The sequence below is a fragment of the Bufo gargarizans genome, chromosome 6 (genome assembly GCF_014858855.1).
Source record: "Bufo gargarizans isolate SCDJY-AF-19 chromosome 6, ASM1485885v1, whole genome shotgun sequence".
Taxonomy (NCBI): domain Eukaryota; kingdom Metazoa; phylum Chordata; class Amphibia; order Anura; family Bufonidae; genus Bufo; species Bufo gargarizans.
This window is the reverse complement of record NC_058085.1, coordinates 347,476,631-347,595,984: the sequence shown is the minus strand read 5'-3', so window position 1 is coordinate 347,595,984 and position 119,354 is coordinate 347,476,631. Positions and strand designations below refer to the sequence as shown.

At 44.9% G+C, this 119,354-nt stretch overlaps 1 protein-coding gene across 1 annotated transcript; it reads right to left on the bottom strand.

Annotated features, from left to right (window-relative positions):
* Positions 1-11,381: 11,381 nt before the first annotated feature.
* PYROXD2 (pyridine nucleotide-disulphide oxidoreductase domain 2) lies at positions 11,382-117,119 on the bottom strand. The gene is given in 17 exon segments (XM_044297426.1): positions 11,382-11,509; positions 26,858-26,978; positions 28,451-28,557; positions 45,780-45,934; positions 50,936-51,092; positions 58,262-58,334; positions 66,793-66,927; positions 80,152-80,293; positions 86,876-86,973; positions 88,279-88,340; positions 90,848-90,938; positions 90,940-91,002; positions 92,774-92,926; positions 94,247-94,320; positions 98,729-98,822; positions 107,378-107,397; positions 116,791-117,119. Coding segments are annotated over 17 exon segments (1,917 nt in total). The 5' UTR covers positions 117,089-117,119; the 3' UTR covers positions 11,382-11,435.
* Positions 117,120-119,354: the final 2,235 nt, after the last annotated feature.

The window sequence follows — 119,354 nt, the reverse complement described above, 5'->3', positions numbered from 1 at the left end:
TTGTATAGGGGCCATGCTTGGTATTGCAGTCCAGTCCCATTCACCTGATATACATTGACGTCACTGACCGAGGGCGAGGCCTCGGTGCACCATTGACCTACAAACTTCACACAGCTCGAACTTGAAACGCCCTCTCTTTTTTGGTCTGGACAATTTTAGAAATTTCCTCATGAGACCATATATTTTCAGCAGGTTCCCACGACCTTTCTTCAGGACTTAATCCTTTCCAGTCGATAAAGAAGTCTTAGAGGAGACCTTATCTCCAGGTGAGAACTGAGGTGGAGACATGTGTCTTCGATCAGCAAACTTCTCCATCTGGGCAGACGGCTGCAGAGGAGCCACCCAAGTCTCCTGCCAAATTTGGGAACTGGTTTCAGCAGAAGAATCAGTGGCTGGTACTCCAGAAGAAACAGGGACAGAAAGAGGTCCCTGAAGCTGGTGACCATACACGATATATAGAAAGGAGACTTGCCAGTAGCTTCACCAATATGGTTGTTACATGAAAACTCTGCCCACAGAAGCTAAACAGCCCAACTATGGTGCATTGACGAAGTGATGGAAGTTGGTTAAAAACCTGATTTATGCGTTCCACTTGCCCACTGGACTGCGGGTGGCATGGAGATGAGAAGTCTAATATGATATCTAGGTTGAAAACAGCTCTTTGAAACTTGAATGTAAATTGCATTTCACGGTCAGACGCGATGTGTAAGGGGAATCCATGGAGACGGAAGATGTGCTGAATGAACAATTTAGCTGGCTGAGTATGGGTACAAAGTGAGCCATCTTTAAAAAAAAAAAATCTCTGACCACCCAGATGACCATGCATCCCATGGGAGGAGGTAAAGCAGTAGTAAAAGTTCATGGCGATATGCTGCCACGGGACTTCAGACACCAGCAGAGGAAGGAGAAAGCCTGCAGGTTTTTGTTTGCTTTGGGCAAATGTGGCACATGTTGAAGCAAAGTACCAGATGTCAATAAAAATAGGCCACCAGTGATTTTTGAATGGACCCTAAATGATAACTGGGTAATTGGCACCCTCTCAACAGGTGACACCTCTCACCTAAGGCCAACTTTGTAGCTGGCGGTACCTGATAGAATAATTTTGTTTTGCATAGGAGGTGGCCTTAAAAGAAGCCATAGGTAGGGATGAGCAAACTTCTGTTTTCAAGTTCAGCGTACAAGGTTCGGGTTATCTAAGAATTCCATTATGGATTCCGCTACCACGGATCATAACTTATGGGCCGTGGTAGTGGAATCCATAACGGAATTCTTAGATAACCCGAACCTTGTACACCAAACTTGAAAACAGAAGTTCGTTCAACACTCGCCGCAGGTATAAATTCTTCCTCAGTCCCCTTTTTGTAAGAGTACGGCTCTAGCTTCTACAGAGGATGCGTCCACCTCTAGGAGAATTGTTTGACAGGATCTGTGCGGAGAAGAATGGATGCAGAAGAGAATGAGGAAGAGACTTGAAGCCTGAGTCTGCCTCAGGAGACCATACTTTGGGATTGGCCCTTTTACGGGTAAGAGCTGTAGAAACTGTAGTAGTTGTCAATTCCCAAAATTTCAGTATATGTTAGTAGACCAGATTGACTACAACACAATCATAAAGGAGATACTGGAAAATGTCTTTAACTGGTTCCTGAAAAAAACGCAGGAGTATTCCAGAAACCGAAGGGTATTGCGAGATATTCATAATGTCCATCTTGGGTGTGAAATGCAGTTTTCAACTCATCCCCTTTACATACCCAGATTAAGTTGTACACTCTTGGGAGATCCAGCTTGGCACCATGGATTCTGTCAAATAATTTGGTATTTATTTATTCTAGGGAGTATTTATTCTCAATGGTTATTTTGTTTAAACCACCGTAGTCTATACTTCTTTATCACAAAGAAACCCGGTCCTGCTGGAGAGCAAGACTTTCGTCTAAAGCCTCTCTTCAGGTTTTCCTGGATGTATTTGGACATTGGCTGAGTATCAGGCAAGGACAACGGCTAGATTTGGCCACGAGAAGGAGTAGTCTCCGCCAAAAGGTCTGTGGAGCAGTCAGAAGGCCAGTGTGGAGGTAGCGTCTCAGCCTCTTTCTTATCAACATAGCTGCCGTAAGCAGGAGACAACCGTTGCAGATTTTGTGGAACTGATGGAACATAGAGAGGCAGTACAAGTATCAGGCATCAATGGTGGTATGCAGAATCTGCCCTGAGTTCCAGTCCAGAATGGGATTGTGCTTGCAGAGCCAGGATAACCCCAGTAGCAGAAGTTCTAGTAGAAATGGGCAGAATACGATAAGATTTTCTCCATGTGGAATGCGCTCACTTGTAGCTCCAAGGGCATGGTGACATACTCAATGGACTCTGTGAGGACCCTCCCATCAAGGGAAGTCACCACCAAGTGCTTCTCAAGACACAGAACTGGAATATGATTCACCAATGCCTGCTGCGGGAAGTTTTCTGCCGAACCAGAGTCTAGGAAGGCCTCTATGGTAAACCGCATACCAATGGTAATGTCAGCTTCACAGGGGACTGGTCTTTACCCATAGTCGTCTCCAACCCACCCTCTGCTCTCACTCCTGCCTTGAAGGGGCAGGCAAAAACATAATGTATCTTGGCTCCACAATACAGGCACAGATAACTGCAGAGCCTGGGCAGACGCTTCTTTTCAGTTAACCTTCCACCCACATGGGTTCTGGTGCTATAGCTGAAGGAGGTGAAGAAGCCAGCAGCTTCTGGAATGTCGGTGCTAACCGAAAAGATCTTTTCTTATGGGCTGCTTCTTTGGCCCGTTCCAGGAATCGCAGGTCAATGCGGGTGGCTAGAGAAATCAAGACCTCCAGTGTGGACGGTACGTCACGACCCGCCAGTTTCTCCTTTATTTGCCCTGATAGACCCTTCCAGAACGCAGCCAATAGAGCTTTGTTATTCCAGGCTAACTCTAAGATAGTGTATTGGCCAACTGTGAGATTGCCCTGACGTAGTTGCATCATATATGCTACCTTAGCTTGGTCAGTAGGAAACTGGTGGGGCTGCAACTCACACCATGCAAAGTGGATGGTGCATTGATTTACGAATCCACAGCTCAGCTTAGGGTCTCCATCATATTGTAGAGATAGGCCAAAACCTCCCGAGGGTATAGCTTGAGGAGGTGTTGCAGGTACTGTGGCTGCCGCTGAAGGGTATGGTGCTGTTGCGGAAGTTTTCAGCTCACAGCGGTCACACTGTAGAGCCAACTTTTGAAGCACTTCAGACAGACCTATTTGGGTTGGGTCAGCGGGATTCAAGGCATGACCTTACTGTTATGGGAAGTGGGTGTGGACCAGAGAAGATTAACCTTTGCAGTACTGCAACAGAGTCCCCAATTCACACACAGGCAGCCAACCCCCTGCGCACAGGACAGCGGCGGCCATGAACTGCCATTGTAACATTTTTTTCTGGATGCAAAACTTAAACGTTACAAAACCAAGAATCTCAGAGAGCTCATCATCCAGGTATTGGACAGGTAGCTTACCTTGGATGAATCTCTCAGATCTTCTCAACTGTGGCTCGGTACAGGGAGGACTGGATACTGATTCTTCCGTCTTCTCTGGTTCGGTGACTTCTGCAGGTTCTTGAGAACTTGGAGGGCTGTCATTTGGAGCTATGAAATGGATTGGGGTCTCAGGAACCACTGTTGCAGCTAGGATCCAGATGCTTGTTCTGGCACTGGATCATGATCAGGTGTCTTGGGCAGCTCTGGTGACTTTTCCACTTCCAGGAGCTGTTCACGAACATATTCTTTTACGCACAGCTTTAATATTTTGAGGTGGACAATCTGAGTGCCTCCACCTTCTTGGGTAATCTCATAGATGTCTGATCCCAGATGTGGGTTTGCAGTCATGACATAGGGCACTCTCTCCCCCACTTGCTATCTAGCTTACTGGAACAGTGGTTATTTTTGAGCCAGACTTGGTCTCCAATTTTGAGTGGTTCGGCTCGGGCATTTTGGTGGTAGACAAACTAGACATGTCTCTGCTTTTGCTGTACTTTCTCCATTTTACTGTAGGCAATCTCTTTAGTATCCTCTAGACGTCTTCGGTGTTCTCCAACCCAGTATGAACAAAGGGGATTGTCCCTTCTGATTGGGGCCTAGGGATCTGATCGGAGGCTGGGTAAGCCCTCTGCAGTCAGCCCTGGGGACCTAGAAAGGACCCCAGGACTGTACGTTCAGTAATCCTGCTGTTAGGGCGCACTAGTGTAATCCACACCCGTGCCATAGAGACAGGAGTATGCTAATACTTTCTAAGCCTAAAATAATTTTGTTAGACATTAATTTCCTAATGAGATTATATAAGTAAAATGTAAAAGTGAAACTGGATCGCACATCCTCAATACTATGCTTTTATCTAATAACTGCTTCTCAGCGCAATTTATAGTATACCTACCCCTATATTGCATACTGTACATGAGGCATTGGTATACAATTTGATAAAAAAGCATAGGCCCACTCACCGCGACAAGGTTGTCTCCCCGAGTGGGAGCCTATTCTAAATTTGGTGCGGCGACCATGTACTAAAATGTGATGAAAATATTTTAGATTTAAAAAAGCACACAATTATTTTTTTGAAAATAAGCCATTATTTTTTATAATATTCCTTTTATTGCACATACTTTACATACAATTTCAAAATAAATACGTATTCGGGATCTACACTGTTGAAATCACCTGAGCAGATCATCTAACAGATTAAATATGTACAGTATAACAATAAAGTAAAAAAAAAAAGCAATGTCAAAAAAAGAATTTTTCTGCATTTGCAACACAGAAAAAAAATGTATATAAATTATGAAGTAATTTATATTCAAACAGCACAAAAAAAAGACTAGCATAAGGCCTCATTCACACATCAGTGTTTGATCAGTGTTTTGCATCAGTGATTGTGAGCCAAAACCAGGACTGGAGCCTCCACAGACATAAGGTATAAGGGAAAGATCTGCACCTGTTCTGTGTTTGGAGCCGCACCTGGTTTTGGCTCAAAATCACCGATGGAAATCACTGACCGAACACTGACGTGTGAATGAGGCCTAAAGCTTGCATAAAACTAGGCCTAATACAGCCATGACCATAAAAAACATGGAGAGGCAAAAACTGAAAAAATTAGCTGGTCATTTCGGGGTTAAGTAGAGTCCAACTTTCCCGTTTTTATACCTTGCGCTCCTACATGAGGCTCTGTAATTTGTTTGTGTTCTAGAACTAACTTTGGGTCAGGTCAACGTTAGCTGTCAGCGTGACTTTCCTGATTGAAGTCCGATAAACATGGAGCAAAACAACAATGAAAATGTTGTTACATAGTAACAGTTACACACCCCTCGTCCTGCAGTGCTGGCCCACAGGACCGCAAGAAAAAAACTTAGTTTTTTGCCAGAAATTTTATTTTTCGCTTTTAATGGCATCTTTTGCATCTGTGTTTTTTGGTCCATTATTTATTTATTTTTTGTAAAAACGCCAGCTGCAGATGTTATCTGACGGTCCATGGCAAATATGAGACACGGGACACACAGGCGAGTTTTTGCAAAAAAAAAAATGCAGCATGCTGGAGCTCTTGGCGTTTTTTTTTTTCCCCGGTGTTTTCACATCACCTTTCCTAGAAGAAAATTGTAGTGGACAAACACACTGGGGTAGAGTAAACCTGGGTTCACACCTGAGCGTTTTACAGCGCGTTCCTACGCACTGTAAAACGCTCAACAAGGAGAAACCAATGCTTCCCTATGGGAATGGTTCTCACCTGGGCGTTTTACAGCGCGTACCATCGCGCTGTAAAACGCCCGACGCTCAAAAAAGTTCTTGAGCTTCTTTGGGGCGTTTTGTCGCGCGTTCCCGTACATTGACTTTCGGGAACGCGCGACAATGGGCGTTTGCTTGTCTCTGTATGCGCAATTGTAAACGCCGGTACAATCGCGCATACAGAGCACTCCATCGCGAACGCTCAGGTGTGAACCCAGCGTTAGGCCTCTTTCACACGGGCGTCATGTTTTTGGCCCGGATAAGAGGCGGGTGCGTTGCGGGAAAATGCACAGTTTTTCCACGCGAGTGCAAAACATTGTAATGCGTTTTGCACGCACGTGAGAAAAATCGGCATGTTTGGTACCCAGACCCGAAACCGGACTTCTTCACAGAAGTTAGGGTTTGGGTTAGATGTTGTGTAGATTGTATTATTTTCCCTTATAACATGGTTATAAGGGAAAATAATAGCATTCTGAATACAGAATGCATAGTACAATAGCGCTGGAGGGGTTAAAAATAAAAAATTAACTAACCTTAATCCACTTGCTCGCGCAGCTGGCATCTCTTCTCTCTTCATCTTTGCTGTGTACAGGAAAAGGACCTGTGGTGACGTCACAGCGGTCATCACATGGTCCGTCACATGATCCATCACCATGGTAAAAGATCATGTGATAGACCATGTGATGAGCGCAGTGACGTCATCAAAGGTCCTATTCCTGTGCACAGCAAAGATGAAGACAGAAGAGAAGCCGGACTGCGCGAACAAGTGGATTAAGGTGAGTTAAAAATATTTTTATTTTTTTTAACCCCTCCAGCCCAATTGTACTAAGCATTCTGTATTCAGAATGCTATTATTTTCCCTTATAACCATGTTATAAGGGAAAATAATACAATCTACACAACACCTAACCCAAACCCGAACTTCTGTGAAGAAGTCCGGGTTCGGGTCTGGGTACCAAACATGCCGATTTTTCTCACGCGCGTGCAAAACGCATTACAATGTTTTTGCACTCGCGTGGAAAAATCGTGCATTTTCCCGCAACGCACCCGCATCTTATCCGGGCCAAAAACATGACGCCAGTGTGAAAGAGGCCCTAGGCCTTAGGCTTCTTTCACACAAACTATATGGATTGGCTCCGGATGCTTTCAGGATGCGTTCAGTGAAACTCGCACCATTTCGCAAGCAAGTTCAGTCAGTTTTGTCTGCAATTGCGTTCAGTTCAGTTTTTTTCCGTGCGGGTGCAATGCGTTTTGATGTGTTTTTCACATGCGTGATAAAAAACAAGGTTTACAAACAACATCTCTTAGCAACCATCAGCGAAAAACGCATCGCACCCGGACTTGCTTCACTGAAGCCCCATTCACTTCTGTGGGGCCAGGGCTGTGTGAAAAACGTAGAATATAGAACATGCTGCGATTTTCACTCAACGCAGAACTGATGCATGAAAAAAAAACGCTCATGTACACAGACCCATTGGAATGAATGGGTCAGGATTCAGTGCAGGTGCTATGCGTTCACGTCACGCATTGCACCTGCGCGGAAAACTTGCTCGTGTAAAAGGGGCCTTAATAAAGGCTACATGTACTTGACAATGAAAAAAAAATACAGCCATTAAAAACGGACACTGTGTCCACTTTTCATGGCTATTTTTCAACCATGTGTGCATGCATTTTATGGCTGAGTCTGTCTGTCTGTTTTTGGCCATTTTGCCAAAGTTCATTGGCTTTTTAAAAAATAAAAACCCAAGCCCCTGCAGTGCCCTCAGTATACATATTGTGCCCCATAATGGCCCCATGTCCTCCATAGTGGTCCTCAGCTGTCATCTTTCTTTTTAGCCAAAAAAACATAAAAAATTGCTCACCTCATCCACTTGCACGCACAGAGGCAGTTGTTCCACTCTTGATTGTGAAGGACCTGCGCTAAGCGTGATGACATCACCGTGCTCCCAGCATGATCGCGTGCCGATGTCATCACGCTGAGCGCAGGTCCTTCACAATCAAGAAAGGAGCGTTTTCCTCGGCACGTGCAAGTGGATGAGGTGAGTGATTTTTTTTAACCCATAAAAGGCACCCGTTAGATGGGTGCACTCCTGTCTAAGCGGCTGTTAAAAATGGTCCGATTGATTTCCTTGGGGTCCGTCTGGCACTGAAAAAGGACTAAATTAGGACTTGAAGACTGCTATTCCACAGCCATGCAAATAGCCCCTAAGGGTCCATTCACACGTCCGCAAAATTTTGCAGAACAGGTGCGGACCCATTCATTTTCAATGGGGCTGGAATGTGCTTTCCGCATCTGCATTTGCGGATCCGCAAAAAAATAGAACATGTCCTATTCTTGTCCGCAATTGCGGACAAGAAAAGGCATTTCCTATGAGAGTGCCGGCGATGTGCGGTCCGCAAAATGTGGAACGCACATTGCCAGTGTCCGTGTTTTGCACATACGGACGTGTGAATGGAGCCTTAGACTGCAATGGTTCTGAAAACGGTCGTGTGACTCTCATGTGCATGTAGCCTAAGACTGGTGTTTCTTATGCCAGTTTAAGTAAAAAGTGCGCTGGAGTAAGATGCAGCTAATTTTTTATGAAATACGTGAATAGGGGGCGATCCGTGCGCCAGAAACTGAACTCTGCGCCAGGTCGGAGCTAATATAGATTTCATGTACAATTTCTCCCAGCTTTTTTTTTCCACCAGGTGTAGCCAGGAGAAAAGTTTTTTCTTTACACTGGAATACCCCTTTAATGAATATATGGAAGAGAACAGGACACAATCCTGACCCTGTGTAAGGTAACATGCACACAACCATATCCATTTTGCGGTCCACAACCTGCGGATCTGCAAAATACATATACCTTCTACGCGCAATCCTCATTTTTCTCAGTCTATGGGCCCATTCACATGACTGTATATTTCTGTTCGCATCCGTTCTGCAATTTTGCGGAACGGATGCGGACCCATTTAATTCAATGGGGCTGCAAAGGATGCTGTTCGCATCCGTACTTCCGTTCCGCGGCCCCACAATAAAGATAGAACATATCCTATTCTTGTCCATAATTGCGGACAAGAATAGGCATTTCTATAATGGAGAAGAACGCTCCAATCCGCAAAATGCAGAATGCACACGGGCGGTATCCGTGTTTTGCAGATCTGCAATTTGCGGACCACAATAATGGATATGGTCATGTGAATGAGCCCTAAGAGCTCAAGCACACAACCATAGCCTGTTTTGAAGTCCACAAATTTTGTGGATTGGAACGTGCTGCCTTCCCTGTAAGGCCCCTTTCACACGAGCGTCACGGATTAGGTCCGCATGCGTTCAGGGTGCGTTCAGTGAAACTCGCACCATTTTGCAAGCAAGTTCAGTCAGTTTTGTCTGCGATTTCGTTCAGTTGTTCAGTTTTTCTCCACGCGGGTGCAATGCGTTTTGATGCGTTTTTAACGCATGTGATAAAAAAACTGAAGGTTTACAAACAACATCTTATAGCAACCGTCCGTGAAAAACGCATCGCATTCGCAACTTTTTCACTGAAGACCCATTCACTTCTGTGGGGCCAGGGCTGTGTGAAAAACGCAGAATACAGAACATGCTGCGATTCTCACACAACACAGAACTGATGCGTGAAAAAGACAGACCTATTGAAATGAATGGGTCAGGATACAGTGCGGGTGCTGTGCTTTCTCGTCACACATCGCACCTGCGCGCAAAACTCGCTTGTGTGAAAGGGGCCTAAAACGGACAAGAATAGGACATGGTCTATTCTTTTTTTTGCGTGTGCCACAGAACGGACATACGGATGCGGACAGCACACGGTGTGCTGTCCGAATCTTTTGCGGCCCCATTGAAGTGAATTGGTCCACACCCGACCCGCAAAAAATGCGGAAAAAAAATATGTTCGTGTGCATGAGCCCTTAGGGTACATTCACACGACCACATGTATTTGGCAGTCCGCAAAATACGGGTGACGTCGGTGTTGCATACATTTTTTGCAGACCCATTGACCCATAGGACATGTTCTACCTTTTGCGGAACGGGCATAAGGATGCAGAAAGCACACGGGCAATGTCTGATCCGCATATTTTGCAGATCGCACACTGACCCATTTTTTGTGGATCCACACGTCCGCAAATTACAGAACCTGTCCTATTCTTGTCCATTTTGCGGACAAGAATATGCTTTTTTTTTTACAGTGGGTCCCACGAAACTTGTGGCATGCACATGGGCCTCATCCGCATTTTGCGGTTCCGTGATTTGCGGACCACAAAATTGATATGGTCATGTGTTGGAGGCCTTATTAATAGAAATGGCAATTCTTGTCCATAAACGGACAAGAATAGGGCATGTTCTATAATTTGTGGGCCGGACATACGGATGCTGTCCGTTTCTGTTGAAGACCCAAAAACATGTATGGGTCTGTGTGCGATCTTCAAAAAGTGCAAATCAGATGCAGATCCAAAATACGGTCGTGTGCATAAAGCCTAACCCACTAATAACTAGTGTACAATATTATGTTGCAATAATGACCACTCACTGTTGGAAATAACATTTCAGTGGCGTACTATAATTGCTAAAGAGGACCCGTCACCTCTCCTGACATGTCTGTTTTTCCCCCAAGAAATAACAATTTTGGAGCATCCTTTTATTTTTTTTAGAACGATGTGCTGTTCCTCTGTTATTCATCCTGGCAATGTATGAATAAATTGTCAACTGGGCTTTGCTATACGCTTGTTCCAAGGGTGTGTCCTTCTACACTCTCCAGTCAATCCTGGCAATATCAAACTATGTAGAGACACATCCTATTGAAGACTGAAATGGAAACTCCCAGTTGTCAGTTTATTTATAGATTTCCAGGAGGAAGGATAGAGGCACAGCACAATGTAGAGTTCTCTCCCTCTGATACCTCCCGTTTTACACAGAATTCAATGCAGTCTCTATAAACCGGTAATAAAACAAAAAAAAAAACAAAAAAAACATCCTGAGTGTCATCAAATGAAGCCTAAGGCTACTTTCACACTTGCGGCAGTGTGATCCGGCGGGCAGTTCCGTCGTCGGAACTGGCCGCCGGATCCGCCAATAAGCCGCTGACTGAAAGCATTTGTGAGACGGATCCGGATGCGGATCCGTCTCACAAATGCATTGCAAGGACGGATCCGTCTCTCCGCTTGTCATGTGGACCGACAGATCCGTCTTGTACTTTTTTTCTCATTTTTACCGATCTGCGCATGCCGGAACGACGGATCCGGCATTCCGGTATTCTGAATGCCGGATCCGGCGCTAATACATTCCTATGGGAAAAAATGCCGGATCCGGCGTTCAGGCAAGTCTTCAGTTTTTTTCGCCGGAGAGAAAACCGTAGCTTGCTGCGGTTTTCTCTTTTGCCTGATCAGTCAAAACGACTGAACTGAAGACATCCTGATGCATCCTGAACGGATTACTCTCCATTCAGAATGCATGGGGATAAAACTGATCAGTTCTTTTCCGGTATAGAGCCCCTGTGACGGAACTCTATGCCGGAAAAGAAAAACGCAAGTGTGAAAGTACCCTAAGGGGTGACTCTGCCCCGGTGCCCCCGATGCTAAATATCTGTAAATGTTTGCTGTGTGAATAAGTAAAAAGCCACGCGGGAGAAAAAGGAAAGTATTCACTTTTATTTCTATGTAATTTTTTTAGTTTTTGGGAATGTTAAGCCCGAAGCTTGAGGTCTTGTAACGCCACTAGAGCTGCATTTCTTCCTGATGCGCCCATGACACCTCCGCCTGGAAAAGAGCAAATCATCATCAGTCTCACGTCATAGCGTACTACTGTGTGCATGTCATTCTGATTGTTTACTCCGTCTGATCCCAATCACAGACTGCCTCTGCCTGTTTCCAGAAATTCTGGACATACATGATAGGGGTGTGTGAATGTAGGCTGAATGACTCCCAAACCTGCAAAAAGAGTCAATATAATACACAGGCCTAGAATAGAGGGGGTTAATAGAGGAAATTCTATATTCTGTGCCCTGACATATTAGCCAGGGAAGGCAGCAGTTACAAAGAGCACCTCTCCCAGAATGTCGCACTTCAGTTATTTATACCGCCCAACTTTTAGAAAACAGAAAGAGGGAAAATATATGCAGCACTTTTTTCTCATACTAGGCCTCTAACTCCGGCCACAACATAATTATACACACCCAGTCCCCTTAATGCCCCCCCATACTAATTATTTCCTCTTTGTGCCAACACACAATAATAATGCTCACAATGTGCCCCCTCACAGTAGTTATACCCAGATATGTGCCCCCTAACAGTAGTTATGTCCAGATATGTGCCCCTCACAGTAGTTATTTCCAGATATGTGCCCCCTAACAGTAGTTATGTCCAGATATGTGCCCCTCACAGTAGTTATTTCCAGATATGTGCCCCCTCACAGTAGTAATGCTCACAATGTGCCCCTCACAGTAGTTATGTCCAGATATGTGCCCCTCATAGTAGTTATGTCCAGATAGAGGCAGAAACAGCTGAGAGCAGGATATACCTCAGCCGTTCCTGGACCGCGGGACAGCCACTGAAATCCCGGCTTGTCCCTGCGGCATCTGGAACGATTGGGAGGTATGTTTGGTCAGTTATTTTGATCAGTTATTGTGAGCCAAAACCAGGAGTGGGTCAAAACACAAAACAGGAGCAAATCTTTCCATTATACGTAGGCTTCACTACAGGTTTTGGCTCACAATACCTGATGGAAATAACTTACCAAATTGTGGCCTTACACAAACAGTGCATTGATTTCATTAGATATCGTAGTCAAGTATCAGAATAATGTCAGTGTGAGGCAAAATACTCACCCAGATACCTGACCCTGACACCTGACTTTGATATTTGACTCTAACATCCGAGTTTGACTTATGTTTTTCATAGGTCAGGGTCAAAGTCAGAATGAATTATAGATATACTGTGTATTTGTATGCTAAATCAGATAGCCATAGAAAGGCTATAGCTGGGCTTATAGCTATGTCTCTGAAATGCTGTAGGCTAATGTATTACAGCAGTAGATGAGTGCGTAGCTCAGTGGTTAGGTTGCTGGTTTATAAACTGGAGTTTTTGGGTTCAATCAAGACTCAATAAAAATCTTAAAACAAGTTAATGTTTTTAAACATTAGATAACATACAAATTCAAGTGATGTGTGACTTTCCTCACTGGTCAGCATCGCAATAACTTTTAGGTTTACTGTATTTTTGTATGCTGAATCACTTCACAAAGAAAATGCCAAGCTGATGCTCTGCGGTAAGGTAGTTGACTCATGTGAAGTGTTCCTGGGTTCAAAATCCCTTCCATTCTTTAAAAAAAAACTTAATATTTTTAAGCCCTAGATAAAGACAAATTCGAGTGATGTGTGACTTTCCTCACTGGTCAGCATCAGCATCGCAATAGAATACATCATGGTATTGTACAGCGACTCCTTCAAGACAACAAAATAACTAAATAGCCCTCAGTCACCTGGAAATACATGACGATACAGTAAATTACTTCAGAATTCTTTTATTTATCCAAACCATTCTGAGATTGTTTTCTAACGATACATTGTACTTCATGATAAAAAATTTTGTCAATATAATTCACCTTTATTTATAAAAAAATCCCAAATAAAAAAAATTAAAAAAATTAGCAACTTTCCAAATTTGAATTTCTTTGCTTTCAAGGCAGATAGTGATACATCATAAAAGAGTTATTACTTTACATTTCCTGTAGGTCCACTTTCATGTTTGCATCATTTTGTAACTGCAACTTTATTTTTTTAGGCTCTTATAAGGCTTAGAATTTTAAAAGCAAATTTTAAAATTTTTAAGAACATTTCTGAAACCCACTTAAGGACCACTTCAGTTATGAAGTCACTTTGTGGGGCTTACATAGTGGAAACCACCCATAAATGACCCCATTGTAGAAACTACACCCCTCAACTTATTCAAAACAGATTTTACAAACTTTTTTAATCCTTTAGGTGTTCCACAAGAATTAAAAGAAAAGAGAGAGGACATTTTTAACCACTACAGGACCGCCGCACGCAGGATTGCGTCTTTGCGGCGGCCCTGTTATTCCTCCTGGACGCGCTGGGGCATCATCTTGCGAGACGCGAGATTTCCTGTGAACACGCGCACACAGGCACCTAAAATAAAAACTTCCATGAACTCACTATGCCCATCACGAAATAGTATATTTATACTGCCCTGGCATTTTAGGGGCCCTAATGCGTGAGAAGTAGTTTGAAATCAAAATGTGTAAAAAATGCCCTGTGAAATCCTAAAGGTGCTCTTTGGAATGTGGGCCCCTTTGCCCACCTAGGCTGCAAAAAAGTGTCACAGGGGCAAAGGGGCCCACATTCCAAAGAGCACCTTTAGGATTTCACAGGACATTTTTTACACATTTTGATTGCAAACTACTTCTCACTCATTAGGGCCCCTAAAATTCCAGGGCAGTATAACTACCCCACAAGTGACTCCATTTTGGAAAGAGGACACCCCAAGGTATTTTGTGATGGGCATAGTGAGTTCATGGAAGTTTTTATTTTTTGTCACAAGTTAGTGGAATATGAGACTTTGTAAGGAAAAAAATATAAAAATAATAATTTTTCGCTAACTTGTGACAAAAAATTAAAAGTTCTATGAACTCACTATGCCCATCAGCAAATACCTTAGGGTGTCTACTTTCCGAAATGGGGTCATTTGTGGGGGTTTTCTACTGTCTGGGCATTGTAGAACCTCAGGAAACATGACAGGTGCTCAGAAAGTCAGAGCTGCTTCAAAAAGCGGAAATTCACATTTTTGTACCATAGTTTGTAAACGCTATAACTTTTACCCAAACCATTTTTTTTTTATCAAAGACATGTAGAACAATAAATTTAGAGAAAAATGTATATAGAAATTTTTTATTTTTTTTTAAAATTTACAACTGAAAGTGAAAAATTTCATTTTTTGGCAGAAATTTTGGTAAATTTCGATTAATAACAAAAAGTAAAAATGTCAGCAGCAATGAAATACCACCAAATTAAAGCTCTATTAGTGAGAAGAAAAGGAGGTAAAATTTATTTGGGTGGTAAGTTGCATGACCGAGCAATAAACGGTAAAAGTAGTGTAGTGCAGAAGTGTAAAAAGTGGTCTGGTCATTAAGGGTGTTTAAGCTAGGGGGGCTGAGGTGGTTAAATTTCACTTTTTTGGCAGATTCTACATTTTAATTAAGTTTTCCTGTAACACATCAAGGGTTAACAGCCAAATAAAACTCAATATTTATTACCCTGATTCTACAGTATACAGAAACACCTCACAAGTGGAGTTTATACACCTCCAGGCATCTCTATATACAAACTGAAAAAAAATAGCATGGTATTAAACAGGCAGGAAGCGCTCAAACCCATATGCAGTTGTTATTATTTTATTGGTTATCACATTTACATAATTGCTATCTTGTGTAGGATGTTTATTGTGGTACATGTGGTCCGCTGCGGGCATCCTCCACTGTATGCATTTTTGCTGGGGATCGCCATTATCAACAGGCCACAAGTGCAGGATTTGCTCCCCTGTATATATATGCACAAGTGCATATAGGTTTGAGCGCTTCCTGCCTGTTTAATACCATGCAATTTTTTTCAGTTTGTATATAGAAATGCCTGGAGGTGTATAAACAAATTAAAATGTGCCTGTTTTCCATCCACAGGCTACATTTGGGTGCACCTGTGAGGCCTAGGCCATATCAGCCAGTCTTGAGTGGGACTCGCAGACTCCTTCCTCTTCCCATTGCTAGCATGGTTTTATGCTGGAGGTAACTGGTGAGTTGTCTGCGAGTCTGACCTCACGCTCCTGTAATTCGCCCACTGGCCCCTGGTATTGCCCATACGGCTCAGGTAGGTGAGTGTTAGGACCCGAGCTACTTGAGAAACCTTGGTGCGGTGCTCAGACTCAGACATGTCCTCCATAGTAGGATATGTTGGCTAATCTCTCAATTTTACCATCAGTTTGAGGGTTTAGTAAGACCGCAGAGTGCACCTGTCTTTGCTATTATTTTGTTATATTGTTATATTGATTATCACATCCACATAATTTATATCTTGTGTAAGATGTCTATTGTGGTACTTGTGGTCCGCTGCGGGCATCCTCCACTGTATGCATTTTTGCTGGGGATCGCCATTAGCAACGGGCTATGGGTTTGAGCGCTTCCTGCCTGTTTAATACCACACAATTTTTTTCAGTTTGTATGTTGAGAAGGGTGAACAACCAGTAATCCGTGTTGTCTAAAATGCGTATAACGCGCGGGTCCCGGGAAAGGCAGCCTAACATGAAGCCATGTGTGCCTGAGTACCAACAGGCAGGACTTCGCTGTCGTCATCAGGAGAAAAACTCTCAATCTCCTCATCCTCTTCCTCCTCTTCTGCCCACCTACGCAGAACAGGTGGAATTAAACTTCCATGGGTACTACCCTCTGTAGTGGAGGCAACCGTCTCCTGCTCCTCCTCCTCTTCTTCACCATTCAATACGCGCTGAGAAGACGAACTGAGGGTGGTCTGGCTATCACCCTGTGTACTGTCTTCCCCCATTTCCACCTCTTCTACTTTCAAAGCGTCGTCCTTAATTGTGAGCAGCGAGCGTTTGAGTAGACACAGAAGTGGGATGGTTACGCTGATAATAGCGTTATCGCCGCTCACCATCTGTGTTGATTCCTCAAAGTTTCTTAAAACCTCACAGAGGTCAGACATCCATGCCCACTCCTCGCTTGTGAATAGCGGAAGCTGACTGGAAAGGCGACGACCATGTTGCAGCTGGTATTCCACTACTGCCCTCTGCTGCTCACAAAGCCTGGCCAACATGTGGAACGTCGAGTTCCAGCGCGTGCTCACGTCACACAGCAGCCGGTGAGCTGGCAATTTCAAGCGCTCCTGCTATCACAGTCCCTCCCGTGACAGAGGTGAGAAGATCAGATAGACTTGCTGCACGTGAGGCTATCTGACAGGTCTCTCTGTTTCCCTCTTTGTATGTTATTGTTTGGCAGGATCTCACCTCTCCTCAGGTTCTGCTTGTTATCAGTGACGAGGCTCTATTTAGATCCACCTCACACTGCTGATCATGCTGTTGATATTTCCTCTGGGAGTTGCTAGAGCTTGTTTGTTTTGGATCTCCTGCTTCTCCATTCCAAAGCTAAGTACAAGTTGCCTGTTCTGTTTGTTGTTCTCTGGTGTGTTTTTGTTCTAGGCCTCAGGGAGACGCAGGTTTTTTTCATCTGGGAAGGAACCAGCTGTCACGTCTCCTGCCAGGGGCGTACACAGAAATCACTGGGCCCCATAGCAAGAGTCTGAATTGGGCCCCCAACCCCACCCACTACCCACCCCTGGCCCATCCCACCTCCTGGCTCCTCCCCTGCCACACCCCCATTTGCCAATAAAAAAAATGTATACATGTTCTACTGAAACCGTTAGAAACCTTTAAGAAATAGGTGCTGAATTCAGGTGCTTATAGCGCTTTATAATCCATACTCTCTCTGTATGGGAGTAAGGATCTCAGCCATGTACAGCACACATCACTGCTCCTGCCTGTCTGCTTTGGTAAAGTCGGGCATAAATGGGCGATGTCAGACTTTAGCAGAGTGGGCACAGGGCGCCATATGTATGCGAGCACAACTGAACGAGTGCAGGGAAGGAGCCCGCATATATATCACTCCTCCTGCCTGTGCCCACTGCGGTAAAGCCTGACACAGCTTTGTTACCAGCGCCATTTTTTCATCACTTCTCTCACCCCCAAAAATGTAATAAAATGTGATTTAAAAAGTCACACACACTCCAAAAGGGTATCAATAAAAACTACAGTTCATCCCGCAAAAAATGAGCCCCCACACAGCTCAGTAGATCATATAACTGTAAAAAAGTTATGGGGGTCAGAATATGGTGATGTAAAAAAGTAATTTTTTTTTTTAAATCAAAGTGTTAATGTATTTTTACACTATTTAGACATAAAAAACCTACACATATGTGGTATCGTTGTAATCGTACTGACCCAGAGAATGAAGGGCACAGGTCAGTTTTGCCACAAAGGTAAAGCTGTAGGAACAAAACCCCTAAAAAGGTGGAAAAATTGTTGCGTTTTCCCACAAAAAAAAGTTATGGCTCAAGGAAGATAGGGAAGGAAAAATAAAATGCAAAAATGAAAAAACCTCTGGTATCCTAAGGGTTAAAGGGGCTATCTAATCCCTATTATGCCCCCCCAAATTGCCCAGGCACCGCATACAGTTAATACTTATGCCCAATGGGGGGGTGCAGACAATAGCAGGCTGCGTCGGAAATGAGCCTCCCTAGCGTCACCCGCGATGCTAGGGAGGCTCGTTCCCATTGTGGCCTGCTATTGGCTGCTCCCCCCTATGTCGCTGGATGTATTAATCTGCGTGACGGGAGGGAGGCAGTGGCGGCTGTGTGGGCATCAGGAGCAATGCGGGTGCTGGGGAATGAGGTAAGTAAGGTGCCTGGCCCCGAGCATTTTGGGGGGCATTATAGGGGTTGGATAACCCCTTTAACTCATTGCTGCTGATGCTAAGTGTGCACATAGCCACCAATCATATTCTCCCCCCGCCCCTGCAAGGTGACTGATATGCTGGGGGGCCCTGTAGGATCATAGAGGACTCAGGAGGACAGTGTGCTTCCACCCTCTTCTCCCCGGGGAGTGAGGGTGGGGGGAGTAGGAGGAAAGCACACTGTCCTCCGGAGTCCACTATGATCCTACAGGCCCCTTTCCCCCCAAACCCCACTGCTTGCTGCTGCCCTCCCCCTATCAAGAATACCCAAATCCAACCAATACCATATATGAGCTTTATATTAAGTCTGCTGCTGTCCTCTTACTGTGGCACACTTCACTGACCAGTCCTTCAGTATGGGCCAGGGGTGTGGGGCACTCACTGGCTGATGACTGTCTTGAGGGCGGGCGGCAGATGGCGGGCAGCACGTGAGCGCAGAGGATAACTCTGCCACGCCGAGTGCACTCCTCTATTAGGGTGACCAGACGTCCGGTTTTTAGACTCCTGGTCCTCCGTCCGGCACAAGGCCAGGACGGACTGCCAGAAGTCCTCCTTTTTTGTGGTCATCAGCGACTCTAGACTCGACGAGTACGGGGCACTTTAAGGATCACTCACATCACGGCGTAGAGCCGCACGTCCGGCAGCGCCTGCATCGCGCCAGTCAATTCTGGTTTGTGCAGGCGCGGCCACGCAGGAAGTGGAGGAACAGACTCTGAGGAGCGCAGCTGCGCTGAGGTACTCCCTGGTCTGTGCTGTGGGCCGTCTGGGATTGCTCAAAGGGGGGAAGGGCAGGCGCTGGTAATTTTGAAAGGGGTTAATAATACCTACTGTGTGGGTCCTGGGAACAGCTGAAAGGGGGAAATTAATAAGTGTGAAGAGGGGACTGAAAGGGGTTAAATACTGTGAATGAGGGACTGCTGAAAAGGGTTTATGTGAAGGCCCTTCACACTTTCACAGTATTTATTAACCCCTTTCAGCAGTTCCCCATTCACAGTATTTATTAAGCCCTCAGGGGACTGCTGAAAAGGGTTAATAAATACTGTGAATAGGGTACTGCTGAAAGGAGTTACCGTTAATAACTACTACTGTCCCTCCAGGACACCCATGACCCCTCCACAAGTTCTTACCACTCCTCCACCCGTTTCCCGGCAGTCGATGGGGGCGTGGCTTCGCGGAGGTGGGCGTGGTTTGTAAGTTCTAGTGGCGTGGCCGGCGAGGTCCGTGAAGCCAGTGGCCACCCTAGTCTCTATGTGTGCCTGGCTGCGCTGCTCCTGCTGCCTGATACACTGGCCAATCAGCAGCAGCAGGATCCTTGCCTGGGAGGGAGATGCAGCCCGAACAATGGGTGGGGTTGGAGCCGGAGGGAGAAGTTCAAGAACGCCGCCTGAAACTATGAATACACTGTCACTGTCTTGTGCAGAGTAGGGGGCAGAGTCTTCCATGCGCTCCGGGCCCCCCTGTGCTGCGGGCCCCATAGCAACGGCAGTCAGTTTTAGCAGGGCATAGGTATTCGGCGTGTGAGCATTTCCACCATCAGGATCTGCTCATGCTTGCAGGAGTTAGGGAAAGGCATAGGGATTACTAAAAGGTCACCATCACTCTTCCTTAGCTTTTGAGGCCTAGACTGTTGTCTATTTCTTTTTTGTGTATCTGGTGTTTTCCCCTTCCCCATTACCCGTGACAGCTGCAGCGTTGACAGACCGGCTGAAGCTGTTCATAAATTGCGGAAATGTGCACACACGCGGCTCACCTTCACCAGTAGCTCAAGCAAATTGGGGTAGGTTTTGAGAAACTGCTGAACCACAAAGTTTAAGACGTGGACTAGGTATGGGATGTGTGTGAGCTTGCGGAGCTCCAAAGCCGCCACCAAGTTACGGTCATTATCAGACACAACCATGCCTGGATCTAGGTTGAGTGGCGAGAGCCACAGCTCAGTCTGGTCTCTTATCCCCTGCCACAGCTCTGCGGCGGTGTGCTGTTTGTCACCTAAGCAGATCAGCTTCAAGCTGGCCTGTTGCCGCTTCCCCACTCCAGTGCTACACTGCTTCCAGCTAGCGACTGATGACTGACTGGTGCTGCACGTGGATAATTCTGAGGTGGAAGTAGAGGAGGAGGAGGAGGAGGAGAAGTGGGGGTTGGAGCCACTAATGTAGGTGTTGGCGGAAACCCTTGATGGAATTAGGGCCCGCAATCCTTGGCGTCGGTAGCACCTGTGTCATCCCAGTGTACGACTCACTCCCGGCCTCCACAACATTCACTCAGTGTGTCGTCAGGGAAATGTAGAGTCCCTGGCTGAATGCACTTGTCCATGTGTCCGTGGTTAAGTGGACCTTCCCAGTAACTGCGTTGGTCAGGGCACGTGTGATGTTACGGGACACATGATGGTGTAAGGAGGGCACGGCACACCTTGAAAAATAGTGGCGGCTGGGGACTGCGTAACGCGGGATGGCAGCCGACATCAGGCTGTGGAAGCCTCAGTCTCCACAAGCCTAAATGACAACATTTACAGGGCCAGTAATTTGGAAAGCTGTGCATTTAGTGCTATGGCCTGTGGGTGGGCGGCTGGGTATTTGCGCTTGCGTTCAAATGCCTGGGGTATGGACATTGGTACTCTGCGCTGGGACACGGAAGTGGATGTGGTCGATGATGGTGCTTGCGAAGGTCCAGGTGCAGGGCGGGAGGCATGCGGGCCTGCGCTTTCGACAGGGGATTGGCCAGCACGTAACACAGGGGAAGAGGAGGACCCAGGCGTTCGTCACACTTATTACGGTGCTTGGATGCCAAATAATAAGTTTCACTATCCAAATGTTGTCGCTAAAATATAACTATTATTAATACATAATATATAAATAGATTTCTCCACTAAATTTGTAAATAGAAAATGTGCAAAAGATGTGTGCAGACCGGCCCAGTGCCGCAGGCTACGTGTCTGCACGCGGTGTATGAAAGCGTGCAGTACACTGTTTGTGTGTCCTATAAGCTACTGATGAATTGGCTGCCTAGAAAATAGGCAGCCAGAGAAACGCGTCGAGCTGGGCTAGTCAGCGGTCCCTGCTTTCTCTCTGGGGTACCCTGCTGCCACTAACAGCGGGCCCCCTGCTCGGCAGCTGCACGATTTGCGTGCAGCTGCCATCTCTGAAAGGACGTTCCAGAACGTCCAGAGACAAACTCGACCGCTCAGGACGTTTATAGTCAATGGGCGGTCGGGAAGTGGTTAATCGCTATGCATATTAGCTCTTAAGTGCACCTGGCCGGATTCAAGCTGCTCAGTGCACCATCGCTCCACCCCATTTCCTTCCCACCTCCCTCTCCTGCTTGATTGATAGAGCCAGGCTTCTCCTGAGTCATGAAGGCTGGCTTTATGGAGGGAAGGGAAAGGGTGGAGTTATGGTGCACCGAGCAGATCAGGCCCACCGTCGGTGCACGTAGTGTGCCGTTCTAATATACTCACTATTAGAAATATGAAGTTTCAGATTCTGCTCCTGCAAGTGCCCAGGAGACAAAGCTTCTCTGTGAAGTACTCTCTGCATTGTGCTGCTTACAGTTCCTCCCTTGTATTTTTAGTGACGACTATAGCACCAGTCAGGAGACCACTACAGCTGTCACTTATTTCACAGTGAAGCTCCGCCTCCACGGCACTGGCAGGAGCAGAACTAGCAGAATAAAACTTCATATTCACACTATTCCTGATAATAAAAGCTCAACAAAAGGTATATTTGTACTGCTGTCCCCAGCCCTTAGCTAATGCTTTCAGCAGTTTAGGATTATCAAAACTGCTGAAAAACTCACTTTAAACAGAGCAGCATAGTTTGCTGACAGATTCACTTTGGTTGTTTTTGTGTGACATTGCCTCTAGTAGGTGTATATTAGGGATATAGCATTCTGAGCGCCCAGGACTGATGTGTACAATGCTGTGGAATATGTTGGTAATACGCAATATAAGGCCTTTTGCACACAACTTTATTTTGTATCTGCATTTTTAATGTTTTTTCCATTAATTTCTATGGTCCGCCAAAAAACTGAAAACCGCATGCTGTCCGCATCCGGGTTTCAGTTTCGTAAATTATACAACATGTCCTATTCTTGTCCATATTTGCAGACAAAAATAGTCATTTATAGTAATAGCAGTGAGAAAAATGAGGATTGCACACAGAAGGTATCCGTATTTTGCGGATCTGTGGTTTGCAGACCACAATACGGACGTGGTCGTGGGCATGAGGCCTAGGTAATGATAATAGCCGAGGTAGCTGCCTGTAGCTTTACAGATGCAAATCATTGTGTATGCAAACATTTCAGTGTAAACATGTTGTCGCTCGTACAACTGCGATAAAATGTATCAACCATAAAAAAATCATGATCATTTTCATTTTACATAGTAATACTTTGCAGACAAGTCCTCATGTTAGAACCATTTAAAGCGGCACCTCGTAAACTCATATAATATTGCTAAATCCGCTCTTATCCAAGCTTTATGCAGACGGCCATCTGAGAAATGCACAAGCACCAAAAAAAAAAAAAGACACATAAAAGTTATACAGTCTGGAATGGAGGTCGTCAATGTTTATAGTCAGTTATTACGACAACTCGGCATCAATATAAAGGTCACAGAGGAACGCAGTGATTGAGAAATCACTAACAGTAATATACTAAATTCTTCATTTTTCCCTGGCTGAAAAAGCAAATACATTTTATGACATCTACTCTTAAAGTAAATGTAAGTCTTTTAACACCATGCTGTTTCTAGGCTCAGAATTCTATGCTGATTTTATTTCTAATATATATATCCTTATAGCGCTAAAAGCTCTGTTTTTCTGATACACCACTCCAAATCCCAAAGGCATTATAAAAAATAATAATAATACAAATCTGGCAGCCTGCAACCACCACTAGGGGGCACTTAAGAGCTTACGCTATACTGTTTATACAATTAACTTAATAATAAAGATGTATGCACTAAGCTCCTAAGCTCCCCCTAGTGGTGGCCACAGGTTGGTAGAATCTTGTAATTTAAAGATATCAAATTGGTTACTGCAGCGCTGCTCCCATTAGGATGAATACTGGAACAAACTGAATAGCAAATCCGGGGGGAGGGGTTTGTCAGACTCATGTCATGCTGATATCTATTGCCTATCCTGAGGAATTACAAATGTGTGTATAAATATATATATATATATATATATATATACACACACAGTACAGACCAAACGTTTGGACACACCTTCTCATTCAAAGAGTTTTCTTTATTTTCATGACTATGAAAATTGTAGATTCGCACTGAAGGCATCAAAACTATGAATTCACACATGTGGAATTATATACGTAACAAAAAAGTGTGAGACAACTGAAAATATGTCATATTCTAGGTTCTTCAAAGTAGCCACCTTTTGCTTTGATTACTGCTTTGCACACTCTTGGCATTCTCTTGATGAGCTTCAAGAGGTAGTCACCTGAAATGGTCTTCCAACGGTCTTGAAGGAATTCCCAGAGATGCTTAGCACTTGTTGGCCCATTTGCCTTCACTCTGCGGTCCAGCTCACCCCAAACCATCTCGATTGGGTTCAGGTCCGGTGACTGTGGAGGCCAGGTCATCTGGCGCAGCACCCCATCACTCTCCTTCATGGTCAAATAGCCCTTACACAGCCTGGAGGTGTGTTTGGGGTCATTGTCCTGTTGAAAAATAAATGATGGTCCAACTAAACGCAAACCGGATGGAATAGCATGCTGCTGCAAGATGCTGTGGTAGCCATGCTGGTTCAGTATGCCTTCACTTTTGAATAAATTCCCAACAGTGTCACCAGCAAAGCACCCCCACACCATCACACCTCCTCCTCCATGCTTCACGGTGGGAACCAGGCATGTAGAGTCCATCCGTTCACCTTTTCTGCGTCGCACAAAGACACGGTGGTTGGAACCAAAGATCTCAAATTTGGACTCATCAGACCAAAGCACAGATTTCCACTGGTCTAATGTCCATTCCTTGTGTTCTTTAGCCCAAACAAGTCTCTTCTGCTTGTTGCCTGTCCTTAGCAGTGGTTTCCTAGCAGATATTCTACCATGACGGCCTGATTCACACAGCCTCCTCTTAACAGTTGTTCTAGAGATGTGTCTGCTGCTAGAACTCTGTGTGGCATTGACCTGGTCTCTAATCTGAGCTGCTGTTAACCTGCGATTTCTGAGGCTGGTGACTCGGATGAACTTATCCTCCGCAGCAGAGGTGACTCTTGGTCTTCCTTTCCTGGGGCGGTCCGCATGTGAGCCAGTTTCTTTGTAGCACTTGATGGTTTTTGTGACTGCACTTGGGGACACTTTCAAAGTTTTCCCAATTTTTCGGACTGACTGACCTTCATTTCTTAAAGTAATGATGGCCACTCGTTTTTCTTTACTTAGCTGCTTTTTTCTTGCCATAATACAAATTCGAACAGTCTATTCAGTAGGACTATCAGCTGTGTATCCACCTGACTTCTCCACAAGGCAACTGATGGTCCCAACCCCATTTATAAGGCAAGAAATCCCACTTATTAAACCTGACAGGGCACACCTGTGAAGTGAAAATCATTTCAGGTGACTACCTCTTGAAGCTCATCAAGAGAATGCCAAGAGTGTGCAAAGCAGTAATCAAAGCAAAAGGTGGCTACTTTGAAGAACCTAGAATATGACATATTTTCAGTTGTTTCACACTTTTTTGTTATGTATATAACTCCACGTGTTAATTCATAGTTTTGATGCCTTCAGTGTGAATCTACAATTTTCATAGTCATGAAAATAAAGAAAACTCTTTGAATGAGAAGGTGTGTCCAAACTTTTGGTCTGTACTGTGTATATATATATATATATATATATATATATATATATCCAATGTTTAAAAATCCAGAGGTAATGATTTAATGCTATATCAGAAAACGTTCATGGGATTTGGATCTTTGTATAAAAAAAAAATGGTGCAGCAACTGAGATATATAATGAAATCGATCACAACAGATTTTGCACCTATTTAGATTTACAATAGTTAAAGATTTCTCCCAATTCCCAGGGGCAAGATCATATGATTGTATTGACATGCAGGTCAAATCCCTTTAAAGGGCACTTCCTCCAAACCTGGTTGGGTGACAACAAGATGGGCAGAGGAGTTGCAGCTCCCAAATATTAAGGACTCCAGAGCATATGCACATTAATAAAAAATATTCCAGTGCTGGATCACTGATAGACTGGAATTGTATGAAAACTGCTACAAGAAAAACAGCAACCGTCATAGCACTGCATTTAGGGTCTCTGCAACTACTTTATGCTGCCCTCAGACAATATAGCATAAACCTAGTGACAGATTCCCTTTAATGGTGTTCAATGAAATATAATTGATATCAAATATCAATCAGTGGGGGACCGCCATGGGGACCCACACCAGTCCCACTCTTGGTCTGATCTAATGATTCATGGTCCCTGTTTGCTTGAAGAGTAACTACACATGGACAGCCTACTCTGCATCAAAGTCCAAAACTGAAAGTGACCAGTTATTGGGAATGGTAGGGTCCCAGTGGTTGGAGCCCCACAGACCAGTGTTAAAACTTTTATGACATGTCCCACTGCAACATCATAAAACACTATCGTAGAAAAAATCCTTTGCTAATGCCAACCCTTCACTAGGATGTGATTTATTCCATATTCGAGCAGAAAAAAGTCTTATAAATGTGGTATTGTTAAGGGGTGGTTTAAAGGGGCTATATCGCCAGACAAAAATTAGATTTAATGCTTTTTAAATTAATTGTACTATCAGTACCATAACTACTTCGTGGACCTGCTACAAGGTTTGGTCCTTCTCCACTTGAAAGGAAGTTTCTCCGCCGTCTGTTGGCATGTGACTCTGATGTGCTTGAAGGTAGCTGGTTGTGCAAAGGCTGTGCCAGCCTTTATTTCACTCTATGCATGGAGCCATAATTAGGAATAGAGCCGACTTAGCTATTGAACCACACAGCCATTGCCCTTCAATCGTGTCACTAGAGTCATGTGCCGCTACAGTTCCCTTTCATGTGTCATAAACAAACCAGATATACAGCAGGATGGGCACTGGTACTGAAAGCATATTAGTAAGGTTACTTTCACACTGGCATTTTCTCGTTCTGGCAGGGGAACAGCCTGCCAGATCCGTAACTATACTGTTGATCCGTGAGCTGCCGGAAGTCCACCCGGCCCCATTCACTATAATGGGGAGCGGCGTGGATCCGGCCACAGCGCGGAGAATATGGCGAGAGGCAATCAGACAAAAAACGTTGCGTATAGCAGTATTTGTCTGGCCGCCTCTCTGCATATTTGCTGATCCACGCTGCTCCCCATTATAGTGAATGGGGCCTAGTGGACTTCCGGCAGCTCACAGATGTACACTGTAGTTACTAATCCGGCAGATTGTTCCCCTGCCGCAACATCCTGCCGGAACGAGTAAGCGCCGGTGTGAAACAGGCCTAAGTGCAATCAGTTTTAAGTGCAATTAAACCAATTTTTGTTTGGTTGGATATTTTCCTTCAGTCCCATAAAACTCCGTCCCTGTAAGCTGTAAAGGTCTGGGGAAAGCAAAAACAGTACGGTACCTGGATGTGCTCCACTGCCACATAGATAAAGACCATGTATGGGTGTTCTATAATTTGCGAATCCTGGTATTGGTCGAGCAAAATACAACTGGTCTAGAGACATGCTCCCATGGAAAATGTTCTGCAATCAGAAGGAGGTATGGTAAAAATAATAGTTAAAACCTGAAGCTTAAGGGGTTATGGAACCCATTTTAACAAAGGGGTTTTCTCCATTAGTAATTAATGAATATTTTGGGGCTTTTAGGGAGACAGGGCAATAAAGTTTCCAAGGAACTGATGATCAAATAAATGGGTGGGATGGGTAGCTTCAAGTTCCGCCCCTGAGGTCCAGTGCATGCAGTCATTTGGCACTTCCTGTAATTCCCATTTATTTTAAAGGGTATCTGTCACCTAGTTTGACTATATTTAACCCTTGGCAATACTATGTAATGCTGCTTAGCATAATCAAAAGCATACCTTTGTATGTCAAAGTGAATAATGCCTCTTCACTCAATTCCAGTACCTCCCCTTGTGCCATCCAGTCCATACCCTCCTCTAACTCCTGGAACCCCTCCCACCTGGTCATTAGCTTCACAGGGCTCAGCGTATGAGCGGTAAGTATAATAAGGCCAATGCCCACTGCAGGGAAGTCAATGCACAAGCGCACACAGTTTCCTGTCCTGTGCTTGTGCAAGATTTTGCCGAGGGACATGATGAAAGGAGGGAGGAGTTCTATGCTGATCGTGATGTCGCAGAGGAGGGGGTGGACTGGAATGGCGTAAGGAGAGGTACTGGGATCGAGTGAAGAGGTTGGCTTGGGCTCTTGAAGTAGGCTCTTGCTTGCAGCAGTCTTGGGCTCCTTAAACCGTTATTCATGCCCCACTTAAGGGCTCATTAGCATACTAATCAAACTGGGATTTCTGAAATTCTAAACTAAGCATAATACTAACAAAGGTATGGTTTAGATTATGTTAAGCAGCACTACATAACATTGCCATGAGTTAGAGCAATCTAGGTGACAAATTACTTTCAAGAGCCATGAAGTCCGCTCTATACCAGTCCAAATTCAGAATTTTTTCTAGACCGGTGGAGTTTTCAGGGACTGGTCCTGCCAATCACTGTTTTTGACAACTTTAGCTCTAATGAGCGTCAGAGAGCAAAGATAAGAAGCCTGTCAGTTCCCCAACTGACGGAAGATGAATTTTAGCTCCAATTAAGTACAATGCAATAATAAAAAAATGCCCCCAAAGGTGTACATAGCCTTTAAATGGGAGTTCAACAATATTTGGCCAGTAACCCATACATTAGTTATATTGGACTGCAGAAAGGAACCTTATTATAAATGTTTCTATCTTATCATAGTTTATTGGTCATTATAATCTGAATGTAATCTTTCCTTCCATTTATTTTAGTTAGCAACATTAAAAATAATTGTCTCTGCAGATTGTCATTATGTAGCTGCGCTGCTGATTAGGCCATTTCACTAATTCCAGTTCCACCCATGACACTGGAAACATTTTATAGAAAGGTTCACATATAGTATGAGCAAAATATTACTCTTTTTTTTTCCAGATTTTGCCAGCTAAAGTAACAAACAATAGCTACTGTACATACTCCTCCGGAGAGACCGAATATCCTTTCCAGATCCGGTGGCACGAGGACGTCTCTGCCAATCACAGATGCCTTGAAGCCGGGAGCATATTTTTCTATCCAGTCAAACACTAATGAAAAAAAACAAAAAACAGAAGATAACATGACACGAGTTGTTTGTTTATCAGGCTTCATTTGTGGAACGAGTCGTACAGATTAGGATATTGCGCGGTGGTCCAGAGCGCCCATCTCATACAATGAAGTGCTATTCCTCCAGTATAAAATTACAAGTATACATCAAACATATTGCTGTGCGGTGAGGGTGGGCCGGGAAGCTTTCCCAGTATCTTCCTTCTCACGGCCCTGAAAAACATTTGTTCTTCTAATTATATTTCCACTTAGGAGAAAATTGTCCACTTTAAGAATAATTAGCTTTTCCAGTTAACCATGTATGTCCCAGAATGGAGCAGCTTAAAGGGGTTTTCTAAGATTTCCATATTGATGGCCTGTGGTCTGTATAGGTCATCAATATCCGATCGGTGGGGGTCTGACTCTCAAGACTGCTTGCTTTTTTTCCCCTATAGGCAATAACTGAAGATATTTCGCAACTGCAAATAGATAAGTGGAACCTGAGCCTCAAAGAGGACCTGTCTCCTGATGTGTCTATTTTCTCAAAGGGTGTTTTATAACGTGAATTCAACAATTTGGGAATAAATAGGCTTAACAGGCTTAGTGATAAAAAATATTTACAAAGTGTGATTAAATATAAGGTAAAACAGACAAATCACATACAGAATAAATAATAATCACATGGCCTGCACACAATATGGGGGAAACTCCGGTCACCATGTTGTAACCAGGGTCTTACAAGAAAGAAATAGTGTTTCAAATCAATACATCCTACCTGGATGATTTTCCTCAATGGAGTGCCAATTAACTGTCTGCGTATACCAGGTTTATACCTTTCAGCCCCTCCTTCAGTATGTAGTGTGTATGTCTCTGAGGAAAGTACTCACGAATGTGACCTCAGCACAATAGGGGTTGGTTATGCAATCTAACTATCCCTAACTCACCACATTACAAGAAATACCACTGCACAGAATATAGAAGGTAATATAAAAGAGGACAGAATTAAAGGGGCTAGAACCAATCAGTAAAAAAAAGGCTTAAGGTGGATTTACACTCCCAGTTAATCAGCCAGATTATCGGGAACAGATGTTCCTGCAAACCCTCGTTCCTGACAATCTGCCTGTCTAAAGGTGCCACAGATCACCTGATAAAAAGGAGCAAAACGTTTGATCACCTGATGAATGAGCGAAACGTTTGTTTATTGGGTGAAATAATTGTTAGTGCAGGCACCTAAATTATCATTTCTGGGCGACAGATCGTGCTGTCTAAACTGCGATCTGCTGCCCAGAAACAATACAGCTGTATGGGAACGAAGGATCACAATAGCGATCCCTCGCTCGCATACTGTGGAGGTGATCGCAGCATGTAAATGCAGAGCTCTACCCCCACTGAGTGAGTAGCCGACTGTTTGGAAGGAGCGCTTCCTTCCGACAATCTGTTGCTGCTCGGCAAGTGTAAAAGCACCTTTAGGGTCCATTCACACGGCCGGCACCAACCTAGAACTGCCTATTCTTGTCCGCAATTGCGGACAAGAATAGGACATGTTCTATTTTTTTCCATAGTCGTGGACCGCTCCGGAAATGCGGATGCGGACAGCACACTGTGTGCTGTCCGCATCCATTCCTGCCCTATAGAGAATGAATGGGTCCGCATTCATGGACGTGTGAATTGACCCTTAAACAGACTGTCCCAAAAACCCTCCCGTTCCAGCGCCTCTGCTCTATCCTTCCTGTCAAGTTTTGTTTTCATGACTGCAGCCATGAGACGCCTGTATACTGTATGTCACTGCTGCAGCTAATCATTTGCCTTAGCAGTCTTGTTCCGTTTACCGCTGCGGTCTTATGTAGTAGACAGGCATGTTATCGCTGCAGCCAAAATTTGAGATCATGGCTACAGCAGCAGGAGGATCTGAGCGGTGGAGCTGCAACAGAGGGGATCCAGGATGGTATAAAGTTTGTTTTTATTATTATTCTACTAGCTTACCTGCCATTATTTAATTTAACTTGGACAAACTTCATAAATATTTAAAGGAGTTGTCCAAGTGTTTAAAACTGGTGACTAGAGATGAGCGAACTTCTGTTTTAAGTTCGGCGTCTAAAGTTCGGGGGCGGGTTAGCGGAGAATCCCGATCTGGAACCGGATATGGATTCCGACTTCCGTTGTGGTCCGTGGTAGCGGAATCAATAATGGCCGATTATTGATTCCGCTACCACGGACCACAACGGAAGTCGGAATCCATATCCGGTTCCAGATCGGGATTCTCCGCTAACCCGCCCCCGAACTTTAGACGCCGAACTTAAAACAGAAGTTCGCTCATCTCTACTGGTGACCTATCCTCAGGATAGGTCATCAGTATCTGATTGATGGGGGTTAGACTCCCGGCAACCCCGCCGATCAGCTGTTTGAATAGGCCAGTGAGTGCTGCAGCCAGTGACGTTCAGCAACAGATAAATTGGAAATTGGATCAAGAAAGGTCTATGTTTGTCTATGAAGCCTGGGTAACTCTGATAAAACGACTTTTCTTTGGAAAGAAAATGAAGTGAAAAGGCCTCAGTTTAGGATAAAATGAAAAAAGAAGCCATGGTCACCCTCGCTGATCCCCCATTGCTCCGATTCTGATGCTGGTCCCATCTTCACACAGAAAATGCATGTAGATGTCTGCTCAACCAATCACTGGAAGAGGCGGGTCCCTACTGCGGCCAGTGATTGGATAAGCAGGCATTTCCTGTGTGTCGAGACCAGGAAGTAGACATCATCAGGAACCTGATGGGAACGGGATCAGCAGGGGGGGGGGGGGGGGGGGGGGGGGGAATCGGTGAAGGTGGCCGTACGGTTATCTTGCCACTTTGCAGGAAAAAATGTCTGATCTATCATGGAGCTACTACTTTTATTAGTTCTGTATGTCTGCTGGGATACTGAGACCTCGGTTATTGCACGCTCTGCTTTATTATTAGCTTTAATCTTTACTGTAGGTGTCAGTGGGGTAGGTTTATTTTTGGGCACCATTTTGGTTGGCATTATGTAGAGCTTAGATCATAAACCAATTACGGTAATGACCACTTCTAATATTAAAGATTCATCTGCCAATTACAAATCCTTAAAGGCTCCATTTTGAAACCTATGTGGTCAAGTGTCAGAAACCAAAAATCTATCATGTATGGGTATAGAAAGGAATATAATGTAAAAACAGAAATGCAGCTCATCTGGAGTTGTATCTGTAGCTCCAGGGATAATAGGGAAATCTCCCCTGTGGAGAGTAATAGGTAGAACACCACAGAGAAAATAGGGCTTGATTATAACAGGGAACTTTTGCCTTTGCATCTCCACCATTTAGCGGCGCACACCAACTGGTCCCTAAGCATGGCCTCCTGTAAACCATCCCTGGTGTCTTGTACAAAGTTATATAATGACACTGGTTGTGGAATTGCTAAGGCACTGTGCAGGATTGTTATTTGTGCTGTGGGGATTCGCTCTGGTAGTTAGGATAAGCGGGCGCAGTACAGAGGCAAAATACAAGTTCGGAATTCAAGCTTCAGTGTTTATTCACACATGGTGCCAAAAACAAAACGTCACTTTTGCAGTGTTGGTGTTACTTCACACCCAATGGCAAGTTAATATAACAAGTCACCTTGGTGGCAGTTCTGCCTCAGAAAGTCCAAATACAGGCTTTAGGCGGCCTGTTCCCCTGACACAAGGGTCTCAGCTCTCCAGCCCAGCACAGGCCTCAGATCCCAGCACACAGACATGGCTGCTGAGCCCAGCTGCCTATTTAAGGACAGCCAGGTGCTGCCAAAACCCAGAGCGGCACTTAAAATCCGGTCCGGTATTTGACCTCACCTGGCTGTAAATCAGCCCAGCAGCACGTGCTGGGAGGAAAATACCTGTTTTCCCAGACCAAACCTCTCACTGTGTCACAGTGCTTGGTAAATCAGTATTCATTGAGCACTGTGTGACGCTCTTATGCGTTTACTATGGATCCATTTTGTATGCCGTATTATGTGGGTAACATATTCACTGCTGTTTGACACTAAATGGCGCTAGTAATTAGGCACTGTATTGCGGCATTCATTAGGCACAATATGATAGCCTTTTTTAGCCACAGTTTGGCGGTATTATTTAACTACAATGTGGTGGTATTATTCACTTACAATGTGTTAGTACTATTTATGCAAAATGTGGTGGTATTATTAGGCACAATGTTGTGGCATTATTTGTGCAATATGTGGCAGTATTGTTGGGCACATTGAGGTGGTATTTAGGCACAATGTGGTGGCATTATCTATGCAAAATGTGGTGATATTATTAGGCACAATGTGGTGGTATAATTTTGGCACAATGTGGTGGTATTATTTACTTACAATGTGGTGGTATTATTTAGGCATAATGTGGTGGCATTATTTATGCAAAATGTGGTGGTATTATTTTGGCACAATAGGGTGATATTATTTATATAAAATGTGGTGGTATTATTTTGGCACAATGTGCTGGTTTTATGTTATAATGTGCTATTATTTAGGCAGTATTATTGCAGCATTACCTTCCTTTTTCTATAGGGGAAAGGCACTTTTTGCCCAGTGGCCTGCACTTTTTGCCCAGTGGCCTCCACCGTACTGTGAACACTGATTTTTGTAAGTTCATACCTAGAATAGTATTCTGTTTATGGGGGAAGGGAACATCGTACAGACCGTGCCTGCAGTGCTAAACCAATATTTCCTCTGCCGCTATAAAAATGAGCTGATTTCCCAGAACTCACATTCAAAACTGTCAATTATATTTAAGTTACAAAAAATGAGGAAGTTGAGACATTACAAAATATCTGTGTGTAAATGCAGGTCTGTGTATTCATGGCGAAACTGTGAGGGAAAACAGAGCAGAAATATTCTCTGCCGTAAAGAGATTAAAGAATTTATTTAGAAAATGGGGATAATCCTTAAAGCATGTTATTATCCCGGACAGCACTTTATAAGTACCGCAGTCTGTTTATTGGATTACACTTCAATTTATGGCTGTAATATGCGTGCTTTACTAGCATTCATTAGCTCGTATCTGGCAGCGCATTAAAGCAACACCAATTTAACTGGTAGGATTTTCACCCTGGCCTAGATAACACGACATACTGTAAACTACGATACAATCCTATGGATGGCCGTACAATACATAGACGCTGCAACAGATGCAGAGTATACACAAATTACATTCATATCGTACTGTGCAAAGGAAATAGATTGTCCTTAAGTTTATTTAATTTCCAGAGGAAATTGTATTACCCCAGCATCTCAATCTGGAGGACCCAATGCATCTGTAAATTACACTGTGTGCACAATTATTAGGCAAGTTGTATTTTTGAGGATTCATTTTATTATTGAACAACTACAGTGCTGTCAGTCAATCCAAAATGTTAATGAACCTCAAACCTGAATATATAAGAAAGTAAAGGTGAGTTTTTGGCTTTCTTAGAAAAATAACTATGTGTGCAAAATTATTGGGCAGCTATTAGTTTGCAGAATTATTATGTAACTAAATGAAAAAGAAAATGTTCCCATCTCACTTGTTTCTTTTCATCTATTAACGTGAAAATAATAAATAAACAAACTCAATATTTACAAATAAACATCTCTGACATTTCCCCCAAAAAATAAAAAAATAAAATCATTGACCAATATAGCCCTCCTTCTTTTCAATACCAGTCATAAACCTTCCATCCATGGCATCTCACTTTTTGAATCTGTTGACTATCAACTTTTTGTGCAGCAGCAACCACAGCCTCCCAGACACTCTTCAGAGAGGTGGACGGTTTTCCTGCGCCGTAAATCTCGTGTTTAAGTAGAACCCACCTCAATAGGGTTAGGTTGGGTGAAGAAGGGGCCATGCCATTATTCTTTCATCTTTAAAGGGCATCTGTCAGCAGATTTGTATCTATGACACTGGCTGACCTGTTGCATGTGCGCTTCGCAGCTGAAGGCATTTGGTCCCATGTTCATAAGTGCCCGCATTTGAGTCTTTTTTTCTAAACATGTTTCTTGCGAACCTCTTGACTATTTGCAACATAACATTTAATGGTTCTGTGATTACGCCCCAATATCTTAGCAAAAAAAGGTTCCCTCTGAAAGACTTTTCTTTTTTTTTTACTTTTCAGAGCCACTTAAATCTCTTTTCTGGCCCATTTTGCCAGAGAGAAAAACAAGCTGGCTTATAATTGCGCACACCTTGATATAGGGTCTTGATCTCCTTAGGCCTCACCCTCCCATATTACACAAATATGCATCACCTGATATGCTTCAATCGTCCAAGCATTTAAGTTTATACAACTTGGAGTTGGAAAGATGCATAAAAATGATGATATGGTCAAAATACTAATACTTTTGCACACAGTGTATATGGAGAGCCTATTGATTTCAGTGGACATCATGCAGTGCTTCGTTTCCCCTGTGGTGACACTGCAGGAGAACTGAACACTATCTAACATATTGCATCACAGATTACAGCCGATCACCATTATTTGAGGTCGGGAAGGGGAAGAAGCAAATTTCCAGTTTCCTTAGGACAGGTCATCAATTTCAGATCAGCAGGGTCTTTCTTCCGACACCCCCCGCTGTTTAAAGAGGCTGTGGTGCTAATTTCTGTAAGGGGCCCCTACGGCCATGTACCTCCTTACATTTGTGGAGCTAAATGGTAATGTTATGCGGGCACTAAATGGTAGCATTATTTGGATACTGTATATACTGTATGTATTATTTAGCATGGCATGGCGGTATTACTTGGTCACTGAGTGGTAGTATTGTATGTTCATTGCATACATTTTAAAAGCCTGGATAGTCCCTTTAATATTTGGTACAGAAGTTTCCCCCTCATGAAGGGTTTTCTTTCTTTAGTGATGACTCAAGTATTTTAAGTCCCTTTTGTTTGTGGTAATATATAGGTTTGCGGCGCTGAATTACCAGGAAGTTAATGTATGTGACGTAACATACATTATTTTGAGGCCTATTTGTATAAGTTCTCACAGTTGCATTAGGTCCACATCCACGCCAGAGAAGACTTAGTATGTCCACACACTATACTGAGCTAAAGTGATTTAAGGGTGTAATACCTCATCTCCCCTGTGGTGGCACTGCAGTGCAATTTAAAACTAGCTGCCAGGTCCCCCCACGAATTGCAGCTCATCAATAGGGGTGTCAGCAGCATGATAACAAGCGATCAGCTTATTTTGGGAGGGCCCTTCTAATAAAAAGGGCTCTATGGTTTTTAATGGTAGTGTAGTCCAAACGGTAAGCCAAATACATAGAGGTCAATGTCCATAGTTGATCCATAGAAGCATAGATGTAAATTTGATGGGGTTGTGTTATCTGAGACTTTGATGGCATATCTAAGATGTCATCTTTGAGACCCACATCTATCTCCAGAATGGGCCCACTGAAAGTGAAAGAGAGCACATCGCGCATGTGCAGCATTCTATTTTTCTATGTTTCTCTCCATTAATTTCTATGGGAGTTCTGAAAATAGTCGAGCGAGTGCGTTCGGCAATGTTCGGAAGTCCCTTGACTAGCGGGATCATTTACAAACAGATATACGCCCCTTTTGTGGTGCAGGTTCTGTCGCACACCATGTTCCAGCAGAATCTGTAACTTTTTCCCCGCTCACGCCAAGTCTAGAAATAGGGGCGTGGAGGGGGACGGGTCGGCAGGCCCGTCTAATTAATCATTTTTCTAGGCGTAGAAAATGGTCTAAATGTAAGACAGCAAGGAAGCTATCTTACATTTAGAATTGGAGGTGATTACGCCAAATTTATGAAGAGGCCGGTGCATCTGCATAACTTTGGCGATCCACCGCCAGCTATGGGGCTTATATAAATGTGCCCCAATGTCCATACAGTGAAGAACTAGAAGATCTTGGCTCAAGGACAAAATCCTAAAGTCATACATTTTTCAGTATCTGCTCTGCTGACGTACTTAAGACAATTAGGCTGCAGTAGTACAAATGGACAAAATCTAAAACTCATGTTTCTCATATTCAGCGACCACATGATTGCATTAAGTGAACAATAAATATCTTCAAGGATAAGCAGAGTCCGGCAATGTAAATGGGATGTCTTCTACTTTATACTTTTATACCTGATATACATGTTTTATGAGAACAGACATAAGATAAAAACAGAACAAAATATAATAAAGCAAAAAAAATAAAAATAAATATAAAAAAACATTTCAAAAAGACTACGACTAGTTCAGAATAATAAGCACTGCAGCTTCAGGAATGGCGCTCTGATCAGCGTACTCTGAAGTTTATTTATTAGATGATGGAAACATAGACAGTTACAGTATGGGGGTCTCTCTCAGGGCCACCAGAGAAACTCTTCAACCTCCATCCCAAGTATCAGTGATTGTTGCTTCTCGACCATGCAAGGGCGAGGCAATGTGATAAAACAGTGAAGGAGTGTATTGTGCATGTGCGGTGTGCTCTACATTCAATTCTATAGAGATCCGAAAATAGCCAAGTGAGTACATTCGGAAATTTTCTGAAGTCTCATAGAAACAATTTTACGAGTAAAGGAAAACACAATGGGGGTAATTTATTAAGACCATAGTTTTAGACGCCGATCTTAATAACCCCTATCTGTGACGGTGGATCAGCCAAAGTTATAAAGAGGTGACACAAGGCCATGCATTGGACTCCGAAAGCCGGACTCTTCCTAACTTTCGGCAGATCCAGCGCCACTTCTAAATGTACAGTGGGGAAAATAAGTATTTGATACACTGGTCATTTTGCAAGTTTTCCCACCTACAAAGAATGGAGAGGTCTGTAATTTGTATCGTAGGTACACTTCAACTGTGAGGGACAGAATCACCTATCAACCAGCAAGAGTTCTGGCTCTCACAGACCTGTTAGTTTTTCTTTAAGAAGCCCTCCTACTCTGCACTCGTTACCTGTATTAATTGCACCTTTTTGAACTCGTTACCTGTATAAAAGACACCTGTCCACACACGCAATCAATCATGCTCCAACCTATCCACCATGGCCAAGACCAAAGAGCTGTCTAAGGACACCAAGGACAAAATTGTAGACCTGCCTAAGGCTGGAATGGGCTACAGGACAATAGGCAAGCAGCTTGGTGAGAAGGCAACAACTGTTGGTGCAATTATTAGAAAATGAACGCCAGCACATGTCCAGGCCCCTTGAAGTTCACCAAAGACCATCTGGAAAATGTTATTTTCCCCACTGTAAGACAGCTTCCGAGCTGGCTTACATTTAGACCTTTTTCTACGCCTGCAACAGCTGGCCCATCCCCTTCCCCACCCACGCCACACCCACAATTTTAGACCTGGCGTGAGTGGAGAAAAGACGCAGATGGCGGCGCAACTAACCGCTGTGCTGCCATCTGCACCTGAAATACTCCTAATATAGGCGTATTTCCATACAATAAATGACCCCCAATGTTCATATAGTGAAGGTCTACAAGATCTTGGCTCAAGGACTAAATCCTAAAGTCATACATTTTTCAGATCTGCTCTTCCCTGACGTACTTAATACAATTAGGCTGCAGTTGTACAAATGCACAAAATCTAAAACTCATGTTTCCATATTCTGCGACCACATGATTGCATTAGGTGAACAATAAATATCCGGCATTGGATGTCTTCTGCTTTATACCTTTATACCTGATATACATGTTTTATAAAAACATACATGAGATAAAACAGAACTAAATATAATAAAGCAAAAGTAAAAAATAAAATAAACATTTCAAAAGACTATGACTAATTCAGAAAAGGTACTAGTACAGTAGTACATATACTGACCACTTAGTCCCCTGCAGTTTCCAGCTCTGCAGCTCGAGTCTTCACCTCCAGTTTCTGCTTACAGACTGCAGCATTCAGCACATGGTTGCTGTAGCCAATCACTGGCCTCAGAGTTCTCGTACCATATACTGTTGAGGCCAGTGACTGGAGTATATGCCCTTTTTAGTTTTATGGTAATTATGGACCTGGGGGAGTTTCTGTCAACTGGCCTTTAGAGCAAGATCCACCATAGAGAAGACTCTGCTCTGACTAATAGGGGGAGGTCACTAACTGCTGGTTTATTGCAAAAACATAACTATTTTTTTAATATATATTTGGAAAGAGGGAATGCAGTACCCCAAAGGACTACTGCAAAGAGTTACCGTAACTAATACCAAATAGTTAATGCAGTGTTCTTAATTTAAATGTTATTTACTGTGTTTCATGTAAACTCACTAGCACCGTATCAGCATCCTAAGGACTCTTTCACACGGGCGTTGCGGGAAAATGTGCGGGTGCGTTGCGGGAACACACGCGATTTTTCAGCGCGAGTGCAAAAGCCGGAATTAGACTTACCGGTAATTCAATTTCCACGAGATCACCACGACGGCTACAAGGAGAGATTGACCCCTGACCTCTGTAGGGGCAGGAACAGAGAGAGGGTTTAAATCCCCCCCTCCCACCACCAGCACCAGTGTGTCCAAAATTACAGAGACAGAAAAAAGTGGTGAGAACAAAACATAATAAACCAAGAGGGTATTCCTTCATAACCTCCCAGGTAACGCAAAAGAAGGGTAGGGAATATATGTGCCGTCGTGGTGATCTCGTGGAAATTGAATTACCGGTAAGTCTAATTCCGGCTTTCCACTTCATCACCACGACGGCTACAAGGAGATATAAAAAATTATAGCTTAGGGGGGGACGACCGCCTGAAGGACTTTCCGTCCAAAAGACAAGTCTGAGCTAGATAGGTCTAACCTATAGTGTTTTGTAAAGGTGTGGATGTTAGACCACGTAGCGGCTTTACAAATGTCTTCAAGGGAAGCTCCGGCCCGTTCTGCCTGGGAGGAGGACATGGCCCGGGTAGAGTGAGCTCTTAAATTTGAGGGGCAAGACAGGTCTTGGGACTCGTAAGAAATGGAAATGGAGTCTTTTATCCACCGTGCTAGAGAGGATCTGGAGGCTTTTAGACCCTTATTCTTCCCCGAGAAGAGGACAAACAGGTTATTTGATCTACGGAAACCTTTTGACACTTCAAGATACCGTAAGACAGAGCGTCTTACGTCTAGAGAGTGGAAGTTAGATTCCCTATCGTTAGAGGGATTATTGCAAAAGGAGGGTAAGACTATCTCCTGGTTACGGTGGAAATCCGATACTACCTTAGGCAAGAAACCCGGATCCAATTTAAGAATAATCCTATCATCGGTGATACGGAGATAGGGTTCCTGTATCGATAATGCTTGGATCTCGCCTATCCTTCTTGCGGACGTGATGGCCACCAAGAAAGCAGTTTTAAACGACAGATGTTTGATGGAACAATCAAATAGGGGTTCAAATGGAGCGAGAGTTAAGCCAGTGAGTACCACGTTAAGGTCCCAGCTGGGGATCCTAGATTTTAGAGAGGGGCGTAGACGGGAGGCAGCTTTCATGAATCTCCTGATCCAGTGATGACTGGCTATATCTCGATCAAAGAAGCAGGCTAGTGCCGAGACCTGTACCTTTAGGGTAGAGGGTCTGAGACCTAGTTCAAGTCCCTGCTGGAGGAAGTCCAAGATTTTCAAGAAATTGGGCGGCTCTAAGTTTGGGGCCGGGTTCCCCATCCATGTACAGAATCTCTTCCAAATTTTTAGATAAATTGAGAAGGTAACTTTCTTCCTACTCGCTTTAAGGGTAGTTATCACTTGGTCCGAAAGCCCCTGTGACCTCAACTTCTGGACCTCAGGATCCAAGCTGACAACTTGAGGAAGCTTGGGTTTGGGTGTAGTATTGGGCCTTGGTGAAGCAGGTCCCTCCTGGCAGGAAGAGGCCATGGGTCCTCTACTGATAGATTCCTTAGAGCAGGGAACCAGCTCCTCTTCGGCCAATAGGGAGCTATCAGGATTAGTGTCGTATCTTCTAGGTAGAGTTTCTGGATTATCCTGGGAAGTAGAGGCAATGGTGGGAACGCATAACTGAGATCCCAGTCCCAACGAATTGTGAGCGCATCCAACGCCCAGGGATAGTCCCGTGGGTTTAACGAACAGAACGTCGGTACCTTTGCGTTTCTTTTGGATGCGAACAGATCCACCTGTGGAGTGCCCCATCTTTCTGCCAGTAGCTGGAACACTTCTGGATTCAAGGACCATTCTGTCTGGTCTATCGACTGGCGACTGAGATAGTCCGCTTCCACGTTCAGTATCCCTTTTAAGTGGATTGCGGAGATGGAATTCACGTGGGATTCTGCCCAGTTGAAAATCTTCTTTGTGATAGACATCAGTTTCTCCGATCTCGTGCCTCCCTGGTGAGATAGGTACGCCACCGTCGTCGTGTTGTCTGAAAGAATCTTTACGTGTTGACCCCTCAGAAGTATCTCTGCGGTTTTCAGGGCTTTCCAGACTGCTTCTAGTTCCCTGAAATTGGAGGACTGAGAGCGGATAGTTGGGGTCCAGGAACCTTGACACCAACGGTCTCCCACTTTCGCTCCCCATCCTTTCTCGCTTGCGTCTGTAAGCACCTGAATGTAGGGGATTTTCTCCCAAACGACCCCCAAGGACAGATTGCTTGTGTTTTTCCACCAATCTAGGGAGGTTTTTACTGCCAGAGGGATCAGGACCTTCTGATCCAAGGAGGCCTGCTGTCTGTTCCAAGCTCTGAGGATCCACGACTGGAGGGATCTGAAGTGGGACTGGCTCCATGGGACGGACGTGATGCAGGACGAGAGAAGACCTAGGAGGCTCATAGCTTCTCTTATAGGACAGGACCTCCTGTGCTGGAATCGTCGGACCTTTAATTGAAGGTTTCTGACCTTGTCTGGCGGAAGGAAGGTATGTTGTGTTCGGGAATCCAGGATAACACCCAGGAACTGGATAGTGCTGGAGGGCACCAGGTTTGATTTCTTCAAGTTCACCAACCAACCCAGATCCTGAACGAGAGACAGAAAGGTTTGTAGGTCTGTTCTGAGTTCTTTCTCTGAATTGCCAATTAGGAGGAAATCGTCCAGGTACGGTATGATCACCAGTCCTTTGTGTCTCAAGAAGGCCATCATCTCGACTACCAGCTTTGTAAACACTCTGGGTGCAGATGATATCCCAAAGGGAAGGGCCGTAAACTGGTAGTGACGGGTTACCCTCTTGTGGTCCTGGATGGCGAACCTCAAGAACCTTTGTGACTCTGGATGAATTGGGACGTGATAGTATGCGTCCTGAAGGTCTACTGAGCACATCAGGGCATTCCTCTTTATCAACGGAATCAGGGATTTCAGGGATTCCATCCTGAACTTTCGATAGATGACAAATTTGTTCAGGGCTTTCAGATTTATGATTGTACGGAAAGAGCCTTCTTTTTTCTCTACCAAAAACAGGTTTGAATAGAAACCTTGTTTTTGCTGTGTTGGCGGGACTTGTACTATTACGTCCGTTGCCAGAAGGCTTTGAATTCCTTCCAGAATCTTTCCGCGTACTTTGGGGGAATGTGGGTTGGTAACAATGAAGCGGTTTGGGGGAGATGAAGAGAGTTCGATCCGGTACCCGGATCTTATGATGTCCCGGACCCAAGGGTTCGGGGTAATGGACTCCCAAGGAGTCAGAAAATTCTTCAATCTCCCCCCCACTCTGACGTCATTGTTTATCCGAGGGTTTACTCTGGGAGGAGGAGGGGTTATTCCTACCCCTGCCCCCTTTGGGGTAACTCCAGCGTCCTGACTTCCCTTTACCCTTAAAGGGATTGTTCTGGCTAGTGGGGGCCCGAAAGGGATATTTCCTTTTGTAGGGTCTCTCTTCTGGGAATCCCTTTTTCTTGTCAGCCGCTTTCTCCAGGATACGGTCTAGGACAGGGCCAAAGACGTATTCCCCTGAGAACGGGATGGAGCAAAGCTTCATCTTTGATGTGTTGTCGCCCGACCAGCTTTTCATCCATAGGGCGCGACGGGCCGCATTGGAGAGTCCCGCGTCCTTTGCAGCGAATCTGACCGATTCCGCTGAGGCGTCAGCCATAAATGCTGTGGCGGATTTTAACAGGGGGAGGGATCTCAAGATCTCATCCCTAGGAGTATTATCTCTGATACGAGATTCCAGTTCCTCTAGCCACAGTTTCATGGATCTTGCAACTGAGGTAGCTGCGATGTTTGTTTTTAAGATAAGCATCGCTGCTTCCCATGATTTTTTTAAGAGGCTATCTGCCTTCCTGTCCATGGGATCACGCAGTTGAGAGGTGTCTTCAAAGGGCAAGGCAGTCTTTTTATTGACCTTTGCGACCTGAATATCGATTTTCGGTGTTTCACTGAAGATTTTAACTTCGTCCGTGTCAAACAACAGCCGGTTTTTAAAGGACCTGGACACCCCCAACCTCTTTTCTGGGTTGGACCACTCGTCCAGCACCATATCCCGTATGTTCTCATTGATTGGGAACACCCGGGTTTTTTTAACCCTGAGTCTCCCAAACATCTCATCCTGGACTGAGTGTGCTTTAGGGGTTTCTTCGACCCCCATAGTGGCCCGGACTGCCCTTAGCAGGTCTGGCATCTCGTCCAAGGAGAAGCAGAATCTTTGATCTGATTCTGAAGTCTCAAGATCAGAGGAGACCGCCTCGTCCTCCCGTGTTCTGGAGGACGAGGCCTCCTCCTCTATAATCTCTGGATCAGATAGGGAAGGGGAAGGGCCCCTATGTCTTTTTGAAGGGGGTGCATCCCTAGATAGAGGCATCTGGGATAAGGAGGTTTTAACTTCCTCATGGATCATGGACCTTAGATCTTTAAGGAAAGAAGGCTGTTCCTCGGCGATCACATTAGATATGCAGTCCTTACAAAGCTTTTTACGGTAGTCGTCCGGTAGCCGTTTGAGGCAGGACACACATTTGGACTGTTTTTTGATCTTTTTCTGAGCCTCCTTAGTGACCTGGGGAGAACAACCCTTATTAGCTATGGTAAGTACACATGCTAACAGCAGGAGCCCCAAGCCAGAGATGTGGAGGAGGAGGAACAAGCAACCTGGTACAGTGTATAGACAAGTAACAGGGTAAAGGAAGAAGCGCTTCCCCACAGGGGACTTACTACAGGCGGCACAGAAGGGTCTCCAGGGGAGCGGGGTTCAGCCGACATGACTGCACGCTGGCTCCGATGTACGCCGGTACACTGAGACATTCGGCGCTGCTGCGCGCGAAAATTTGACTCGGAGACGCTTCTGAATGACGTCACTTCCCCCGGCACCCGGAAGTGACGACGGCCGTTATCCTGAAGCGCTTAGGCGCGCACCCGGCGATAGCCAAACAGGCCCGGCGGGAGATCGCGACCGGGAGCAGGCTCACATATAATAATGGAGCGAGGCCTCCCTCCTTCGCCCCTGCCCAGCGTTAGTACGAAGACCGCAGGAGGGCAGGGGGAACACCCGGTAGGTGTCAGGAAGTTCCGCTTTCATCTTCATCTCCCCGCAGGGAGACTCTCTCTGCCCCTGTCCTCTGTAGGGACAGGAAACACTGGTGCTGGTGGTGGGAGGGGGGGATTTAAACCCTCTCTCTGTTCTTGCCCCTACAGAGGTCAGGGGTCAATCTCTCCTTGTAGCCGTCGTGGTGATGAAGTGGAAAGTTCGGGCTTGGGATCGGTTTTCTGTAGATTGTATTATTTTTCCCTTATAACATGGTTATAAGGGAAAATAATAGCATTCTAAATATGGAATGCATAGTACAATAGCGCTGGAGGGGGTTAAAAAAATAATTTAAAAAATTAAACTCACCTTATTGATCGCGAAGCCGGCATCTCCTTCTCTCTTGATCTTAGCTGTGTGCAGTAACAGGACCTGTGGTGACGTCACTCCGGTCATCACATGATCCATCACACGATCTTTTACCATGGTGATGGATCATGTGATGACTGGAGTGACGTCACCACAGGTCCTGTTACTGCACACAGCTAAGATGAAGACAAAAGGAGATGCTGGCTTCGTGATCAAGTGGATTAAGGTGAGTTAAATTTTTGTAAAAATTTTTTTAACCCCCTCTTGTACTATGCATTCTGTATTCAGAATGCTATTATTTTCCCTTATAACCATGTTATAAGGGAAAATAATAATGATCGGGTCTCCATCCCGATCGTCTCCTAGCAACCGTGCGTGAAAATCGCACCGCATCCGCACTTGCTTGCGGATGCTTGCGATTTTCACGTAACCCCATTCATTTCTATGGGGCCTGTGTTACGTGAAAAACTCAGAATATAGAGCATGCTGCGATCTTCACGCAACGCATAAGTGATGCATGAAAATCACCGCTCATGTGAACAGCCCCATAGAAATAAATGGGTCGGGATTCAGTGCGGGTGCAATGCGTTCAACTCACGCATCGCATCCGCGCGGAATACTCGCCCGTGTGAAAGGGGCCTCATAGTTTGGCAGACTGTTTAGGTTACCAGGTGATGGACTAGGTCCACCCCCTGGTTAGTAAGAGTAAGGAGTCTAGTCTGAGTAAATCTACAGTAAGGAGGTTTGTGTGGAGAGGTCCTGCAGATTCTGACCCAAGCACAGAGAACCTCTGTCTCTGAGTCTACAGCTGCCTGGAGAACCTCTAAAGGAAGAAGACCAGACATCTTAGATGGTCTAGAACCCACAGGGCCTTGCATTGGACTCTGAAAGCAAAGTATAGTGCACGTCTATGGCAGAAAGACTTTGCTGCTGTGGGAACATTGCTAAAGAAATCCCCATACTTTGACATGGATTGGCCACCCGTCCAGAAACTGTAGAATGAGTTAATAAGAACCTTGTTGCACACCTGTAATTCTGTTGGGACACTGAAAAAAATGTTCTTTAGTGAGAGAGGGAACAAGGGAGAACTAAAACCACCAACATCATTCATTGCCATCTATATGCTGCTATTGGTAGAGGATTGCACTGTGATATACTTTGGAACTGTGTCTATGCTGCTATTTGTACTACTCCTCCTATCATTAAATTCAGCAAAAAGAAGTTGTATTTATTGCAATCAACGGTCCTGGTTATTGTCTCCATCATTCACCAGCCCCTGCACCTGCCCTCAAGCCTCGCACCTTGCCAACGGATCACCATCAAGAGTGCCCCAACTACCACCAGGCAGGAGCCCTAATACTGGTGTGTTTCCCGAGAGAAGAAAGTATGCTTCTATCACTGTATGACCCCAGGGAGCATCGGTGTGAGGACTGCCACTGTGACCTGTGAGTACTACCACCACCATCAGGTCTACGACCACCACCTCCAACCTCTTTATGTAAAAATAATTGATAAGACATCATTTACCATTATCTGCATATTTATTCCTCTCCTCTTCGTTCCACGTCCGCCCTTCACTCAGGGTGTATGGTGTATACTGTGAGAAGATTGAAATAACATGACATCCTGGAGGAGCGAGGGTCGGGTCCAGTGATGAGGGAATGCAGATCTCAATCATCGGCCTGTGAATAGTATGAGAAGAGATGGACATCTTTACAAAGCCATAAGAATGTCATTCCACACTAAAGACACATCCTTGCTTTTACCACTTGGCCAGCAAGATCCTTTATGTAAGGTCTGAGCCCCTTGCAGTACCCCAGAGCAAAGGGGCATCTGCAAATTGTTCACTTCTTTATGCTATGTTAGATGATATCATTTTATGTATTCTACACAGTACAATTATGTTTTAGTGGCACAGTTGGGGTTAAGAATCCTGGCTCAGCACTTGTAGAAGGTTAGGTGTGGACTGGCTCCACCCCTAGCTCTAGTCAGTAATAGGGAGAGTTTGGAAGGGCTAGAAAACTTTGACTTCTGCTCCCCTTTCTTAGGTCCAAAAAGCTACAGAGACTAACTGATCTCTGCATGACCGAGCATTTGAGGCAGTAAGGTAACCTACTTTCAAAAGCTGCTAAGACTTTACTGCAGTGAGGGACACTGTTAAGGCACCCTTTACACCTGGACTCGACCTGGCCAGTTTTAAAATTCTGTATCCCTCAGTGGACATTCCAGCCACTATTGCCCGCCATAGATTCTCCAGGAGGAGACTTGAGACAGATAGAGAGGGAAAAGGGCCCTAACTCCCACCTTGCCTAAATCCATACAATCTGCACTGTGTACAATTGAAACTGTGTTTTGCTATTGTTGCATGTACTACAACTCCTATCTTGCACTTCAGTAGAGAGACGTTTATTCTGATGCATCTGACCTGGTTACCGACTCGCCAGCCATTGCATTCAACACACCCTGCCATGCACTCAAACAAACCTTCAACATTATGGGTACCCCAAATACCATCAGGCAGGAGCCCCACCACAAGGGTGTGCCCGCCTTTCATTGCACGGCCCTAGGGACCAACGATGTGAGCAAAACCACTCCTGTCCTCTGCTCCCGCACCTCCTCCACTAAACCTTTACATATCACTATGTTTGCACGGTGTGCACCTGTTCTTCATTGCTCTCCCTTTTGGATGCGCAGTTGACTTTTCTGCTCTATGAAGTCATATTTATGTTCATCTTAGTATTGCTTAATATGAGAAGGCTATTATGAAATCTGCCTCTTCCCTCATTTGTGACAGCTCCTCTCCAACCTCCTACAACCACCTTATGCTTTTTCAGAGTGGGCAATATATTTCCATTACAAGTCACTTTGTCAGGGAAAGTCCTGGTGATCTGCCTTGTCATTCCTTGCCTGTTCCTCATCTATACATACACTACTCACAAAAAGTTTGGGATATTTGGCTTTCGCGTGAAATTTATGGAAAACGTAAAAAGTTCACCCTACAGTGATATTATATTATGAAAGTAGGGCATTTAAGTAGAAGCAGCAATGGTAATTTCCTTATCTCAAACAATTTATTGAAACAGACACCAATAACAGTTTTGGGTATACCCCAAAAAAAATGTTAATGTCTCAATAACTTGTGGCCTCGCATCAATTACAGCTTGACAACGACGTCTCATGCTGTTCATAAGTCAACTTATTGTCTGCTGAAGGTCAGCCCTCAGGTCATTGAGGTTCTGGGGTACATAGTTACGAGCCTCTACACAGCGATTCAGCTGATCCAATAGGTTTTCAATGGGATTCAGGTCTGAAGAAAGTCCAGGCCACTCCAGCAGCCGTTCCCTGATGATGCGACCTCGATGAGCTGGCACATTGTCGCCCATGAAGATTAAATTAGGCCTGTGTTGTTCATGCAGTATTATGATGTTATTCAAGTAGTATGTGCATGTCCCTGTACCGTTCACAAAGTGTAGGGCAGTTCTGTATTGACTAGACACACCTGCCCACACTGTAACACCACCACCACCCAAGGCTCATCTGGTGACAACAGTGGCTGATGCATTGCGTTCTCCTTGATGTCTCCAACATTGTTGGCGGCCATCATTTCTGCTCAGAGTGAATCGACTTTCATCAGTGAACAGCACTGAGGCGCACTGTTTCCTCATCCAGCATAGATGCTCCCTGGCCCATGCAAGACGATAACGCCTTGGGTACCCTTGTGTCACGGAAGGTGTACAGAAAACTAGAAGACACAAAATGAAGATCCGACTGACTGGATCCAAAACTAAGGAACCATAGGGAAAGCCCTGCAACAGACCTGGCTCTCTCCCTAACTGCTCAGCCTATGCAAAAATCTCAATGGTAGATGATCGCATATCCTCGTTCCTCGACTGTATAACACCTGAACACCCTATAATAGTGGGGAGACACGACCACCGGCTCCCTACACTTGATACGGAGGGAGTCAGGGTCACCTGGGATTCAGCAAACAGGAAAACACAAATGAATGAACAAAACGTATCTGTAGAAGACTCAGTAGTAGCATCCAGCATGCACACACTCCAGGAAGTTTTATAAACCGCAAAGTGATGCAGTATGGGAAGAGATTTAAAGGGATGCAATCAGTGCAACTACATGACAGCTGAGAGAGGCTAACGAGATGAGAAAACGAAAGCAAAACAAAAGGAACCTCAAGCAGGAGGTTCTGAAGAACGTCTGACAGAGCTTCTCAGATGTCTGGTGGTGACAGTACCCCTCCTTCTACGAGTGGACTCCGGACACTCAGAGCCCACCTTCTCAGGATGGGACCTATGGAAAGCCCTGATGAGACGAGTGGCCTTAATGTCCGTCACTAGGACCCACATCCTCTCCTCAGGACCATAACCCTCCCAATGAACGAGGTACTGGAGAGAACCGCGGACAACACGAGAATCCACAATCCTAGAGACCTGAAATTCAAGATTACCATCAACCACAATCGGAGGAGGAGGCAAAGACGAGGGTACAATGGGTTGGACATAAGGTTTTAATAAGGACTTATGAAAAACATTATGGATCTTCCAAGTCTGAGGAAGATCAAGACGGTAGGCAACAGGATTGATGACGGACAAGATTTTGTAAGGCCCAATAAACTTAGGACCCAACTTCCAGGAGGGAACCTTCAATTTGATATTCTTAGTAGACAACCACACCAAATCACCAACATTCAGGTCCGGACCAGGCACACGTCTCATATCTGCCACACGCTTATATCTCTCACTCATGCTCTTTAGATTATCCTGAATCTTTTGCCAAATAGATGACAAAGACGAGGAGAATCTGTCCTCATCAGGTAAACCAGAAGACCCCTCTCCAGAGAATGTCCCAAACTGCGGATGAAACCCATATGCACCAAAAAATGGTGACTTATCAGAGGACTCCTGACGACGGTTATTTAAAGCAAACTCAGCAAGGGATAAAAAAGAACACCAATCCTCCTGATTCTCCGCCACAAAACAGCGCAGATATGTCTCCAGATTCTGATTGACGCGCTCCGTCTGGTCATTCGACTGCGGGTGGAAAGCAGAAGAGAATGACAACCGAACCCCCAAGCGAGAACAGAAAGCCTTCCAGAATCTGGAAACAAACTGCGTGCCACTATCAGAGACTATGTCTGAAGGAATACCATGCAATTTGACAATGTGATCAATAAATGCCTGCGCCAGCGTCTTAGCATTGGGCAAGCCAGGAAAAGGAATGAAATGCACCATTTTGCTAAAACAGTCCACCACCACCAGAATCACAGTCTTCCCCGAGGAACGAGGCAGGTCCGTAATGAAGTCCATGGACAGATGTGTCCAAGGACGGGAAGGAATGGGTAACGGAAGGAGAGGACCTGATGGCCGTGAATGAGGGACCTTGGCACGAGCGCAGGTCTCACAGGCTGCCACAAAACCCTCAACTGACTTACGAAGCGCTGGCCACCAGAATCTCCGAGCGATGAGATCCACTGTGGCTCTTGCCCCCGGGTGCCCAGCAAGGACAGTATCGTGGTGCTCCTTAAAAATCTTGTGTCTTAAAGCGAGAGGCACAAACAACCTCCCAGGAGGACAAAGATCAGGAGCCTCTGACTGGGCTACCTGAACCTCTGCCTCCAATTCAGGATAAAGAGCAGAGACCACCACCCCTTCAGCCAAAATGGGACCCGGGTCTTCAAAATTCCCACCTCCCGGAAAACAACATGACAGGGCATCCGGTCTTCCCCGGGCGGTTTATAATGTCACAGAAGGTGTACAGAAAACTAGAAGACACAAAATGAAGATCCGACTGACTGGATCCAAAACTAAGGAACCAAAGGGAAAGCCCTGCAACAGACCTGGCTCTCTCCCTAACTGCTCAGCCTATGCAAAAATCTCAATGGTAGATGATCGCATATCCTCGTTCCTCGACTGTTTAACACCTGAACACCTTATAATAGTGAGGGGACACGACCACCGGCTCCCTACACTTGATATGGAGGGAGTCAGGGTCACCTGGGATCCAGCAAACAGGAAAACACAAATGAATGAACAAAACTTATCTGTAGAAGACTCAGTAGTAGCATCCAGCATGCACACACTCCAGGAAGTTGTATAAACCGCAAAGTGATGCAGTATGGGAAGGGATTTAAAGGGATGCAATCAGTGCAACTACATGACAGCTGAGAGAGGCTAACGAGATGAGAAAACGAAAGCAAAACAAAAGGAACCTCAAGGAGGAGGTTCTGAAGAACGTCTGACAGAGCTTCTCAGATGTCTGGTGGTGACACCTTGCAGGTCGTCTAGCACGCAAACCACGCTGATGTAAATGCCTGGCCGGGAGAAGACTTCAATCAAGATGAACCCCGCCCCCAGCCAGAATCCAGGAAGTGAACGGCGCGCTGGCAGCAGGTAAGTATGAAAAGGCGAAGTGGGATAACGCCTTTAAGCTCCTTGTTGTGCAAAAAGTACTGAAATATTGAACAGTTGGACATGTGCATTCAGAAGTTTAGAGAAGGTCGCATTAAGTTCACCTGTAAAGGTTAGAGTGCATTTTAGGTTCATCCAGAAATTTTACCCACAAGCCAAATATCCCTAACTTTTTGTGAGTAGTATACAAGCTCAACGTAAGAATAAAATGGAATACATATACACCGACATACAAGATACATTATTAGTCAGCTTTACCGTTCAGACGGCCGCCCCTTGCTGGCATCGTCATGGGCCTTATCAATCATCTGCATGTTCTCGCTGTTCAGGTGGATGGAGCAGCGGTGATGGGGCAGTGGTTTGCCATCAGGAGTGTTTGGTATGGACAAGAAGTTTGGTAACCGATCTACAGCCACTAAAGCAGAGAGAAAACCTCGAGATCAGCACGATTCCTCTTTAAAGATAAAATCACATTTTCATTAGTGGGTTATATTATTTACTGTACATTGTATTTAGCGTGGATTACACATCTGTCATCATGATCAACCCTTTGTAGCCAGGCATATTGCCTGGTAGGGTTGACAATGCTGACTAAAAGATTACCTTTATTCTGTTTCGAAGGTTAAAGGGGTATACCGGTTATATAAAGCACAGGATAGGGGGAAACTATTAGATCAGTGGGAGTCCTACCATTGGAACCCCCACTGATCACAAGAGCAGCGGCCCCAACCCCATGGAGCCCACCGAAATGTGAATAGGGGATAACTTTATTTAAGCAGAATACCCCTTTTTCTATTTGCTGATTTATCATCCTTTATATATTTATGCAAATAAACTATTTGGAGCACCAAGCAGCTGGCTGTAGCACTAGGAGCACTGAACTCCCCTTTGATTGACAAGGTGAGACATCTTGTGTATCCTTGTGTTCTTGCCCCTATACCAAGCCAACAGAGTGAATTGGCGCTTTCGTAGTGGATCAGCAGCTGCTACCTGAGCTTGGGAAGCAGCAGCTAATTCACTCTGCAAGTGGATCTGATCCACTTGGAAAGCGAAAATTATCAGATCCACTGTGCAGGTGCCGAGTCACTGTGCCAACTCGGCGCTGGTGTGAGAACACAGGGCTAGACGAGATGTCTAGTCCTGTCAATTAAAGGGAAGAGGGGAGCATAGAGAGCACAAGGGAGCGGCGCTGTGCCACTAAAAACTAAATACTAAATCTTGTCCTTCTGTAGCCGTCAGCAGAGAGAGAAAACTCTTATATAGATAAGTAATCCATTGCCGGTTTACTGTTGCTATGAGGGAAAGATGTTATCTGAAGGGTAGTCCTCATGAAAATAGTAGGTATAGGATTAGGATAGCAGTAGCACAGCTCTATTGTTCTCCTCATAGGCCCAGATAAAGATACCCACCAACAAGGACTGCATTGATTACTGTAATGTGTGATGTTCTAATTGAGACACTACAAGGGGCTCCCTCTGGTCTCACTGATGGTCTGACTGAGAGAGTTAAAGGGGTTCTGCACCTTCATTTAACTGATGATCTATCCTCTGGATAGATCATCAGCTTCTGATCGGCGGGGGTCCGACACCCGGGAGCCCCGCCGATCAGCTGTTTGAGAAGGCAGCGGCGCTCCAGCAGCGCCGCGGCCTTCTCACTATTTACCGCCGGGCCGCCCGCCCACTGACGTCACGACTTGTATCAACTAGAGTGGGCGCGGCTAAGCTCTGTTCACTTGAATGGAGCTTAGCCGCGCCCACTCTAGTTGATACTAGTCGTGACGTCAGTGGGCGGGTGGCCCGGCGGTAAACAGTGAGAAGGCCGTGGCTCTGCTGGAGCGCCGCTGCCTTCTCAAACAGCTGATCAGCGGGGCTCCCGGGTGTCGGACCCCCGCCGATCAGAAGCTGATGATCTATCCAGAGGATAGATCATCAGTTAAATGAAGGTGCAGAACCCCTTTAAGTGAGGCTGTCTGCTCTGCTAAAAGTCCAAACAAAGAGGAAGTTAAAGAGCCAGAACAGGAAGTAGAATGGAGTGATTCAATCTAGAAAGCCATTCACTCATTTCTTATTAAATAAATAAATAAATTACATAAAATATTCATATATAAGCTGTTAACATGTTGTTGTTTTTTAATGGAAATGTCTCTTTAAAGGGAACAGGGCTGCAGTACCATTAACGGCCAGTACCCGGTGTACAGAGCTGTGCTGTTTCGGTGGCTATTGCTGAATGCAGCAGCCTGTCTAGATGACTGGTAGGGGGCTATGAGTTGGACCCCCACCAATCTGATATCAATATTACAGTCCTAGAGAACCCCTTTGAACACTCTTAAGGCTACATTCACATGACAAACGTTTTTAGAACCAAGTGAAACGGCCATCAAAAAATAGGACATGTCTGGGGAACTTTATTAATGCTGAGGGACACTATGGGGGACATTATTACTGCTTGGGGACAATCTGGGGGACATTATTAATGTTGGGGGCCACTATGGAGGATATTATTACTGCTAGGGGCCACTATGGGGGCAATATTAATGCTGAGGTTCTCTCTGGGGACATAATTATTGCTGAGGGCCACTCAGACATTTTTACTGCTTGGGGGCCACTTTGGGCAACATTATTATTGCTGCCGGCCACTTTGGGTGACATTATTACTGCTGGGGGCCACTCTTAGGGACTTTATTAATGCTGAGGGACATTCTGGGGAACATAATTACTGCTGGGGGCCACTCATGTAGACATTATTAATACTGGAGGCCACTCTGGGAGACATTACTACTGCTGGGGGCCACTCTGGGTCACATTATTAATGCTAGGGGCCACTCTGGGGGACATTATTACTGCTGGAGGTCACTCTGTGGATGTTATTACTGCCGGGGGCCACTATGGGGGGTGTTATTAATGCTGAGGGCTACTCTGGGGGATATTATTAATGATGGGGGCCACTATGGGGAACATTATTTCTGCTGGGGGTCACTCTGGTGGACTTTATTAATGCTGGGGCCACTCTGAGGGACATAATCAATGCAGGGAGACACTCTGGGGGACATTATTCCTACTGGGGGGACTCTTTGGGGGACATTATTCTTGCTGGGGGCACTACGGGGGACATTGTTACTACTGGGGGCCACTCTGGGAGACATTATTACTGCTGGGGCCACTCTGGGAGACATTATTACTGCTGGGGCAACTATAGGGTACATTATTAATGTTGGGTGTAAGGGCTCATGCACACGACAGTATTTCGCGTTCAGTATACTGCCCTTTTTTTTAGTTCAGTATGCGGTTCATATACTGAACCATTCATTTCAGCAAAAAAAACTGAAGTGTGTCCGTGTGCATTCCGTTTCAGTATTTCCGTATTTCCGTACTGTAAAAAGATAGAACATGTCCTATTCTTGTCCGCAAATCATGGCGCTTGGCTCCATTCAAGTCAATGGGTCCGCAAAAAAAAAAGGAACACATACGGAAATGCATCCGTATGTCTTCCGTATCCGTTCCGTTTTTGCGGAACCATCTATTGAAAATGTTATGCCCAGCCCAATTTTCTCTATGTAATTACTGTATACTGTATATGGCATACGGAAAAACGGAACGGAAAAACGGAAAGGAAACAAAAAACGGAACAACGGATCCGTAAAAAAACGGACCGCAAAACACTGAAAAAGCCATACGGTCGTGTGCATGAGCCCTTTTACTCTGGGGGACATTATGTATACTCCAGGGGTTGGGATTTAAATAAAAAAATATATATAATCATCCTTTTTTTAATAGTCACATTAAACAGCCAGAAAATAGATGCAAAAATGGTTAAAAAATGGCCATGAAAAAGTGAGTGTGTCCTTTTTTCATGGCCATTTTTTTCACTGTCATATGAATGTAGCATACAGTACTGCAACCGATGAAAACCATATGAAGATCCTTCCCTAGATTATAGCCCAGAAATCCCATGAATGTACCAGGTGCCTCGTGAAGGACGTCTCAGGACGCCTAAATAAATCCCTTCATGTAGAATCATCAAGTAAACAATGAAGATTGAAACCTCCATATCGGCTGACACTGCGGCTTCCACAGCTCATTCACTGCCGTAATCCAAACAATGCAGTGATTACTTTTTAATAGTGGGAGAAAATGCATTCAGATTGAGGGATTTCAGCATATTTCACCAAGGACTTCATTGCTCAGCATATTCATACAAGCAAAAATAACCCAGCGGCAAAAGGAGAAGCTATTACAGATTGTCCTATTCAGCCATTGTGGATGAAACGCGGAGCAGGTGCCGATATACAGTCAGGTCCATAAATATTGGGACATCGACACAATTTTTACATTTCTGGCTCTATACACCACCATAATAGATTTGAAATGAGACGAACAAGATGTGCTTTACCTGCAGACTGTCAGCTTTAATTTGGGGGTATTTACATCCAAATCAGGTGAACGGTGCAGGAATTACAACAGTTTGCATATGTGCCTCCCACTTGTTAAGGGACCAAAAGTAATGGGACAGAATAATAATCATAAATCAAACTTTCACTTTTTAATACTTGGTTGCAAATCCTTTGCAGTCAATTACAGCCTGAAGTCTGGAACGCATAGACATCACCAGACGCTGGGTTCCATCCCTGGTGATGCTCTGCCAGGCCTCTACTGCAACTGTCTTCAGTTCCTGCTTGTTCTTGGGGCATTTTCCCTCCAGTTTTGTCTTCAGCAAGTGAAATGCAGCTCAATCGGATTCAGCTCCGGTGACTGACTTGGCCATTGCAGAACATTCCACTTCTTTCCCATAAAAAAACTCTTTGGTTGCTTTTGCAGTATGCTTTGGGTCATTGTCCATCTGCACTGTGAAGCGCCGTCCAATGAGTTCTGAAGCATTTGGCTGAATATGAGCAGATAATATTGCCCGAAACACTTCAGAATTCATCCTGCTGCTTTTGTCAGCAGTCACATCATCAATAAATACAAGAGAACCAGTTCCATTGGCAGCCATACATGCCCACGCCATGACACTACCACCACCATGCTTCACTGATGAGGTGGTATGCTTAGGATAATGAGCAGTTTCTTTCCTTCTCCATACTCTTCTCTTCCCATCACTCTGGTACAAGTTGATCTTGGTCTCATCTGTCCATAGGATGTTGTTCCAGAACTGTAAAGGCTTTTTTAGATGTTGTTTGGCAAACTCTAATCTGGCCTTCCTGCTTTTGAGGCTCACCAATGGTTTACATCTTGTGGTGAACCCTCTGTAGTCACTCTGGTGAAGTCTTCTCTTGATTGCTGATTTGACACACATACACCTACCTCCGGGAGAGTGCTCTTGATCTGGCCAACTGTTGTGAAGGGTGTTTTCTTCACCAGGGAAAGAATTATTTGGTCATCCACCATAGTTGTTTTCCGTGGTCTTCCGGATCTTTTGGTGTTGCTGAGCTCACCGGTGCGTTCCTTCTTTTTAAGAAAGTTCCAAGCAGTTGTTTTGGCCAGGCCTAATGTTTTTGCTATCTCTCTGATGGGTTTGTTGTGTTTTTTCAGCCTAATGATAGCTTGCTTCACTGATAGTGACAGCTCTTTGGATCTCACCTTGAGAGTTGACAGCAACAGATTCCAAATACAAACAGCAGACTTGAAATGAACTCTGGACCTTTTATCTGCTCATTGTAATTGGGATAATGAGGGAATAACACACACCTGGCCATGGAACAGCTGAGAAGCCAATTGTCCCATTACTTTTGGTCCCTTAACAAGTGGGAGGCACATATGCAAACTGTTGTAATTCCTACACCGTTCACCTGATTTGGATGTAAATCCCCTCAAATTAAAGTTGACAGTCTGCAGGTAAAGCACATCTTGTTTGTTTTATTTCAAATCCATTGTGGTGGTGTATAGAGCCAAAAATGTTAGAATTGTGTCCATGTCCCAATATTTATGGACCTGACTGTACATGAGCAGTGTAACATATTAGCTTTTTTCTGGAAACGAAAGTAGATCTTTTTCTTCAAATCCCGGACAAGCCCCCAAATTGGATAACTGTATCCAAATATCCCGCCTTATAAGCCAGCAGGATAATATTGGGGCTGGTTTTGCTGTACTATTAGTCAAAATAACACAAAAATGTGTGCTGTTTGGGTAAAAGGAGTAAATAACCCGAAGGCTAGGTTCACACCTGAGCGTTTAACAGCGCGTTTCTACGCGATGTAAAACGCTCAACAGGCAAAAACCAATGTTTCCCTATGGGCATGGTTCTCACCTGAGCGTTTTACAGCACGTACGAACGCGCTGTAAAATACCCTACGACCCAAGAAGTACAGGAGCTTCTTTAGGGGGTATTGTCGCGCGTATTGTAGCAGTTTTTCATTAGATGCCTCTGTGGTTAATCACACAAATGCGCGTACTACGAGCATTTCCAAAATACAAAAACGCACCAAAATATGCCTCAAAAACGCCCGATAAAAATGCCTGTAAAAAGCGCTTATCGAAGCCATATCTTTTCTAAAACTGTCTTTGTTTCCCATAGCAACCAATCACAGTTCAGCTTTCATTTCATAGTTTGCTCTTGAGAAGTGAAAGCTGCGCTCTAATTGGCTGCTATGGGCGACACAGACAGGTTCTCTTTAGACAGTTTTTATAAGTCTCATGCCCCATACCTTTAGTGTTATTGGCATCATCACAAGACAGCCCAGGGGGCTTTTCTTAAAGGGGTTGTCTCTCACTTCAGCAAATGGCATTTATCATGTAGAGAACGTTAATACAAGGCACTTACTTGTGTTTTATGATTTTCCATATTGCTTCCTTGCTGGCTTGATTCATTTTTCCATCACATTATACACTGCTTGTTTCTATGGTTAAGACCACCCTGGAATCCAGCAGCTGTGGACGTGCTTGCACACTATAGGAAAAGGCTGTGGCCTCTCTGGTAGCCAGGACATATAGTACGCAAGCACGACCACCAAATTGCAGGACGCAAACGGACGACATCCGTGTTTTGCGGATCCGCAAAACACAAAACGGTCGTATGCATGAGGCCTTTAAGGGATGAAATCAGGAGCAAGTCCACTGTGAAATCTGCACGTAATGCATGTGAATTTCACAGCGGATTTGCAGTGGATCCGCAGCCAAATACGCCCCCAAAATCCACAGCAGAGATATCCGCCCCGCGTGCAGGTAATCTAATAACACTAGTGCCCTCGTATGGGGAACAGGGTCATTTTGACCCGCCAAACATCAGGATTTTAATACGACTGTTACCTCTATGCTCCTGTGGCCATAATTACTGACCGTCTATGCATGTGAATGACCCCCGTTTGCATCATGACGCCATTACACGCACACTGAAATCCTACTGACCTGAGTGATCGCAGCGACTCCGTGTAAACGTATCTATCAGCGTTTCACAGCGTAGATATTTCTAAGATCTTTTACAGAATTATAGCTTTTCTGGGTCCATAAACATAAGCTGCCATCGTCTAGTATTCCGCTATTCCCTGCGCCACACATTATCCCGCCATGCCTTAGATTAGATCATTAGCACGAGAGTAAATATATTTCCTTTTCTTAGCTAATTGCTGTAATTGAGTCTCAGTAAACCTACCATTTATTTTGGTAACTGGGGACTTGGCATCAAACTGAGAAATCATTGTTATAAAATCCTCCGGCAATCGCTCCTAAAATGGAAAAAGAAAACACAAAACATCCATTCACATAATAGTAAAAAACAAACACCAGGACAGACACAGGATCATTTAGAATTTTAAAGAGGACCTGTCACCACAAAATGCAGTTCAATCCGGGAGCGCCATGTTATAGAGCAGGAGGAGCTGAGCAGATTGATATTATGTTATTGTAGGAATAAATTCTGTAAAACCTGTAATTTATACATTTATATCTTTGCTAATTCCACTTCCCGTGAACAGCTATCGGTACGCACACAATGCTATCCATCACTGATATCCCCTTCCTCCGGTACCAATAGCTGCTCACATGAGGTGACAAAAGAAAAGATATAAATGTATAAATGACAGTTTTTACTGAATGTGCTGTCAGATTGCATTGCATTTTGTGGTGACAGGTCCTCTTTAAAGAAAGTTAAGAAAACATGCACAAACTTTTTTCAATGTTTTCAATAATATTTATTACAAATTTTCGGATCCGCAAAACACATGCGGACGTCTGAATGGAGCCTTACAGGGGGGTGATCAATGACAGAGGGGTGATCACCCATATAGACTCCCTGATCACCTCCGTCATTGATCACCCCCCTGTAAGGCTCCATTCAGACGTCCGTATGATTTTTTACGGATCCACGGATACATGGATCGGATCCGCAAAACACATGCAGACGTCTGAATGGAGCCTTACAGGGGGGTGATCAATGACAGAGGGGTGATCACCCATATAGACTCCCTGATCACCTCCGTCATTGATCACCCCCCTGTAAGACTCCATTCAGACATCCGCATGTGTTTTGCGGATCCGATCCATGTATCAGTTGATCCGTAAAAATCATACGGACGTCTGAATGGAGCCTTACAGGGGGGTGATCAATGACGGAGGTGATCAGGGAGTCTATATGGGTGATCACCCCTCTGTCATTGATCACCCCCCTGTAAGGCTCCATTCAGACATCCGCATGTGTTTTGCGGATCCGATCCATGTATCAGTGGATTCGTAAAAATCATACGGACCTCTGAATGGAGCCTTACAGGGGGGTGATCAATGACAGGGGGGTGATCAATGACAGGGGGGTGATCAGGGAGTCTATATGGGGTGATTAGGGGTGATCAGTGGTTCATAAGGGGTTAATAAGTGACCGGGGGGGGTAGTGTAGTGTAGTGTAGTGGTGTTTTGTGGTACTTTACACAGCTACCTGTGTCCTCTGGTGGTCGATCCAAACAAAAGGGACCACCAGAGGACCAGGTAGCAGGTATATTAGACGCTGTTATCAAAACAGCATCTAATATACCTGTTAGGGGTTAAAAAAAATCACATCTCCAGCCTACCAGCGAGCGATCGCCGCTGGCAGGCTGGAGATCCACTCGCTTACCTTCCGTTCCTGTGAGCGCGCGCGCCTGTGTGCGCGCGTTCACAGGAAATCTCGCGTCTCGCGAGATGACGCGTATATGCGTCGCTGTGCGCAGCGCTGCCACCCCTGGACCGCACATCTGCGTTAGGCGGTCCGGAGGTGGTTAATAAAATAAAAACCTGCACCCCTTAAAAAAAATCACTTTCCATCTGCACCAAAAAGAAAAAAAATCCAAATCCCCATCAATAAAATGAACAAATCCTGCACCCCCCCTTAATTACACCCTCTCTTCTCCCCTTAATTACACCCCCTCCCTTAATAACACCCCCCTTAATTACACCCCCCCTTAATTACACCCCCCCTTAATTACACCCCCTCCCTCCCCACCTTAATTACACGGTACACCCCCCCTTAATTACACAATTATTTACTTTACTCACATTTATTTTGATGATGCCCGTCCGACCGCTGGTGTAATGGATCCTTCCGCTTCTGATCCGTGAAGGCGGCGCGGCGTCAGCGTCGTGACGTCACGTCATGTTGCGCGCCGCCGCAATAATCCTGATTCCTTCCACCGAAGCCGGCGCCTGGCGGAGTCGCGGTCGCGGCGGCGGTGCAGCAGTGGATGGAGCTGGGGAGCAGTGGATGGAGCCGGGGTGACTCCGTCATGGCACCCCCCTTGTGAGTGGCACCCGGGGCGGCCCGCCCCCCCCTTGGTACGCCACTGGCTCCAATGTCACTAGACAGGACTAGTCATCTTTATAGAGACAATACTAGTTAATATCATAGAGACAGTACTAGTCAGCTTCAAGGAGACAATACTAATCAACATCATAGAGACAGTACTAGTCAGCTTCAAGGAGACAATACTGATCAACATCATAGAGACAGTACTAGTCAACATCATAGAGACAGTGCTAGTCAGCTTCATAGAGACAGTACTAATCAATATCATAGAGACAGTACTTATCAACATCATAGAGAGTACTATTCGGCTTCATAGAGACAGGAGTAGTCAACATCATACAGACAGTACTAATTAACATCATAGAGACAGCACTAGTCAGATTCATAGAGACAGTACTAATCAAAATCATAGAGACAGCACTAGTTAACATCATATAGAGTGCTATTCGGCTTCATAGAGACAGCACTAGTCAACATCATAGAGAAAGTACTAGTTGTCTTTATAGAGACAATACTAGTCAACTTCATATAGACAGCACTTGTCAACATTACAGAGACAGCACCAGTCAACATCAGAGACAGCACTAGTAAACATCATAGAGACAATTACTTCACAGCTTCATAGAGACAGCACCCATCAACACCATAAAGACAGTACTAGTCGGCTTCATAGAGACAGCAATAGTCAACATCATAAAGAGAGTACTATTCAAATCATGGAGACAGTACTAGTCAGCTTCATAGAGAAAGCACTAGTTAACATCATATAGAGTACTAATCAGCTTCATAGAGGACAGTACTAGTGGGCTTCATACAGACAGCACTTGTCAACATAATAGAGACAAGTACTTCACAGCACCATAAAGACAGTACTAGTTGGCTTCATACAATACAGCACAAGTCAACATCATAGAGACAGAACTAGACAGCTTCATAGAGACAGTACTAGTCGGCTTCATAGAGACAGCAATAGTCAACATCATAGAGACAGCACTAGTTAACATCATATAGGGTACTAATCAGCTTCAGAGACAGCACTAGTCTCTTTAGTGACAGTTCAGAAAATTGTGAGATGCACTGCGTCCAGTACCGTCATGTTTCTATGAGCTCTTATATAAGGAGAATATTTTGCGCAGATATTGTTCTCATCATTCATTAGATGAAGCCTCTGACGTCATTATCAGGACGCTCCCAGCGACAGAGCGACGCTCCCAAGAGAGAGATCTGCTGCCTGCGCCATTCTGCTCTTATATCATTGCTCTCAATAAAAGACACTTAAAATTTAATATTTCTCCTTATTCCTTTACACTAGAAAATGTTACATTCAGAATCTAATGCAAACCGACTCCTCAACCCCTGTCATATCCTGACTGCCCATTAAAGAGGTCTTCATACTGAAAGCACAGCCCGTTACACTTTCCTAAACACCCAAATACAACAAAATAAAGAATATCGCCAAATGTACAGATGTAGCAATCCTCATCTTCAATCTTAACGCATTGAGTAAACAATGGCAAGAAACTTTTCATTGACTTTTCAATAGCTTTCAATGGCTTTTGTGACATGATATCACACTTGGGTTTAGAACTGTAGCCATACATTCAAAATAGGGGTTAGGAGATATTTATCAAAGGCTATGTACAACTTTGAGGGCATTTTAATGATTTTGGGCTAAAAATATTTTTTTTCAATTGCTTTTTATTAAAAACATACAGCCGTTCTGTCACAAAGGGTTAACTGTTAAAGGGAACCTGTCATCAACTTTATGCTGACCTCACCGAGGGCAGCATATAATAGTGACAGAAATGCTGATGTCAGCGGTGTGTCACTCATGAGCAAAAAGTAAGTGGTTGCTGAGAACCAGCATCATAATCATTGCAGCCCGAGCCTTGAAAAGAGTCACTTCTACCTGAGAAGAGTCCTGGTTATTATAATCTCCTGCTCTCTCACCCATCTGCTGATGATTGGCAGTTCTCTCCTAGAGAGAGAGGGAGAAAACTAGGTATTAGACGGTCAGTCATCAGCAGGTGGCAGGAGAGTAGGAAGTCATGAATAACCAGGACTCTTCTCAGGTGGCCGGGACTCTTTTCCTGGCCCAGTCTGCAATGATTGTGATGTTGGTTCTCGGCAACCACTTACTTTTAACTTTTAAATGACAGAACTCTGAAATCAACTCACCTGTCTCTACTTTATTCTGCCGTCAGTATGGGCAGCATAAAGTTGATGACAGGTTCCCTTTAAGCCTGTATTACACCTGCATTCCTATGAACGCTCGTTAGCGATCATCTTGCAGTGTAATACTGCCACCGATCCCAATATAATTTTTTTTTTTGCTTTGAAAAAACTACCATTTGCAGGAGCCAGATCATGGTGTCTAATTACAATCTGCCCCTGGCAAACCGCTATACAGCATGAGTAATGAGTGATGGCATAGCGATCGCTCCTCCCCATGCTGCGGAGGAGATCACTTCATGTAATAGCTAGTGAGCAGACGATTGCCAGAAAGGAACGCTTCCCTCCCGACAATCGTCTGCCACATACAGCCTTAAAGGGGTTATCCGATGTCTCCAACTGCCCCCCATGTGCCGGGCCTCTCACAGGTAATATACTTATCCCGCTCCCTGTGCCGCTCCTGGTCCCCGCACCGCCGCTGCTGCTTCTCCCTGTACACAGATGAAAACATCCGGTGTCGGGGTAAAGCAGCCAATGGCAGGCGGGGACGAGCCTCACTAGCATTGCGGGGGAGCGGGGTAAGGCCTCTTTCACACGGGCGTCGCGTGTGAGGGCCGGACAAGATGCGGGTGCGTTGCGGGAAAATGCTAGTTTTTTCCGTGTGAGTGCAAAGCGTTTTAATGCGATTTGCACGCGCGTGAGAAAAATCGGCATGTTTGGTACCCAGACCCAAACCCGGACTTCCTTACAGAAGTTCGGGTTTGGGTTAGGTGTTCTGTAGATTTTATTATTTTCCCTTATAACATGGTTATAAGGGAAAATAATAACATTCTTAATACAGAATGCTAAGTAAATTAGGGATGGAGGGGTTAAAAAAATAAATAAAAACAAATTAAACTCACCTCATCCACTTGTTTGCGCAGCCCGGCTTGTCATCTTTCTTCTTCTTTGAGGACCTGGGAGAAAAGGACCTTTGGTGATGTAACTGCGCTCATCACATGGTCCATCACCATGGTGATGGACCATGTGATGAGCACAGTGAAGTCACCAAAGGTCCTTTTCTCCCAGGTCCTCAAAGAAGAAGAAAGAAGATAAGCCGGGCTGCGCAAACAAGTGGATGAGGTGATTTTTTTTAACCCCTCTATCCCTAATTTACTTAGCATTCTGTATTAAGAATGCTATTATTGTCCCTTATAACCATGTTATAAGGGAAAATAATAAAGATCGGGTCTCCATCCCGATCGTCACCTAGCAACCCTGTGTAGAAATCGTACCGCATCCACACTTGCTTGCGGATGCTTGCGATTTTTACGCAGCCCCAGTAACTTAAAAGCGCACAATATAGAGCTTGCTGCGATTTTCACGCAACGTACAAGTGATGCGTGAAAATCACCGCTCATCTGCACAGCCCCATTGAAGTGAATGGGTCCGGATTGAGTGTGGGTGCAATGCGTTCACCTCACACATTGCACCCGTGCAGAATTCTCGCCCGTGTGAAAGGGGCCTAAGTATATTACTTGTGAGGGGCCCAGCACATGTTGGGGGGCTGTTGGAGACATTGGATAAGCCCTGTAAACGTGTTGTCTCACTTCTACTTCTTCTTAAAGAAAGTTAATAAAAGGCACTTACTAATGTATCATGGTTGCTTCCTTTGCTGGCTGGATTCCTTTTTTCATATTATTATACACTGCTCGTTTCCATGGTTATGACCACCCTGCAATTCAGCAGCAGTGGTCGTACTTACACACTATAGGAAAAAACGTCGGCCTCTCTGGTGGCCAAGACCGTAGAAGCACACATAGGCTAGCGCTTTGAGACAACCTCTAAGTTTAGTTGCGTGAATTGTACTTTCACTTACACTTTGTGCCGATCATATAATAAGCCTTATCTTTATATTGCTTTAAGGTCATGAACTGTTATTTAAGACACATTCTTATCAGTAAGATTGAGCTATAATGAGCATTTATAAGGTCAGAGATCAGAGATAAGGAGCCATCAGTTGAGCTGCCTGATGGAAAAGATTAAAATCACAGCCTCATTCTATGGAATCTCAAGGCTGTACGCAGAAAAGGGCTCAAAATGTTTAATAAAGACCAACTGAATTTTTTTTTTTTTAAGTAAAATCAGTACAATATAATAATAAAAAAATTGCCCCCGAGGTTTATATAGCCTTTAAGTGTGAACTGTGCCTTACAGGTTAGAAGCTGGCGAAAGAGTAATGGAATGGGGGTCAACTCGAGGGAGAAACACCATGTCCTTCTCTCCTAGGGGGCACCATGATGTGGGAGGGTCATTTGATCTATGCTGTGGGTCCACCTCCAGTTCAAACCACATTATGGTCACCTCCATGGCCAGCATCAATGTCATGTTAACCCTTTGCATTTTGCTATAGGTTGCCTCTTTAGTAACATTATTGTAATTATAATTGCTACTAGACATTTTCAGAAACAGGGGCAATCAGGCCTTAAAGAGGACCTTTCACCAGTCCTGAAATGTCTGGTTTATTAGCTTCATACATTCCCCATGTAACAACACTTCTGGAGCCTCTATTCTTATGGCTCTATGTTGTGTCATTCCTTTATTATTTCTACTAGAAGTCATAAATGAATTGCTAGCAGTCTGCAGTAAGGGTACAGAGGGGCGGTAACCAGTGGGAGGTGTGTCCCTGCACAGTCTCGCTCTATCCAATCAGTGCTGCCATTGTCAGACTGTGCAGGGACACACCTCCAACTGGTTACCACCCCTCTGTACCCTTACTGCAGACTGCTAGCCATTCATTTATGACTTCTAGTAGAAAAAAAAAAAAGGAATGACACAACATAGAGCCATAAAAATAGATGTCCCAGAAATGTTATTACATGGGGAATGCATAAAGCTATTAAAGCAGACATGTCAGGAGAGGGGACGGGTCTTCTTTAATGAATTGTGGACTACTGAGCTGTAATTAAGATGTGTATAAAATTTACTTGCAATGTTAGAAACCCTCTAGGGGGACAATTAAAACTGGAATATAAAATGTGCTGCTATCACATTTCAGAGGAGTCTCATCATTGTTTCTCCGCTTAGGGCTGTTTCACACGAGCGGATGCCGTGCGTGACATCCGCTCCGTGAAAGAGTGCCAAGACCCGATGCAGACTGCAGAGGCACGGAGCAGTAACATGACTGTTAATGCTCCGTGCCTCTCTGTGATCTCTTTACTACGAAATCACAGTTGTCACTGTGATTTCGTAGTAAAGAGATCACAGAGAGGCACGGAGCATTATCAGTCATGTTACTGCTCCGTACCTCTGCAGTCTGCATCGGGTCTTGGCACTCTTTCACGGAGCGGATGTCACGCACGGCATCCGCTCGTGTGAAACAGCCCTCAGTCTTCTGCTTCAGGTCTTGTTAAATTTAGGAAACAAGTATCAGGTTATCTGATCCTATGGACAATCTAGTGACTGGGACAGGCAATGGCCCTCATGGGTAACAAACTCTTGCACTACAGGTCCACACTTTGTGCCTGGAGCTACATAAAGGAAATTGCACGACGGTATGACTGTATTATTTAGGCACTGTATGATGTTTTTTATTTTTTGGGGGGGGACTGTATGACTTATTTTGCATTATTTGGGAACTGTATGATTGTATTGTTTAGGTAATGCATGATTTTATTATTTAGCTAATCCATAACTGTATTATGTAGGCACTTTATGACTGCAATATTTACAAACTATATGACTGTATTATGTAGGCATTGTATGGTTGTATTATCTGGGCACAGTATGATTGTATTATTTAGGCATGGTATGACTGTATTATGTGGGCACTGTATGACTGTACTATTTAGGAACGCTATGTATTGTTTGGTTACTGTATGATAAATGATGAGAAGGGTGTCAACAAAATGTACAACACAAAGCACCAAAGCCCCTGTCGTTGACAAAGACGTGCATGCTATAGAGGCTGACCATGCCGCTACTATGGGGCCCAGGAGATAAAAGGGCACTTAGCTCGGGCTGACCCTTTCTCCCTGTCTGATGGGATGTATGGAGAAATGGCCAGAGTGCCGAGCCCCCAATCTGCCCGATAATTATATGAGGGATTGCAACAAGTCCAGTTATGTTAGGTTGTTGTGGTGTGAACCAGCAATGTGGGGTCTTCTCTGATCCATCTATACCCCTGCCCAGTGATTATTAAATGATATGTACTGTTATCACGTGGAATCCTGTAAAGCAGTGCTCTGCAATTGGTGGCTTACCTTCGGAGTCATACTTAGAAATGTGTGGTGAGGTGTTGCATTGGACAGGACCAGTCTGCTCCGTATTTCTGTTCCATCCTGCAGGACCACACCAGTAGCGTTCCCTTTGTCATCCACCAGGATCTGTTGCACTGTCTATACATATACAAAAATACATAAAATAGTAAATGCTTCAAAAACCTTGAATCTCACCACATCTTAAAGGGGGTGCAAAGAAAAAAAAACATATGGTATATATATTAAAGGGGTTGTAAGACATATCTGTCCACAGGTAGTGTGTGGTACTGCAACTTAGTCTCATTCACTTTAGTGGAGCTAAGCTGCAATACCCGACACAACCCACTAACAGGGGTTACGCTGTTTCTGGAAGACAGCAGCCAAGTTTTTTTCTAATTTTAAGCTAACCTTTTAAATGTTTTTATTCCAGACTGTGAGCTTTACTGACTACTACAGATACTATCAAAGGAAATACGGTATCTAGGTATGTCCCTGCCAGGACCTTCCTTCCTGATATGTCCCTGCCAGGACCTTCCTTCCTGATATCACCATTAGACTACATTTTCCCTCAATTTGTGGTCTTTTGAATCTGTCTCTGTATTTTGGTCTGAAATGTTGCATGACCCTATTTTTGTGCCGCGTCCGACACATAGGAGTGCCGAGGGTACGGCGGGGGCTTCGGCCCCCAACAAACTTTCCGACATTTATGCGTAAATGTTTTCAAATAACTACTCCAGCCAGATGCTGGTCTACTTTTTTAACCAGGGACATGGACTGCTGAGGGTGCACCTAGGGGCACGCCTTGTCCTAAATTAGGTGCATCTTCTGCCAGCGCAAAAGTGGAAACAAAGACCGGTGTAAAAGCCGGTCTTTGTAAATGAACCTATTGACTGATTTATGTGGGAATTTTCTAAACTTTGGAGAAAAAAAGGCTTGTGAAGTCCACAGCACTTGGCTACACTTAGAGTGGATACATTTAGGACTCTTAATGATTATCTCCCATCCATAAAGCCTCGGAACGCCGCAGACACTACTAACTGCTCCAGTTATTATTCTTTGCTCATCGGCCCCCACCAGTAACATCTTCTAGACCAGCGGTTCTCAACCTAGGGGTCGCGACCCCTTTGGGGGTCGATCGGCCCTTTCCGGGGGCCGTCTGAGGCTTCCTATTAGGGCTGCACGATTGTAGCGTTACATTACCCTACTTCGTGAGATTTCCCTACCTCCTGACTTCCCGTCGCACTGCTAATGACGTGAGGAGGCATTCCTGAGTTTTGACGATCTGCGCATGCGCAAACCGACAGTTTATGGAAAATCTCAGCAGGGTTCAGCCTCACACAGGGACACTGCACATGCACCGGAGTTAGCCGCGCTTGCGCACTGGGCCGTAATATTTCCCTACTAAGGCTCTCCTGCGCATGCGCAGTGTCCCGGTTAAAGCTGAACTCCGCTGAGATTTTCCATAAACTGTCGGTTTGCGCATGCGCAGATCGTCAAAACTCAGGAACGCCTCCTCACGTCATTAGCAGTGCGACAGGAAGTCAGGAGGTAGGGAAATCTCACGAGGTAGGGTAGTATAACGCTACAAATAGGAGAGAGATTGTTTCACACAGGAGTAACATACTTTACACGCAAAGACAGTTATGTGCGCAGTTTAGGACACATGAGGGGACACATAGGGCGACCAGCATAAGATGCTATATGTCTTATGCTGGCCCCCCTCATGGCCCTATGTGTCCTAGCACACATCCCCTATAACAGCGTACTCCACAGATCCACCCCATAACAGCGCCATCCACAGGTCCCCCATAACAGCGTCCTCCACAGGTCCCCCATAACAGCGTCCTCCACAGATCCCCCATAACAGCGTCCTCCACAGATCCCCCATAACAGCGTCCTCCACAGATCCCCCATAACAGCGTCCTCCACAGATCCCCCATAACAGCGTCCTCCACAGATCCCCCATAACAGCGTCCTCCACAGATCCCCCACAACACAGCGCCCTCCACAGATCCCCCACAACACAGCGCCCTCCACAGATCCCCCATAACAGCGTCCTCCACAGATCCCCCATAACAGCGTCCTCCACAGATCCCCCATAACAGCGTCCTCCACAGATCCCCCATAACAGCGCCCTCCACAGATCCCCCACAACACAGCGCCCTCCACAGATCCCCCACAACACAGCGCCCTCCACAGATCCCCCATAACAGCGTCCTCCACAGATCCCCCATAACAGCGTCCTCCACAGATCCCCCATAACAGCGTCCTCCACAGATCCCCCATAACAGCGTCCTCCACACAGATCCCCCATAACAGCGCCCTCCACAGATCCCCCACAACACAGCGCCCTCCACAGATCCCCCACAACACAGCGCCCTCCACAGATGCCCCATATAACAGCGTCCTCCACAGATGCCCCATATAACAGCGTCCTCCACAGATCCCCCACAACACAGCGCCCTCCACAGATCCCCCACATAACAGCGTCCTCCACAGATCCTCCACAACACAGCGCCCTCCACAGATCCCCCACATAACAGCGTCCTCCACAGATCCCCCATATAACAGCGTCCTCCACAGATCCCCCATATAACAGCGTCCTCCACAGATCCCCCACAACACAGCGCCCTCCACAGATCCCCCACATAACAGCGTCCTCCACAGATCCCCCACAACACAGCGCCCTCCACAGATCCTCCACAACACAGCGCCCTCCACAGATCCCCCACAACACAGCACCATCCACAGATCCCCCACAACACAGCGCCATCCACAGATCCCCCACAACACAGCGCCATCCACAGATCCCCCACAACACAGCGCCCTCCACAGATCCCACACAACACAGCGTCCTCCACAGATCCCCCATATAACAGCGCCATCCACAGATCCCCCACAACACAGCGTCCTCCACAGATCCCCCACAACACAGCACCATCCACAGATCCCCCACAACACAGCGCCATCCACAGATCCCCCACAACACAGCGCCATCCACAGATCCCCCACAACACAGCGCCCTCCACAGATCCCACACAACACAGCGTCCTCCACAGATCCCCCACAACACAGCGCCATCCACAGATCCCCCACAACACAGCGTCCTCCACAGATCCCCCACAACACTGCGCCCTTCACAGATCCCCCACAACACAGCGCCATCCACAGATCCCCCACAACACAGCGCCATCCACAGATCCCCCACAACACAGCGCCATCCACAGATCCCCCACAACACAGCGCCATCCACAGATCCCCACAACACAGCGCCATCCACAGATCCCCCACAACACAGCGCCAATTACAGAACTACCTAACACCTTGTAATAGACTGGCATACATCCTGCATATCAGATATTTACATTACAATTCATAACAGTAGCAAAATTAGTTATGACGTAGCAAGGAAAAAAATGTAATGGTTGGGGGTCACCACAACATGAGGAACTGTATTAAGGGGTCACGGCTTTAGAAAGGTTGAGAACCACTGCTCTAGATGGAGGCCTGCAGGTGCTTGCTGAGCTTTACTGTGTCAGCAATGGGAAGAGGAAGTCATTAGTCAGACTATAATAAAAATAACATCACTTGACCAAAGAGGACTTTACATAGTCAAAAAAAAAAAAAAAAAAACAACAGATGCAACAGGCCCACATGTATGCTCTACTTCTGCAAATCGTGTTTCATGTGGGAGTAGATTTTTAGTATGTGAACAAGCCTCGTTTTAGCAAACTCGTTTTCTAAAGTCCATTCCAGAGGGCCATAATATGTCACGTATTACATCACAGTATTATGTATGACCCCATGAGGTTCTACTGAACCAAACTAGCTTACCACAGAACCCTATGGTGATCTAAGCTTATGTTTGTATCTCATTTGGGGTTTTCGAATGACGAAACCTGTTAGGCCTCATGCACACGACCGTTGTTTTGGTCCACATCCGAGCCACCGTTTTTGCAGCTCGGATGCGAACCCATTCACTTCAATGGGGCCGCAAAAGATGTGGACAGCACTCCGTGTGCTGTCCGCATCCGTTGCACCGTTCCGTGGCACCACAAAAAAAAATATAGCATGTCCTATTCTTGTCCGTTTTGCGGACAAGAATAGGCATGTCTACAATGGGCCGCTCGTTCCGTTCTGCAAATTGCGGAAGGCACACGGGCGGCTTCCGTTTTTTGCGGATCAGCGGTTTGCGGACCGCAAAAAACAGCACGGTCGTGTGCATGTAGCCTAACTCTGTGCATGTGGCCATCCTGTAAAATAAAGCACCTATAGCAAGGATCAGCAACCTTCGGCACTCCAGCTGTTGTGAAACTACAATTCCCAGCATGCTCCATTCATTTCTATGGGAGTTCTGAGAAGAACAGAGCAATTATGCATCCTGGGAGTTGTAGTTTCACAAAAGATTGAGTCCCGGAGGTAGCCGGCCCCTGACCTATAGTAATAGTCAGCATATTACTATTACAACACATAACAAGATGGGAACAGAGCCTGGTTTAAACAGAACTACTGTGGCTCCTGGTGTTGAGACCCGAAGGCCCCTTTCACACGGGCGAGTTTTCCGAGCGGGTACAATGCGTGATGTGAACACATAGCACCCGCACTGAATCCGCACCCATTAATTTCAATGGATCTGTGTACGTGAGCGTTTTTTTTCACGCATCAGTTCTGCGTTGCATGAGAATCGCAGCATGTTCTATATTCTGCTTTTTTCTCGCAGCCCTGGCCCCACAGAAGCCATTAATGCCAATACCTGTCGATGACCAAGATACCGTTTGGAAACTGTTTGGATTACCATTTATGCCAAGTAAAAGCAACTGTTCAACGTTACTACAAGTCTGGACTCCATTTATTCTATTTACTCATCATTCAAGTTCAACTACCCTTTTTGCACTTGCTTCGGACTACACCATGTCTGGGATCCACGGACATCCAGGTAGGAACACCGTGACACGTGTATACAACATCTACAGAGACATTGTAGGCTACTCTACATCACTCTGGCAATCCTACCCTGGGTACCAACATTACTATCTATAAAGGGGAGTCCATGTCCTCGTTGCTTAACCCCAACTGGTGTCACGTTTACTTGTTCTGTAAGAGGGACATATTTCATAGAAACCTCCTAAGGCTACTTTCACACTAGCGTTCGGGCGGATCCGTTCTGAACGGATCCGCTCATAATAATGCAGACGGAGGCTCCGTTCAGAACGGATCCGCCTGCATTAAAATGGCAAAAAAAAAGCTAAGTGTGAAAATAGCCTCGGACGGATCCGTCCAGACTTTCAATGTAAAGTCAATGGGGGACGGATCCGCTTGAAGATTGAGCCACATTGTGGCATCTTCAAACGGATCCGTCCCAATTGACTTACATTGTAAGTCTGGACGGATCCGCACGGATCCGCACGCCTCCGCACGGCCAGGCGGACAGCTGAACGCTGCAAGCAGCGTTCAGCTGTCCGCCTGTCCGTGCGGAGGCGAGCGGAGCGGAGGCTGAACGCCGCCAGACTGATGCAGTCTGAGCGGATCCGCTCCATTCAGACTGCATCAGGGCTGGACGGAGGCGTTCGGGTCCGCTCGTGAGCTCCTTCAAACGGAGCTCACGAGCGGACCGACGAACGCTAGTGTGAAAGGAGCCTTAGGGGCAAGGGTTTCCCCAGACACTGTCAACCGCCCGCTGCAAAGCAAGTGGCATCACGACAGGCCAGGGACTCTTCCACTTTAACCACTTCAGCCCCGCTAGGTGAAACCCCCTTCATGACCAGAGCACTGTTTACACTTCTGCACTACACTCCTTTCACCGTTTATCGCTCGGTCATGCAACTTACCACCCAAATGAATTTTACCTCCTTTTCTTCTTACTAATAGAGCTTTCATTTGGTGGTATTTTATTGCTGCTGACATTTTTACTTTTTTGTTATTAATCAAAATGTAACGATTTTTTTGCAAAAAAAATGACATTTTTCACTTTCAGCTGTAAAATTTTGCAAAAAAAACGACATCCATATATAAATTTTTCGCCAAATTTATTGTTCTACATGTCTTTGATAAAAAAAAAATGTTTGGGCAAAAAAAAAATGGTTTGGGTAAAAGTTATAGCATTTACAAACTATGGTACAAAAATGTGAATTTCCGCTTTTTGAAACAGCTCTGACTTTCTGAGCACCTGTCATGTTTCCTGAGGTTCTACAATGCCCAGACAGTAGAAAACCCCCACAAATGACCCCATTTCGGAAAGTAGACACCCTAAGGTATTCGCTGATGGGCATAGTGAGTTCATAGAACTTTTTATTTTTTGTCACAAGTTAGCGGAAAATGATGATGATTTTTATTTTTTTATTTTTCTTACAAAGTCTCATATTCCACTAACTTGCGACAAAAAATAAAAAATTCTAGGAACTCGCCATGCCCCTCACGGAATACCTTGGGGTGTCTTCTTTCCAAAATGGGGTCACTTGTGGCGTAGTTATACTGCCCTGGCAATTTAGGGGCCCAAATGTGTGAGAAGAACTTTGCAATCAAAATGTGTAAAAAATGACCGGTGAAATCCAAAAGGTGCACTTTGGAATATGTGCCCCTTTGCCCACCTTGGCAGCAAAAAAGTGTGACACATCTGGTATCGCCGTACTCAGGAGAAGTTGGGGAATGTGTTTTGGGGTGTCATTTTACATATACCCATGCTGGGTGAGAAAAATATCTTGGTCAAATGCCAACTTTGTATAAAAAAATGGGAAAAGTTGTCTTTTGCCAAGATATTTCTCTCATCCAGCATGGGTATATGTAAAATGACACCCCAAAACACATTCCCCAACTTCTCCTGAGTACGGCGATACCAGATGTGTGACACTTTTTTGCTGCCAAGGTGGGCAAAGGGGCACATATTCCAAAGTGCACCTTTCAGATTTTGCAGGCCATTTTTTACACATTTTGATTGCAAGGTACTTCTCACACATTTGGGCCCCTAAATTGCCAGGGCAGTATAACTACGCCACAAGTGACCCCATTTTGGAAAGAAGACACCCCAAGGTATTCTGTGAGGGGCATGGCGAGTTCCTAGAATTTTTTTTTTTTGTCGCAAGTTAGTGGAATATGAGACTTTGTAAGGAAAAAAGAAAAAAAAAGAAAAATCATCATTTTCCGCTAACTTGTGACAAAAAAAAAATAATTCGAGGAACTCGCCGTGCCCCTCACGGAATACCTTGGGGTGTCTTCTTTCCAAAATGGGGTCACTTGTGGCGTAGTTATACTGCCCTGGCAATTTAGGGGCCCAAATGTGTGAGAAGTACCTTGCAATCAAAATCTGTAAAAAATGGCCTGTGAAATCCGAAAGGTGCACTTTGGAATGTGTGCCCCTTTGCCCACCTTGGCAGCAAAAAAGTGTCACACATCTGGTATCGCCGTACTCAGGAGAAGTTGGGGAATGTGTTTTGGGGTGTCATTTTACATATACCCATGCTGGGTGAGAGAAATATCTTGGCAAAAGACAACTTTTCCTATTTTTTTATACAAAGTTGGCATTTGACCAAGATATTTTTCTCACCCAGCATGGGTATATGTAAAATGACACCCCAAAACACATTCCCCAACTTCTCCTGAGTACGGCGATACCAGATGTGTCACACTTTTTTGCAGCCAAGGTGGGCAAAGGGGCACATATTCCTTTTAGGAGGGCATTTTTAGACATTTGGATCCCAGACTTCTTCTCACACTTTCGGGCCCCTAAAAAGCCAGGGCAGTATAACTACCCCACATGTGACCCCACTTTGGAAAGAAGACACCCCAAGGTATTCAATGAGGGGCCTGGCGAGTTCCTAGAAATTTTTTATTTTTTGCATAAGTTAGCGGAAATTGATTTTTTTTGTTTTTTTCTCACAAAGTCTCACTTTCCGCTAACTTGTGCCAAAAAAAATGTCTGAATTTAGCCTTACAGGGGGGGGGGGTGATCAATGACAGGGGGGGTGATCAATGACAGGGGGGGTGATCAATGACAGGGGGGTGATCACCCATATAGACTCCCGGATCACCCCCCTGTCATTGATCACCCCCCTGGTAAGGCTCCATTCAGACGTCCGTATAATTTTTACGGATCCATGGATCGGATCCGCAAAACACATGCGGACGTCTGAATGGAGCCTTACAGGGGGGTTATCAATGACAGGGGGTGATCAGGGTGATCACCCCCCTGTCACTGATCACCCCCCCTGTAAGGCTCCATTCAGACATCCGCATGATTTTTTACGGATCCATGGATACATGGATCGGATCCACAAAAAACATGCGGACGTCTGAATGGAGCCTTACAGGGGGGGTTATCAATGACAGGGGGTGATCAGGGTGATCACCCCCCTGTCACTGATCACCCCCCCTGTAAGGCTCCATTCAGACATCCGCATGATTTTTTACGGATCCATGGATACATGGATCGGATCCACAAAAAACATGCGGACGTCTGAATGGAGCCTTACAGGGGGGTTATCAATGACAGGGGGTGATCAGGGTGATCAGGGTGATCACCCCCCTGTCACTGATCACACCCCCTGTAAGGCTCCATTCAGACATCCGCATGATTTTTTACGGATCCATGGATACATGGATCGGATCCACAAAAAACATGCGGACGTCTGAATGGAGCCTTACAGGGGGGTTATCAATGACAGGGGGTGATCAGGGTGATCACCCCCCTGTCACTGATCACACCCCCTGTAAGGCTCCATTCAGACATCCGCATGATTTTTTACGGATCCATGGATACATGGATCGGATCCACAAAAAACATGCGGACGTCTGAATGGAGCCTTACAGGGGGGTTATCAATGAAAGGGGGTGATCAGGGTGATCACCCCCCTGTCACTGATCACACCCCCTGTAAGGCTCCATTCAGACATCCGCATGATTTTTTACGGATCCATGGATACATGGATCGGATCCACAAAAAACATGCGGACGTCTGAATGGAGCCTTACAGGGGGGTTATCAATGACAGGGGGTGATCAGGGTGATCACCCCCCTGTCACTGATCACCCCCCCTGTAAGGCTCCATTCAGACATCCGCATGATTTTTTAGGGATCCATGGATACATGGATCGGATCCACAAAAAACATGCGGACGTCTGAATGGAGCCTTACAGGGGGGTTATCAATGACAGGGGGTGATCAGGGTGATCACCCCCCTGTCACTGATCACCCCCCCTGTAAGGCTCCATTCAGACATCCGCATGATTTTTTACGGATCCATGGATACATGGATCGGATCCACAAAAAACATGCGGACGTCTGAATGGAGCCTTACAGGGGGGTGATCAATGACAGGGGGGTGATCAGGGAGTGTATATGGGTGATCACCCCCCTGTAAGGCTCCATTCAGACGTCCGCATGTGTTTTTGCGGATCCGATCCATGTATCCATGGATCCGTAAAAATCATGCGGACGTCTGAATGGAGCCTTACAGGGGGGTGATCAATGACAGGGGGGTGATCAATGACAGGGGGTGATCAGGGAGTGTATATGGGTGATCACCCGCCTGTCATTGATCACCCCCCTGTAAGGCTCCATTTAGACGTCCGTATGCGTTTTGCGGATCCGATCCATGTATCCGTGGATCCGTAAAAATCATACGGACGTCTGAACGGAGCCTGACAGGGGGGTGATCAATGACAGGGCGGTGATCAATGACAGGGGGGTGATCAGGGAGTTTATATGGGGTGATCATGGGTGATCAGGGGTTTATAAGGGGTTAATAAGTGACGGGGGGGGGGGTGTAGGGTAGTGTAGTGTTTGGTGCGACTGTACTTACCTACCTGAGTCCTCTGGTGGTCGATCCTAACAAAAGGGACCACCAGAGGACCAGGTAGGAGGTATATTAGACGCTGTTATGAAAACAGCGTCTAATATACCTGTTAGGGGTTAAAAAATTCGGATCTCCAGCCTGCCAGCGAACGATCGCCGCTGGCATGCTGGAGATCCACTCGCTTACCTTCCGTTCCTGTGAGCGCGCGCGCCTGTGTGCGCGCGTTCACAGGAAATCTCGCGTCTCGCGAGATGACGCGTATATGCGTCCAGGAGGAGTAAAGCAACCACCTTCCGGACGCATCGGCGCGTTAGGCGGTCCGAAGGTGGTTAAGGGACCCCTGGTAGGACCCGGTCTGTTGCACATTGCGATGCGTTTTTCACTGATGGTTGCTAAGAGATGTTGTTTGTAAACCTTCCGTTTTTTATCACGCATGTGAAAAACGCATCAAAACGCATTGCATCCGCTTGGAAAAAACTGAACAACTAAAAGCAATCGCAGACAAAACTGACTAAACTTGCTTGCAAAATGGTTTTCACTGAATGAACCCTGAACGCATCCGGAGCCAATCCATCACGCTCGTGTGAAATGGGCCTAATGGTGTTTTTAGATGAGAATTTTTCATGCCTAAAAATCCTAGGATGATCTGCAGGAACTACTGAAGACCCCTCTGACTTCTGCCATGGATTTGCAGTTTCTTAAAGGGGTTGTCCTGTGAAAAATATTTTTTATGTTCTACAAAAATATTCTTAAAATATTTTTCAAACCAGCACCTGGATCTGAATACTGTAGTAATTACCCGTAATTCAAAATGTATTATAGCCCCTGAGTTATTCAATAAAAATGTATCTCTATAGCGCCACCTGCTGTTTGCAGGTGGCGCTATCCAGTTCACTGAGGTTGACATATGTGAGATGCCAGCTTGAAATAAATCTAGCAGAACAATTGCAGCAATGAATGAGGAGATCTCTAGATCCATGTGAGGTACAGGGCTGGTTCTAAGTTTGCCAGAAAGGGCCTGGCGTGCACTATAGGATATGTGATCTTCATTTTTTTACATTAATCGTGGGATAACACCCTTAGGCCTCATGCACACGACCGTTGTTTTGGTTCGCATCCGGGCTGCATGTTTTGCGGCTCCGATGCGGACCCATTCATTTCAATGGGACAGCAAAAGATACGGATAGCACTCCGTGTACTGTCTGCATCCGTACTTGTCTGCATCTGTTGCGGACAAGAATAGGCATTTCTATAATGGGCGGCCTTTTCCGTAGATTGCAGAACGCACGTCGTCGGCATCAGTGTTTTGCGGAATCCACAATTTGCAGACCGCAAAACACGGTGCTGTCACGTGCATGTGTAACACCCCAGAGTTGCGTTACGACACTCTTCTACCCCGTTATAATCTGTTAAGAGCCTTTACCTTGTCATCTGATGTGATTTTACATTATGTCATTCACAAATGTGCATAAACCATGTTAAATACCATTATTGTTGTAATTTTCCATGTTCACCAGCAGGTGGCAGCAATTCGTTGGTAAGGAGTTAGCTACAGTTTAGTATTTCTAAGGCCTCTTTCACACTTGCGTTGTCCGGATCCGTCCTGTACTCCACTTGCCGGAATTACACGCCGGATCCGGAAAAACGCAAGTGAACTGAAAGCATTTGAAGACGGATCCGTCTTCAAATGCTTTCAGTGTTACTATGGCAGCCAGGACGCTATTAAAGTCCTGGTTGCCATGGTAGTAGTGGGGAGCGGGGGAGCGGTATACTTACCGCCCATGCGGCTCCCGGGGTGCTCCAGAATGACGTCAGAGTGCCCCATGCGCATGGATCACGTGCCATGTGATCACGTCATCCATGCGCGTGGGGCGCCCTGACGTCACTCTGGAGCGCCCCGGGAGCCGCACGGACGGTAAGTATACTGCTTCCCCGCTCCCCACTACACTTTACCATGGCTGCCAGGACTTTAGCGTCCCGGCAGCCATGGTAACCATTCAGAAAAAGCTAAACGTCGGATCCGGTAATGCGCCGAAACGACTTTTAGCTTAAGGCCGGATCCGGATTAATGCCTTTCAATGGGCATTAATTCCGGATCCGGCCTTGCGGCAAGTCTTTAGGATTTTTGGCCGGAGCAAAAAGCGCAGCAGGCTGCGGTATTTTCTCCGGCCAAAAAACATTCCGGTCCGGAACTGAAGACATCCTGGTGCATCCTGAACGGATTTCTCTCCATTCAGAATGCATTAGGATAAAACTGATCAGGATTCTTCCGGCATAGAGCCCCGACGACGGAACTCTATGCCGGAAGAAAAGAAGTGTGAAAGAGCCCTAAGCTGGATTAGTTCATTCCAGCTTAGCTCCCCCTCTGTAGAGGTGTGGACTATTCCCAGAGCCTACACCCTGGGTGGAGAAGGAAGTTAGTGAGGACTGCAGCCCACCCCCTGCTTAGGGTAGGATGTGCGTGTTAGGAGCTCTCAGATATAGAGAACCAAGCCAGGACCAAGTCTCGTGCTGAGACACTTTATCAAATCCCTAGCCTGAGCCCTGCAGCCTCAGCTGGATGAAACAGCAGGCAACCTCCAGTTCCAGGAAGAAAGCATCCCCTGAGACGATAACTGTGAGTCAAGTCCAGAGACCCAGGAGAAGCCATATTCCTTCTCAGCTAGTCAGTCCCCATAAAGCAGAAGATAGAAAGTGCAGAAGCCAAATTCCTGCCACAGTATAGAGCTACAAAGCAGACGTCCTTTCCTGCAAGCTCCAGGTTGATAGAGCAGAAGATAAATTCCTACCAACCATTGCTGAAAACCTGCTGGGACCCAAGACAAAAAAGCTGTACCTTGCTTGGATGAAAGTTACCCTCAGTAAAGACGAGTTTGAACTTTACCAAAAGTCTGGATCTCAATTTCTGCAGCAAAATCCTTCAATTACTCCTCCTATCACTACACTCCATTTTATTGCAAGTGATCCAGGTGTCCAGTCGTACCCAGGTATGAGACACCTTTGACACAATTACCACTACCATGCAGAGACATTGCACCACTCTGGCATTCCTAAACTGGGATGTGAGTTATAACACCTTTGAAGGGCCCTGGGGTAGTACCCTGCGCACACTGCAATTGGCCTCACAAACAAAATACAGACTATTATCCTCCTGACCCACTGCATAAGTGGCGTCAGTGTACCCGTTCCTGGTCACTGAACATGTAGTTTTAAGCTGCGGATTCGAAACTATTCACATGGAAAACACTGTAGCAATAGAAGAAAACCATAGTGAAAAATCTTCAGCGGTCTGCACTGCCATGAAGAATTCCTATTGAAAACATTGTGAGCTGATTAGTGGATGGATTTTAGTGTTAATAACGTCTTGGGGCGGCCCTGAGTCGAGACTTAAATGTCCCAAATTATGCTGGTAGCTGGTGAGGAGGCAACAGAGGTCCATCACTGGACCACCATTCTCCTGAAAGATGAGGGTCCCAGAAGTGGAACCTACACCTGTTAGCCAGCCGTATAGATTGAATATGACAAAAATACCTAAAATACGAATACCTATTGTAACCATCAGTGTACAAACATACCTTTTCTGTATAAATTTCCGCCCCTGATTCCACCGCAGCCTTGGCAATAGCATTGGAAACCATGCCCATTCCTCCTTCTACGTAGCCCCATGACCCCTTCTTCCCTTCCAGTTCCCCCATGACATGATGGAGTAAAACATACCTGTAAACGCAAGAGAACAAAGAGTCATAAAATCATTTAAAGGGGTTCTCTGGGAATTAGTTAAATGGCCAGCCATCAACCTGTCCTACGAATGCTTGCAAAAACTAGTTGCTTCAACTTGCAAGCTGCCTGGGGGGAGGGGGCTCAGTACAAATTACACTGCACTACAATAGAAGGTAATGGTATGATCCTGCCTACGATATGCCATCATGGCTGAGCAGCCATGACAGGATCGCTCACCAGTATGAAGTATATGCAAGTGCCAGAGTGTAGTATGTGGTGATTCTCCATCCCCGCAGCCCCCAAGGCAGCTGTGGAAGTGGAAGCAATTAGTCCTGCTCACATTCTAGGATTTATTGCTGGCAGCCATATTAACTCATTCCTGGAGAACCCCTTTAATTGCTTCATCCACTTTCTCACTTACAATGCATGCCCACTGATAGGCCGATATACAATAAAGTGATCAAGACTCATGTATAGTGTTGGGTGAGCATGCTCGGCACATCACAGTGTTCGGACGAATATCGCGTGTGCTCGAGCGCGACGCTCGAGTCAGTGTATTTAAATCTAATTTAGCCTCTATTTCTGAAAAGTTTTTGGCGGTATTCGAACTCACAACCTTCTACATTACAGCCAAGAATGTTAACCACTTGTCACAACCAGACAGCTGAGAAGCTCTGACAGAGGCCTTTCAGAACCTCCTCCTTGAGTTTCTGTGTTGTGGTATTCAGCTCCTCCTCTCGTTAGCCTCTCTCAGCTGTCATGTGTTGGACTAATTGCTTCCCTTTAAATTCCTCCCCAGAAGGCTTTTCTGGGCGGCTTATACTACTTCCTGGAGTGTGTGTGCATGCTGACTCTGTTCTCCTGTTTGCTTACAAAGCTAAGTGTTGTACCTTTATCTGTTATTTACTGTTTGCTGGATCCCAGGTGACCCTGACTCCCTCCGTATCTTGTGTAGGGAGCCGGTGGTCGTGTCCCCTCACTATTGTAGGGTGCTCAGGGCTTTATAGTCAAGGTTCGTGGATATGCAAACCTCCACCATTCAGGATCTTTGCATAGGCTGAGCAGCCAGGGAAAGTGCCAGGTCTTCTGCAGGGGTCTCCCTTGGTTCCTTAGCTTTTGGATCCAGCGAGTCATTTATACATGTTGCTTTGCCTTGTTTCCTGTACACCGTCCGTGACATTATAAGCCGCCATAACCGTCTCAAGCATGGATCCGGTTTCACTTTTGGCTGAACGCTTCCAGGGTCTTTCATTGGAGGTAGCTGATCTCCGTAAGACTTTTTCTCAGCTTCAAGTGACCGGTTCAGCTTGCGTTCATGGAGTTTGTTCTGAGCCTAAGATCTCGCTCCCGGATACGTTCTCCGGGGGTAGTGAGAATTTTGTGCGTTTTAGAGAGGCTTGCAAACTCAATTTTCGCCTTCTTCCCCACTCCTCTGGTGATGAGGAACGGAGGGTGGGGATCATTATATCGCTGCTCAGAGGTAACGCTCAGTCCTGGGCCTTTTCGCTGCCGGAGGGGGCACGGCCTCTCCGTTCAGTGGATGAATTCTTTTTAGCCCTGGGTCAGATATATGATGATCCGGATCGTATTGCTCTGGCTGAGTCTAAACTACGTCTATTATGCCAGGGTAAACAATCCGCAGAAATATACTGCTCAGAATTTCGGAGATGGGCAGTTGATACTGGTTGGAATGATGCTGCGCTCCGAAGTCAATTTTGCCATGGTCTTTCAGAGGGATTGAAAGATGCATTTGCCTTTCATGAGAGGCCTATTTCTTTGGACTCTGCTATGTCTCAGGCCGTTCGTATTGACAGGCGTCTTAGAGAGAGAGGAGAGATGTCCCCTTCCTGTCATACTCAGTCCCAGGACAGTGCAGCGGTCCCATTCTGTGCGCAGGGGTCTCAGTCGCCGTCAGCCCCTTCTGAGCAGGAGCCCATGCAGCTGGGGTTGATTGCTTCTGACAATAGAAGATTCAGCTCGCATGGGAGGGTTTGTTTTTGTTGTGGAGGTATAAATCATTTGGCAAATATTTGTCCCTCTAGGAGATTCAGGCAGTTTTCTGGGAGTAATAAAGAAACAAACAGGAAAAAATCTTTTAAAAATGTTCCGTCTGTTACTATTGGCAGGGTTGAGGCGGAAATTGAAGGTTTTCCATTTGCTTGTAGTTCCCGTTTTGTCCTGCCGGCTAGGGTGGCGCTAGAGAGCAAGAACATTTTTTGTGAGATTTTTGTGGATAGTGGAGCAGCGGTTAATCTCATTGATAATCAATTTGCGATAACTCATGGTTTCCAGGTGCGCACTTTGGGAAAGGATATTCCTGTTTTTGCTATCGATTCCGCTCCACTTTCTCAAAAATCATTAAAGGGCATAGTTCACAATATCCGTTTAATTGTGAGTGATGCTCATGTTGAGGATGTGTCATGTTTCGTCCTTAGCGGTTTACCTACCCCTCTGGTGTTGGGGCTGCCCTGGCTCACTAAGCATAACCCCACCATTGATTGGCAAGCGAGGCAAATAAATGGTTGGAGTGACTTTTGCAGAGAGAATTGCCTCATGACATCTGTTTCTGAGGTTGCTACTAAGACTGTACCATCTTTTCTCTCTGAATTTTCGGATGTCTTCTCTGAGAGTGGAGTTCAGGATTTGCCCCCGCACAGGGAGTACGATTGCCCTATTAATCTCATCCCAGACGCCAAGCTGCCTAAATCTCGTTTATACAATCTTTCCCAACCTGAGAGGATCGCTATGCGTGCTTATATCTCTGAGAGTCTGAGAAAGGGACACATACGACCCTCGAAGTCACCTGTTGCCGCTGGTTTTTTCTTTGTTAAGAAAAAAGATGGTTCTTTAAGACCTTGTCTGGATTTCAGGGAGCTGAACAATATCACAATTCGTGACCCTTATCCGCTTCCTCTGATCCCGGACCTATTTAACCAGGTTGTTGGGGCTAAAGTCTTTTCCAAATTAGATTTAAGAGGGGCATACAACCTGGTCAGGGTCAGAGAAGGGGACGAATGGAAGACGGCCTTCAATACCCCTGAGGGCCATTTTGAAAATTTGGTTATGCCTTTTGGTTTGATGAATGCCCCAGCCGTTTTTCAGCATTTCGTGAACAGCATTTTTTATCATTTGATGGGAAAATTTGTATTGGTGTATTTGGATGACATTTTGATTTTTTCTCCCGATTTCAAAACTCATAAGGAACATTTACGTCAGGTCTTGCTCATCCTGCGGGAGAATAAATTATATGCGAAACTGGAAAAATGTGTGTTTGCGGTTCCAGAAATTCAATTTCTGGGGTTTCTTCTCTCCGCTTCTGGTTTTCGCATGGACCCCGAGAAGGTCCGCGCTGTGCTTGAGTGGGAGCTTCCTGAGAATCAGAAGGCGCTGATGCGTTTTTTGGGCTTTGCCAATTATTACAGGAAGTTCATTTTGAATTATTCTTCTATTGTTAAACCACTCACTGATATGACCAGAAAGGGGGTAGATTTTTCTTCTTGGTCAGTAGAGGCGCGTAAGGCTTTTTCTGATATCAAGGAGAGTTTTGCTTCCGCTCCCATCTTGGTGCAACCTGATGTTTCTTTACCCTTCATAGTTGAGGTTGATGCTTCTGAGGTGGGTGTGGGGGCGGTCTTGTCTCAGGGTTCCTCTCCTGCCAATTGGCGACCGTGTGCCTTTTTCTCAAGAAAACTCTCCTCCGCAGAGAGAAATTACGATGTGGGAGATAGGGAATTGTTGGCCATCAAGTTGGCTTTTGAGGAATGGCGCCATTGGCTAGAGGGAGCCAGACACCCTATTACCGTATTTACTGACCATAAAAATCTGGCCTACTTGGAGTCAGCCAAGCGTCTGAACCCGAGACAGGCCAGATGGTCGTTGTTCTTTTCTAGGTTTAATTTTGTTGTCACGTTCCGCCCTGGAGTTAAGAATGTGAAGGCAGATGCCCTGTCACGTTGTTTTCCGGGAGGCGGGAATTTTGAAGACCCGGGTCCCATTTTGGCTGAAGGTGTGGTGGTCTCTGCTCTTTTTCCTGAATTGGAGGCAGAGGTGCAGGCAGCCCAGTCAGAGGCTCCTGATCTTTGTCCTCCTGGGAGGTTGTTTGTGCCTCTCGCTTTAAGACACAAGATTTTTAAAGAACACCACGATACGGTCCTTGCTGGGCACCCGGGGGTAAGAGCCACACTGGATCTCATCGCTCGGAGATTCTGGTGGCCTGCGCTTCGTAAGTCGGTTGAGGGTTTTGTGGCAGCCTGCGAGACTTGCGCTCGTGCCAAAGTCCCTCATTCACGGCCATCAGGTCCTCTCCTTCCCTTACCCATTCCTTCCCGTCCTTGGACACATCTGTCCATGGACTTCATAACGGACCTGCCTCGTTCCTCGGGGAAGACTGTGATTCTGGTGGTGGTGGACCGTTTTAGCAAAATGGTGCATTTCATCCCTTTTCCTGGTTTGCCCAATGCTAAGACGCTGGCGCAGGCATTTGTTGATCACATTGTCAAATTGCACGGTATTCCTTCAGACATAGTCTCTGATAGGGGCACGCAGTTTGTTTCCAGATTCTGGAAGGCTTTCTGTTCTCGCTTGGGGGTTCGGTTGTCATTCTCTTCTGCTTTCCACCCGCAGTCGAATGGCCAGACAGAGCGCGTCAATCAGAATCTGGAGACATATCTGCGCTGTTTTGTGGCGGAGAATCAAGAGGATTGGTGTTCTTTTTTGTCCCTTGCTGAGTTTGCTTTAAATAACCGTCGTCAGGAGTCCTCTGATAAGTCACCATTTTTTGGTGCATATGGGTTTCATCCACAGTTTGGGACTTTCTCGGGAGAGGGGTCTTCTGGTTTACCTGATGAGGACAGATTCTCCTCGTCTTTGTCATCTATTTGGCAAAAGATTCAGGATAATCTAAAGAGCATGAGTGAGAGATATAAGCGTGTGGCAGATAAGAGACGTGTGCTTGGTCCGGACCTGAATGTTGGTGATCTGGTGTGGTTGTCTACCAAGAATATCAAATTGAAGGTTCCCTCCTGGAAGTTGGGTCCTAGGTTTATTGGGCCTTACAAAATCCTGTCTGTCATCAATCCTGTTGCATACCGTCTTGATCTTCCTCAGACTTGGAAGATCCATAATGTTTTTCATAAGTCCTTATTGAAACCTTATGTTCAACCCATTGTACCCTCGCCTTTGCCTCCTCCTCCGATTATGGTTGATGGGAATCTTGAATTTCAGGTCTCTAGGATTGTGGATTCTCGTCTTGTCCGCGGTTCTCTTCAGTACCTTGTTCATTGGGAGGGGTATGGTCCTGAGGAGAGGATGTGGGTCCCAGTGACGGACATTAAGGCCTCTCGTCTCATCAGGGCTTTCCATAGGTCCCATCCTGAGAAGGTGGGTTCTGAGTGTCCGGAGTCCACTCGTAGAGGGAGGGGTACTGTCACAACCAGACAGCTGAGAAGCTCTGACAGAGGCCTTTCAGAACCTCCTCCTTGAGTTTCTGTGTTGTGGTATTCAGCTCCTCCTCTCGTTAGCCTCTCTCAGCTGTCATGTGTTGGACTAATTGCTTCCCTTTAAATTCCTCCCCAGAAGGCTTTTCTGGGCGGCTTATACTTCTTCCTGGAGTGTGTGTGCATGCTGACTCTGTTCTCCTGTTTGCTTCAAAGCTAAGTGTTGTACCTTTATCTGTTATTTACTGTTTGCTGGATCCCAGGTGACCCTGACTCCCTCCGTATCTTGTGTAGGGAGCCGGTGGTCGTGTCCCCTCACTATTGTAGGGTGCTCAGGGCTTTATAGTCAAGGTTCGTGGATATTCAAACCTCCACCATTCGGATCTTTGCATAGGCTGAGCAGCCAGGGAAAGTGCCAGGTCTTCTGCAGGGGTCTCCCTTGGTTCCTTAGTTTTTGGATCCAGCGAGTCGTTTATACATGTTGCTTTGCCTTGTTTCCTGTACACCGTCCGTGACACCACTACACTATACAGCTGCAAGGCTAAATTTGATTTAAAATATATATAAGTTTTTCGCCATAATATATTTACATATATTATTATATATTTAGAATATATAATATATTATAATATATGTAAATATATTATGGCTAAAACAGCAGTAGTATTTTCCCACATATTATGCATTCATATATATCAGAAGTATGATATATATATATATATATATATATATATATATATATGACACATTAGTAATTACACATTTTTTACAATAATTTTTTTTTTTTACATATTTTATATTTTTTTTGTAATTGTAAAAAATGCTGGACAACCCCTTTAAATAACTATGTTAAAGGGGTTTTCCCCAGTAACAACGTTTATCACCTATCTACTTGGTAAACCCCACAGGGGGGCCCTATGTGAGCAAGAGAATGGTGGACCCTGGTCTCCCATACCTGTGGTGAGGAGTTGCATTGAGCATGCCCACTACCACGCCATACACTTCTCCGGGAGATAAAGAAACAGCCAACTGATAGAGGAGTTATGGGTAAGACCTGGATCCCCTCACACTAGTGATCAGAATGGGTCCCAGCATTGAGAACCCCCTCCCCTCAGCTGTCTATCTTAGGCCAAGACACACATACCCACTGCCGGGTGTGGACGGACAGGACATTGCTCCAATCACTGCATCGGTGGCCAGGGTACACTTCAAGGGTTCGGACTCAAACCATTCATCCAAAATCTGCCAAATTAAAAACAAGCTCACAAATTTATTTAATGACAACCGGCGGCATCATTCAATGGGGGAGATTTATCAAAAGTAAGTCTATGCAAAATGTCCGTTCCTGAATAGCTGTACTCTAATTGTGCAACTGTGGGGTTGAGGAGCATGGCTGTCACTGGCTCCTCCAGCGGTATGTAGATGCTGATTCCTGCTCTGTTCCTAGTGGTCATGTGATTGCAGAGGGCCGGATATCTGCATGAGCTGCTGGGTCTTAGTAGACCCAGATCAGTTCTACAGTGAGACTGAACGGCCTAATTGCAACCTCTCTGGAGCCTGTATTCAAGAATGTCAGCCCCAGTTACAGTAGAAATTAGTAATAAAAAAATATATAATGTTAAATGCCCATCCAAATGGCGTGTATGACTTTATGGTGGGCACAAAGTGAAAAAGAAAAGAAAATAAAAGCAAAATTAAAATATAAAATAATAATAAAATAAAAATAAAAAACAGTCACTATACGCCTTAGCATAGCTTCTAGCACCATCCCCGGTGACCATAATTCATGCATCCCCTATATAAAAACAACTGTTAGGGAAAAAGGGTAACATTTGAAAAAGTATTTTAATTGCACTTTAAATAAAAAACCATTTGAAAAACAGACTATTTTTACCTTTTTTTTTCTGGGGTTTAAAAAATAAAACAAAGCCCATTTATGGCTTTCAAAGATGCATGTACAAATAAAAAATGGAAAATCAACTGGCCAGAATGGGTGTAAATGGTCTTGAACGGATTAAAAGGGCATTTCCATCTCAGTCATTTTATTTTATATTCACAGGATATTCTACTGTATAAATGTCTGATAGATAAGGGTCCCGACATTGGGACTGGCACCTATGTCGAGAACAGGAGTCATGTGCTGTGACTGGGGAGAGCCACACACTAACATCTCCCATCATCAGGGGAAACCCTGCTTCTTGACAGAGGTGCAATACGGCAAGAGTGTCTGTGATGGGAATACTGTCATAAACTGAAGCTGTCCTTGAAACTGATCACTGTGGCTTAAACCTGCTATTGCTGGGGGAAGTCTGGCCCGACCAAACACTTCCCCTGCAGGTGAAACACAGCATTACATTGTAGCTATTCAAATTATTGGCCAACCATGTACTGTAATATGAGAGCAAGCCTGGTCCAGCACAATAAGAGCTGCTTTACATGTTCAGCTGTCTATTCTAGAGTTGGGGTTCGGAGGAGAGCTTCCCCCCATGATGTCCATATGCATATGTATATACATAGAGCAGGGTTTATACCTTTCAGTTTGCTTACCTTGGATATTGGAGCAGTGAGGACTTCGTAATATTTTGGAAGTTGGCCCCCCAGTGTAATTCCTATCAGGAGCAGAATGAGTGTCAAGGTTACCAATAAATCTGTAAGTCATTTCATATATCAGCTCCGCGCCTCTCATATCACATTGATGTACAACTTCTATTAGCCTGAAAATCAATAACTAGGAGCATTATACCAGGAACATGCTGTTTGTCATATACAAGAAAATGGGACTAATGCCCACGTAGAAGCCAATGCGATAGACTTGGAAACTCCTGAGAGGAACATCAGGGAGAATATGAAAAGCAACATATGGAGAGGTGATCTTTTACTTTATGCTCCACTCATTTACATAGGAAGTGTCCCCAAAAATCTGAAATAGTGACTATGACCCTATTCATAAAACAAGAAAATGAATATAGACCCCAGACCAAAACCGCCTGGACTAATACAGACCACACACCAGGCCCCATAAGGTAATACAGACCCCCAGACCCCATAAAGTAATACAGACCCCAGACCAGACCACTTAATGTAATACAGACCCCAGACCACTTAAAATGATATAAAAGCCAGACCCCCTAAATGAATACAAATCCAAGAACCAAATTCCTAGAAAAATACAAAACCCAGATCAGATCCCTAAATGCAAAACACAGACCAGATACCCTAAAGAGACAGACCTCAATTCTTACCCCAGTAAATAAATGCAGATTCTAGACCAGATCCACTAAGTAAATATACACCCCAGATTAGACCCCCTAAACAAAAGCAAATCCCATACCCATTAAAATAAATCATACCTTAGACCAGAACCCCTAAATAAATACAGACCCAAATCCAAAATCCATAAATAAATGCAGACTCTTTACCCCCTTAAATAATACAGACCCTAGACCAGGTTCCATATAAAAATACAGACCCTAGACCAGGTCCCCTAATAGATACAAACCCTAGACTAGGTCCCTTAATAAATACAGACCCTAGACCAGGTCCCTTAATAAATACAGACCCTAGACTAGGTCCCCTAATAAATATAGACTCTAGACCAGTCCCTTAATAAATACAGACACTAGACCAGGTCCCCTAATAAATACAGACCATAGACCAGGTCCCCTAATAAATACAGACCCTAGACCAGGTCCCCTAATAAATACAGACCCTAGACCAGGTCCCCATATAAATATAGACCCTAGACCAGGTCCCTAATAAATACAGATCCTAGACTAGTCCCCTAATAAATACAAACCCTAGACCAGGTCCCCTAATAAATACAGATCCTAGACCAGTCCCCTAATAAATACAGACCCTAGACCAGGTCCTCTAATAAATATAGACCCTAGACCAGTCCCCTAATAAATACAGACCATAGATCAGTCCCCTAATAAATACAGACCCTAGACCAGGTCCCCTAATAAATACAGACATTAGACCAGGTCCCCTAATATAGACCCTAGACCAGGTCCCCTAATAAATACAGACCCTAGACCAGGTCCCCTAATATAGACCCTAGACCAGGTCCCCTAATAAATACAGACCCTAGACCAGGTCCCCTAATAAATACAGACACTAGACCAGGTCCCCTAATAAATACAGACCCTAGGCCAGGTCCCCTAATAAATACGGACCCTAGACCAGGTCCCCTAATAAATATAGACCCTAGACCAGTCCCCTAATAAATACAGACCCTAGACCAGAATCCCTAAGGTAAAACAGCCCCCCTTAAGTTACAGGCTCCAGTCCAGACTCATTAAATAAATAGACTGCAGACCTAAAAATGTAGACTCCATACCCTTTGAAATGCACCAGTCTCCAGACCAGACTCCTGAATACATAGACTCCAACCAGAATCCTCAAATAAATACAGAACCCAGACGAGAACCCCTTAAAGGGAACCTGTCACCGGGATTTGGGGTATAGAGCTGAGGACATGGGTTGCTAGATCGCCGCTAGCACATCCGCAATACCCAGTCCCCATAGCTCTGTGTGCTTTTATTGTGTAAAAAAACCGATTTGATACATATGCAAATTATCTGAGATGAGTCCTGTAAGTGAGATGAGTCAGGGACAGGACTCATCTCAGGTTCATTTGCATACGTATCAAATCGTTTTTTTTACACAATAAAAGCACACAGAGCTATGGGGACTGGGTATTGAGGATGTGCTAGCGGCCATCTAGCAACCCATGTCCTCAGCTCTATACACAAAATCCCAGTGACAGGTTCCCTTTAAAGAATGTAGAGCCCACAGCCCTTTAATGCCGACCCCAGACCAAATCCCCTAATATAATACAGACCCCAGACCAGATCCTATGAATAAGTACAGACCCCAGACCAGGCTCTGCAGGCACTCATCCCTCCTCATTCCTGCATCTTGTGATCCACTTCACTCCAGGGCAATGCCACTGTCTAAGTCCCGGCCCCACTGTCAGGACGCTGTCTGTGGCTGGGTCCTGGAGTGCAGAAGATTTCAGGAGAGGTGATTATACAGGGCACCCAGGAGATTTGCCTACGTTACTGACGACTCACTAGCTACTGTACAATAGCTTATGGGAAACATTGCCTCGCACCTGCTTTTATTAATGGACGGAGTGTCTTAAAGGACTTCAGTTTCGTCATCAAAGACCCCTGAGCTATCGCTGCAACGTCTACAGGGGGTGCAGTCAAGGAGAGGGTCTATAGCAGAAACCAGGCGATTCATGAAGTCCTCATATTTTGGATATGCCTGAAGAGGAATAAAAACATAAAAGTAACAAAAAAATCCCTACAGACAAAAGTGCATAGCCCCTCCCCAATCATGATTACCGGATCTATGACTAGAGTCCGCTTTGCACATGGCTGCAAAATCTGAACGTATTTTTTCTGTGTGGATTTTCTGAAGATTACACCATTTACATTGCAAACAGTAAAATCCACAGCAAAGATCAGAAGAAATCTGAAAAACATAGGGCTTGGTGTGGCTCGATAATCTTCTTCATGCCCTAAATCCAGGCCACTTGCATTGCATTCGTATTTTACTGCAAACTTTCGATGCAGAATCCACAGAAGTTGCAAATCCGCCTTGTCTCATGACCTTTAAGGCCATGTGCACCATCGGGGGGGTACAAAGCAAGCAGAGATGTTATGCAATATTCAAGTCCTGTGACTGGAGTAATACTGTACTTCAACAGATTAAAGGATATGTGAACCTTCGGGGCCATTTTTCTCTGATTGTATTTTACTCATTCTAAACTAAAAGTCTTTTTTTTTTTGTTGATCTTTATTAAAAATGTTCAGCCGTTCCTGAGATACAAGGGTTAAAAATCTCCTGACCTCATAAACACTCAGTTCTTGCCAAACTGATAAGGGCTCATGCACACAAACGTATTTATTTTCCGTTTTCTTTTTACAGGTCTGTATGCGGAACCATTCATTTCAATGGGGCTTGGAAAAAATGGAAATGACTCAGTGTCCGTGCATTCCGTGTCCGTGTGTCCATATGTCCGTTTCGCAAAAAAGATAGAACGTGTCCTAATTTTGCCCGTTTCGCAGACAAGGACAGGCATTGTTACAATGGATCCGCAAAAAAAAAACAAACGGATGCAACACACATCACACGGCTGTCATCTATGGATCCTATGGATACAGAGACTGCTGAGAGCAGGACATACCTCAGCCGAGCGCCATCCTACAGAGCGCTACTACACAGTGGGGATAACAAGTGGGGAGGCGGAGGAGGCAGAGGAGGGGCTGTGGACTCAGGAGAGGGGCGTGCACATACACAGAGGCAGCCCCGCCCTGACTCTGCCCCTCAATGCTGACATCACGTCGACGGGCAGTGCAGTTTAGGGTGGGGGGGGGGGGCATGTGACCCGTCAACGTGATGTCAGCAAGATAACAAACCAGGTCACATGACTGGTTTGCAAAGTGAGCAAACGGGGCAGAATAAGTAATGCAACCATATTAGATATATGTTAGTACGGCCAGGGCATATTTAATAGAACATAAAAGTTTAATCCCTGAAAACCCTTTAAATAAGTGTTTATGAGGTCCGGAGATCAGAGATAGGAGCCCTACATGAGCTGTCAGATGACGGGACTCAAAGAAAACAAAGTCACAACTTGCAAACAGACTGAGTTTTGTAAGCCTTGTATCTCAGAAACGGCTGAATATTTTTAATAAAGACAAAAAAATAATGATTTTTAGTCCAAAATGAGTAAAATGTGATCAGAAAAAAATGCCACCGAAGGTGTAGTATATTACTCCAGTCATAGGACTTGTTAATTGCATAACACAAGATCTCTGCTTGCTGTCACAGATGATATTTTGTTATTATTATTTTCCCATTCAGGGGCTGGAACCCCATGAGCTATTTCAATAGGACATGATTATGACGGGTTTTCATCCGCTGGATATAGACATTAATGTTTCAATTCACTGACGGGAAACACAGTGTTTGAAACTGGCAAAGAGGAAGCTGGAAAATCACATTTTAAGCTCAACAATGTCATTTGTACCTCTGCATCTTTTTTGGAAAATTGAGCGATCTGCTTTTGGTTCTCGGCCATATCTGCCCCAAGAACAAGAGACCTGGGTGGACGTCCGCTGACATTTTCTAATATTGGAGTGAATGAATGGGGGTCTCGAAAATAAATTTTCAGTCCATGTCTCTAAAATACAGAAAGCACAGGAAATTATGAGCAGAAAATTATGGTGCAGTATTTGTAAACCCACCAGACTATTCTCCGGTGATCCAATTCTCTCAGGGGCCTCATGCAATGACCCAGGGGCGTAGATAGAACTGACTGAGCCCCATAGCAAATTTTCCACGCCCCCCCCCCCCCCATTATGGATGACCTATCCTCAAGTATCAGTCTCAGTATCAGTGTCCTAAATATCTGGATAGGAGTAGTAGTGCTCTAATTCTTTATATATCCATTATATATCCATTAAAAGGGTTGTCCGCTTTCTACACTTGATGACCTAAGGATAGGTCATCAATATCAGATCAGCGGGGGTCTGACTCCCAGCACCCTCGCCAATCAGCTGTTTGAAGAGAAGGCAGTGCTCGGACGATCGCTGCCTTCTCTGCTCTGTTTACCTGCTCGCCGCAGTAATTGCAGTGGTTACACCTATGGCGATCCCATTCACTTTTATGGGACGGCTCCCATCTGTTCAAGTGGATAGGACGGATCCGTCCCATAGAAGTCAATGGGTACGCCATACTTGTAATTACACTTGCTCACCATTGCAATTACTGCGGCGAGCAGGTAAACAGAGCCTCGTCCGAGCACTGCCTTCTCTTCAAACAGCTGATCGGTGGGTGCTGGGTGTCGGACCACGGCTATACCGAGGCTATATGCACACGACCGTTGTGTGTTTTGAGGTCCGCAAATTGCGGATCCTCAAAACACGGATGGCGTCCGTGTGCGTTCCGGACAGCCTTTAATATAACTGCCTATTCTTGTCCGCAACGCGCAGACAAGAATAGGACATGTTAGATTTTTGGGGGGTCCACGGAACGGAGCAATGGATGCGGACAGCACATGGAGTGCTGTCCGCATCTTTTGCAGCCCCATTGAAGTGAATGGGTCCGTATCCGAGCCGCCAAAACTGCGGCTCGGATGCGGACCAAAACAACGGCCGTGTGCATGAGGCCTTATCTGGAGGATGGGTTATCAGTTGTAAAAAGCCCTTTAAAGGAAATCTGTCCTCAGTCTCACTGTGCATATTATCCCTGTACCGTGACATCATTGTGTTTATATCATTGTACTCATTCATCCGACAGCATTTCAATGCATTTGTCATATGAATCAGGATCCTGATCCGTCTGACAAATGCCATCAGTTTGCATACGTTTTGACAGATCCGCAAAGGAACTTCCTGCCGGAATCCTCTGCCGCAAGTGTGAAAGTACCCTTAAATTAACCAAAATTAGGAAAAGAAATAACAGTTACCTGCAATGCTACAGCACAAAGTGTGTGACTTACCTTTAGTTCCAGGTCTTTGTAAATCTGTGGTCTTAGAAGACTGAGGAGATAGGACGCTCTTGAGAACTTAAAACCTGTTTCATAGAATTTAATAATAATAGTCAAGCCAGTTTTAAGTAGACTTAACTGGTCACTGTTGTTTCACACAACTTTGATTAATCAATAGTACAAGAGAATATAAGAAAGTTTGTAGTATAGGTTATCAGAGAAAAATGCAATTTTCTGAAGTTATCAGCAAATACTCGTTAGACCAAGACAAGCTGCCTGCTCACTGAAGAATCAAAATACATCATGCCATAAAAGTCTATAGGGAGAGGAGGGAGAGGGAGGAAGTGCAGAGGGAAACAGACAGAAGAGAGACAGACATGACTCAGCAGCTAACAGTGATCTATCTCACCCAAGTGCTTTATTCACATCTATACTGCTCAGTACTTCTCTTTAATGTCATATTGTCACGGGTAATGGGGAGGGGATAACACTGGATAACACACAGAAGGAATAGACCGGAGGAGTCTAGGCCACAAAGCTAAGCGAGAGGGATGGTGACTCCTAGGTAGTGGCGTCGCTAGAGGGGGGCGAGGGGGGGCAATTGCCCCCCCTATGTTGTTCCTTGCCCCCCCAGGTGCCCCCCCGCTGATTCCCCCGAGTGAATACTAATGAGCGCTTCCATTAAGGAAGCGCTCATTAGTACAGAAGGACCAGGAAGTGGTGAACGCTCTGTACTCACCACTTCCTGGTCCTCGGCTGTCGGCTGTGCGCGCCAGTTTAGAGCACGCACAGTCGACTGAGGAGGGAGAAAATGGCAGGCGGCGTCCGTCCAGGAGCAGGAGAGGTAAGTGTTTTTTTTTTTAATTTTATAAAAAATGTGGCTGCTGGGGGCATTATGGGGGCTAATAGGAGGCATATGGGGCTAATTGGAAGCATATTTGGGGGCTAATTGGAGGCATATTTGGGGGCTAATAGGAGGCATATGGGGCTAATTGGAGGCATATGGGGCTAATTGGAGGCATATGGGGCTAATAGGAGGCATATGGGGCTAATAGGCATATGGGGCTAATAGGAGGCATATGGGGGCTAATTGGAGGCATATGGGGGCTAATTGGAGGCATATGGGGGCTAATTGGAGGCATATGGGGGCTAATTGGAGGCATATGGGGTCTATGGGGCTAATTGGAGGCATATGGGGTTAATTTGAGGCATATGGGGGCTAATAGGAGGCATATGGGGGCTAATTGGGGGCTAATTGGAGGCATATGGGGGCTAGATGGAGGCATATGGGGGCTAATTGGAGGCATATGGGGTCTATGGGGCTAATTGGAGGCATATGGGGTTAATTTGAGGCATATGGGGGCTAATTGGGGGCTAATAGGAGGCATATGGGGGCTAATTGGAGGCATATGGGGTCTATGGGGCTAATAGGAGGCATATGGGGGCTAATAGGAGGCATATGGGGGCTAATAGGAGGCATATGGGGGCATATGGGGGCTAATTGGAGGCATATGGGGGCTAATTGGAGGCATATGGGGGCTAATTGGAGGCATATGGGGTCTATGGGGCTAATTGGAGGCATATGGGGTTAATTTGAGGCATATGGGGGCTAATTGGGGGCTAATAGGAGGCATATGGGGGCTAATTGGAGGCATATGGGGGCTAATTGGAGGCATATGGGGGCTAATAGGAGGCATATGGGGGCTAATAGGAGGCATATGGGGGCTAATAGGAGGCATATGGGGGCTAATAGGAGGCATATGGGGGCTAATAGGAGGCATATGGGGGCTAATAGGAGGCATATGGGGGCTAATAGGAGGCATATGGGGGCTAATAGGAGGCATATGGGGGCTAATTGGAGGCATATAGGGGCTAATTGGAGGCATATAGGGGCTAATAGGAGGCATATGGGGGCTAATAGGAGGCATATGGGGGCTAATTGAAGGCATATGGGGGCTAATAAGAGGCATAATGGGGGCTAATTAGAGGCATAATGTGGGCTAATGAGGCATAATGGGGGCCAATGGGGCTAATAAGAAGAATAATGGGGGCTAATGAGGCATAAGGGCTTATATGGGGGCTGATATGGGAGTGATGAGAGGCATAATGAGAGGCATAATGTGTCATCCACAGATCCCCCATAACAGTGTGTCTTCCACAGATCCACCATAACAGTGCGCCTGTGCACTGACGAGAGACAGATAGAAGGGGAAAGAATCCGTGGAAGCAAGCAGAGGACAGCACAGCAGACGACTGAATAGCTTCTTTTGTAAGTAAATTGTTTTATTATAACTGTATCCCTGCAGACCGCAACTCTCTCGTATTTTGTAATCTTATTTTGTTTTTGCCCCCCCATTTTTGACTGTGGTATCTTTGTGCCCCCCCTATATATTGTTCCTAGAGTCGCCACTGCTCCTAGGAATCCCTAGACCTCTCCCTGACTCCTGCCAGTATGAGTAGAGCCTGAAGGTGGAAATACTCATACACCGTAACCTAGGCCCTGGAGACCCTAGAAGGCCCTAGGAGTGGTGGCAGGGAATGAGACAACTGGTTCCTCCCCAGATGAAGGAACCAGCGTCTCCCTGAGGCCTAGACAACAACACACTGCACTTAGCTTAAAGCAGTATGGAGGAGCAGGAGATCCAAAGGAACAACACACCAGCTTAACCAACTCCAGCAGGAAATATCCACCGCATGGTAAGCAGTGTAAGGCCTCATGCACACGACCGTTGTGTGCATCCGTGGCCGTTGTGCCGTTTTCCGTTTTTTTTCGCGGACCCATTGACTTTCAATGGGTCCGTGGAAAAATCGGAAAATGCACCGTTTTGCAGCCGAGGCCGTGATCCGTGTATCCTGTCCGTCAAAAAAATATGACCTGTCCTATTTTTTTGACGGACAACGGTTCACGGACCCATTCAAGTCAATGGGTCCGTGAAAGAACACGGATGCACACAAGATTGGCATCTGTGTCCGTGATCCGTGGCCGTAGGTTGCTTTCATACAGACGGATCTGAAGATCCGTCTGCATAAAAGCTTTTTCAGATCTAAGTTTTCACTTCGTGAAAACTCATATCCGACAGTATATTCTAACACAGAGGCGTTCCCATGGTGATGGGGACGCTTCTAGTTAGAATACACTACAAACTTTGTACAAGACTGCCCCCTGCTGCCTGGCAGCACCCGATCTCTTACAGGGGACCGTGATCCTACAATTAACCCTTTCAGGTGCAGCACCTGAAGGGGTTAATTGTACTATCATATCCCCCTGTAAGAGATCAGGGCTGCCAGGCAGCAAGGCGCAGACCCCCCCCCTCCCCAGTTTGAATATTGTTGGTGGCACAGTGTGCGCCCCCCATCGGGCCCCCGTCCTCCCTCTAGTGTAATAAATCGTTGGTGGCACAGTGTGCGCCCCCCATCGGGCCCCCCTTCCTCCCTCTAGTGTAATAAATCGTTGGTGGCACAGTGTGCACCCCCATCGGGCCCCCCTTCCTCCCTCTAGTGTAATAAATCGTTGGTGGCACAGTGTGCGCCCCCCATCGGGCCCCCCTTCCTCCCTCTAGTGTAATAAATCATTGGTGGCACAGTGTGAGCCCCCCCATCGGGCCCCCCCTTCCTCCCTCTAGTGTAATAAATCGTTGGTGGCACAGTGTGCGCCCCCCATCGGCCCCCCTCCCTCTATAGCAGTAACAACATTGGTGGCAGTGTGCGGCCTCCCATCTCCCCCCCCCATCATTGGTGGCAGCGGAGTTCCGATCGGAGTCCCAGTTTAATCGCTGGGGCTCCGATCGGTAACCATGGCAACCAGGAAGCTCCGTTTTTGCAGACCGTGAAAATAAACTGTCGTGTGCATGAGGCCTAAGGCCTAAGTCAGAACTAAATTGGGCCTCAGTAATGACCACCAGCTGCACCTGACAAGAAGTGTGGTCATTACAAAACAACAAGACTGAAAGGAGAAAACAGAGAGACTGTCAGATACCCTCACGGGCTGCCAATCTCTCCAATCTTCTCACCTCTGTCATGGGAGATACTGTGACACATATATGGTGCTTCTGAGTGAGAGAGTAGGAAGCAAAATCTCCTGTCTATAAGTGTGTATTGGAGACATCATTACAGCTGGTCTGTAGCTACCAGCTTAGGGTGAAATCTGGATGCAGGAAATAAGTGGCAAAATCTGCGTGTAACGCATTCAAATTTTTTGTAATGGCTTTCCAATGGATTTATTTCAGAATTTGTAATGGAAATAATTCACCACCTTTGTACATCCTAAGCTGCAGTACCAGACACAACCAATGGGCAAGTGTGGTGCTGCTTCTCAGATTTTTTATTTTTTTTAATGCAGCTTTTTTATTTTTTTTTATTCTGAAAAAAACCGCTTATCTGTGCATTTTTGAATGGGGAAAGATGGCTGTTATTTATTTTTATTATCAGCTGTTATTACCGTTGTTCCAAAAATATTTATAGCATTTTTAGGGAAGAAAAAACAATTTTTTTCACCTGGAATAATCTCCTCAGTAACTGCTGCTCCGCCAATCACGTGGCGCCTCTCGAGTACTACACAGTTTACCCCAGATTTCTGCAGATACGCCGCCTGCAGAACAAGAAAACAGAACAAGAGAGTAATCAGATATAGAAGAGCACCTACATATCGTCCCCAGCACTGTCCCTACAATTCACACACACCTGTTCCTAATCTCCACGTTCTGCCCGCACATCATTGCCAAGCAGGTGAGCATTTATAAACGGCATACTTTTTTTATATGTTGCATTGTTACTTGGGCACTGTAAAGTAGGATTAACTGAGCATTATGTGGCAGTATTATAAATGGCTGTATTACGGTATGTGTGCATGATATGGTGGTGTTTTTGGGGCACACTATAGTGGTATAATGTAGATACTTTAGCGGGTGGTATTATAGTTATCTATATTATATGTGTATCATGTAGTGGTGTTCAGTGCCGGTTAGATGATTTTGCCGCGCATGCGCCGTTGGAATCACGAGACGCTGAGACCACCGCCGACTTGAAAAAAATAGAAGCCAAAAGGTTTGCAACACATGTCCGCCTATTGACCTCATACAAACTGGTCTCGGCGTCTCGTGATTCTAAATCAGCCAGAGCCGTGAGTTGTAATCCCCAACATCTAATGAGTATCTATAACGAGGAAATACGGCATACACTATTTGCGGAGGACATTTTGAATTTATTAGCTGACTCAGGTAAAGATATAACGGGTGTTCTAACCCTGCTGGAACACTTTGGTACTATGTCAGGGTTCAAGGTCAATCAACATTAATGCAAACTACCAAACCTGACTCCGCCATCTTTCCCTATGTAGCGGAAACAAGTAAGAAGCCCAATAGCTATCGCACATACATCAATAAAATATTTAGGGATATTAATAGGTAAAACACCAAACTCTCTTTATACTTTAAACTCCCCCCCCCCCCCGATTAAAAATATAATGGGAGATCTAGACAGATGGATGCATCTCCCAATATCCATCTTAGGCCTCATGCACACGACCGTAGTTCTGGTCCGCATCCGAGCCGCAGTTTTTACATCCCGGATGCGGACCTATTCACTTCAATGGGTCCGCATCCGTTGCTCCGTTCCGTAGCCCCGCAAAAAAAATATAACGTCCTATTCTTGTCCGTTTGGCAGACAAGAACAGGCATATCTACAATGGGCCGCCCGTTCCGCTAAAAACGGAACGGTCGTCTGCATGAGGCCGTAGGGAGATGTCACCTTATAAAAATGATGAGTGCTCCCAAGTTACTGTAGTTCATGCAAACGATCCCCCTACTCATTAAACACCAAGATCTTCTAACACTGGAAACATCATTTAGATCCTTCATATGGGCTACAAAAAGGCGAAGAATATCTCTAAAAACCTTACAACTGACTAAAACACATGGTGGCATCAACTTCCCTGATATTCGCACATACAATCTGGAAAGCCTCATGAGACATTGTATAGATTGGATAAAAAAGAGAGACAGATACTCAAACTATTTACTAGAATCAGACCTCCTCAGTCCGCGGAACCTAGATACCTTATTACATACCAAATTCACAGATATCCCCCCTAAAGCTAGGCGTAGTTTGTTATTTATAGACACATATGCGTCGAGGAAGACGGTCAGAAAACTCTTTGGTCTATCTTTTCAATGCTCCAAACATCTAGGCCTATCAGTAGCGGGAAAGACACTGAGATGGCATGGAACTCAAACGCTATCCGATTTTTGGAACCCGGTACAATGAAGATATCACACCTTCCAGGAATTTAGCTTGAAAACGGCAGTGAAAGATTCCTCCTTCATGTCCTACTACTGCATCATTAGTTGACTCAAGGCCAAACTACGGGATCGCTCTACCGAACTCTCCCAAAACGACTTTGATCTAATGATTGGACAGACGGACTCAACCGCCACTCTTGCGTCTCTATACAGAGACATAAGAAGCAATATATCAAGGAAAGAAGTCACATCCGTTTTTCATAATTGGGAAAAAGAAGTACCTAAATACTCCGACAGAGGTTTTGGAGGGATGGAAGAGAGTATGCTCCGCAACGGTAAATGAGGTGTGGAGGGAAACAAATGTCAGATAGAAAACACCAATCTTTTCCGTGGTCTCTGGCAATGCACTAAGGTGGGTGAATTTTGGGGGAAGATGCGTCAATTATTGCTAGACAAACTACGCATACAGTTACCAGAGTCACCAGTACTATCTATTTTCCACAGCACCACACCGCACCGCACCGCACCATCATGTCCCAATGATAACACACCTGATACTATTAGCAGCACAACGTTGCTTACTAGTAGTGATGAGCGGCAGGGGTCATATTCAAATTTGCAATATTTCGTGAATATTTTGTAGAATATTCGTTGAATATTCGCAAATTCGAATATTCGTTAGGAGTAGTGTTAATTGCGAATTTTCGTAATGCGAATTTTCATAATGAGAATCAATGAGATTGTAAAAACTCAGATCCAATGATATATTCTAACTCCCAGGCGTTCCCATGGTGACGGGGATGCTTGTCGGGGAGGAGTATGCCAAAGTGAAACAACTGTACAGATTTTTTTTTAAAAGACGAATATTCTAAAAAAACTAATATATATTTGTTTTTTAGAATATTCGTAAAATATATTCGTAAAACAAGAATATATAGCAATATAGCGAATATTCGGAAAACAAAAACAAATGTAGAACAATTTAGCTAATATAGTGCTATAATCCTTCTGAACTTCAGATGAGAAAAAAATTATTAGACAAAGAAGATTATAGCACTATATTAGCTAAATTGCTCTATATTCGTATTTTTTATCGAATATTCGCTATATTGCTATATATTTTTTTTGAATATTCGTAATATTCTAAAACAGGAATGTATAGCAATATAGCGAATTATTATATTACGAAAATTCTCATTACAAAAATTTGCATTATGAAAATTCGCAATCAACACTACTCCTAAAGTCAAAGATACTGCAGCCTTCTCATTGGCCCACAAGCTAGAAGCAGGGAGGGATCATGTGTACTGATTTAAAAAAAAAATCACTAGATTCTAAATATTCGCGAATTCTCGAAGAGAAGATATTCGCAATAAAAATTTGCAATTCGAATATTCGTGATCAACACTACTTACTAGCTCAGTGGCTAAAGCCGGAATGTCCACAATCCTTTAACGTGGTCTCTCAGATAAAGAGGTGTTTCATGTTGGAGTTAGTGGAGGTGGAACGTAGAAAAACAAAACTGACACACATTTTTTTTATATTGGAAAACCCTTATTGAAGCACTCTCATTAGATGAGGAAATACAAGCGATAGAATCACCCTTACGACTGACAACATGGTACCTTAGAGGGAAACAAGCAAACAATCTAGGCAGACTTCAGATAGATTAAGGCTGGGTTCACACGGGCGTCACGTTTTGGCTCAAGATGCGTTCCGGGTGCATTGCGGCAAACCCGCGCGAGTAGGTACCCAATTGCAGTCAGTTTTGACTGCGATTGCGTTCCGTTGTTCAGTTTTTATTGCGCGGGTGCAATGCGTTTTGCACGCGTGTGAGAAAAAACTGAATGTGGTGGTACCCAGACCCGAACTTCTTCACTTAAGTTCAGGTTTGGGTTTAAGGTTGTGTAGATGTCATTATTTTCCCTTATAACATGATTATAAGGGAAAATAATAGCATTCTTAATACAGAATGCTTAGTACAAGGTCAATTGAGGGTTAAAAAATTAAATAAAAATTAACTCACATCCTTCAATTGATTGCGTAGCTGCCGGTCTCCTGTTCTTTCTTCAGGACCTGTAAAAGGACCTGTGGTGACATCACTGAGCTCATCACATGGTCCATCACCACGGACCATGTGATCTGCAAATAGGTCAATTGACCTTTTATTATTTTCCCTTATAACCATGTTATAAGGGAAAATAATACTGTGAATAGACTTTCATCTTAGCAACCGTGCGTGAAAATCGCACCGCATCCGCACTTGCTTGCGGATGCTTGCGATTTTCACGCAGCCCCATTCACTTCTATGAGGCCTGCGTTGCGTGATAAACGCACAATATAGAGCATGCTGCGATTTTCACGCAACGCACAAGTGATGGCTGAAAATCACCGCTCATGTGCACAGCCCCATAGAAGTGAATGGGTCCGGATTCAGTGCACCTCACGCATTGCACCTGCGCGGAAATCTCGCCCGTGTGAACTCAGCCTAAAGGGCTGTTGTATCTTAAAGACACGTGATAGAGACGAGATAAGGCAAAATCATAATGTCTACCAGGTGGGGCTACTTATCATACCTGAGACACCCCATATGCTAGCTCAAGTAAACAGCAGGCCTAATTGAGGTTGAATTAAAGGAAGTGTAGCCAGATATACCAAGTCTAGCTGGGCCGTCTGTGCTGGGGGGGGGGGGGGGGGGGGTTCATGAAAATGTAACTGATATTAATGCCATATGTCTTTTTCTTCATTGAAATAAATAAAGCCGAACCTATTATGATTATTTAAATTTTTTATTCATGAGCTCCGCATGTATAATAACATAATATATTAAGGGACCAAGAATATCAAGACCCGATAAAAGCAATATAAGGGTCACCGTGGACCTACATAAAATATTGGAATGATCCATATTGCACCACAAGTCCTAATACAAGTACAAACAGCGCTAACAAGTTGGATTTGATTTAGATCTTACGCCTAACTATGGAATAATAAAGCCGAACCTTTTATCATTAGATTATTTTTTATGAGTGAGCTCCCCATGTATAATAATGTAACAATATATCAAGGGACCGAGAATATATTCATTGTTACCTGTATGTCATTTTATGTTGGTTTTTATTGATGTAATGATACGCAATACATTTGATTATTAAGTAAAGGCATTATATACAAATAAACTGTCAGCTAGACATAATTTTATATTTAGACTTTTTTGTGTTTTTGTCACAATCACCAATCGGTAGTTGGTGGGCTAAGGGTACTTTCACACTTGCGTTTTTCTTTTCCGGCATAGAGTTCCGTCACAGGGGCTCTATACCGTAAAAGAACTGATCAGTTTAATCCCCATGCATTCTGAATGGAGAGCAATCCGTTCAGTTTGCATCAGGATGTCTTCAGTTCAGTCGTTTTGACTGATCAGGCAAAAGAGAAAACCGTAGCATGCTGCGGTTTTATCTCCGGCGAAAAAAACTGAAGACTTGCCTGAACGCTGGATCCGGCATTTTTTCCCATAGGAATGTATTAGTGCCGGATCCGGCATTCAGAATACCTGAATGCCGGATCCCTCCTTCCGTTCTGCGCATGCGCAGACTGAAAAAAAGGTGAAAAAAAATAAATGCCGAATCCATTTTGCCAGATGACACCGGAAAGACGGATCCGCCATTTCAATGCATTTTTTCGACTGATCAGGATCCTGAGGCTACTTTCACACTAGCATTGTTTAAATCCGGCGTTCAATTCCGTCACCGGAACTGCCCGCCGGATCCGGAAAAACGTGTGAAAACGGATTACATTTGAATCCTGATCAGGATTTTGATCACAATGTAAAAATGCATTGGAAAAAACGTATCCGCCATTTATGGACTTTAACTTTTTTTTCACATTTTTCTGGTTTAACATGCAAAAGCCGGATCCGGTTTGACTGAACACACGGCGCCGGATCCGGCGTTAATGCAAGTCAATGGGAAAAAGACCGGATTCGGCGTTCAGTCAAAGTATTCAGGATTTGTGGCCGGAGGTAAAAATACAACATGCTACGGTTTTCTGAAAAGCCTGATCAGTCAAAAAGACTGAACTGAAGACATCCTGAACGGATTACTCTCCATTCAGAATGCATGGGGATATGCCTGATCAGTTCTTTTCCGGATTTGAGCCCCTAGGACGGAACTCAGCGCCGGAAAAGAATAACGCTAGTGTGAAAGTACCCTTACTAATGCCATCAGTTTGCATATGTTTTGCCTGATCCGGCAGGCAGTTCCGGCGACGGAACTGCTTGCCGGATCTCTCTGCCGCAAGTGTGAAAGTACCCTAAGCTCCAGTATATGCTGGTTGAGCTATTAGTTTGTTTTTATTTAGCAGTATTTTATATGGCTGCATTATGTGTGCATGGTATAGTGCCTTTGGGAGATCTATAGTAGTATAGTTTAGGCGCTATGTGGCAGGATTATAGTAGGCTATGTTACTGTAAGTACACATTAGGTGGGCGCTCTAGGGTGGTATTATTTAGGTACTACGTGGCAGTAGTATACAGGGAGTGCAGAATTATTAGGCAAGTTGTATTTTTGAGGATTCATTTTATTATTGAACAACAACCATGTTCTCAATGAACCCAAAAACTCATTAATATCAAAGCTGAATATTTTTGGAAGTAGTTTTTAGTTTGTTTTTAGTTTTAGCTATTTTAGGGGGATATCTGTGTGTGCAGGTGACTATTACTGTGCATAATTATTAGGCAACTTAACAAAAAACAAATATATACCCATTTCAATTATTTATTTTTACCAGTGAAACCAATATAACATCTCAACATTCACAAATATACATTTCTGACATTCAAAAACAAAACAAAAACAAATCAGTGACCAATATAGCCACCTTTCTTTGCAAGGACACTCAAAAGCCTGCCATCCATGGATTCTGTCAGTGTTTTGATCTGTTCACTGTCAACATTGCGTGCAGCAGCAACCACAGCCTCCCAGACACTGTTCAGAGAGGTGTACTGTTTTCCCTCCTTGTAAATCTCACATTTGATGATGGACCACAGGTTCTCAATGGGGTTCAGATCAGGTGAACAAGGAGGCCATGTCATTAGATTTTCTTCTTTTATACCCTTTCTTGCCAGCCACGCTGTGGAGTACTTGGACGCGTGTGATGGAGCATTGTCCTGCATGAAAATCATGTTTTTCTTGAAGGATGCAGACTTCTTCCTGTACCACTGCTTGAAGAAGGTGTCTTCCAGAAACTGGCAGTAGGACTGGGAGTTGAGCTTGACTCCATCCTCAACCCAAAAAGGCCCCACAAGCTCATCTTTGATGATACCAGCCCAAACCAGTACTCCACCTCCACCTTGCTGGCGTCTGAGTCGGACTGGAGCTCTCTGCCCTTTACCAATCCAGCCACGGGCCCATCCATCTGGCCCATCAAGACTCACTCTCATTTCATCAGTCCATAAAACCTTAGAAAAATCAGTCTTGAGATATTTCTTGGCCCAGTCTTGACGTTTCAGCTTGTGTGTCTTGTTCAGTGGTGGTCGTCTTTCAGCCTTTCTTACCTTGGCCATGTCTCTGAGTATTGCACACCTTGTGCTTTTGGGCACTCCAGTTATGTTGCAGCTCTGAAATATGGCCAAACTGGTGGCAAGTGGCATCTTGGCAGCTGCACGCTTGACTTTTCTCAGTTCATGGGCAGTTATTTTGCGCCTTGGTTTTTCCACACGCTTCTTGCGACCCTGTTGACTATTTTGAATGAAACACTTGATTGTTCGATGATCACGCTTCAGAAGCTTTGCAATTTTAAGAGCGCTGCATCCCTCTGCAAGATATCTCACTATTTTTGACTTTTCTGAGCCTGTCAAGTCCTTCTTTTGACCCATTTTGCCAAAGGAAAGGAAGTTGCCTAATAATTATGCACACCTGATATAGTGTGTTGATGTCATTAGACCACACCCCTTCTCATTACAGAGATGCACATCACCTAATATGCTTAATTGGTAGTAGGCTTTCGAGCCTATACAGCTTGGAGTAAGACAACATGCATAAAGAGGATGATGTGGTCAAAATACTCATTTGCCTAATAATTCTGCACGTAGTGTATATGGCAATGTTATGTGTTCATCATATGATAGTGTATTTGGGATCTCTATAGTGATATAAGTTAGGTGCTATATGGCAGTATATGTGGCTGTATTATGTGTACATCATATGGTGATGTTTTTGGGCACTTTATTGTGGTTTTACTTTTCACTGTGGCAGTGTTATATGAGCAATGCTATTTGGACGTAATAGTGTAGCCTTTTTGGGGTGATCTGCAGGGGTGCTCCAACACAAACCTTCATACCATGAGAGCCTCCATAAATCGTGGTCAGATCTTATTTGCACCTCCAATGGTGGTGTTTTTGGGCACTTTATAGTGGTATTATTTAGGTGCTATATGGCAGTATTATAGGAGCACTGTATGGCAGTATTACTTGAGCATCATACCATTATTTTTTGGGCAAACCATGCCTCCTTGGTAGACCATTAGCAGAAGGCTTAACCTCCAAAAACAACACAGCTGGGTAATTGCCCCCTTTTTATTTGTACGGTATAAATATGAAATATTATTTTGTCTATTTCAGACCTACTCTATAATACATACTGACCTTTCTTATACAAAATTGTTGGAAACAGAAGGACAAATTACTTTACATTGCAGAATTATTGATATTTAAGAAAATGCAGAATCAGTCTTTTTAATGTGGATAAAGTATAGAGTTAATAAATGACTGTAGTCGTAACTTACAGTGTATATGTAAGCACCTTTACATGCGGTATTTTACTACGGTCAGCACTTTACTCTTACTATGGAATTTGCTTGCACATACAGCAGTTAAATGATTTACAGAACAAAAAAATTTCATAAAACTCACCGCTACCAGGCCATTGTGTCCTGTAAAAGAATAAAAAATACACATTTACACACACAATACTATATATTGTGTTCATATATACAGGATAAAGATGTAAAAATATAATAATAAGATTGCACAATGAAACATTTTGGAGTTTTCTATCATACTTTGTGTTTCATTTGCTGTCAGTGAATGAACTATGTCCATTGTAATGAGCCATGCATCGGTTTCAGTTAGATATAATCAGGACAGGTTTTCAGCCATTGGCTCCATACACTAAAGCAAGCAGAAAGAAGGAATTGAAGCTTAAAGTATATTAGAAAGTTGCTATGCAATAGACAAATATGTATTTAATTTAAACCATTTAACCAATTTACACATTGGAACAAATAGTAAAGATGTGAAATATTCTTGCTGAAACCTGGAGATTTTAGTTATAGAGTTTAGAGAGGGCAAAGATCATAGAACTAACTACACAAGTCAAATTTATTCTCTCTACTGTATTATCAGTGTACTGTGACATCATAGTGTTTATTATCCTGTACTGTGACATCATAGTGTTTATTATCCTGTACTTTGACATCACTGTGTTTATTATCCCTGTACTGTGACATCACTGTGTTTATTATCCCTGTACGGTGACATCACTGTGTTTATTATCCCTGTACTGTGACATCACTGTGTTTATTATCTCTGTACTGTGACATCACTGTGTTTATTATCCCTGTACTGTGATATCATTGTGTTTATTATCCCTGTACTGTGACATCACTGTGTTTATTATCCCTGTACTGTGACATCATTGTGTTTATTATCCCTGTACTGTGACATCACTGTGTTTATTATCTCTGTACTGTGACATCACTGTGTTTATTATTCCTGTACTGTGACATCACTGTGTTTATTATCCCTGTACTGTGACATCACTGTTTATTATTCCTGTACTGTGACATCACTGTGTTTATTATCCCTGTACTGTGACATCATAGTGTTTATTATCCCTGTACTGTGATATCATTGTGTTTATTATCCAGTAAGCCATCAGTCGGTAGCTGTAAGCAGTGTAGCACTGCATTGGGGAAGCGGCATCAGGCCGTGCTGAAGCTGATATGTTTAGGAGACAAACAGCACCCGCCGCAGAGCTGTGGCAGGGGATAAGAGACCAGACTGAGCTGTGGCTCTCGCCACTCAACCTAGATCCAGGCATGGTTGTGTGTGATAATGGCCGTAACTTGGTGGCGGCTTTGGAGCTCAGTAAGCTCACACACAAACCATGCCTAGACCATGTCTTAAACTTAGTGGTTCAGCGGTTTCTCAAAACCTACCCCAATTTGCCTGAGCCACTGGTAAAGGTGCGCCCCGTGTGTGCACATTTCCGCAAGTCATCGACAGCTTCAGCCAGTCTGTCAACGCTGCAGCAGCGCTTAAAATTGACAGCTCACCGACTGTTGTGCGATGTGAGCACGCACTGGAACTTGACATTCCACACGTTGGCCAGGCTTTGTGAGCAGTAGTGGAATACCATCTGCAACATGGTCGTCGCCTTTCCAGTCAGCTTACGCTATTCACAAGCGAGGAGTGGGCATGGATGTCTGACCTCTGTGAGGTTTTAAGAAACTTTGACTAATCACAGATAGTGAGTGGCGATAACGCTATTATCAGCGTAACCATCCCACTTCTGTGTCTACTCAAACGATCGCTGCTCACAACTAAGGCGGACGCTTTGCATGTGGAAGAGGTGGAAATGGGGGAAAACATTACACAGGGTGATACACCACCCTCCGTTCGTCTTCTCAGCGTAAATTGGACGATGAAGAGGAGGAGCAGGAGACGGTTGCCTCCGCTACAGAGGGTAGTACCCATGGAAGTTTAATTCCATCTGTTCAGCGTGGGTGGGCAGAAGAGGATGAGGAGAATAAGAGTGATCCTCCTGATGACGACAGCAAAGTCTTGCCTGTTGGTACTCTGGCACACATGGCTGACTTTATGTTAGGCTGCCTTTCCATCGACCCGTGCGTTATACGCATTTTAGACAACATGGATTACTGGTTGTTCACACTTCTCGACCCCCGCTACAAAGAGAAGATCTCATCTCTCATTCCTATGGTGGAGAGGACGAGCAAAACGGTGCAATACCAGAAGATCCTTGTTGAAAAATTGCTCCAAAAATTTCCATCTGACAACGCTGGCGGCAGAGTACGTAGTTCCTTGGCCAACCAGGGAGGGGAGACAAGGGGAACACACAACAGTTCCAACAGAGGCAGGGCAACACTCTCCCAAGCCTGGGACAGTTTCATGACACCCCGCCATGACCCTCACCCTGATGAGCGGCCTAGTTTCACAAGGAGGGAACATTTTGGAAGATGGTGTGTCAGAGTCCTCAATTATCCCTCAGTGCCTTACAACTACTGGGTGTCCAAGCTGGAAACGTGGCACAAACTGGCTCTCTACGCTTTGGAGGTGCTGACCTGCCCTGCTGCCAGCGTTTTGTCTGAGCGGGTATTTAGTGCTGCTGGTGGCATTATAACAGATAAGCGTATCCGCCTGTCAACTGAAAATGCTGACAGGTAGACTCTTATAAAAATGAACAAGGCCTGGATTGACTATGACTTCTCTACTCCACCAGAGGAATGCTGATGAACATAAAGGCACTTTAAATGTGTTGTTTAAATGTACTGAATACACTGTATTCCCATGCACCCCTTTCACCACAAACAAGGGTATATGGTTGAATCTTCCTTTTCTTATCCTCCTCCTCCTCTTCCATCTTATCAACATGCTTATTCGTCGCATATAAGGTTTTACAGGGACAGCTCAGCTGCAGACCCTCGCATATTATTTTTAGAGTTAGAGGGTCAGCTCAGCTGCAGGCCCTCACCTACAATGTTTTACAGGGTCAGATCACCAGCAGGCCCTCGCATATAATTTTTTAGAGGGTCAGCTCACCAGCAGGCCCGCACCTAAAATCTTTTACAGGGTCAGCTCCCCTTCAGGCCCACAACTAAAATCTTTTACAGGGTCAGCTCACCAGCAGGCCCTCGCATATGTTTTACAGGGTCAGCTCACCAGCAGGCCCTCACATATAATTTTTTACAGGGTCAGCTCACCAGCAGGCCTTCACCTACAATCTTTTCCATGGTCAGCTCACCTGAAAGCCCTCACATATAATTTTTTTGGAGGGTCAGCTCACCAGCAGGCTCTCACCTACAACCTTATAGAGGGTCAGCTCACCAGCAGGCCTTCACCTACAATCTTTTACATGGTCAGCTCACCTGAAAGCCCTCACATATATTTTTTTTTTAGAGGGTCAACTCACCAGCAGGCTCTCACCTACAACCTTATAGAGGGTCAGCTCACCAGCAGGCCTTCACCTACAATCTTTTACATGGTCAGCTCACCCGAAAGCCCTCACATATAAGCAGGCCCGCACCGTAAATCTTTTACAGTGTCAGCTCACCAGCAGGCCCTCGCATATAATGTTTTAGAGGGTCAGCTCACCTGCAGGCCCTCACCTACAACCTTTTAGATAGTCTACTCACCAGCATGCCCGCCCCTAAAATCTTATATAGGGTCAGCTCACCAGCAGTGAAGCTGGCCAGCTAAGACCTGTCCTAGGTTGCTAATATGGCTTATATGTGTATAAAGCTACACCTGCCAATAACCTTAATACAGTTCCTATGTTTATATGTTAAAGACAAAAGCAGAGTTATTTACTGTGACATCATGTTTTGGTGTCATGTAATAGTTATATATTTGTGTTCACAGAAGCAGAAAAGATAATATGCCTTTAAGATTCATTATATGAATGTAAGGTAAGCTCAATGACACAACAGACACAACAAAAAGCATAGAGTTAAACTGTTATTGCTGAAAAGGAGTCTTGACCATTCACAGCCAGCCTCACACTGAACAGGAGTCTTAACCAACCACAGCCAGCCTCACACTGAGTCTGTGTGGTAAATCCCCTAGCTGGAATCATTATTCACCAGAGAGGGGAGCTGAACAGACACACAGTTCCAGTTAGAGTTCAGTTTTATGGGAACAAGAGGCCAAAATAGGTATTTAGAACAGTTATATAATGTTCCTTTTGTTGTATTGTGATTAGAAACTGTGTACTGAACTAGTTATATGTGCTTACCTACAGTTCCACCAAACTGCGAACTACTTAACCCCTTAAGGACTGGGCCATTTTTCGCAAATCTGACCAGTGTCACTTTAAGTAGTGATAACTTTAAAACGCTTTTACTTTTCCAGGCCATTCTGAGATTGTTTTCCTCGTCACATATTGTACTTCATGGCAGTGGTAAAATTGAGTAAAAAATTATTTTTATTTATTAAAAAAAATTCAAAATTTACAAAAAAAATTGAAAAATTAGCAAATTTCAATTTCTCTACTTTTATAATAGATAATAATACCTCCAAAAATAGTTACTACTTTACATTCCCCATATGTCTATTTCATGTTTGGATCATTTAGTGAATGCCATTTTATTTTTGGGGATATTACAAGGCTTAGAAGTTTAGAAGCAAACTTGAAATTTCTCTTTCAGACAATTTCTAAAACCCACTTTTTCAGGACCAGTTCAGGTCTGAAGTCACTTTGTGAGGCTTACATAATAGAAACCACTCAAAAATGACCCCATTTTACAAACGACACCCCTCAAGGTATTCAAAACTGATTTTACAAACGTCGTTAACCCTTTAGGTGTTCCACAAGAATTAATGGAAAATAGAGATAACATTTATGGCCCTGATTCTGTAGTTTACAGAAACACCCCATATGTGGTCGTAAACTGCTGTACAGGCACATGGCAGGGCGCAGAAGGAAAGGAACACCATACGGTTTTTGGAAGGCATTGTTTGCTGGACTGGTTTTTTGACACCATGTCCCATTTGAAGCTCCCCTGATGCACCCCTAGAGTAGAAACTCCAAAAAAGTGACCCCATTTTGGAAACTACGGGATAAGGTGGCAGTTTTGTTGGTACTATTTTAGGGTACATATGATTTTTGGTTGCTCTATATTACACTTTTTGTGAGGCAAGGTAACTAGAAATAGGTGTTTTGGCACCGTTTTTATTTTTTGTTATTTACAACATTCATCTGAAAGTTTAGATTATACGGTATTTTTATAGAGCAGGTTGTCACGGACGCGACAATACCAAATATTGGTTGTTTGTTTCAGTTTTACATAACAAAGCATTTTTTTTTTAAAGATTTTCTTTGTGTCTCCACATTCTGAAAGCCGTAGTTTTATTTATTTTTTGAGCGACTGTCGGGATGAGATGACGGTTTGATTGGTACTATTTTGTGGTGCGCATGACTTTTTGATCGCTTGCTATTACACTTTTTGTGATGTAAGGTGACAAAAAAATGGCTTTTTTACACCGTTTTTTTATATATATTTTTTTTACGGTATTCACCTGAAGGGTTAGGTCATGTGATATATTTATAGAGCAGGTTATTACGGATGCGGCGATACCTAATATGTCTACTTTTTTTTATTTACTTAAGTTTTACACAATACCAGCAGTTTTTTAAACAAACAAAATGATGTTTTAGTGTCCATATTCTGAGCCATAGTTTTTTTTATTTTTTGGGCAATTGTCTTAGGTAGAGGCTCATTTTTTGCAGGATGAGGTGACAATTAGAGTGGTACTATTTTGGGGGGCATATGCCTTTTTGATCACTTAGGCCTCTTTCACACGGGCGTCATTTTTTTTGCCCGGATAAGAGCCGTGTGCGTTGCGGGAAAATGCGCGATTTTCCCGTGCGAGTGCAAAACATTGTCATGCGTTGCACTCGCGTGAGAAAAATCGCGCATGTTTGGTACCCAAACCCGAACTTCTTCATAGAAGTTCGGGCTTGGGATTGATGTTCTGAAGATTGTATTATTTTCCCTTATAACATGGTTATAAGGGAAAATAATAGCATTCTGAATACAGAATGCATAGTAAACCAGCGCTAGAGGGGTTAAAAAAAAATTAAAAAAATTTAACTCACCTTAGTCCACTTGATCGCGAAGCCCGGCATCTCCTTGTGTCTCCTCTGCGCTGAGCGGCTGAACAGGACCTGGGGTGAGCTGCTCCATTAAATACAGGTTAAGGACCTTCGATGACGTCACTCTGGTCATCACATGGTACGTCACATGATCTTTTACCATGGTGATTCACCATGGTAAAAGACCATGTGATGACCGGAGTGACGTCATCGAAGGTCCTTAACCGATATTTAATGGAGCAGCTCACCCCAGGTCCTGTTCAGCGCAGAGGAGACACAAGGAGATGCCAGCTTCGCGATCAAGTGGACTAAGGTGAGTTAAATTTTTATTTTTATTTTTTTAACCCCTCTAGCGCTGGTTTACTATGCATTCTGTATTCAGAATGCTATTATTTTCCCTTATAACCATGTTATAAGGGAAAATAATAATGATCGGGTCTCCATCCCGATCGTCTCCTAGCAACCGTGCGTGCAAATCGCACGGCATCCGTACTTGCTTGCGGATGCCATCCGATTTTCACACACCCCATTCATTTCTATGGGGCCTGCGTCACGTCTAAATCGGACAATATAGAGCATGCTGCGATTTCAACTGAACGCACAAGTGATGCGTTAAAAACAACGCTCATGTGCACAGCCCCATAGAAATGAATGGGTCAGGATTTAGTGCGGGTGCCATACGTTCGCTGCACGGATCGCACCCGCACGGAAAACTCGCCCGTGTGAAAGGGGCCTTAGTGTTGCACTTTTTGTAATGTAAGGTGACAAAAAAGTTTTTCGTTTTTTTTACACTGTTTAAAAAAAAATTATGGTATTTATCGCACAGGGTGGATCATGTGATATATGTATAGAGTCGGTCATTACGGACGCGGCGAGACCTAATATGTGTGTTTTTTTCCAGTTTATTATAAAATAAGAGAAAAGTGGCTTTTTTTCTCTCTTTTTTTACTTTATTAATTTTATTACTTTATTAATTTTATTTGTAATGCATTACCTGTAAGTGTATGACACTGAGTAATACACTAACAGGTTGCCTAGGAGACCCAGCCTGAGGCTGGATCTCCTTGGCACCCGTAGAAGGCAGGTCCCGATGCCGTGCAAGGCATTGGGCAGCCTCTGCACGGCATCGGGTTGCCTTCTGAGACATCGAGTCTCCGCCACAGCAGCGCGGGGACTAGATGGGCTCACTCAAACACAAACCCCCTTATATGCCGTGGTAGTGGCATAGAAGGGGTTAAACCGCAGTGATCGCTGATACGATGGGGGGGGGGGGTCTGCTCCCATGGTCCCGGCTACCGCTGGATTGCAGGTTGGTCGTAACCCCTAAAAGCGAGCTGCAAAGAAAAAAAGGGGTCAGTCAGCACATCCCAATGCGCAGGTGCACATTGCTATGGCCGAAAACACAAAGAAAAAAAATACAATGCAACAGCACTCTAGAAACTAAAGTACAAAAAAGTATTCTGATGCTAATGCTACCCTTATAAGTAAATTTGAGATTGTTGGCAAATACATTTTGTACAAAATTATTTGAGCCCGTCTGCCACACGTCAGGGCGATCTCTGTAAGACGGGAACCTAACACTAAATTCTACCTGTTATGTGCCACGACGGCCGCCATACAATTCAGGGAGTGTAGGTTCCACATGCATGCTGCAATTTTTTGTCATTTTTAGTGCCAAATTGGCCTCCAGTAAATCCAGGGAATGCAGGTACCAACATGCTGTACTGAGAAGCGATCAGCGTATAATGTGATGGAAAAAAAAAATCCAGCCAGCAAAGGAGGCAATATGGACAATCACAATACATTAGTAAGTGCCTTGTATTACAGATGTAGCAGGGTTAGCACTAAAATTTCTAGCTTTCTCTTCATGATAAATGTTATTTGCTGAAGTGACAACCCCCCTTTTAGCAGTGTCTATGTATAATTACTGTTTGTTCTGAAGGATACATAGAAATGTATGAATAGTAATTGTGTGTACTTGTAGTCAGTGTACACAGGTATATATGCATAGAGTATGAAATGATACACATAGTGTGACGCACCATTTTAAATTACTGGGCTGGAGGGGGACCCACATTTTCCATACAATCCAGACACCCTTAATGTCCCTGTACATGACCATCGCTCTATGCACTTGGAGGACTTGGGACCCCTGTTCTTGTTATCGTCAGGGGTCCCGACAATTAGTCATATCCTATGGATAATAGGAGGTGGTCACCGTCTGCATGTGTTTGGGGTCATTTACAAAGACTGGATTTTTACGCTAGCCTCTGTTTCCTCCTTCGCTGCTGAAGAAGGATTCACCTAATTTATGAGGAGACATGCACCCCTTTCCAGTTTAGACGCACCTCTGACAGTCCTTGCACTTGGCGTAAAGACTACGGCAGCCCCTGACGGGACTCGTTTCTGCTCCTCTTTCACGCCCGTTTTCGGGCATAAATGATAGTAAATTTGCTAGAGCAAAGTGGCGAGGATGGCGTAAAAATTCCTGCGCAGCAAAATGTTGTCCTGGGACTTCTTGTACGCTAAAAACTGGCATTAAAAATGTTTGTAAATGACCCCCGCTGTGTTCGCAGTCCATTTAGTGAGTGCAAATGCCACTTCATCTATAACTGGGCTTCTTATAGATGTTATGTTGTGCCAGGTTTTAAGATATCCCCTATAATTGATCGGTGGGGTGGTCCGACCACTGAGACCCACACTGATCTCGAGAACAGGGGGGGGGTACTGTTTCACCGTCTGCTGCAATCCCATAGTGCAGGGATCATCAACCTCCGGCACGCCAGCTGTTCAGAAACTACAACTCCTAGAAATCTTCATTCACTTCTGTGGGGGGTTAGAAGAACAGCCGAGCACGTTTGCATGCTGGGAGTTGTAGTTGCACAGCAGCTGGAGTGCCGAAGGTTACTGATTCCCTGGTACAGGGATGGCCGACCTGAGGCTCTTCAACTGTTGCAAAACTACAACTCCCAGCATGCCCAGACTGCCTACAGCAGGACATGTTGAGAGTTGTAGTTTTACAACAGCTGGAGAGCCGCAGGTTGGCCATGCCGGCCCTGGTATATAGAATGAGGCCAGATGCATGCTCTGCCTGCCGCTCTAATATATCGGCAACAGAGCCCTGCAAGGTGGTGGCTGGAGCCCCCCCATAGAAATGAATGGAAGCGCACCGCGCACGACCAACCACCGCTCCCATTCACTTCTATGGGCCTGACGGAAATAGCAGAGTCAGCACTCGGCTATTTCTGGCGGCCCCATAGAAAATAAATGGAGGGCGGCTGCGCATGCGCAACACTTTCAGGGTTCCGTTCTGAATAATGCTGGGACCCGAGACTATAGGACAATGGGGGCATATCCTACTGATATTCCCCCATTGTCTGTGATGAGACCACCCCTTTAAGTCAGTACACGCTGTTCAGACAGACTGCGTTACCTCCTCCGACGATCACAGCGTCATATTTCAGCTTCGGCTCCCCTGAAGTTTTGGAATTCGCTCTTCCACTCAGGCAACGGATTTGTTTCCCCAGCCGCAAGCCCACAGCAGCCATCGTCAGGGTATCAAGGGCGAGAAAGGTGGCTTTGTGCCCAACTCGCACTGATTGAAGGGTGGACTTTGACGTTCTTCGCTTTGCTATTAACCTAAAAGTTACAGCTGCAGTCAAGTATATATATTTTTTCTCCAGCAATGGGATCCTCTGTGCAGAAAGTACAACCCTGCGTGTAGTCACCATGTAGGCAGGTCTCAGAATAGAAGGCTGGGCTGCAGAGGGACGCTGAAGTATTCCTGCTATGTTCCCATAAGGATACTATACAGCTTGAAATGAATAGAGAGGACCCCACAGGGGACAGAAGAGCTTTTCACTAAAGAATCTCAAGGATCGGCCTTTAGAGCGAAGAGACTGCGGCGTCTGAACTCCTGACGTGCGATTTAGTAACTACATGTATTAACTATTACGAAGCATCTGTTCTTATGACTATGTTGTACCATCCCTCTATTATTAATTCTAGACGTTATGAATGAATTACTAGCAGTTTGCAGTGAATTCCAGATGGGGGTTACCAGTTGTGGGTGTGTCCCTGCACAGTCTGACACCATCCAATCAGTGCTGCCGGCGTCAGCCTGTGCAGGGACACACCCCCAACTGGTAACACCTGGTTGGACCTTTATTGCAGACAGTTGGCAGTACATTTATAAACTTCTAGTAGGAATAATAGAGGAAAAGAACAGAGTTGTATGAAGATGCTGTAGAATCGTTATTACAAGGGGTTACTAAAACAGACATGTCAGGAGAGGGCATGGGTCCTCATGAATCTATATGCAATTGAGGATGCTATAGGAGGAGCATCAACATGAGGAAGACAGCAAGGCCCCTGGGGCTAAGGGGGTCCATGGAGATCTGGATGAAGATGCCATTCCAGTGACAGATTTGGGGGGCTCCCCATCAGTCTATACAACATGTGCATTTTTAATGACATCATAAATTATGCAATGATCATTTTTTGACATGAGCGAATCGACTTCGGATGAAACATCCAAAATCGATTTGCATAATACTGCTTTTGAATACTCCGTACAGTATTAGAATGTATTGTCTCCTATGAATTCTCGCGAGACTTTGGGTAATTACTTCATAAATCAATTTCTACTGTAAAAAAACATTTCCCGAACTCGGGTTCGGTTCCAAGTGGTTCGGGAAATGGTTGGACCAGACAGAGGATCTGCCGTCTAAGGGCTCATGCACATAACCGTATGTATTTTGCGGTCGGCAAAAAACGGATCCGCAAAAAAATACGGACGACGTCCGTGTGCATTCTGCACTTTGCAGAACGGGCCCCTAATAGAACAGTCCTATCCTTGTTCGGAACGCTGACAATAATAGGACATGTTATATTTTTATGCAGAACGGAAACGGAATGCACACGGAGTAACTTCCATTTTTTTGAGTGGACCCATTGAAATGAATGTTTCAGCATGTGGTCCGCAAAAAAAAAAAAAAAAGAAATACGTTCGTGTGCATGAGCCCTAAGAGGTTTACAGAGGGAGGGGGCTCCCTTGTTCGCTGGGTGCCAATCGTTGCTATGGCATCCGGAAGCCTCCGGGACTGCAAACTTTGGAAGCCCATCAGGCCCTGCACAGACAGACTCATAGGCGGACAGTTCCAATGTAGTATAATAAAGCATGTATTGTGCTGCATTGTACCAGCGGTCAGAACACCAGAAGCTGAAGTCCCCTGGTGGGACTAAAATATAAAGTGGGAAAAAAAATAATACAAAATAGGTTTCAAGTGGAAAACAAAAGCCCTTCTCCCCTCATCTAGCCATTTACTATTGAAAAACCCAACATATTTGGCACTGCCACGTCTGTAACAACCTGCTCTACAAAAATAGTACATGATGTACCCAGTCAGGTGAACACAATAAAAAAAGTATGCCAGTACAGCCATTTTTTGGTCACCTCGCCTCCCAAAAGGCATAATATCAAAAAGTCATATGTACCCCAAAATGGTACCAATGATAATGGCAACTCATGCTGCAAAAAAAATAAGCCCTCACACAGCTCAAAAAAATAATTAATAAAAGTATGGTTGTCAGAAAATGTCTGTACTGGGCCCCAGAGGCTGTTTGAAACCAACATGGCGCCGGTAAACCAATCCATCAAAATCTGTGCTACAAAAGCCAAAACAGTGGTCCTTCCCATCTGATCCTTGCAGTGTGCCCAGACAGCAGTTTACGTCCACACTTATGGCATTTCTCAGATGGCAAAAGTCGGACACAGCATATTGGGCACTGAACTCCATCCAATCTGTGGAAATCTTTTTATTTCGCACCATCCCCTGCTTTTTAATTTCTGCAAAACACTGGTGGGCTCAAAATGCTCACTGCACCACTTGATAAATACCTTGAGGGGGTGTGGTTTGCAAAATTATGTCACTTAGGGCTCATGCCTACGATCGCGAGGGCTCCGTGCCCATGCTACGGACCCCAAATAGCAGTCCA